At 36.5% G+C, this 144,179-nt stretch overlaps 2 protein-coding genes across 5 annotated transcripts; one reads left to right on the top strand and one right to left on the bottom strand.

Annotated features, from left to right (window-relative positions):
- The first annotated feature begins 55,791 nt into the window (after positions 1-55,791).
- On the top strand, positions 55,792-98,584 carry GYG1 (glycogenin 1). 2 transcript variants are annotated; one of them, XM_051983308.1, is made up of 8 exons: positions 55,792-55,966; positions 60,343-60,478; positions 63,857-64,031; positions 64,330-64,492; positions 85,182-85,308; positions 95,203-95,422; positions 97,380-97,430; positions 97,695-98,584. In XM_051983308.1, exons 1-8 carry the CDS (start codon positions 55,960-55,962, stop codon positions 97,866-97,868), a joined length of 1,053 nt encoding a protein of 350 aa, XP_051839268.1. In that variant the 5' UTR covers positions 55,792-55,959; the 3' UTR covers positions 97,869-98,584. The 2 variants fall into 2 exon arrangements, with proteins under 2 accessions (XP_051839268.1, XP_051839266.1); XM_051983306.1 differs by lacking the exon at positions 97,380-97,430 and having other exon boundaries at positions 55,797-55,966.
- Positions 98,585-102,611: 4,027 nt separating this feature from the next.
- HLTF (helicase like transcription factor) lies at positions 102,612-136,920 on the bottom strand. Of its 3 annotated transcripts, none has more exons than XM_051983303.1 (26): positions 136,833-136,920; positions 136,450-136,479; positions 133,030-133,237; positions 131,501-131,667; positions 129,468-129,601; positions 128,898-128,995; positions 127,539-127,613; positions 127,159-127,350; positions 126,077-126,166; positions 125,372-125,444; positions 125,076-125,172; positions 124,459-124,538; positions 124,335-124,379; positions 122,850-122,936; positions 120,048-120,148; positions 117,651-117,794; positions 117,099-117,237; positions 116,448-116,583; positions 115,022-115,201; positions 113,492-113,616; positions 112,616-112,794; positions 110,060-110,185; positions 109,513-109,625; positions 109,061-109,241; positions 105,579-105,659; positions 102,612-104,779 (listed from the first exon to the last, which is right to left on the bottom strand). In XM_051983303.1, exons 1-26 carry the CDS (start codon positions 136,850-136,852, stop codon positions 104,627-104,629), a joined length of 3,054 nt encoding a protein of 1,017 aa, XP_051839263.1. In that variant the 5' UTR covers positions 136,853-136,920; the 3' UTR covers positions 102,612-104,626. The 3 variants fall into 3 exon arrangements, with proteins under 3 accessions (XP_051839263.1, XP_051839264.1, XP_051839265.1); XM_051983304.1 differs by having other exon boundaries at positions 125,076-125,169; XM_051983305.1 differs by lacking the exon at positions 124,335-124,379.
- Between the last annotated feature and the right edge of the window lie 7,259 nt (positions 136,921-144,179).

Here is a 144,179-nt window from a genome sequence, read left to right as displayed (position 1 = left end):
TGCTTTTACTCTCTTTTATCTCTTTCCCATTAATCTGCACACCTTATCCCATGGCTGTAAATCTACACATCCTTCTATATCTCACCTTGTCCTATTCCCTCCCCTTTATTTCTTTATAAATTTTAGAAGGTGCTATATATTTCCTGGTATGTTTATGTGTGTGTGTGTATATATAGTTCCTTCTTTAACCCATTCCTAATATAAGTAAGTTTTCAGAACTATTTGCTCTATGTTGGTTCTTACTAATGCATCTCATTCATATAGGATAATTACTCTTTTTACCTGTTCCTAGATGGTTTTATGCTTTAGAGTCATGTCATACTCAACTCTATTGCAATCTTTCTTTTGGACTACCCAATTACTAATTTCAAGTTTACATTTTCACATATAAAATATAAATAATTTGTCCTTATTGAGTCCCTTGAAATTTCTCCTTATTGAGTCTTTGCTGTGATGGTCCTTATATGTTGAATTTTCTGTTGAGTTCAGATTTGTTTGAGACAAAATTCTGAAAATTTGACAGTTCATTGAATGCCTTTTTTCTTATTCAATATTATATTTAATTTTGCTGGATATAATTTTTTCAGCCACAAGCCTAATTCTTTTGATTGTTAACATATGTTTTTTCAGGACCTACAGTGTTTTATTGTAACCGCTGATAGATTCTGGGTGATTCTTACTGTAGCTCCAGCATATTTAAATTGGTTTTTACTGCTGCTACTACTGCTGCTGGTATCTTGCAGTACTGCACCAACTGCTTACTTGTCCAGAGGAGTGCTGGTTTACAGGAGCACAGGACCTCACTGTGAGACAAGAACTGGTAAATTGCTTCCCTATGCTCTTAATCCAGCCCAAAACAAAATGAAGTCAGGGAGTTTGTCAGTTGAACTCCCAACCTCCCTGTTCTTTACCACTTTCTCTTTGATGGCACTCACTACTCTTCTTCTCCCCATGAATTATTACCCCGACTGTACCTAAAAGTCTTCACTCTTTTGAATTATATATATATATATATATATATATATATAGTCCAGGTCGTTTACACCAGGTTTATTTTAGGATTATCGAAGCAATTATATAAATATAGCTGGAGTCGCAAGCAGTACAATCACCTTAGATAGAAATTATAAATTAATTAATAATGCTTTTCACTGGATGTCCCTCATTCTTGCAATGTTCTTCCTCTTCATGTCAGACTTCTGCCTTCTCTGGCTTCCTTCCAGTTTCAGCTTCAATCCTACTTTGTACAAGAGGTGTTTCCTATTCTCTCTCTGTCTCTGATTCTGTCTCTCTCTGTCTCTGTCTCTGTCTCTCTCTATCTCTCTCTCTCTCTCTCTTTTCTCTCTCTCTTTATCCCTCTTTCTCTCTGTGTGTTTCTCTCTCTCTTTCACACACACACACAAAATAATTTTAATTTACATTGTACATATTATTTATGTGCATAATTATTTGTATGTTTTTTCCTCCATTCAAATGACAACTCCTTGAAGGCAAGGATCATGTTTTTTGCCTTCCTTTAGTTGTCTAGCACATAGAACACCCTTGAGTGCTTACTGACCCTTTGCTCAAAGGACTGTCCAGTGATTGAGGGAAGAAGAAGGAAACAGCAGAGGGCACTCATGCTACAATTTCAAAAGCACTTTGGCTGTAGATTTTATAAGTTTGCCCCTTGGTGAACCCAACCAAGACGCAGCTACATTCTTTCCTAGGTAGCTCACAACTATCTCAGCCAAATAGCAAGGAAATGGAAAACATTCAGACTGGGAAAGAATTATTTCAGAGATGAAGCCCATACTCTCTCCTCACCGAGATGTCCATGTTCTTTCAGAGCTAGCTGTTCCTTCACTACTTCTAAAAAAAGAGAGAGCTACCCCCCCCAAAAAAAAGATGCCTCTGCACCAAAATGGATCAGATAACATTCTTGATGAAGATAATTATGTAACATAAATGGGGAGGAAAAGGAAGAAGAGGGAAAAGAGGAAGGCAAAGGAACTCAGTGCAGTGGGAAAAACTCAAGGCTTGTAATCAGGTCAGGTCTAGATTCAAATTGCTGTCTCTGATACTGTGTGGTCATGAGTAAATCACTTAAATTCTCTTCTGGTCAGTCTCCTCATCCACAAAATGGGATGGGTAAGACCTACCTCCCAAATTTGTATCCCTGCAAAAAAAAAATGTATCCTTCATAATCCTTCATAAAATCCTTCATAAAACTTAAAACTCTCCATATACAAATGTAAGCTCCTAGAAGGTAGGAATTTCCTTTCTGTCTTTTTATCTTCAGCATTTTAGCATTGTGGCTGGCATATGGTAGGTAAGTATTTGCCAAATTGGACTAACAGTAATCCCTTATTCTAGGAAGGACTATACCAGAGACCTTTCGCTCACTGCTCTATCAAGTAGATCTATCCTTTTCAAGGAGAGGAAGGTTTGAAGGCCTCTAGAAACACTATCTGGTACCCTGATTCTTGAGAAGCCTAATGTGTCTTACTCTCTTGTTCTCAAGAAATACTGATTATTTAGATACAGAAAAATTCTATTTTCTTTCCCTTTTCGACATGCTGTAACAATCAACCCCACACACAATCTTCCTCCCTTTCTCAATACATTGTAATAACATTTTTCTTTCTCAACCCATTGTAACAATAGACCACACACAGCCAATCCAATACCAACTAAACAGATACATTGAGGTACAAATTTTTCTCAAAGTCCTGGATCTCCAAAGGCAAATTCTTTTAGAAAAGATCTGCAGGTTCATGGGCAAGCTGAGTCATTTTTAAGATTTTAGTCATTTGGAAAGATCCCAACTCAAATGTAAGTCCTCACACCTAACTATTTACAGATTCTTAGGAACTCTGATAACAATTTTTAACGTTCCATAACTTCCATGGATCTGTGATCTCATCAAGATCATCAAGGTTAAAGGATGACAACTCATTCTCTTTGCTTCATAGGTTAGTAGCCAAAAATGTTGTCATGAAGCCTCCTAGTAATAAGCCTCTCTGACTTAGTCAGTATAGCACTAATAATCCACCACCAAATCCCTTCAAATATTTTTGAAACAAGGTTTGCACTTTGCCTTCAAGAATTGAGAGTCACCTCCACGCCAGAGCATGGCACCATTCTAGGACCAAAAATCCCATTAGTCAGGCCACAGTTTCTGCATATGTCTCACCTTAGTCTTTTCTCCAAAGCTATAAACCTCTCAAAGCTACTGCCACTGAAGACTACTTTCAGGTAGAGATCCCAAATGTGCCTTTAGCCAAAAAGCTGTATAACACTACAATTCATTAATGGACCTGCATCCATGGAAGTTAGCTGCCACTGTCTGGGAAAGCATCTTGGTCCTGAAAATGATGAACTGGGAATCACAGAATCTGAAGAGTCAAACATTCTTAGACTGAGAATTTATCTGGGACAGAGAAAGAACCTCCTCCTGCCCCCTCCTCTTTCTTATCTTTCTACTAAACAGTTTTCCAGATCTTTATCTTCCCTCCTCTATTCAGAAACTTCAGAGACTCAAATTAGAGCATTGTTTCTAGTTCTGGGTTCTACAATTAAGGAGAGCTCTGGACAACTTAAGCCAGTTGAGAGAAAAGCAAGTGATTAGAGAGGTTGAAAAATAAGCTCTTGGGGAAAGGTTAAAGGAACTCAGATAATTCAGCCTGGAGAAGAGAAGGTTAAGGGGGTCACTTAATAATGGCTTTAGATTCACAGTATGTAATAGGCTCTTGGACATCACAAGATGATAATGAGCTGTTCCCTATAGAGAACAGAACAAGACAAATGAGTCCAAATGCAGCAAGGGAGATTCCTGTTAAAAGCAAGGAAGTTTTCTGACAGAGAGGGTTGTTAACAGTGAAGAAATAGGCTACTGAAGGAGGGTGATGAACTCTTCAGGAAAGTTTTTGATTTGGGGGGCTTTTTTTGAGAATGATAGAATTTAATGAAGGACTTGAGGAAGGAACAACGTTAAGGAAGAACTTAAGGATGGAGGGGACTTCTACCCAATTCAATCCCCTCATTTTACAGATTAACAAATTCAGGACCAAGTCAGCTTCACAGGAAAGGGAAGAGACTTGCCTTAAATTCACATAAACACATAATAAATAAATAAAAATAAATAAAACAGGCCCAATGCTTGATCCTAGATCCTTTGACTCAAAGTTGAGTCCTCTTTTTCATCTTGAAATATTTCAATGTCACACTGACTGAAGATCACTTAAGAAGATACTATGTAAGATATACTATATATGATAATAATAAGAATAAAAGAATAAAGAACAAGGAAAAACCTAGATTTGAAGTCAGAAGATCAAGATTCAAATCATGATCTGCTGATACTAATTGTGCACTCTTGGGTCTCCCTGGGACGCCATTTCAGTAAATGATTGCCTCCAAAGTGTCTCCAGCTCTAGATCTAGAATCCCAAAACTATAATTAGGTTATCCACCAGGCTGCCATTACTACTAAATCTATGATGCTAAAATGATTTCTTATACCTGAGGACATTGAAACCTACAGAGCTGAAAAGAGTGTCCAGTGCCCCATGGATCATTTAGGACTTGACCAAACCAGTATTGCAGCAATACTGTGAACTTATCCAACTTGCCCACACTTGCACACAAGAATAGTTTTAAGTTTAAATTATGGTGAGGATATGAGGACATTCAAGAGCCTCAACTGTGATTTTCTAAAATCATATCTCAAATGGATCCGTACATCAGAATAATCCTGTTAAGTGGCCTTCTGATAATAAACATCAAGGGAGCATAAAATGGAGAGCTGTATGCTCACAAAAGTATTTGCTATGATCATGGAGGACATCTAAAGCAGAACCTGCATGGAAGAGGGATTCTGTGTGTGGATGTAGAGGTTCTCCAGATGTTCCTGTTTATGAATGACATTTTGTTGACAATATCAAGCCTCAAGACATAGTAGAGCCTTCTATAATTATTAAAATGAACTTGGTCAGTCCATCCACATAGGAAACACAAAATGGATGAAGAATAGCCATTGGCCCTAGATAGAGACCTTTTATGAAGCCTATCAAATGAGAAATAATTCAATAAGCTCATTAGATGGACGTGTATGTGTTATATATACACCATATACATAGATACACAAATATATAACAAATGCTACTAATGGGACCCAGAGTTGAAAAAGTAATTGCAGTGGATTGCTTTTTAAAAATTGTAAAGCATTTTACTGATCCCCAAGCTCTCATAACTGCAAAGGCCCATCTTCTTCATAAAAGTATTCACCAATGTTGCTCTATGACAACAACACCTAGATTACCACTGACTCCAAAGAACTAAATATAAGCATTACATAAAGGGCAAAAGACAAAGGTGTGGGATGGGTAAAAGCAGTTTGCTACATGTAACAATTGAGAAACTCTGAAGAATAAGAGTAAAGGATGTCCTTGAAGAATCCGGTGACAGAAAGAAAAGACAAATTGGTCACATGGCAAAAGCAAAGGATAATAAATGGATACCCAAGATCCTCTTGGGTAAGAATGAATGAATAAATGAAATGAATGGTGATAATGAAATATTATCATGAATGAATGAAATGAAATGATGAATGGAAATGAATAATGAAAATGAATGAAAAATGAAATGAATGAAATGATGAAAAAAAGAAAAGTCTACAAAACAATGTCCCTCCACCCAGCAAGCTTTTGAGAGGACCACAACAAGGATCACAGCATTGGATAATCAGATTGGCTAGACTGACATAAAAAGAAAATGACAAATACTGGAATGAACATGAGAAAACTAAATTCTTTAATGCTCTGTTAGTAGAGTTGTGAATTGGTCTGTCCATTCTGGAGAGCAATTTGGAAATATACCTGAAAAGTGATTAAACTGTGCATTCACTTGAACCAGAGGCACTACTCTAAGGTATATCCCAAAAAGATCAAGGAATGAGGAAAAGGATCTATATTTATAAAAACATTTAAAGCAGGAAGGGTTTTGGTAGAAAAGAATTGGAAATTAAGGGGATTCATATCAATTGGGAAATGACTGAATATGTTATGGTATATAAATGTCATGGAATGTTGATGGAATGTTATTGTGCTGAAAGAAACAATGAAGAGAATGGTTTAAGAAAAACTTAGGAAGATTTGTATGAACTGATACAAAACGAGGGGAGCAAAACTAAAACAATTTATACAACAGAAGTATTATAAAGATCATCAAACTTTGAAAGATTTAGCAAGTTTGATCAACACAATGACCAAATACAATTCCAAAGGGCTCATTATGAAACATGAGGCAGTGAATTGATAATCTCAGAATATATATTCTTTTCATTTCTTTTTTCTTCTTTTGAATATGACTGGTTTTTAACAACCAATTGATTGATTTAACTAATTAATTTTAAGTTTTGCATGACTATATAAATATAGTGTGTTTTTTTTTCTTGTCTTCATAATTAATGGGTAAAGGAAGAAGGAGGGAGAGGGAAAAATTTAGAGCTGAAAATAAAATAATGTTGGGAAATAAAGACAGGAAGGAAGGCAAGCAGGAAAGAAGGAAGGAATGAAAGAATGAAGAAACAAAAGATGATAAGTAGGCATCTATGACTTGTGATAATCATTGTAAAAAAACAATGAAAACATAGATCCATTGGACTATTCAGAATATCTGCATTCTTGTGCCCCAGGATAATCACTAGCCAGCTATTGCACACTTCTGACTTTTTAATTATAGTACCCAGGAGGCTGGGATTTTTGAATTTTATATATATATAATTATTATAATGTAATGAAGGCAAGATTTGTAGATGGAAGAGAAGGAAGGAAACCCACTGAATTAGTTGGAAGAAGACTGACTTTAACATTTTGCCAGCAGTGATAAAATACATAAAATACATGTCAGAGGGACTATGGGAAGACAAACATGCTAATTCACTGTTGGTGGAGCCATGAATTAGTTCAACTGTTCAAGAATATTGTTTCAAACTAAAATTAAAAGTCACTAAACAAATCCATTTTTGCAAAGATCTTGGCAGTAGGTCTTTAACAAAAAGGAAGGTCCTCTTTAGCAAAAAAAAAAAAAAAAATTAGCAGTTCTTTTTGTGATAGAAAAAACTAGAAAGAAAGAAAAGAAACACTGGATACCCATCGGCTGTGGAATAGCTGGACAAACTGTGATATATGAAGACAAAAGCGTATTATTGAGTATAAGAAACATCAATTATGCAGAATTCAGGAAAACAAGAAAACTCACATAAATTGCAGTAGAACAAAGTGAGTTGAACAACACCACCAAAAAAACTATTTATATAATGACTTAAGCAATACAAAAGAAAACAACATGGAATGTTTTCAGCCCTTTAACAGATGCAAACACCAATCTTGATTTTGGCAATTTGAGGCTACAGGTGCAAAGTGAGCCCCATGTTTTCATGTGGGGCCATTGTGCTGGTTTCTAAGTTTTACTTAACTGTAAATAATTAACATCTTTGTTATGAGGGAAGGTTCTGCCACAGGATAGAGAGGATATTTATTATTTTAAGTGGGTTTAAGAAACAATGTAATGTAGTAGAAAAACCACTGACTTTGAAGATGATGATTAACCCCTTGACTCCATTAGACTTGAGTTTCTTCACCTGTAAAAGTAAGGGGTTAAACCAAATGGTTTTTAAAAATCTATTCCATGTCAAAAACTATGATCCTATCAGTCAGTCTCTTTGGGCCTTAGTGTTATAATATGTAAAAAGGAATAATGATATTTGTACAACTTAAACACAGAATAATTCTGAAGATCAAATAATATCTATAACAGCCTACTGGAATAATAAAGTTATTATGTATGTAGTGATGACCATGCTAGCACTCCAGACACCCCAGAATCAGCAAGAGTCAGGATAAGCAAAAGCCTTATTTTATTCTTGGTCTTTAGACGCAAGATTGAACAGGATGGAAGCAGAATCTCCGCAACTGCCTTCTCCCTTGTCTATGGATAAAGTAACTCTGGCTCATCTTACTCCACCTCCTAGTCCCTCCTACAATCCTCTGTATACACCAATCATTGAGCCAGCACAGGATAGTGGGAAGGACCATTTTCTAAGCATATGCCCATAGAATATTGTCCAATCAGTAGTTAGCCTTAAGTGCTCAGCAGTCCTGACCTCAGTGCATCAATTCAATAGTTTCAACACTCTACATCTCCTGCTTTCTTTTGTTTTAGAACACAGGTGGTCACACCCTCCCTGACTTCTCAGGAAATGAGGTAAAATACCAAAAAGGAGATGATCATACCCTCCCTGATATCTCAGATGAAAAGCACCAAAGGGAAGTGGGAATTGCTAGCGGGTTTCTGGGCTGAAGGGTCTCATTAGAAACAGGTATGCACAAACCCATCAGCATGGGAGGTATTACACAAGCACATAGCAATAACGTGCAGGCTATTAGTGATGACTCTCCCCACAACCAGTGCAGGCTCAATGTGGTGCAACAAACATGAATTGTATATGCAAATAGTGATATAAAAAACAATATAAATCAATATGATATTATAAGAGATTTCCAGAAGTCCTAGAAGGAGGGCATGTAAACAACAGTCACACATATGCCTTCCTCAGAAGCCAAGAGATAGTCCAAAACCAATCTATTGTCCATTGTTTCACATGTCATGGTATCCAATGATCCTCACAAGTTTTTGAAGTCCTGCAACAGTCTTATCATTTCTCAGAAAATCCAATGATTCCCAAAGGTTTTGAAGTCCTACAACAGTCTTATCATGTCTCAGGGAATCCAATGATTCCTGAGGGTTTTGAAGTTCTACAACATCTTATTATGTCTCAGAGAATCCAATGATTCCTGAGGGTTTTGAAGTCCTACAACAATCTTATCATGTCTCAAAGAATCCAGTGATTCCTGAGGGTTTTGAAGTCTTACAACAATCTTATCATGTCTCAGAGAATCCAATGATTCCTGAAGGTTTTGAAATCTTACAACAATCTTATCATGTCTCAGAGAATCCAGTGATTCCCAAGGATTTTGAAGTCCAACAATTTTTGATGACCATGATTCAAATGTCATAACTGCCACGCTCTTTCAATGGTGAGCACAATCAGCAACGGCACCACCCAATGTTTCTTGGGTCTTCTCTTTTTTTTCAAGGGTCTGCTTCGCCTCTCTCCAAAGGACAAGGTGAACACGGCTTGTTGGCACCCATCTGATTCCCTCTCCATCTGTGGAGATACAAGCAAACCCTCTCCCCCAAGCAGTTAGCTTATCTGGTCCCTTCCATTCACCACTTTCTAGGTCTCTCCACATCACCTGGCGATTATCTAAAAATAGTGGAGCCACTCGCACTGGACACTGCCCTTCTGGAGGGTTATAAAACCTGTCTGCCAGAGCCAGTGCATCTTTGTCAAAAATCAAGAAGTTAATAGTATAAAGAGCTAGATTTAGAAGTTCTCTAAGGTTACCTGTGGCTCCCCCTTTCTTTTGTTTTTGGAGGAGCATCTTAATGTCTCTGTTTCTCCTCTCTACTAGTGTCTGTCTTTGAGGATTAAAGGGTATGCCAGTGGTATGTAAAATCTTATACTGTGCACAAAAGTGTGCAAAATGTTTAAAAGTATATGCAGGTCCATTGTTTTTATGGCTTGTGGCACATCCATAATTGCAAATGCTTGTATAAGGAATTCAGTGACCACTCGGGCTGTCTCTTTTGCTGCTGGTATTGCAAAAGTGAATCCTGAAAAAGTGTCTACCACAACATGGAAAAGACAGACAACCAAAAGATTTATAATGGGTCACATCCATTTGCCAAATTTCATTGGGTCTCAAACCACGAGGGTTCTTCCCTGGAGGCAGTGTAGGAGTGTGGAAAGGAAGGCAAGCTGTATAGGCTTTTACTATGCTCCTAGCTTCCTCTCTTGTTATTCCAAATTGCAAATGTAAAGCTCGAGCAGCCTGATGATATTTAGAATGAGATTCCTGGGCTTCTTGGAATAAAGGAGTATTGACCAACATAGTTAGAACGCTATTTGCCTTTGAATTCCCATCAAAAATAGGATCTGGAATTCCACTATGTGAGTGGACATGCAAGATATAAATCTTACCTGGATGCTTTCTCACTTGCTCTTGAAGTTTCTTAAAGAGGTGACATATATTAGAGGCTGCAAATTTTATTTGGGCTGTGGCAATTCTTTGTCCCACACCTACTGAATAGGCCAAATCAGATATTATATTTATGTTTCCTGGATAATAAAGTAAGAGTTAGAATGATCGCATACAATTCATTCTGCTGAGAGGACTGAAAAGGAGTTCTGACTATTCTCTTTATGTTAAGTCACGAGAGTATACAGTGCAAATATTATGTTTGGATGCATCTGTAAAGATAGTTTGTCCTTTAAGAGGAACTTTAGAAATCTTCTCTTCAAAAATCCATCACCAATTATGTAATAGTCTAGTTATTTTTAATGGAGACCCATGTGTAAAATTTGGAGCCATGACCAATAAAATTTGCCACTCTGGGATGGTTTCACAGTATACATTAATTTGTGCATTAGTATAAAAGGTGTATATCTTGTCAGGTCCTATCCAAGATAATTGTACTGCTCGCTTAAAGGCCTTTAATTAAAATTCTAGCCACAAGCACTGGGTAAGGGGTAAAGCTTTGTTCTGGTTGTGTCGGGAAGTTCACCCACTCTATCACACTGTCTCCTTGATGAAGGACTGCTGTGGGTGCCTCTAGTACAGCAAAAACTGATATTTCCCAGGACACCCCAGAATCAGCCAGAGTCAGGATAAGCAAAAGTCCTTAGTCTTTATTCTTGGTCTTTAGATGCAGGATTGAATAGGATGGAAGCAGAATCTCCGCAACCACCTTCTCCCTTGTCTACGGCCAAAGAGTGACTTTGGCTCATCTTACTCCACCCCCTAGTCCCTCCTACAATCCTCTGTATACACCAATCATTGAGCCAGCATAGGATAGTGGGAAGGACCATTTCCCAAGCACATGCCCCTAGAGTATTGTCCAATCGGTAGTTAGCCTCAAATGCTCCCTATTCCAACCTCAGTGCATTGACTCAATAGTTTCAGCCCTCTACATGTAATACATAATAACATAATAAAATAATATTTAATTGCAATGTTAAATATACATATAATATAGATATATTTGATATGTGTACATTATATACATATATTATATATATATATGTGTGTGTGTATATATTTACATACACATGGTATTCCGAAAGTCATTGTGCATTTTTCTGTTATTAAAAGTTTTGGCCCGTACTAATATTTGGATCCCCTATGTATGATTTTTAGAATACTCTCGCATATCACTGTGGTACAAATATGACCTGAATCTAAGGACAGACTAATTCATTTCCAGATTAATCCTCCCCAGAACATGAGCTATAATGAATATGTATGTAATGGAGAATTAAGGGGTTGCAATCTGGAGCTCCTGTGTGAATATCTACACTATCAAAATGTCATGGCTACTTTTTATTTTTCCAGAAAATTGTTGGGAATTTTCTCATAGCACTGTATAACTTGTCTTTTTCTTCCTTCCTTCCTTCCTCCTTTCCTCCCTTCTTTCCTTCCTTCCTTCCTTCCTTCATTAATTCATTACTTTCTCACTTTCTTTCTTTCATTCCTTCCTCCCTTATCTCTTTCCTTTCCGTCCTCCCTTTCTCCTTCCTTCCTTTTTTCTTTTTCTTTTGGCTAGAACAAGATACTTCAATACATGTAAGGTACTCCTAGTACAATAAGGAACTCCTCCACCAATGAAGACCAGCATCTTCTCGACAATGTACTATCCACAGAGTGCCTGGTGACTTGCCTGGAGTACATTCATAGCCACTGTGCGTCACAGAAAAGAATTGAACCCATCCCTCCCTGCCCAAAGGACTATCTGTTTAATCATTTTGCCAAACTGCCTCATAAAATTTGCTTCTTAAAAATCAAGAGTTTGTCATCATTTAAACTTTGCTTAGTAACTTGACATCATAAGAATTTGTCTCCAAGGTTGATCCTAGGCAGCTCGGAGAAGCATGGAGTTCCCATTCTGGCTTTGTTACAGATCGATGCTGTCTTGTTTAACTATGGCTGTTGTTAAGAGCCTGCCTGTTTCCCAATCCTGGGACATTATCATCATTATCAACTGAAGCCAAGTTATCTTCTAGCTATTTGGAATAAAGAAGTCAGGATAACTTATTCCTTTTTCCTGAGCTGCAGCCAGAACAATAGACTGCATGAACCTCATAAGTCTTGTGCCTCCATTAAAGAGGTGGCTTTCTATTTAAGATCCCAGGAGACCTTATTCAAAAGTCCACTGGAAAGAGAGACAACCTACTGACTCTTACAATTTGCAAAGAAAATGTAATGCTAAGGAGATCAGAGGAGCAGATATAACAAGGAGATAGTGGACAGTGCTTAATGATATCTTTCTTCTGAATGGTCTGGTCTCTTTATTCTTTTGTTTGTCTCTTCATCTGATGGGCAAAAAGCAGAACCTTTCAGCTCTTATTCTCTCTTCTACTGAAAGATGGATTGATCTGATAGTTCAGCCTTCCACTGTGAAAATAGGGAGGGAGGTAGAGAAGAAGAAGGCCTGAATCATCTTAATAAGTTCAAATATGGTCAAATAAGTTCAGACACTTATTAGCTGTGTGACCCTGGACAAATCACATAATTCTATTTGCTTCAGTTTCTTCATCTGTAAAATGAGCTGGAGAAGGAAATGGCAATATCTCTGCCAAGAAAACTCCAAATGGAGTTGGGAAAGACTGAAATGACCCAGCAACAAGTACCTGCTACATGACAGACTCTGAGGTAAGGGTTGGGATCACAAAGAAAGTCTAAAAATAGTTCCTGGCTCTCAAAGAACTCACTGACTATCCTGGGGGTAGGGAGGGAAAACAACATGCAAATAACTAGGTTCAAACAAGATATTTTGTAGTTCAGACATTTCAGTCATGCATCTCTTCATGATCCCATTTGGGATTTTCTTAATAAAGATACTAGAATAATTTACCTTTTTCTTCTCCAGCACATTTTACACATGTGGAAACTGAGTCAAACAAGGTTAAGTGACTTACATAGAATCACACAGCTACTAGTTCAATTTGAATTCAGGCCTTTCTAACTCCAGGTCTGATGCTCTGTTCACCACACCAGTCTCTACTTGGGTAAAGAATCCAACACTTTGACCTGAAGAGAAAAACAAGAATACCAACATCTCGTTGTCATTTCTTCCTCTACTTGTTGTATGGAAATCTTGACAAGCCTTCTCCCCAGCCCACATAACGTGTGTTTCTTTGACTGACTGACCCGCCACCATCCTCAACTACAGCTCTCCTTTCCTGGCCAGCTCTTCAGACATAGCAGCATGTTTCTTACCCTCAATAGCACTATTTTCATGTGGATAGAAATCTTAATTCTCCTGCCTGTCCCAAATCCCCAAAGCCTTACTTCAGATAAATTCACCACAGTTTTATACAAAGATGGAACTCTCGTGGATAAATAGAACTCTCAATAAGAAAACTCCTCTTACTAATTCAACCAGCTCCTGCTCTGCAAATGGAGATTATCAAGATATTAGGAGATTCCCTGTTTTTTAGAGTTACACTGGCAGTGATAAAATGCTCTGGATGATCTTACCCTACAGCAGAATCATAGAATTGTATTGCTTTGACCATCACCAGGTGTTCACTAAGCTCAGACAAGACTGGACAAGTTCCCACATTATGGTCATGATGCCCTGCTGAGAATCAGACTTGCCACAGTATTGTTATTATCCTTCCTTTTTAGGGCTACAGGTCACTTACTATAGAGCCATAGGTATAAGTATTAAGATCTCTCCACCCTGCCTTGGATCCCCTCACTAGGAGTGGGGTCTCCACACATGTGTCCTTGCAAGCCATGTCCTTACTTTAAAATTAAACTTCTGCTTAATTCCTGCCTGCTTTGTTCGGTTCTGGCCATCCACAGGTTAGAGGCTGGTTCCATATGGTTGATTAAGAGGTGTACTCTGGGTCACACAAACAGGAAATGATGGAGATGGGACTTGAAATCAGCTTGTCCTGAGCCAGGTCAGCCTCAGACTGCCTCCCCAGATGTTTATTAACTTAAATTCCAACTACTAAAACATGTGGAGACATTCTCTTTATAGCAAAAGGTTTTCCCTCTGCTCTAACCCCCTGGGTCCAGTTAGCCCCATTTCCTTCTACCCTCACTCCAGAGGAATACCTTATTTGGTGGCCACTACCACCACATTCCCTTCACCCACCTCTCCACTAAAGGGACACAGATTTCCATCTTCCCTCCTGTCCTGGTTTTTAGGAACCAGCCCACCACCCTGCAAGAGGTGTCACTGCTTAGAATTCTAAGAAAGGAGTCATGGCAAAAGAATTAATGTGTTGAGTCTCATAATCAGGAAAAGCTAAGTTCAAATCTTGTCTGTGATGCCCTATTGCTGTATAATTAAAGCAAAGTCACTTCCCATCCCAATGTCTCCAATTGGGTTGTGAAAAAAAGTAGTTGACAAAAGAGGAAATCTTAAGCCTCAGAAACCTAGGGAGTAATGCAATAGAGGAATAATTCAGAAAAGTAATTCAGAATCTGTACTTTATCCCCTGATTCTCTTCTTTCTTTTTCTTATATCTGGTTTGTCCAAAGCTTTCCATTTCCTTTGATTGTTTTCCCTTTTTCCTTTTCTGAAGGAAGCAGAATCAAATCTCCCTAAGAGTTCCTAGACCCTCATGGTATGTGTTAAAGATCCCCTGAGATTTCCTACAACCCATCTAGGATTCATTCAAATCTCAGAGGATACTCCAGATAAAACATTCTTGAGCTCTTTATGTGTCCCCATTATCCCCTTAGGCAGTTGAGTGAAACCTCTGGAATCCTCAGAATAATGTTTTTAATGCATAAATCAAATACACTGAATATAAAGGAAACCATTATAGTAAAATATTATTTTCAGAATATTGGGGGAAAATTTCAGGGGTCCCAGTTTAAAAATCTATTTCCAGATTTTAAACTTTTGTCTTAGCTTCTTCCCTATGGTTTCCAGGATGAAGGTCATCAACAACATTTTCTTCATACCCTCCATCCTCCTGGCTGCTGACCTTTGGCATAGAGTATAGTGTAAATTCCTTACAGTTAGGATCAGCACCCATTAAGGATTTATCTGGACAGTCCCAGGAAAAGAAGGGACCCACCTATTCCAAGATTGACCTTTGGACCAGAAGCTGTGCCCCACATTAATTGAAGTATGATAGAATTGTCTAGCAATCATTTAAGAACTGGTCACTCAAAGCCTTTGGGAGCATTTGTTCAGCCCAAGCTGGAGCAATAAGGACCAAAGGAGATGTCTGTCACTAGAATCATCTTGGAGTTCAGGGACTATTCTTTTTGCTGAGCCCAAAACCCATTCATGGAATTGATGATTCCACCAAAAGTCTTTAATAGAATCCCATTCTTATAATTTCTAGTGGTAGAATAAGCATTTATTAAATAAGTTCTTGCTATGTACCAAGTGGTAATTATCTTCCCCACAATCCACTGGGTCACTGGCATTCCTTGCCTACCAGTAGCTGTAAAGAAAGTACTTTATCATGTGATGCTATTTTAATGGGATGATCTAAAAGTGGGACTTACTTTTGCAAAAAAAAAAAAAAAAAAAAAAAAAAAAGTTTAAACCCTAATTAGAAAATGGAAAGGGAATTATATAAGAGTACCATTTTGGAAAACTAAATAAATATTTCTGAGCAGAAGTGTAGTGTTGTAGAAATTGTGTCAAACTAGTCATTAGAAAGCCCATATTTTGAATCCCATCATTGACACTTATTATGAGACCTTAGTCTCTCTGAAATTCATAGTTCAACATGTCCAAAAATGAATTCATTATCACCTCTAGGATCAAATATAAAATCCTCTATCTGGTATCCAAAGCTTTTTGAAATCCATCCCATATTTCCAGTCTTCTTATTTCTTACTTACGCTCATGTTCTCTGCAATCCAGTGACAATCTTCAAACAATTTGGGATTCTCCTAAATCCAGGCATTTTTCCTGTTTGTCCCCCCATCCTGGAATGTTCTTCTTCCTTCTGGCTTCCTTGGCCTCCTTCAACTCCTTGCTAAAACCCTTCCTTCTGCTGAAAGCTTTTCCTAATCTCCCATAATTCTAGAGCCTTCCCTTTGCTAATTCTAATTTTTATCTTGTTTACACATTGATGTTTGCATGTTATTTCCACCCTATCCCTATCTCCTTTAGATATTGGTCTTTTCCCTTTTTTAGTAGCATCAGCCCTTGGCACAGTACCTGACACATAGTCGGTCCTTAATGTTTCTTGCTTAACTGATTTTCCTCATCTTTAAAAATAATCATTAATATTAATATCCTATGCACCCCAACTTCAAGAAAAGCTCTTGGGAAATCTTGAAGCCCTATACACTGTGGATTGCTACAGATGTTATTATTAAAGACTGTTAGTCTTAGCCTTAGGCAGCTAAGTGACTAAGTAAATGGAGTTCTGTACCTAGAGTCAGGAAGTCTCATCTTTCTGAGTTCAAATCCAGACTCAGACACTTACTAAGTGAGTAGGAGAGTCCCTTAACCCTGTTTGCCTCAGTTTCCTTATCTGTAAAATGAACTGTAGAAGGAGATAGAAAACCAGTATCTTTGCCAAGAAAACCCCAAATTGGGTCATAAAGAGTTGACACAAATGAAAAATGACAGAACAAGTCAGTTTCAGAGCATCTGAATCCTTACTCTGCCTCTAAGTCAAGTCACTTCAATCTCTCCCAATCTCATTTTCTTCATCTGTAAAATACAAAATAAAATATCTGCACAGGGTACTCCAAAAAGTACTATAAAATTGTGAATTATTACTAGAATTAAGAATTGTTATCATTATCTATTACCTTAGAAGTAAAAAAAATTGTCAAGAGTTATTCGGCCTGTCTGAAGTATAAAGCATCAGAGTAATCCAGTATAGAAACAGGTGCTTCACAGGAGTTTCTTTTCAACCCTTTTTTATTCCCCATCACCAATCAAGTTAATCTAACTCTAGAAGTATCATCCTGAAATTTGTAGGTAATGCCGATGTCATGAGCAGACATAAGATTTTCAGTAAGATTGTGGAGATTCTGAAAACAATATGACTATCACTGCTCTGGGAACAATCAATCCTGATTCCCCTCCCCACCTGAAAGAAATAGAGAAGGAAAGTCTTAGAAGAAAACATGAGAAGTCCACTACGGCACTTAGTAGGATTCAAGATCCATGGGAGAAAAGGAGAGAATTGGGGTTTGAGAGAGAGTATGATACAGTGGAAAGCCATTGACTTTAAAAACAGAGAACCAGAATTTGAATCTCTCATGTAACTTTCTATCCTTACACCTCAATTTTTTCATCTGTAAAAGTAAGGAGGTTGGATTAAAAGACCATGTGGGAGGTTTTATCAGAAGATGTAGAAACAGGTAGATAGATCAACTCTCCCTACCTGCAGAGCAGAGGAATCATCAGCGGTCAGGGACAGCATAAAGCCAAATGGCTGGCTAGGGGAGACAAGACTTGAGTACCTGTTTCCACCTGTTGGTGTCCCAAGAACGATGTGACTGAAGGACACTAATACTTGGCGAACTTTTTTCTCTTGGAACTTGATAAAAAATAAATACATCCTTTGTTTCTCTTCCATTCTTTGACTTTCTTCCTTTCCCTTCACATTTCCCAAGAGAACAAATGTTAAATCCAGTTTTTCTGATCATTAAGGCTCCACTTGTCATTTATGAATCAATTAGTACTAATGCCAAGTCACTTTAGATAAAGATTTGATTGATCATAATGACTTTCTGATCTGTGTGCTTCATTGTTGTAAAGGGGAAGCCAGAAAGAAAAGGAGAGGGTGAGAGCAAGGTATATAGATAAAAGTCAAGGGGATTAAGAGTGATATCCTATGTCTAAATTGGGATTTCATCTTTACTGGAGCTCAAGAGACAAAATCTAACTGACATTGATTTCTTATTTTTATAGGTCTTCTAAAGTAGGACAGGCATAGATTTATGTCTTCTCCTCTAGAGTCTAGAAACTGGCTATATAGTAAAATGGGGAAGGAGGCAGAGAGTAGACCCTGTTGTGATTATAGTGCCTTCTTCCTTGTTTTCCTTTAAGTATGTTCAGAGAAATTGTTACATGTAAGTAGAGTAGAAAGTAATGATTAAAAAGTAGGTCATCGATGATAGGAGAAGAAAATTAGCTATAGTGTTCTAATCTAAGGATGAGAGCAAGAAGAAGGGGTGAATACTCCCTCCCTTTCCTAAAATAACTCAGTAAGTGAACCTTTTTTTCATCTTCAAACAATAATCCATCGAACTTTCATAGACACATTACCACACTGAAGTTATTATTACTGAAAAGGAAATTTCACAAAAAAAGCAGTTTCAAGGCCTTCAAACAAAAAAAGGATACATATGAAGGAAAAGAGCACTGAATTTGGATTCAGGGAATCTGGGTTTGAATTTCAGTTTCGTTAATATCTAGCTATATGAATAACAAACAACTTTGCATCTCTGGGTCTTGTTTTCTGTATAAGGACAGAATTGGAGTTGATGACCTGTAAGGATTCCTCTAAGGGACCTAAGATCTAAATCTGCAATTCTTTCTATACCATATTGCTTTATTAACGCAGTAGGTACTCAAAAAGCTCAATTTCTATGTTCCTCAACTATATGCCCAATTTGGAAAATAAAATCAAATGTAAATGGCTTATTTTTGAAGAACTTCTTTGAAGAAAACTATTTAAACGTAAGATCATCTTCCTCTTAATATACCATGTACCATGTGGCAAGGAGAAAAGAATTCTTTACTAAACCTTATAAAGACTGATAAATCAAACTAATCTAGCTTGATCTCTTTAAAAAAAATATAGATAGGCAGACAGATAGATGAAAGATAGATGGGCAGAGATATATGAAAAATAGAATGAAAGATATAGATGAATGGATAGATAGATAGAGGACAGATATATGGATAGATGAAAAAGATGGATGGATGGATGGATGGATGGATGGATGGATAGAGGAAAGATAGACAGAGACAAATGAAAAGATAAGGTATAAATGAAAACGATAGATGAAGGGATGGATAGAGAGATGATAAATTGACAAATAAAAGATAGAGGTGGATGAAAAAGAGATAGATATGGAAAGACAGATTAAATATATGGATGAATGAAAGGGATGAATGGATAGATATATAGATAATGATAGATTAAATATATGTATAGATGAAAGATGGCTAGATAGACAGATAATGATAAATATGCAGATATATGTGTATATACCAAGTCAAAAAGTCTGGAGTATCTAAAATGTAAATAAATCTTATCTTGGTCCTAGACCATATAGTCAAGTAACTTAAGGGTAACAGGCAATTAGCAGACAATAGTTCTTCTATAATTTATAAACTGAGAGTGGTCTCAGGATCTGTAATTTACAGTCTTTGACAGTTGCCTAAGATACCAAGAAATTAAGAGATATAGCTCATAGGCAATAGAGACAGACCTGAACCCATGTTCAAGAAAGATATACATGAAATGGAATTGTCTTGATCTTCATTGGTCATGGAATAATCATTTTGTAAACACTTCTGAAGAATCAAACTACTTCTGATAAGCCCTCTCAGTTCAAATAGAATTTCTTCACTGATCATGAAATAAGAATCAAATTTTATGATGCTTACTTGAGGGAAAGCAACAGTGTAAAGGAAGAAGAAGAGCTGAATAGGATAAGAAGATTTAGATTTGAGTCATCATTCTGCCACTAATTTTACACCAAAAAAATTTTTTCCATCCCTATTCCCCTATTGTCACCCCAAGAAACATAAATGCCTGAAATAAAGAAAAACATTTCCCAGCATATCCCCCATTCAGTACCTGTAGTCCCTACACTCCTCCACTGAGAGGAGAGATAAAGATAATCCAAAAATCATTAGAAGAATGTGACAACATATATATATATAATTTGTTATATATTTATTACATAATAAATTTATTATAAATACATCTATGATTAAAGGAATAGCAAGTTGTTCATAATACATTTGCAGTTTCATGTGTAATCATCTTTTTTATTATTCTACTATGTTATGGAAATGTTTGTTTTATTTCATAAAGTAAAAATGAAATAATTTTTTTTAAAATTTAAAGGAAAAAAAAGTCTGAAGAATTCCAAAAAGGTATATAGATTGTATAAAGTCATTAGTAAGAATTACACAGAAAACATGGATAGGATGTCAATATCCAGCACGAGTCAGAAAGTAGAAACCATTGGGATCATAGATTGATCAAAGTCAAATAACACCCCTCATCTAATAAAGAGTTCTACGCATAATAGGTGGTTGATAAATATTTGCTGAATGAATACTGTTTATTCTTTTAATTTGCCAAAAGAAAAAGGGAAGGGGGACAGAAACAGAAACAGAGAGAAAGAGACAGAGCCATAGGCAAAGACAGAAAGAGACAGACAGACAGAGAGGAGGGACAGAGTTATGGAGGGAAAAAGAGAAGAGAAGGAAGGAAGGAGGAAGGAAGGAAGGAAGGAAGAAGGAAGGAAGGAAGGAAGGAAGGAAGAAGGAAGGAAGGAAGGAAGGAGGAAGGAAGGAAGGAAGGAAGGAAAGAAGGAAGGAAGAAGGAAGGAAGAGGAAGGGAAAGAGAGACAGAGAGACAGACAGACAGAGTCAGAGAGAGATAGAGAAAGGGAGGAAGGGAGAGAGGAAGGGAGGGAGAAAGAAAGAAAGAAAGGAAGAAAGGAAAGAAGAAAGGAAGGAAATGAAGTTATGTATTGTGATCATTAGAACCTCATAATCAGCATTGACTGCATGTGGTTCATATTCACAAAACCATAAAATATTGACAAATCTGAGGGCTGGAAATATCTTGAGTGGGTATTACTTGATTTGAGAAAAAGTGATGACAATGTTCACAAATGACAAGGGATTTGATCATTCCTGGGGAAGAAGCATAAGGCCACAATGAGCTGCTGACAACCTTGCCCACCCTGCTTGCTTTTCTTTTTTCCAAAGAATGTGCTTTTATTTTCTAAGAACAGTAAGACAGACTCAGCTTCACTTAATCTGGGGGAATGGTGCAATGTAAAATCTGCTATACTAACCAAGATTAAAAATATACTCTTGATAGTATGAAGAATGGTTCCTTGAAAATGTGAAGTACAGCAGAAATTGGTGGTCCTTTTCCATTCCCCTTATATGGATAGTCACTGGGATTTGACAGCCTCCACTTTCTCACCCCTCCCTATTTAACTTTCTGCAATCTGGACTCCATCCATTCACCACTCCAGTGAAATTCTCTCCAGAAAGAATCAGATGACATTCTTTTGTAGTCTTTATCTTCCCTGGCATTTCTGCAGCATTTAACACTGTTAGAACTCCCTTTTTCCTGATACTTCATCATCTCCTTGTTGCTTTGACACTGAATATTTGTGTTCCGTTTCTTATCAATGTGACCATTCTTTCTGCCTTCTCTGCTAACTCTTCTTTCTCTTCTATCCACATAAACGTAAATGCCAACCAACCAAACTGTCCTCATAAGACTATGTCTGCAACCTCTCCTCTTTTTCTTTTTTTTTATTAAAATTTCATTTTTCATTCATTTTCATTTCATTTCTTTTTATGAACAGAAATCTGTTTTCTCTTCCTCCTAGTCTCCACCCCACTGGAGAAAAAAAAAACTAAAAAGGAAAAACAATATCCTTGTAACAAATATGTCATGGTAAATTAAGAGTAATAGTCATGAGAGACTAGAGTTCAGTCCAACTTTTGATACTTGTTCTGTTCAGTCATTCAGTCATGTTCAACTCTTCATGATTCCATAAACTAAACTGTTCATGTGATTATTTTTGGCAAAGATAATGGAATAGTTTGTTCTTTCCTTCTCCAAGGGATTAAGGTAAACAGAGGTTAAGTGATTTGCCCATTGTCTCATGTGTATTACCCCCTGTGAACATTTAGTTTCTCTAGACCCCAATTTTCTCCTCTTAAAAATGGGCATAATAATATGTATAAAACCCACTCCACTGTTGAAAGCCAAAGATAATATACGGCAAATCGCAAAATGTTATACATATATCAACTGCAATATTTTCACCTTTTTAATATAGCACAGAGAATTGTACATAGTAGGTGCTTAATAAATGTTTGTTGAATTCACTTTCTAGATAAGATCCTATAAAAAAATAAAACATCACGAATTTTTTTGAAAAATTAGGATTATTCTGTTTTATTCTTATATCCCTTTGCTGTTTCTCTCATGTTAAATGAGATCTCTGAATCTTTCTTGGGCCAAAATAATCCCATTTGTTGCAACTTTAATAGCTGTTTGTGTTAAAAATTGCACTCATTTATAAATAGAATGGTAATTTCCTTATAGGAAAAGAACAAAATACATTCCTAACCTCTGCTCATATAGGATGTTAAGCACTCTCAGTTCAAATAGAATTTCTGAATATGTCAGGTCAGCACCAAGTGCTTACTACAGTTAATATATTTTCTCTTTTTAAGTGGACTATTAAGTCCATTAACATTTAATGAAACAACTTTAGCATTATACTTGAAAAAATTCCACATTATATGGGTGCCTTTCCATCAACTCCCTAAAGGCAAATGGACATAAATTTAAAAGAAATACAACTCTGACACTTTACTGCTACACCAACTGGCAAAGATTTCTATATAACATATACCAAAAACAATGTGTTTGTTTTTTTTTTTTTTTAAGGAGCAGTCAGCCTAATTTGGCAGTTATTTAATTAAGCCTTTCACCAAGCATCACAGCAAGAATGATTAGTTATTCATAATGTGGTCAGTATTGATTTTGTGCTCTTCTCAAAAATGTGAGTTTTTCAATTATACTAAAGTGCTAATTCCATAAGTTACAAGAGATTCTATAAATTGCATATATTGTGTGTATATACACATATTTATTTATCTGTTTAAATGATAGATTTCTCCCTTCTGCCTTGAGTAAAATATAAGAATGGTGAGGGTAAGAAATAGTTTTCATTTTCTCTCTATTTCCCTAGAGCCTACTACAGTGTTTTATACTTAGTAGGTATTTTATTGAACTTAATAGGTGCTTCAAAAGTACCTGCTGAATGAGTGAATAAAAGATTATCACATATCATAAAAATTCTATCATTGGTAGATTTGTGACTTTTCCTCTCTCTCCACTGCATAAAGAACAAGGGCCCCTTGCAGTTAAAAACAAATACTTGAATTCTCAACTTCTTTGGAGAGAGGCTAAATATATGACATAGCAGTTTAGGATAATTCACAAATTATTGCCATCTTAAAAGTCTATTTATAGATTGAGATCTTTATAACATCTCTGTTATGGAATGTCTTCTCTCACAAATACTTTTTTTTCTGTATCTCAAATATAACTTTCACCATAAATAATCCACAAACATGGATGGTCGAGTTGAAAGCCATCTATAACTAGGTAAATATCAAACAGGTACCAGATGCACTCTCTCTCTTCTCTCTCTCTCTCTCTCTCTCTCTCTCTCTCTCTCTCTCTCTCTCTTTCTCAATCTCTCTCTCTTTCTCTCTCTCTCTCTCTATATATATATACATATATATGTACATATATGTATATATATATATGATATATATATGGAAGACATTCAGTCATTTTAATTCATCTTTACCAACCTTCAAACCATGAATTTTATTGGGGTTTTTAAAAATTATTTTTAGGTTTATTCATATGCTAGCCCTCAAGCCTAAATCTGAATCTTTTTAAATGCTACTTTAAAAAAAAAAAAGACCAAAGAACAATAACCTCCCAAAAAAGACAAACCTACATTCATTAATACCCATAATCCAACACCTTCTACAATACTGTCAATTTATTGATATCATCCTCCCTTACCAATTGATTTTTCGGAACTCAGCAAATAAAGAGCTATAGATGCTTGATTCAGGAACATGTTCCTAGAAAATTTATTTAAGTATCAAATGAAAAACCATATATATATAAATAGATGTGTATATATATACATATATATATTTAAACACTATTCTGGAAAAAAAAAGTCAGGGAGCAGCTGCAGGGATTTGAATACCTTTGAGAGACTTGAACATCTAAAGCTTGAGCTGAGCTGGTGTGGTTGAGAGGAGGCACATTTGACATGGCAGTTGTAGAAGCTGTAAATGTCCCACAGTAGGAAGCTGCTTTCTATAGACTTCAAAGCAAAAGGCAGTTAATTATCCTGCTTTCAGGAGAGGTCTGGACATACTTATGACAGCTGTTAGGCGAGGACACATGGGTATCTCAACAAGGAAACATCCAACTTCCCATCGTGACATTGTTCTGTTCCGATCACATTGGGAAGAAATGCGGAGGGCCTCAGCTTGGTTCAATTCAAATTAATCTAAGAGTTTTCCCAGATGGCTTCTGAAACACCAGCTTATTTCTCACTCTGTAGCCCGAGATCCACTAGGGCCTCTGAGCTGGAGCTCACATGCTGTTTGCATATGCTCAAGTTCCATTTTGAATTCTGTGTGAAGGATGCCCATTTGTACCTTTTGCTTCCCATCATTATTGCCAATCCAACCTGGAGGTCTGGCAACTTGGGGGTGGGAGACAGAGGGAGGGAGGGAAGAATGGAGTTTTCCTTCCCTCCTGAGCCCCTTTGAATGTGCTTGCTGTTGATTTTTATTCACAGAAAACACTGACTGCTCTTGACAGGTGGGGAAGAAGGATGTTCTCCATGACTGACCAAATACAGTGGGTTGGACAGCCAACCAATTTCCATTCTTGATGTGAATCCAATTCTGGCTTAATCACCAGGAATTAGTTCTAGGCTCACTTAGTCCAGAGTTTCCCCAGACAACTTAGTTCAATCATGCGGAGTAAACTCAATTCATTCTAGGTTTTCAATAGCAGCAGCAGCCAGAGTTAAGGCCATAGCTTGTGCCCACTGCTTTATCTACCTATCTTATCTATAGCTGTATGTACACATACATATAAAGTTATATATGTATATGTATATACACACACACATATATATGTATTTTTTCCTCTAAGTTTTTCGTGATATCTTCAGGATTCCTGTTACCCAAGGTCACTTTCAGCACTAAAATCAATGATGCTCTGACAATTTCAGCCTATCCATGAGCACAAAGGGGAAGACAGAAAGATAAAAAGCTGGAGTAGCTCATTGGACATGCAGAATGAAGGATATCTGGACAGGGAAAGCCATCAAAGGACAAACTTCAATGTAATTCAATAACCTTTTAATAAATCAGATACTAGGGAACATTAAAGGGAGAGGACAGGGAGAGAAAAGGCCCAAAGGAGTCTTCTGTCCGAAGGTAACATCTGAAGAATGAATGAATGAATGAAAGAGAAATGCACTTTTCTCTGGAGCAAATGAAGGGCTGAGTGATATGGCCATAGATACAAAATACAAACCCTATCCTGATGCTTACTCTCAAACAAAGAATAGCAGTGAATAGCTTGGCACGTGATGGTGAATGGCCTGCAGGACCCTAGGAGAGTGTGCTAATATATTCCATCCAGGGAAAATGGTGGAGTTGATTTGATTCTTGGTTCTGGTTCTGATACTTGGGCTGGAGAAGGGGAGGGAATGATATAGATGAGAGGCAGGAAAGTTTGCCAGTCAGTAAAGAAGATGGCCAGAAAGTAAGAGAAAAATAAAGCATGGCTAAGACTTTCTGAAAGCCTTTCAGGAGAGACATTCACCCATCAGGATGGCAGTACTCTTACAGGGACATTTCTCCTAGGCAGCAAGGCTGCTGATTGAGAAGAGTATGGGAAGAAGCCCAAAATAAAATAAAATAAAATAAAACATTTGAAGAACTAAATTGTTTGATGTGAACTAATATGATTGCAGCTTTTTTAATAAGAAATTTTCTGGCATTAAGTCCTGTAAGTTAGAGAACTCATGCACTTAAAATTGAAAAGTTTTTTAAAAATTGAGCAAATACTCCCCCACACCCCAGTAATTTCTGACCTCTTAGTGCCCTGGGTTTCCAGCTATTCACCTCAATCAACCACATACTGTTTCCTGACATGTCCAGGGTTCCAAATGAAGTCTTCCTGATTTTCAAGCAGTTGGTAACTATCTGCAACATATGCACAATCATCTTCTGGGTGAAGTTTCAAAATCCCAATTCTGTTCCTTTCCCCTCTCTCCCCCCTCATCCCAACCAAGCAAATTCCCTGTGAGGCTTTCATTTTTCTCAAGTGTGCAAAATGTTCCAAGACAGCCTGGAAATATGTGTCACATGACTGATTTTGAGGGAAGTACGTTAGGAATTTTAATTTTTTCTTTAAGCAGTTCACTTAGTAACTAGCATGTCATTGACCAAGAGTTCATCTTTTTCTTCCAAAAGGCTGAGCAGGAATTGGGTTTTTTTGGGTTTTTTGGCCATTGTGTAGTTCGAGAATGATAAAATTTAATGTCCTTGCTTTCCTATAATGGCTTTCCTCTCTTCCTGAGGAGTCTGAACACCCCAGAGGAGCAGGCTGGGCAAGTTTCCATAATACAAGGCAGCTGATGAGAATACTCGGGAGACAGACCATCACTGTGCTCTCTCTAGCATAGCACAAAGGGTGCAGCTCAGCCACAGCCCACTGGGCAAATGTCTGGTTGCCCACTGGGTGGTTTGACCTGGGATTCTAAATAGGTGCTGGGAAGCAAGATTCAAGAATCATCTCATTAGTTCTTTGGTTGGACGTTGGAGTGTATCTGTACAGGGGAACACCTAGTGTGGAAATTTCCTCCATGAGCCATCTTGGCAACTTAGTCTTAGAGAGTTGTCTTAGGCAATCGAAGATTGAGGTTCACCTCATCTAATAAACCACAAAGAAGGGAGAGTCTTGATGACTGAAACCTAATGAGGAAATCCAAGGAAAAAAAATATTATAGTGAATCATTTTTTTTCTAGACTAAGTCAGAACAATGAGACAGATACATAGATACTGGGAGTGAGGTCTGATCAGCACTGAGCCATGGGAAACATTCTAACAGAGAGAAGCTTAGCAACAGGACAAGAAGAAGCAGCCCTATAGCCTAGATCTGGGTTATAGATCCAACGTAGACTTATGTCTAGAGGTAGTATTCCAATATGAATAGCAATTGCAATTCAAAGGCTACTACTGATCCAGAAGCAAATCAAGAAGCAAACAAAAGCTATGTGGTTTGGGCCCCAGCAATGAAATGGGGTTTTAGTTCCAGCTTCTAGTCCAGTCTAAAGCCTGCAAATAGGCAGAAATCCTAGACAAGTTGGAGCACTAGTCTTGGAGACAGGAAAACCCAACTTCAAATCCAGTCTCAGACTCTTACCGGCAGTATGACCCTATGTAAGTCACTTAATCTCTCTTTGCCTTGATTTTCCCAACTCTAAAAGGAAGATAATAATATTACCCAACTTTTAGGAGCAAGTGAAATTTTTGTTAAAAGTGCTTAGCCCAGTGCCTGGGACATAGTAGGTACTATATAAAAGCTTATTCCTTTCCCTTTCCATTTCTCATTCATGCCAACCTTCTTACAGTCTTATTTCTAATGACTTATATTATTATTATTATTATTTCAGGGTGATATTGCTCATAGTCTTTAGTTATCCTCTTTTAGAATATTTTGAAGATGAGTCCCTACTCTAAATCGGTGCTATCCTTTGAGTGCTAAATCTTCTCTTTTAGTAAGATTAAGGTTTTCTCAGATAATAAATATTTTCTGTGTTATGATGACTAGTTTGCTTTGTCTAAGCTTCTCTAGGAAATGATGATAAGATTAATGCTTTTACTTTTATCTATTTCCTATTTTTCAGAATTGACAGCTTGATCTGCACTGAAGGCATGAGGCTTCTTGTGATTGCTTATTTTTCTTCTAAATTTCTTCTAAATTAATTCTCGGAGTTCATAGATGAATTTCTCTCCATCAGGAGTGGTCATGACCTCGTTGAAAAGTGAGAAGGGAAAAGTGAAAAAGGGAAGGAATAAGCTAAGTGGAAGGGAATATGGAAACTGGGAGGGAAAGGGGTAAGATAGGGGGAGGAACTCTAAGGTGGGGGAGGGATACTAAAAAGGGAGGGCTGTGAGAAGCAAGTGGTAATCACAAGCTTAATACTGGGAAGGGGGGTAAAGGAGAAAGAAGGGAGAAAAGCATAAACCGGGGTTAACAAGATGGCAAGTAATACAGAATTGGTCATTCTAACCATAAATGTGAACGGGGTAAACTCCCCCATAAAGAGGAAGCGGTTAACAGAATGGATTAAAAACCAGAATCCTACAATATGTTGTTTACAGAAAACACACCTGAAGCGGGGAGATACATGCAGGTTAAAGGTAAAAGGTTGGAGCAAAATCTACTATGCTTCAGATGAAGTCAAAAAAGCAGGGGTAGCCATCCTGATCTCAGATCAAGCTAAAGCAAAAATTGATCTAATTAAAATAGATAAGGAAGGGCACTATATCTTGCTAAAGGGTAGCATGGATAATGAAGCACTATCTATATTAAACATATATGCACCAAGTGGTGTAGCATCTAAATTCTTAAAAGAGAAATTAAGAGAGCTGCAAGAAGAAATAAACTGCAAAACTATAATAGTGGGAGATCTCAACCTTGCACTCTCAGAATTAGATAAATCAAACCACAAAATAAATAAGAAAGACGTCAAAGAGGTAAATAGAATACTAGAAAAGTTAGATATGATAGATCTCTGGAGAAAATGTAATGGAGACAGAAAGGAGTACACTTTCTTTTCAGCAGTTCATGGAACCTATACAAAAATTGACCATATATTAGGACATAAAAACCTCAAACTCAAATGCAGTAAGGCAGAAATAGTAAATGCATCCTTTTCAGACCACAATGCAATGAAAATTACATTCAACAAAAAGCCAGGGGAAAGTAGACCAAAAAATAATTGGAAACTAAATAATCTTATACTAAAGAATGACTGGGTGAAACAGCAAATCATAGACATAATTAATAACTTCACCCAAGAAAACGATAATAATGAGATATCATACCAAAATGTATGGGATGCAGCCAAAGCAGTAATAAAGGGAAATTTCATATCTCTAGAGGCCTATTTGTATAAAATAGAGAAAGAGAAGGTCAATGAATTGGGCTTGCAACTAAAAATGCTAGAAAAGGAACAAATTCAAAACCCCCAGTCAAACACTAAACTTGAAATTCTAAAAATAAAAGGAGAGATCAATAAAATTGAAAGTAAAAAAACTATTGAATTAATTAATAAAACTAAAAGTTGGTTCTATGAAAAAACCAACAAAATAGACAAACCCTTAGTAAATCTGATTAAAAAAAGGAAAGAGGAAAATCAAATTGTTAGTCTTAAAAATGAAAAGGGAGAACTCGCCACTAACGAAGAGGAAATTAGAGCAATAATTAGGAGTTACTTTGCCCAACTTTATGCCAATAAATTCGACAACTTAAATGAAATAGAAGAATACCTCCAAAAATACAGCTTGCACAAACTAACAGAGAAAGAAGTAAATATCCTAAACAGTCCCATCTCAGAAAAAGAAATAGAACAAACTATCAATCAACTCCCTAAGAAAAAATCCCCAGGACCAGATGGATTTACATGTGAATTCTATCAAACATTTAAAGAACAATTAACTCCAATGCTAAATAAACTATTTGAAAAAATAGGGATTGAAGGAGTCCTACCAAACTCCTTTTACAACACAGACATGGTACTGATACCTAAACCAGGTAGGCTGAAAACAGAGAAAGAAAATTATAGACCAATCTCCCTAATGAATATTGATGCTAAAATCTTAAATAAAATATTAGCAAAAAGATTACAGAAAATCATCCCCAGGATAATACACTATGACCAAGTAGGATTTATACCAGGAATGCAGGGCTGGTTCAATATTAAGAAAACTATTAGCATAATTGACTATATCAATAACCAAACAAACAAAAACCATATGATCATCTCAATAGATGCAGAAAAAGCATTTGATAAAATCCAACAGCCATTCCTAATAAAAACACTTGAGAGCATAGGAATAAATGGACTTTTCCTTAAAATAGTCAGGAGCATATACTTAAAACCATCAGTAAGCATCATATGCAATGGGGAAAAACTGGAACCTTTCCCAGTAAGATCTGGAGTGAAGCAAGGTTACCCACTATCACCATTATTATTTAATATTGTATTAGAAACACTAGCCTCGGCAATAAGAGTCGAGAAAGATATTAAAGGAATTAGAGTAGGCAGTGAGGCACTCTTTGCAGATGATATGATGGTATACCTAGAGAACCCCAGAGATTCCACTAAAAAGCTATTAGAAATAATTCATAATTTTAGCAAAGTAGCTGGATACAAAATAAATCCCCAGAAATCCTCAGCATTTTTATACATCACCAACAAAACCCAACAGCAAGAGATACAAAGAGAAATTCCATTCAGAATAACTGTTGATAGCATAAAATATTTGGGAATCTATCTACCAAAGGAAAGTCAGGAACTATATGAGCAAAATTACAAAAAAGTCTCCACACAAATAAAGTCAGACTTAAATAATTAGAAAAACATTAAGTGCTCTTGGATAGGCCGAGCGAATATAATAAAGATGACAATAATCCCTAAACTAATCTATTTATTTAGTGCTATACCAATCAGACTTCCAAGAAAATATTTTAATGATCTAGAAAAAATAACAACAAAATTCATATGGAACAATAAAAAGTCAAGAATCTCAAGGGAATTAATGAAAAAAAAAATCAAATGAAGGTGGCCTAGCTGTACCTGATCTAAAATTATATTATAAAGCAGCAATCACCAAAACCATTTGGTATTGGCTAAGAAATAGATTAGTGGATCAGTGGAAAAGGTTAGGTTCACAAGACAGAATAGTCAGCCATAGCAATCTAGTGTTTGACAAACCCAAAGATCCTAACTTTTGGGATAAGAATTCATTATTTGATAAAAACTGCAGGGATAACTGGAAATTAGTATGGCAGAAACTAGGCATGGACCCACACTTAACACCATATACCAAGATAAGCTCAAAATGGGTCCATGACCTAGGCATAAAGAACGAGATTATAAAAAAATTAGAGGAACATAGGATAGTTTATCTCTCAGACTTGTGGAGGAGAAAGAAATTTGTGACCAAAGATGAACTTGAGACCATTACTGATCACAAAATAGAAAATTTTGATTACATCAAATTAAAAAGCCTTTGTACAAACAAAACTAATGCAAACAGATTAGAAGGGAAGCAACAAACTGGGAAAACATCTTCACAGTTAAAGGTTCTGATAAAGGCCTCATTTCCAAAATATATAGAGAACTGACTCAAATTTATAAGAAATCAAGCCATTCTCCAATTGATAAATGGTCAAAGGATATGAACAGACAATTTTCAGATGATAAAATTGAAACTATTACCACTCATATGAAAGAGTGTTCCAAATCATTATTGATCAGTGAAGTGCAAATTAAGACAACTCTGAGATACCACTATACACCTGTCAGATTGGCTAAGATGACAGGAAAAAATAATGATGAATGTTGGAGGGGATGCGGGAAAACTGGGACACTGATGCATTGTTGATGGAGTTGTGAACGAATCCAACCATTCTGGAGAGCAATCTGGAATTATGCCCAAAAAGTTATCAAATTGTGCATACCCTTTGATTCAGCAATGTTTCTATTGGGCTTATACCCCAAAGAAATACTAAAGAAGGGAAAGGGACCTGTATGTGCCAAAATGTTTGTGGCTAGAAACTGGAAAGTGAAAGGATTCCCATCAATTGGAGAATGGCTGGGTAAAATGTGGTATATGAATGTTATGGAATATTATTGTTCTGTAAGAAATGACCAGCAGGATGAATACAGAGAGGACTGGCGAGACTTACATGAACTGATGCTAAGTGAAATGAGCAGAACCAGGAGATCATTATACACTTCGACAACAATATTGTATGAGGATATATTCTGATGGAAGTAGATTTCTTTGACAAAGAGACCTAACTCAGTTTCAATTGATAAATGGTGGACAGAAGCAGCTACACCCAAATAAAGAACACTGGGAAATGAATGTGAACTGTCTGCATTTTTGTTTTTCTTCCCGGGTTATTTTTACCTTCTGAATCCAATTCTCCCTGTGCAACAAGAGAACTGTTCAGTTCTGCAAACATATATTGTATCTAGGATATACTGTAACATATCTAACATATATAGGACTGCTTGCCATCTAGGGGAGGGGGTGGAAGGAGGGAGGGGAAAAATCAGAACAGAAATGAGTGCAAGGGATAATGTTGTAAAAAAAAAATTATCCTGGCATGGATTCTGTCAATATAAAATTATTATTAAATAAAATAAAATAAAATATTAAAAAATAAAAAAAATAAAAAAAGGAGTGGTCATGACCCCTGAAGCTTGTGAAGATTTGATATTTCAACTTCAAGCACTTCAGGTACTTCCTCTATCAGTCCAGCCATTACCATTCAAGTAGCTCCAGTTGTCAGTGGGTTCTGTCTGATAATAATAAAATTTGATGGTTTTCCTGGTTGCCTCTCAAAATATTCATTTACCTAAGATCAAAAAAAGATTAACCATAAAAGTGACAGAGACAACATATGCTTGTGGAAACACTTGGATGGGAGATAAAATAATTATCCTTTCCCACTTACTCATGCCTAGTAATAGTTCTGCTTTCCCACCAGAAAAGAAAGAAGTAAAAGAGGCTGGCCGAGGTGAAGATCATTCCTTTTGTATGCAAACTCAATTCTGGCCCAACAGCCATTTATTTCATTTATGTCATCCAGAAGGCTCTTCATCAGCAAGGTCCCCAATCTCTCATGACCAGATTTAAGCTCATCAAGCCTCCACATGTTGGATTAGAACTAGCAAGGCAATATCTACAAACGTTCTGTATAACCCATTAGGAAGAGATAACAAGAGCTTGGTCCAAGGAGTTGGCCCTGATTGGTTAATCCTCCATTTCATAAATTGCCATCAATTTCATCTATCATTATTTCATCTGGTGCTGTTCACATCCAGTGCCTTCCACCTCTCTTCCATAAGAAAGTACCCTGGAAGCAGAATGATTTCTGAAAATACTGGAAAAATTTACATGAACTGATGCTGAGTGAAGTGAGTAGTCAGTAAAACATTGTACAGACTAACAGCAACATTGTGTATAATCAACTATAATAGGCTTAGCTCTTCTCAGCAATAAAATGATCCAAGATAATTACAAAAAATTCAATATGAAAAATGTTGACTACATCCAGAGAAAGAACTATGAAATCTGAATGCAGAGCAAAATCTAGTCTACTACTTTCATTTTTTGTGTTTTTTTCTTTCTCTTGGTTTTTCTTTTTTATTCTGATTCTTCTTTCACAACATGACTAATGAAGAAATATGCTTAACATAAATGTACATGTCTAAACTTTAAAACATCATAAAATAAAATCTAATAAAATCTCCAAAAAGTGTATTCCTGAAAAACAACATACCATAACAATAACCATGTAAATAAAAAAGGATGCTAAAATTAAACCAAATTTTGAGTAATTAGAAAAAAACCAAGATCAATCCTTCAAAATAAACAATTAGCATATATATTTTCTCCCTGCCCCCACCCCAGCAGAAAATTAGGGAACTACAGAATATTGCATACATTTCCTAATGAAATTACTACATCAATTGTTTTTGATTAGCTATTTTTCTTTATTATAAGGAAAGGTTTAGTTCTGAAGGTAAAGCATGAAATCACAGATCTAGATATGACTACAATGTAAAAACAAAAGACATCAATAAAGCTTATTTTTAAATAATCAGAATCATGAAAAATAAAGTATTTGTGATATGTTACTGAATAGTGAAATTCAATTCAATAAGCATATTAAGTGTCTACTAGATATTTATGTATGTGCAAGGTACTGTCCTAGGTATCAGGGATACAAAGCCAAATAGATCTTGCCCTCAAGGGGCTTATAATCCACTGGAGGTATGGCTAACAGGTAAAAATCTAAAGTTTATATGAATTTATTTTAAAAGGGATAGAGAGCAATGATGACTGAGTTAAACACTTCAATTAGGAGACAGTACCTAAGCTATGCTTTGCAAGAAGGTAGGAGTTCTAGGTGGAGGTAGAGATGAAGAGGGCTTACATTCCAAAAACAGAAGACCACTTGTGCAAGGAGAGTACAGTTCATTTGAGGGTAACAGCTATTTGGACATATGAAGGGAACTATTATGAGTTATGTCTCTAAAAGTAGGTTGGAGAGTTTGGGGTCTGATTTCGTGATCATAAACCATAAGTTTTGCCTATGCCCAGTTTTGCAATCATGTCCCCAAATAAATATATGTTAAATTGGCTTGAAGGATCTTTTCAAGGTATTTGTAGAATACTTCTCTAATTCTCTTCAATAGCTGCTTATTCATAAGCTGCAATTATTTTCAGATTAGCATGCATATGTTTGCCATGTACACCACAAAACAAGATGGCCAAATATCTTGGGAAATGTTTGCTTGTGTCTTTAGTCACATGATAAAACTAAATCTGTTCACTCTTTATTTACCATCTGAAGTGAGCTATTTCATTTAGCTATATTTTAAAAATGTCTTTTATGACTTCTGATTCTACTTATAATAAGAATATAAATATAGATGTGGTTTGATTCCACTAATAATGTGCCAACATAGCCAGGTTCATAGGATTCTGAACTGGAAAGGACATAGAGAAAATTTCTAGTCGAATACTATCATTTTGTAAATGAAGACACTGAGATTTATGTAAGTTAAGGAAAGCAAACATATAGTGTGCAGCTCAATTTTTCTCAGAGTCTGTCTAGCTTGGTAGGACCTGCAAAGGCTCACATTTCATTGGTTTAGTCTCCAAGAACTCTATGATTTCCATGCCACAATAATCAGATCTTTTTCAGAATACACATTTTATTATATACAGTTCCAACCAAATTTAAACAATTAAATCACCATGATAATCATTCAGTGAGCAAAATCTTTAGATCAAGGACTATTTCATTTTTTTGTCTTGATAAGGAAAAAACTGGTTCAACTCCTGTCTCTAAAACTTTTTAGATGCATGTCCCTAGGCAAGTGGGTTAATCTCTCTGTGCCTCAGACAGCTTTAGTGCATAGATTTGACCTATGATATCATTATAAAGAATTCCAAGGGTGAGGAAACCCCCATTACCCATGCAGATAGACACTTTTCCTGCAATCTGTAGAGTTAGAATTGTCTGTTCTTTCATATTCCACAATTGTCTCAACCTGATTGCTGTGGGGGAAAGGATAGAATAAAAAGAATGGATTTAGCACTCACAAGTCATTGAACACATTAAAGGAGAAGGTTATTTTGTCCTAACACTGCAAGGCTGTGAAACAAGGATACAATAAGTGACTTAACCAGCATCAAACAGCAAGTATGTGTCAGAGCTAAGACTTTTTGCCCAGGTCTTCCGAGTTTCAGGTATCATGCAGTCTCAGGCATCTTGCTGGAATTTAATTGCTAAGATATAGAAATTTCCCATTCCAATGAAATTATATATCTTTAAATGCCTACTTGAGATCCAATCATTATTATAAAAGTGTTCATTTATTTTTAATTGTTTCATATCCCTCGGGGAAATAAAACAGTAGAGGAAAATAGTTGATAATTATACCGATCCTGAATTTTCAGGGGTATTGCCCTACCCTATGACATAGAGCATCCAGCTAACATCTCATCCTCTTCCAAATTGCCTACATTTTCATTATTTCAAGGTTTCTATTTTTACAAAATATTTTTGTGTGGCCTCATTCACATGCAAAACCTTTATAAAAAATGATTAGCATAGTATACTTTGCATGAACAGAAACTGTAACACATAGAGTGACATAATAGAAGACTAGCCTATGGAGTCCCAAAAGTCCTGGCCTTGAATCCTTCCTCTGAGATATGCTAGGAGATCCTGGGAAATTCATTTAACCTTGTAGTAATCCTGGCAACTCTCTAAGACTCTAAATTGCAAATATGAACTGATAATAGAAATTGTCTACAAAGTAGTAGAATAAAAATCATTGGTACAAAATATTACTCTCCAAAAATGCAGAGTACTGTCTCTCACAAAAATACACATAATAAAGGGAATAGTGGTCTTAAATATAGAGAATAATAATAGAAGCACACACATGTAGAGAACATATGTTGCCAAAAGATTATCTTTTATTATAGGAGGTCCTTTTCTGAGCAAGTATTCTTCTTGAGTTCAAGGGTTCACATGCCTTAAATATCTTCCTTTCTCAAATGTTTATTTTTCTGTAACTGTGTGTGTCTCAGTATCTGTGTTTCTTCTTAGTCCATTACTCTGTGTTCTAGGTTGGACACACCATCACTGATTAGTCTCTCGTTTTCAAGTGACATGCTCAGTGGAAAGCGAAGAGAGACAAGGGGAAGAAACTCTCTTCTCCCATTAAGAACATTACCCCATCAGAAGTTAAGCTAAAATTGGGAACTTCAATGCTTGAACCAAAATCTTCTATTTCTGGGCTAAAATGAGCTCATCCATGTATAGGTTCAATGGACAGGACTGAAACTCTCTGCTAATCACCTTGTATTTTTTCTTGAATCAATCCAAAACATTCCCATTGAATAAAGAGATTATAGGACATAAATAATCTTTATACAATTTAAACTTCTATCTTGTCCACTGATCAACTGAATAATTGGAGTGGAGAAGACACCCTATCCTTCTAATATTTTTGTAAGTTTCCAAGAATGATAATTTTACAGCATTCCTTGATCCCATTCAGATAATTAGTCTTTTCCTAGGATTAATCTAAATCCATTCAGTGGCTAGCACAGTAGCTTAATAAGTGTTTGCTGAATTAAAGTCTTGCTATAATTAAAACCTGTTTTTGAACTCTAGACTTTTAGATTCATTTGTCAGTTTGTCCTAAAATGGAAAAAAATAAAGCAGAATTGTTTACAAAATCATGAAAAATATAGCAATTCTTAAGGTATGTTATGGTTCTTTCATATTCCACAATTGTTTCAACCTGGTTGCTGTGCAAGAAAGGATAGAATAAAAAGAATGAATTTAGCACTCACAAGTCACTGAACACTTATTAAAGGAGGTTATTTTGTCCTAACACTGCAAGGCTGTGAAACAAGGATACAATAGCACTTACCTATTCTGAATGTGTTTCCTACCCCACCTTCTTCATCAGAAAACATGTTTGATCAATCAGTCATCTGTATATAATGACTAAAGTGGTCTCTGACACCCACCAAGTCTGAGAGGCAATGACTCTATGAGGTTAAGACCTTTTATGCCCTTAATCCAGAAAAATGAATCAGAAAATCTAGAACCAATCAAGTTCTGTGAATATGATATTTTTGTCCTTGATATATTTTCAAATATCTCTTTGAAAAACTAAATTATGTGAATTGGTTAATGGAACTATTGATGATTAATAGCAGAGAAAAATATATCAGAATGGGGTCTTAATTTGATGATATTAGAGAAGAGATATCATAACCCCTTGAATGTACCCTTAGATACCTAAAGAGCAGATATAGGGAACCTGGCTCTAAGAAAGAAAGGCCACAGAGCTTGCTATGTATGAAAGAATAAAATTTTTCAAACAGTCATTTAGTCATGAAAATATGTTTATTAAATGCCTACTATATACAGTCTTCTGCTATGAGCTACAGAAACACAATGATAACCGATACATGATCTCTGTCTTTTAAGAGTTCAGTAAGAAAAATGAAACACATATATCAATAATTCTAATATATAATAGAATCTAGGAAATGCATGAGAGAGAAGTGTTAAGGGAGGAAAAAAAAAAAAAGGACCCTTTACTTCTGGTTAAGAGAATCAGGTAAAGCTTAACAGACAAGACAGATTTCCTTTGATAGAAGGTGTTCATGGGAGAAAATTAGGAGTAGGAATAAGAAGATAAACAAAGGGAAATGTTCAGGAGAGGAGCAAAGTGAAAAGAAGCTAAAAAGGCAGGCTTTAGGGATTTAGATGCCGAATTAAAGATTTTTACATTGTCCAGGGGGCAATAAGGGATAAGAAACATTTTGTAAATCATAGTTTAAGAATATTAATCTGGCACAGGATGGACTGGAGTTGATGGAGGTGGGGAGAAGGGGGAGTCTAGACAGAAGTCAGTGACTACAGCGGCCAATGGAAAACACTAGATTGTTAGTTTGTGAATCTCCAATTAAAGTAAATGAGTTGGGGACCTTGTCGCTTACATCTCCAAACATTATAGAGGGAAAGGTTGCAGAGTTTCCCCAAGGCCAGTGGAAAGGAGTGATTGGTCAGGATGTATCAATTTTCATCCTCCCTGGGTCCTTCCCAGAAGTCTAGATGCCAGAACAGGAGGAAGTTGCAGCAAGAATTTCCAAGGTTGATTTGAGGGATGTATAGATTTATTGGAGGTGGGAGAAAGAGTGAATGGTTACAGAAAAGAAACAGGATGGAGGGGGGTTCTGGTCCTGGCTCTTTCAGTGACTTGCTATCTGATCTCAAGACCGGCATATTCCTCCAACAGCCCTCGATTTTCTCTGCTGAAAAATGAAGGGGTTAGACTTCAAGATGATCTCTCAGGTCACTTCCAGCTGATCATGTGTCTGTGCCTGGCTCCCTGCCTTCACCCAGGGATGAGCCATCAGGCCCGAATTCTTGTGCTACAAGGAGCTGAGTCACTAACTGAGTTGAGCAGAGCCACAGACACAGAAAAAAAAAGCTATTACCTTTCAAAAACTGGTCTAGGCCTATAACTTTCCCTTTTTCTTATTATTTTAAATCCTTGAATGTTTCCCATAGTAATCACCAGCAAAAATCCAGATTAGGCAGGGTTGAGATAGTGTGAGAATGGAAAAAGCAGAGAAGAAGTGAAGAATCCATGTTTGTTTTCTGCAGTAAACTGGGTCTGAAAGAAAAAGGGCAGCCATTACAAGATACCAGCAAGAGAAACAAGAGAGGTAAAATCTAGATCTTTCTTGGGGAGGAAAAATAGGGGCACGGATACAAAAGGCCTGAGTCAACACATTACTGCCTAGGAGGCTAGCTCAGGGATAGACCTGGGATCAAGAAATCCTGGATTCAAATCCTGCCTTAGGCACTTACTAGGATGTACATGTGGGCATCTCACTCCATTTATTCTTCCATAAAATGGGAATAATAATAGCATTTACCTTGTAGTGTTGCTATTAGGATTAAAGATAATGTGTGAAAAGAGCTTCACCCAACCTTAAAACTCTCTATAAAATCTGAACTTTAAGAGCTGCCATTTGCTGGACCTCCAGATGTTTGAAAATGTTTTTTTTTCTCCTATTGTTCTTCATCTCCTGAGAGGCAGCCTGACACAGGACTAAGAGCATTGGATTTGGAGAAAGAGCCCATGGGGTTGATTCAGATCCTAGTTCTGCCATCTATTACCTGTATGACCTCATTAGATTGTAAGCTCATTAGAACTAGGAGATCATTATATATCTCAACAATGATACTGTTTGAGGATGTATTCTGATGGAAGTGGACCTCTTCGATAAAGAGAGCCTTAATTGATCAAAGATGGACAGAAGCAGCTACATCCAGAGAAAGAACACTGGAAATGAATATAAACTGCTTGCATTTATGTTTTTCCTCCCGGGTTATTTATACCTTCTGAATCCAATTCTCCCTGTGCAACAAGAAAACTGTTTGGTTCTGCACACATATATTGTTTCTAGGATATACTGCAACCCATTCAACATGTAAAGGACTCTTGCCATCTCGGGGAAGGGGTGGAGGAAGGGAGGGGTAAAATCGGAACAGAAATGAATGCAAGGGATAATGCTGTAAAAATTACCCTGGCATGCGTTCTATCAATAAAAAATTATTAAAAAAAAAAAAAAAGATTGTAAGCTCATTGAGGGCAGGGGCTATCTTTGGCCTCTTTTTGTGTCTATAATACTCTAAGCACAATGCCTAACACATAGTAGGCATACCATATAGTAGGTATAAATGTTGGACGAATGGCCTTGAAAAAGTCATAATTCTTCTGAGCCTCAGTTTACAGTTCCTCTGTAAACTAAGGTGGCTATATAATATGAAGGAATGAAATACTAAATGTATAAATTAAAATTAATTTAAAATCATTTTTAAAAAACACTTTACTTTGTGCCAAATCCTATGCCTGACAGTTAAGTACCTTTCCATTTCTAAATCTCTGATGCTTGTGGGCATCAAAACCATTTGATACTGACTAAGAAAAAGAGTAGTGGATCAGTGGAATAAGTTAGGTTCATAAGACAAAATAGTGATCTTGTGTTTAATAAACTCAAAAACTCCATCTTCCAGGATAAGAACTCATGATTTGACAAAAATTGTTGGGAAAATTAAGAAAATTGTATGGCAGAAACTAGGCATTGACCAACATTTAACACCCTATACCAAGATAAGGTCAAAATGGATTCATAATTAGACATAAAGAGTGAAACTATAAGCAAATTAGAAGAGCAAGGGTTAGTCTACTTCTCAGATCTGTGGAGAAGGGAGGAAATTATGGCCAAAGAAAAACTAGAGAACATTATGAAATTTAAAATGGATCATTTTGATTACATTTAACTAAAAAGTTTTGCACAAACAAAATCAAAGCAGCCAGGATTAAAAGGGAAGTAGTGAACTGGGGGTGGGTGGGGGATTTATATCCAAAGGCTCTGATAAAGGCCTCATTTCTTAAATATATAGAGAACTGACTTAAATTTATAAGAATATAAGCCATTTTCCAATTGACAAATGGTCAAAGGATATGAACAGACAATTTTCAGATGAAGAAATTAGAGCTATTTCTAGTTATATGAAAAAATGTTTTAAATCACTATTGATTGCAGAAATGCAAATTTAGACACCTCTGAAACAAATTAAGATATCTACATACTCAGATTTATTAAGATGACAGACAAAGATAAAAATAAATGTTGGAGGGGATGTGGGAAAAATAGGATAACTAATGCATCGTTGGTGGAGTTGTGAACTGATCTAATCTTCTGGAAAGCAATCTGGAACTATGCCCAAAGGATTATTAAACTGTTTATACCCTTTCATCCAGCAGTGTCTCTACTGGGCCTGTATCCCAAAAAGATCATAAAAAAGAAAAAGAACTCACAAGTGCAAAAATGCTTTCAACAGCCTTTTTTTGTAGCATCAAGGAAGTGGAAATTGAATGGATACCTATCAGTTTGGGAATGGCTGAATAATGGTGTATGAATGTTTTGGAACATTATTGTTCAGTATGATTACAAAAAGGCCTGGAGAGACTTACATGAACTGATGCTAAGAGAAGTGAGTAGGACCAAAAGAATAGATTATGAATTTGGCTCTTTTCAACAATGAGATGATTCAAGCAACAGACATGTAATGGAAAAAGCCATCTGCATCCAGAAAGAGGACTATGGGAACTGAATGTGGATGGCAACATAGTATTTCACCTTTTTTGTTGTTGTTTGCTTGTTTTTTTTTTCTTTCTCACTTTTTTTCTTTTTGATCTAATTTTTCTTGTTCTGAATGATAAATGTGAAAATGTGGTTAGAAGAATTGTACACCTTTAACCTATAGTGAATTACTTGCTATCTAAGTAATGGGAGAAAGGGAAGCTGAAAAATTTGGACACAAGGTTTTGCAAGGATGAATGATAACAACTATCTTTGCATGTATTTTGAAAATCAAACTGTTAAAAAATAAATTTCTGATGCTTTTTGAGAATGATAGATGAGCATTGTTCAGTATAGCTGATTATTAGAGGCTCTGAAGTAGCTACTTCACATACAGGGATGTGAGGGAGCCAGCTCACATCAGGTCAGGAATTTTCTGGGTGAATCAATCAATAAACATTAATTAAGAGCCTCCTACATGCCGGGCACTGTGCTAAACATTCCTATACACTTAAGGAATCAGCAAATGTTACAAGTTAAAACTTGTTTATTGCCTTGTTGATTTATTGCTTAGACTTAAGAAAGTAATGGAGAAAATGTTAATAATGCAGATTAAACTTAATAGCATCTCCTACATTTTCAGAGAGCTGGCTGTTAAACATTTAACAACAAGGCTGTTGTAAGAATGCCAGTGTAGGTATAAAGTGCTTTGTAAGCCTTAAAGTGTTACATAAATGTGAGTTATTGGGACTTTCCCATAGCCAAAATTATGCTTCCCTGAATCTACCTTGTTTGAAGATGCTCAAATTCATCTTTTGAGATGACATCTACTTTTTGCATCCTGGCTCCCAAACAAGCAAGGTGAGGGAAGAGAAACCTGGTACTTCCTGCTTGCTGCCTATGGAGATTCTTCTGAGTTGGATCATGAATTTGCTTAAGGGAATTATTGAGTTGATTTAAGAGTTTTTCCAGATAGATAGGAAAGGCAAAGAGAAATACACAGGAAGTCTGCCCCATTCTATAACTGGATTAGCTTGGAATTTCAGGGGTTGCTGGAATGGACCATCTCTGAATGAAATTGTTCATTCTTTCCTGAGGTTTTGCCCCATTTCCAGATGAAAATCTTATTCAAATCTTCTTTGGCATGATCCAACCCCCACAACTTCTCTGATTTCTATTTGGTTGGATAAATTTACTTGGATATATATATAGGCTCATTCACATTTCTCTACCTCTGATGTTCTTTTGTACAATCAGCATTCAATGGGAATAAATCAATGGTAACTTTTCTCTTAAGAATGATCCAGAATGATGCTTCTTTTCTCCTGAACTAGTATCCCTAATCCAGAGAAATATTTAAGGGGTGACTGCTTGATATAATTCTAGTTTGATGCCTTCAAATCATAGGTGTAGAGATGAAATGATTATTTAATTCAAGCCACTCATTTTTTCAGATGAAGAAACTGAGACTAGTATAGATTAGGTGACTGAGCCAAGACCACATAAGGAAGGAGAATATAGCACCTTCTATAGCTGTTCCTGGGGCCTGCCTGACCCTTCCCCCAGCTAAAATGCTGGCAAAGCAGGCTGCTGCTCTTGGCTCCACTCCCCAAAGAGATGAGCCAGCCCTTAGACACTACTCATTAACCGTGCTTTTGAATTTAGACATCCCATAAGATACATGTGTAGGTAATATACATACACATACGATATTTGATTTTCTCCTGTTCTTTGTCCCCCTCTGGTCAGTTCAGGTCCATACAGCTGACCAGAAGAATAGTCTACCACAGCCGAACTCCCTAACCTCATTACCAGAGAGTCTCATTCGCTGTCCCAGAGAATGCTTGTCCTTGGCTGGCACTGATGAAATAGACCCACAAGCCAGCTGTGATATATTTGATAGGTCCAAAGAGCTTAACTACCACCACGACAGCTCATAGGCTCTTGGTCACTCCCACAGATAAACCACACTTTCTGTTTTTGTGAGCACCAACTTTAACTATCTGCTGATGAGAATGCAAGTAGATTTTGGTGATAATCTTTACTTCTGAAACCTTCAAGGAAACCAGAGGCTCTGGACCACACAATGAATGATACTTAGTATATGACTTTTGTTATCTCCAATCCAAGGTCAGTCCACACCTAGTTGCTACTGTCAAAGCCTGATGGGGAAGAAATTGGTCCTGTTTCATCTTTGTATACTAAGCACAGCACCAGATAGAGCTGACACTACGAAACAGATTTGCTCAATTATCCATTTTCCCATTTCACTTGAATTGACCCCTAGTTTCTGTTCCTAACACTGGTCCTTATCCTAATAGCTGTTTTTTTTTTTTGTTTTTTTTTTTGCTGAGGCAATTTGGGTTACATGACTTGCCCAGGGCCACACAGCTAGGAAGTGTTAAATGTTTGAGGCCAGATTTGAACTGTAGAAAATACAGGGGAATACTAGCCAAACCACAAGGCAGGGAACATTCGTTCCCTCAGTTCATTTCTCTACAACCCTGGTTCCCACTTCTTTTTCACTTTCCTCAACTATGGTAGAGAAAGATGCTAGAGTCTAGGCAGAAGGATCTGAAAATTCTCCTTCCTCCACACTTATGTCACCCTGGCTTTTCAGACAGCTTTCCTACAGCTTATTTGCTAGGGAAAAAATGCAATTTTTTTCTTGAATCCTCAACTTTTTTTCCTAAGCTAAATCAGCCTTATGTTTAAGAAGAGAATAGAGGAGTCAATAGGAGGAATTGGACTATGAAAAGAAATCCAGTAACATGAAAGGCAAAAGAAAATAAAGGTTTGACAGTTTTAAGACAGTTGTTTTCTGGCCATCATCTTGCCCTAAGGCAAGTCACCTTAAATTGCTCTTCCCCTCTTTCCTTACTCTGGAAACCATAACCAGATTAAATTCTATCATTGCTTCTGGAAAGAGTGAAACAATCCATTAGTTGATGAGATAATCTATCAATCTACAGAGAGCACCCTTCTGGGTCACTATTCCCATATGTGTGTGTATACATATACACACATATATAATATATACGCATATGTATATGTATGTATATGTATATTCTCCCCATTACAATAGAAATTTTTTGAGGGAAGGTTCTGTTTCGATTTTGAATTTATAGTTTCAATGGCTTAGAATAGTTCTTGGAACACAGTAAGAATTTAATAATTGCTTCCCATGCATTCATTCATTTATCTACACTGTAAGTAGTTTTAAAATGTTAATTGAGTTGAATTCTACCTGCACAACATCAGGACCATCTGTCATGTCACCATTGCCACAATCCTGGCTGATTGCTACTTTACTGAAATAGCCTCCATTTAGACATCCCCCTATCTCTAATGTCTTCCCCTCTCTAAACTATCTTTCAGACAGCTGCCAAAATAATCTCCTAATGTATAAATCTAAGATCCACCCAACTCAAATATATATCAACAAGCGCCAAACCTCAGGGAGCAAGAGACACTACTAGTACGACTTGTGCTGAAGAAAATTCACATCCATTTAATATTTTCTCTGATAGAACTTATTCATAATATTTAGGAGTCCAGGTGCAGCTGAAGACACGGAAGTGAAGAGAGAGAGAGATGCTGACTGAGACGTTCTGATTGACTGCTTCTTCAATCAAATAAAAAGCCTCCCACTCACCACAAAGTTAGCAGACCAAAACCAGGTACAAAATATCTAATAGGTTTCTAAGGCTTTTCCTTCCAACTCTCCTTGAAGCAAGATTCTCCAACTTTCTGTGAAGGGAAGTTGTATCAACTGAGTGAATTGTTATACTCTCTGTATACTCCTGAACCCCATTACATGTATCCTTCCCAAGGCAACTGTAGCTACTGCAAAGGACTCTTTACAGGAAAGATAGTTATTCCCAATGGTAGGACTGTTTCATGTATTACTTTCCCCATTGCATCTCTATGCTACTGCTCTACAACTCTCCACCCTCCATTGAATTTTCTCCTAGTGATGGCTAGTTACGGCTCTGCTGGAAAACTCTTGTTCCTATACATCCTTGATGTTTCTTCCCCAAGGCAACTGTAGCTACTGCAGAGGACTCTTTACGGGAAAGATAGTTATTCCCAGGGGTAGAACTATCTCATGTATTACTTCCCCCATTGTATCTCTATGCTACTAGTCTACAATCTCCATCCCCCGATGAATTTTCTCCTAGTGATGGCTAGTTATGGCTCTGCTGGAAAACTCCTGTTTCCTTTATCCTTGAGTAACAAGATCTTTTAGCATCCATGGCAGCACATTGCTATCCATCCATAGATTCATTTGGCTGATTTGCATTCTGAAGATGTAAAATGATAACATCAGAGGGAGGACAGTACAAGTTTCTTTAGGTGAAAGACAGGGGATAAGAGATACTGAATAGGGTCTGAGACCTCATTTACCTTCTGGACACTATGGACATTAGTTTTAAGATATTCAGGTTACATAATTGGTCTCATTTCTGGAGTATTTCATCTGGCTCCTCTTTCTTTTTTTTATAGAATTTTTTTAAATTATAGCTTTTTATTTACAAGATATATGCATAGGTAATTTTTCAGCATTGACAATTGCAAATTTTTTTGTTCCAACTTTTTCCCTCCTTCCCCCAGATGGCAGGTTGACCAATACATGTTAAATATGTTAAAGTATAAGTTAAATATAATATAAATATATATGTCCAAACAGTTATTTTGCTGTATAAAAAGAGTTGGACTTTGAAATAGTGCACAATTAGCCTGTGAAGGAAATCAAAAATGCAGGCGGACAAAAATAGAGGGATTGGGAATTCTATGTAGTGGTTCATCATCATCTCCCAGAGTTCTTTCACTGGGTGTAGCTCGTTCAGTTCATTACTGCTCTATTAGAACTGATTTGGTTCATCTCATTGTTGAAGAGGACCACGTCCATCAGAATTGATCATCATATAGTATTTTTGTTGAAGTATGTAATGATCTCCTGGTCCTGCTCATCTCACTCAGCATGAGTTCATGTAAGTCTCTCTAGGCCTTTCTAAAATCATCTTGCTGGTCGTTTCTTACAGGACAATAATATTCCATAATATTCATATACCACAATTTATCCAGCCATTCTCCAATTGATGGGCATCCACTCAGTTTCCAGTTTCTGGCCACTACAAAGAGGGCTGCCACAAATATTCTTGCACATACAGGCCCCTTTCCCTTCTTTAAAATCTCTTTGGGATATAAGCCCAGTAGTAGCACTGCTGGGTCAAAGGGTGTGCACAGTTTGATTGGCTCCTCTTTCAATGATGGGGTTACAGAGACAGAATAAAACCAAGCAAACTTTTCTATCCTGAAGATTTCCAATTATTAAAAAAAAATTAAAGTTAGCCTCTATAATCTAGTTACCTATAGCACTGAAAACAGGGGAGAAACCTCAAGTTTCTACAATGCTTTCTATGCTAACATAAACTATTTGCATGTATGCAGCTCTAATTTTAAAAGGAACTGGGTACTCTATCATATCTATCGAATACCTGTCCTGTACCTCAGACTTCAGGATCCAAGGTAAGATGTTTTAGGAGAGGAAAGGTTGAGGAAGAGGGACAACAACCCAAAGAGCATTTCAGGACAAGAAGGATTGAAATGGAGTTTTGGATAAAAATCTTAGTTTGGGATATGCTCAGAGTCTACTTTTAATTTAATAAGTTTATCTCTGTTTGCATCAAATTGATTATACACTTTTACAAGGTAATGGTCATGCCAGAGTCAATTCAATGAGTCACAGCTCAGAGAGAGGGAATAATAAAAAACAAAGTAGTTGGAAGGGGCACAATAAGTAATTTGATTGGTGAAGACATGCATACATGACTATGTTCATGTTTGCAACAGAAACCAATCATATTAAAATGTGGTTATCAAAATATTTGAAAACTATTTCATAGATACCACATCCAGTACAATTTCTTGAGAAGATTCTGAGAAGACAGAGTAGGTCAGAAAACTTTAGGCTCTGCAAATTTCCTCCACAAAAAAAAGGGCAGAACATCACTTCAAAGAGAAAATAGAGCAGCAGAAATAAAAGTAGGATAAAGCAGTTGTCTTCCTAAAATAACTTGAGGTGGCACAGTGGAAAGAGTACCAGCCCTGAAGTCAGGAGGACCTGAGTTCAAATTTGCCCTCAGACACTTAATACTTCCTAGCTGTGTGACCCTGGGCAAGTCACTTAACCCCAATTGCCTCAGCAAAAATAATAATAATAATAAAATAAAATAAAATAACTTGAGAAGATCCTAGAAAAGACCAAACCATCAAAGATGATGGTTTGGACTGAGTGAAGTGCAAACACCTGCAGGCTAACTATGTTAGACTCAAGAAACAATAATCCCTGCGGGCTGGGTTGAGAGGCACCAGCCTTAGGACTTTCATTCCACGGGCAATGAGCCAATTGGATAGCTAAGTAGGCAAAGATGGAAAGTCCTGCCATTGTAGAGGGACACCAAGCACAATTGTGCTGACCAGACAAAATTCTTAGGCTGTGGCAGAAGGAAAGAACAAACTAGACCACCTGGTGAATATGGTGGGCACAGAGTTTGCAGTTTGTAGCCACCAGATAGACCACAAGGAACAAGAACATTTGCAGAACAATGTGGCTGAATACCCTAGCCATGGCTTAAGTGTGGAGAGGAGTACCCAAGGTTGGAGCCCCAGAACAGAGTTTAGAAAATAACAGTAAGAAGGACCTGAGACTTAGGGTATCATCCTTCACACCTGGGACCTAGATCTTAATTATAATAATAAGCTGCTAAAAAGAATAAAATAAAAATGAGTAAGCAAAGGAGAAAGAGCCTTGTCATAAAAAGCTACTATGAGGATAGAGGAGATATGGGTTCTTATTTAGAGAAAGATAGTGGAGCTTAAAAAGCTACTCCTTTTTCAATGAGAAATGTCAAATGGTCACAAGCCCAAAAAGAGTTCTTAGAATAACTTTAAAAGGACTTTAAAAATAAAAGAGGAGAAATCAAGGAAAACTTAGAAAAAATGAGAACAATCCAAGAAAAGCAAGAAAATTGTGAAAAGTTAACCAACTGATTCAATCGATCAATGATGGACAGAAGCAGCTACACCCAAAGAAAGAACACTGGGAAATGAATGTAAACTGTTCTGCATTTTTGTTTTTCTTCCCAGGTTATTTTTACCTTCTGAATCCAATTCGTTCTGCACACATATATTGTATCTAGGATATACTGTGACATATTTAACATGTATAGGACTGCTTGCCATCTGGGGGGATGGGGAGGGGAAGGGAAGGGAAAAGTCAGAACAGAAATGAGTGCAAGGGATAATGTTGTAAAAAAAAAATTACCCAGACATGGGCTCTGTCAATAAAAAGTTATAATTATGAAAAACAAAAAGAAAAGTTAACCAACTGAAAACAGAGAAAACATAAGGAAAAAAATAATTCCTTGAAAACTACATTTGGGCAAGTGGAAGCTAATGACATTTCAAAACACCAAGAAAAAAATGAAATTAGAAGAATGAAAAAATAGAAGAAAATGTTAAACATTTCCTTAGAAAATCAGCTTATCTGGAGAACAGATCAAGGAAAGAAAATATAAGAATAGTTTTCCTAACTGAAAGTTATAATTTTTTTAAAAACTTGATAAAATATTACAATAAATTACAATAAATAAAATATTAGCCTGAAATTCTAGATCAAGAAGATAAAGCAGAAATTGAAAAAATTCACTGATACTATTTAAAAGAGATGCCAGGATGAAAAATTATCATATCCAAGCCAAGCTACACAAATTTCAATGCTCCCAAGTTAAGGATATTTTTGCGATATTTTGTAATATTTTTATTGCAAGCAACAGAAAAACCCTTACCTATTGAGGATCTACAATTAGTATTATACAAGACTTAGCAACTACAATCTTGAAACATTATAGTTCTTGGAACACTATCCTATTTTCCAGAGCAAAAGACTTGGGTTATGAGGTAACTTAACCAGCAAAGTTTATTCGATTTTTCTTTTAATTTAAAATTTTTAAAAAGAACATTTGACCAACTAAAAAAACTTTTAGTTATTGTGACAAAAAGAGCAAAACTTAATAGAAAATTCAACATATAATATCCAGGAGAATTATAAGGTAAACATCAAAGACCAATTATAAGTGACTCAATGAGGTCAAATTTTATTTTTTATATAAGAAAATGTTATTAGTACTCTTATGACTGTCTTATAATGAACTGGTTGATTTTAGAAAAACATGGAAAGATTGGTGTGAAATAATGAAAAGTGAAAGTGAACAGAACCAAGAGAATGTTGTATACAGTAACAATAATGTTATTTGAGAATAATTGTGAACAATTATTCTGAGTATTATAAATCTTCAGATCAACTATAAAGGACCAATGAAGGGAAGTGCTATAAACCTCCAAAGGAAGAACTGATAAATAGAAGTATCCATAGTATAGTTTTACATTTATTTATAAATATGTGTTAAATAGTGGCTTTCTCTAGTACAGGGTGGGGAGAGAAGGAAACGGACAGTGCAGAACTTAAAATGTTGTAAAATGTCTGTTTTATGTTGCTTCTTTCCTGATCAGGGATGAATCAGCATTAAAGATGAAACAGATTAAGGTACAATGTGTGAACTTCAGAAAGTTAAAAGAACCATCAGAGGTCCAGCAACTGAATCCTTAGAAGACTCTCCCAGTAGCCATCACCATCTGAATCAGTCCTGAAGAGTGAACTGTGTGTTCCAGGCCAGCAATTGAGGCACTGGGTCCTGCAAGTAAGACAGTGACTCCTCCATTATGCCACGCTCAGAAATGAATTTGTTGGGATGAATGTTAGGCTATTACCATTTTAAATTTGAATTCGCTCTCCCCGAGAACTGAGGGTGAATTTGAGAGAGAGGTGTTTTGTAGCAAAGACTTATAAGTTTGAGCCCACTCTCCCAGAAACTGAAGGAATATATAAAGCTTCATGTTTCTATCCTCACTATCATTTCTCAGTAAATTTCTCTCTGTGAAAGCTGATTTTACAGAGAGAAATTTTAATTAATTAATATTAAGAAAGCAGATGGTGAAATTGATAATGAAACTAAAACTGGAACTAATGGAGGATATTGGGTAGAATGCACTGGAGGGGCTTAAAAGCAACAGTATTGGATTATGTCCCATTCCAGGGTTGCCCATGTAATCCTAAAGGAGAAATCAACAGCAGACCTCTGGGATACCACCAGTGCTAGTAGGGGCTGAGAAAAGGAAACCAGAGTCTATTTATGCTACATCAAGAGAATTGGATAAATTGCCTTGCTAAAACAAAAACCACTACAAGTCACTTCAGAAGATCATAAATGGAAGATTTAGATGGAAGACCATCAGATCTATCCACCTAATTTTTACAAATGAGGAATCTAAGTCAAAGAGAAGTTATTTGCGCAGTGTCACACAGTAAGTATGTAAGATGGTATTTTAATTAAGGTCTTCCTAACTCCAAGGAAGTTAACTACCACTTTCCGAGATTAGCAATTTTATGATGTTGCCACTTTTCATGTAATGTTCCTTCAAGTTTATCTATCTATCTATCTATCTATGTATATATGTATCCCTAATTTTCCATTTCTCCACCCTTTCCCTCCTCAGGTAATCCTTCTTTAGTCTCTGATAACTTCCTCTACCTATCAAAATAGAAAGGATCTGAGATCAGATATTAACACTTTAAATATTTGTATAATATCTGGCACATAGTAAGTACTTGATTAATGTTTATTGAATGATCTGACAACTAATATAGGACAGAAACTAAGCCTGTAATTAAAGAAAGTCAAGTGGACAAAAAGAGTGAGTTCAAATCTTACCTTAGACTCTTACTATCTGTGTAATCTTAGGCAAGTCATTTAAATCTCTCTTAGTCTTAGTTTCCTCAGTTTGAAAATGAAGATCATAAAAGCACCTAATTCATAGGGTTGTTGTGGGGATCGAATAAGATTTACACACACACACACACACACACACACACACACACACACATATCTGTATATTTATCTACATATATATATACACACACACATATATCTGTATATTTATCTACATATATCTAGATATACTATACATATATGTAATATAAAAATTTTGCAAACTTAAAGTACTATACAAATACAAATACTATATAAATATTATTTCATGACATAGCTATTATTTTAGAATATAAGAGAATTCCCTAGTGAAAAATCAATGAAGATTGGCACCTTTTCTGCAATTTATAATCTTATCAAGAGCACTAACAGGTTCAATGATTTACAAAGGGTCACATATCAATATTGGTCAATGACTTGAATTCCAGTTTTCCTGGCTCCAAAGTCAACTCTCTACTCACTATAAGAACTGTGTAATGGCAAGTGCCTATACTTCTAATTCCTTGGGATACTGATGGATGGAGAATTACTGGTGATCAGGAGTTCTGTGCTATAGTGAGGTATACTAAAGAGAGAAGTAATTATTTCTCTCTTATATTAATAGCCATTTATTTGAATTAGAATTAAGGTTTCTTCCTCATTTGGGACAGCTCCCACAGGTTATTCAGACAGCTTTTGAAGTACAGAGCAAATATTGAAAAGGAAAATTCAGTTTTGTTCAAAAGGTAATGAACTTTTAGTTTAGGTGAATTGATAATTTCAATTCATTGTATTTTATTCAGCTGGATCTAAGGGGAAAAAATGGATTCTTCCTTTTGTTTAGAATACCCTAGACAGGGTGATATGGCTATAGACTCTTAGATCAAGACTGAATGATCAGTCACGTCTTCAGACCCTCATTAGAATAATCCAGACTTTCATTATAATATTTATTCTTCTCATTGTTAACCAGTGAGAGTGATTGCCACCCTCATTAACAGCTGCTCTTCCAAGGATATATTAGCATTGAGTGGGTTCCATGAGGGGTCTTTGGCATTCAAGAATGTTACTGATCCCTTTTATTAATTATTGCTAGCATGATTAATAAAATGATTTATATGCTTTGTTATTTATATATATTATAAGATTATGTTTATATTTTATATGTAATTATATTATTACATTGTTACATATTATATATATTTTATAATACATATTTTATATATTTATCATTAATAACATGCTTTATGTATCACACCAAGCAAGTATCTATATATGAAGTTCAATTATCAATATTGTGAACATCTGGGAACAGTTGCCTAAAAAAATACGCCAGCCAATGTAGGAAATCAATTGTTTATAATTTAGTGTGAATGAATTTCAGTGCTGATTAAAGAAGAAATGTCTTTGTCCCTATTAAAGGAAATTGAAGCACCAGCAAGACATTGGGGAATTATTGAAGGAGGGAAGGAAATGGTCTTTCATATCCTAAGTCCGTAATCATCTGGTTGAAACTGCTGATGACTATGTCGATGGACACATGGAGGGAAAAGGTTTTTGTCTCTTGTTACCAATTTTTTTCAAACAGTTGAAACTTAACTCAAGACACCTAAGAAGTCCCCCTTTCCCTACCTGAGCACAAAGTTCCTTTTTTAGCTTGAACTTAACATTTTCATCTATTTTTGTCAGATGAGTAGAAAAGCCTAAACTCAGAAGCTCCTTGATTTTACAGATGAGGAAACTAAGGCCCAAAAAGTGACTTGTTTAAAGTCTGATATACTACTAGTAAGTAGCACCAGGAATGTAACCCAAAATCCTTTGGCTCCAGAGCTGGCACTCTTTCTGTCTGGTTATTTCACCTCTTGGAGAAGCAATTTCTTCATCTGCAAAATGATGGGATTAGATTAGAAGAGCTAGAAGGCTCTTTCCAACTCTAAATCTATGATCCTATGACTAGGCAATCAACCAATAATCATTAAGTATTTACTAAGTGTAGCTGTACTAACAGTCCACCATTTTAAGAAGTTTATGTTCATGGAGAAACAATAGGCACATAGATGAAATCAACATATATGAAATATATAAAAACTAAGGGTAGGTTCAGGGAGATGGGGCAGCTGGGAAAACAAAAAAAGACTTCATGTAGAAGATAGTTTAAGCTTAAGAGAAAGGAAGAATTATTAACAATCACATGATCTAATTTTTAGTCCAGAGCACTCTGAAGAATGGTCATGAAGCCCTTGATTGAACAATTTTACTGTTGACTTCATTCAAAACAGTTCATTATAGTTTTGGACCAAGTTACTATAACTGTGAAAACATTCTTCTCTCATATCACGCCAAAATCTGCTTCCCCATAACGGCTACTTCCCACTGTCAGTCCTGTCTTCAGAAGTTATGCAAGAATAAGTCTTCTTCCTGTCTTACACACCAGCCCTTCAAATAGTTGACTAGCTATCAGGTCTTCCCACTCAGTCTGCTCTCTATCCACTGTTCATTATAGGATAGGATTTCCAGACTTCATTATCCTTCTTGAGCACATTTCCCAATTTTTCAAGATATGGGACAGAGTGCCAAATACAATTTTCCATATGTTACAAACTATAATGAGAAGCACATATCATCTTCCTTGACCTGAATACTATACCACTATGCTTCCATAAGCCTCCAGAAATGGTGGATGTAGAATACTGAGTTTTTCATATATATTTGTTTTGGGGTGTGTGTGTGTGTGTGTGTGTGTGTGTGTGTGTGTGTGTGTGTGTGTGTATGTATGTGTGTGTATACACATATAGGGAGATATTAGTTTGCTGAACTTTTCTCCCTCTTTTTTATTCTTTATGCAATGGAAAATAAAAGTGAATATAAACCAAACATCAATAAAATTTTATTTTAAAAAGTCATATTAGCTTTGTCAAAAGTCAGACTTTAACATTACTGAGTCATATTATTATGGAACTGGAGGGACCTCTGTGTACATCTATCACATAATTCATATCCAAAAAAGAACCCAATTGTAAAATATTCTACAAATAGTTATTCAGTATCTTGTTAGAAAATCGCTAAGAGGGGAAACCAAACCCTACTGAAACACTCTACTCTTGAGCAAGGCTAACCTATGTGACACTCAGCTGTCAAAGTGATTATCCTAAAACACAGGTCACTTTCATGGTCATTAAACTTCCTTAGCTCCCTATTAATCTAGGTTTATCTTTTTACTTCTGGATCTATCTTTTTTTTTTTTTTTGGCAGTCTGGTAAAACCAATGTACCCCTTGTTTAAACAACAAAATTAAATACATAAAATTACAAAGGAAATCAATTATGTTGAAATATAGATTATCAAACTTTAAAATGCAAGATCACAGACGTCAGAACCACTGTTTTAGATCAAATAAAAACTATTCTCTGTGACATTTGGCTCAATGGTATATTAAAACAAAATGAAACCAAATTCTCTCTAACCAAGGAAATCATTGTGGTATGGTGGGAAGATATTTCATTTGATGTAAGAGGTCATGGGTTCAAGTTACTCTCTGCTTCTTACTCTTTTTGTGAACATGGTTCTTTATCTGTGAAATGAGGATACCGTACTAAAATGTACTTGATCTTTAAACAATGACAAGGATCTATCTCAGTCTTGGAGAAATGACCCTAAAATATACCTCTGCAAACATTGTTTGCAGGAGTTACTCTGTTAGTTGGATTTAATTTAAATGTTTTTCTTTGTTACAAAACAGGATTGGAGCATATGGTATAAATATCATATAGACAACAATAAATTTTTTTTTCAATGTCCGCTACCCACCCACCTAATGAAAGAGTTGGACTATATGGTTTCTACAGTCCTTTCCAAGTTCAAATTTGTGATTTTAGGAACACTTTGCCATCCTATTTGAAAGAGCTAAAAATTATTAGGAAACTGGAGGTGATGGGAAAAAGGAGGGATTCCCTGGAAAATGGGAATCCTCTGAGGTTTTGTTCCAAAAGTCAGCTGGTACATCCTGATTCCCTGGCACAAGAAGTACTCTATAATCCTAGCAATGAAAGGAAAGCAGTCTTGAGCTACAAGGAAGTAATGGGACTTTTCTCTGCCTCCCCTCCCCCTTCCTGACCCTAAGGCAGACTTGCACAAGTTTAAAACGCTCGGTTTCCCCACCTGGAAACTAGAGGAGGGGGTGCATGAGTGGCAGAACGACCTGGAAACTAGGGGAGGGGGTGAATGAATGGCAGAACGACCTGGAAACTAGGGGAGGGGATGAATGAGTGGCAGAACGCTTGTTGACTGTGGGCAAGGAGCAGTTCTCACTTAATCCGAGGGACTGCACGCACAAGTCATTTGACACGCGCTGCCCAGAGGAGACTCAGGGAGACATTTTGGCCAAGCCCCAGCGGAGCTGGCTGCTGCGGTCAGCTGGAGCAGCCCAACTGGCGACCTACGGGCAGGAAGGATGCAGAGCTGAAAGCCAGCGTACGTGCTCCACGTGACCGTGTCGTATAAGACCTAGCTGCCGGCTCTGCCCTCTTCAGCTGCTTCTCTCGGGTGCCCCCTCGCCCCGGCGCCTGGGCTCCCTGCGCTCCACACCTACCGAGTCCCTGCCTCCCCAGCAACCTCCACTGCCGGCACCATGACAGGTAGGTCCGGGGCCAGCTCGGGCGGGGCTCGGGGAAGCTCCCTGGGCCAGCTGGGTCTAGCCCCGGGTCTCTCCTTGCGCGCGGGGCGCTCGGAGGAGCAATGGAGCTACTTGGTCTCCTCCAGCTCTCTCTGTCCTTCCTTCCTTCTTCCTTCTCTCTCTGCTTCCCTTCCCGGCCTTTCGTTTTCTAATTCGCTCTCCGAGAGCGTTGTTCTCAGTGGGCTTACCCGGAGCTCGATAGCCCGGAAAGGGTACGTTGATTGCCGGAGGTGGGGTGGAGAAACTTGAGGTTTGTAGGGGGGCCCCCCAGGCTGTTCTGCTTCGCTTGTCACCCTCCCTCTCTGGGACGGCCTGCGGAGGCGGAGGCTCCCTACGCTGTTTTTGCCTTTTCCTAGCCAGGTGTCAGCTCACTCTAGAGATCCCATTCCGCACCCCCAGCCAAGGGGGGACTTGACCTGCCCTCTCTTCCGTGGGATCACCCCTTTGCCAGCCGCCTTCTCCTGCGCGCCCCCCCTTCTCCTTTAAAGGACTGACAGCTGCAGCAGCTGCTGCTGGGATGGGGTGGGGGTGGGGAGGGATCTCGCCCCCCACCCCCGACATCCCCTCCTCCTATCTGCGACCCGGACACTGCGGAATCCCCCGAAGCTTCTTGCCTTTCCCCATCAGGGCCCGCGGGAAGGAATGAAACTAGTTGCTCCGCTGAAAGGAGGCCCCGGGTGCGGCTCACCCGGGCGGGCTAGGCGTTGCATCGCCCTTGGCCCGCGCCTATTTTTAGGCCGGCCCTGCAGGGACGCGGGGAGCCGGGGCAGTCCGAGTGGGCACGAGGTGTCTGGCTGCCCGTCTGCCCGCTGGGAGCTTGTCCCAAGGACCTGGGACTCCCGCTGACCTGACTCGACTCCAAGCGATCTTGCTTTTGGGAAGCCCACTTGTTGCAAATGGGGCCCTGCAAGATGCTACGTCTGCCCAGAAATGGGGGTTCAAGGACAGAATGGGTGAATGGGGAAATGCAGCAAATATGGCCTACAGTCCAATCCTGCCACTGATCAGTAATTGTAATAAATGTGACGGTACAGTTACTCTCCAAGAAGGCAGGGACCTCTACCCACAGGGATGCTTAACCAGTGATCTATTAACTGCTTTTTAAAAATGTATTTTCATAAGTATTCATATAGTTGATCTCCTAGCTGTAATCTTATCCCTGTGATCCTGTGCATTTTATCCATTTAAAAACGTTACTCGGATAAAAGTCCGCATTAGCTGACTGCTAAAGGATCCGGTGCTAACACAGAAAGGTCAGGGAACCACCCTCCCTTCCATTAACATCCTCCCTCCAGAACCTATCCTGAATAAAATTAGAGTCTGGAGTCTTCATTTTGAATCCTGGCTCTGCCATTTGCTTGTGTAACCAAAGCCAAAGTCATTTGATTTGTGTAGGTATCCTGTTCTTCATCGGCAAAATGGAAGCATTGGATTGGTTGATCGCTAAAATCCCTTATTGCTGTATATCCTATGATCAATCATCTTCTACTTCTCCCATCACACTTTCTACCAGAAATATCCACAAGCCCTAGGTCCTTCTCTTCACTCTTCCAGGCAATCCTTTCTCTTTGAATCATATTTATGTAAGTGACTTTCCTGTATCATTCTTTTGAATAGTTGGACATAACAAATGAACAAATTTTGCATCCTAGAGTGTTAAACCTGTAATCCAATCTCTTCGTTTTGAGATTTTGCAACTAAGATCAGCAGAAGGCTCTTCTCAAAGATACTGCAATGTTCTTTGAAAGCAAATAATTGGCAAGTCTGGAAGGATTGGAGACTGAGAAGAGGAGAACCATGCATAACTCATGGATTTTTAAAACTAGAACAGTAGTTTCACTGGTAGAAAGAACCTCAACTAATACTGATTTTAATGCCCCTCAAATGTAGTCTTTTGAGAGTTGCCTGGGGCACTGGCAGAGAACAAGTGAGTGGTCCAAAATCATAAAGCCTGTATGTATCTGAAGCAAGACTGTTAATCCTGTTTGACTTTGAGGTCAGCTAAACAACCATTAACTCCACTTCACCTTTCATGGATCACAGGAAGGAAAACAAGGTAGAACAATGACAAAGTACCTGGCACTATCATTTTCTGATAGTAAGGAGTGATAAAGATGATTGAATGAGAGAGAGACCATCTAATTCCAGGCTTTCATTTAACAGAGGAGAAAACTGCAGGCCAGGATCACACAGGTAGGAAGCACTGGAACTAGGATCTGAACCCACTTCCTGATTCCTCATTCAACAGACTTCTCTATCAGACTCCTTCCCCTTCCTTGATAATATGCTCAGAATGGAACATTGTCCCTCCATTCCTCCCAGGTCTCCTGTTCATCTAGCTATTTCTTGACTTAGTCACTTTCTTTCCCCTCCTTTCCATAGTTTCACAATTATCAACCCTTCTGGTTAAAAATTGGTTAAAGGGATGTGAGGAAACTCATGACTTCCTGGCCCTCACTGGTAGGGAGTGCAAGTCAAAGCTAGGTCTTAAGGAGCTTCTGTACTTTGTTTAAATACCTTAGAATTGTTATTAAATAATTTTCCACAGTTCTTTGAAAGGAACTGACCAGTTTAACATCTAGAAGGTATTGGACTCTAAAGGGGTCTTTATATGAGGCATAATAAGTAGCCTAGTAGAATTCTGTCCCCTGAGAATCCTGATAGTCTCTGGGCTTCTATTTCTAAACTCACTGATTGGGGGGGAGGGGGAAATCCTTGGATGTTCTGGCTCCCTTTTGTTTGTTGTTTGTCCTTCATTCTTTGTTCTCAAAGATGATCATGACATCAGGGAAGCGATGCTATGTGACATGCAAGTGAGTTGGATTGAACTGAGGGTGAGTTTTGCAAAGTCATCAGCCTTACTTTCTCCTCCAGAGCCATTTGGATCTAATGGCAAAATATAGATGAGAATGACTGGAGATGTTCTTGGGGTTGAACTGGTTCTTAAGAAAGAAATGTAACCCTTAAACTCCCAAGCTATCTTGCAAGGTATCCACCATCAAAATTTACATTCCTTTGGGCAGAGCACTGGCAGGTAGACCTACTATGTGACCACCTTTTTAGTAGCTAAATAGATTGCAGCTTCCTGCTGTCTTTCCAAACTCACTAGGAATTGTATGTGAGGCTACATGTTTCTATAAAGAAAAATTAAAGAGTGGGATTTGCACTTTAGAGTCACTTTTTGAAGGAGAATAGTTCAATTGTTTTGAGAATTGGTCAAACAAAATCCATCTAGATGAACAGAAGAATCGTGTATTTTGATTTGGAAAAGGGTCCTTAGCAGCCTAGGAAAAGGCAGCCTAATGTGATTAACCAAGAAAACCTGAGCTTAAAATCTGCCTCAGATACTGAGTAGAGCTCTGTTACCCAAGACAAAGTATTTAATTTCTTAAAGCTTCAGTTTTCTCATCTGAAAAATGAAAGGGATGGTCCTTTCCAAATCTATGGACACCTTTCCCATTTTACAGATGAGGCAGCTGAGGGCCAAAGAGTTTAAAGGACTTGCTTTTGTGTTTTGCAGAAAATAATAGAGCCGAGATTTGAACCTTGGTCTTCTGGCTCCCAATGCAGAGCCTTTTCCCCTATACACAATTCAATCTGCTTATTTCTGAGTCTCTACAAATTCTGATTTTCAGTATATAGTTGGCTACATGCCCATGCATTTAAACTAAAAGCTACAAATCAGATTAAAGTCTCAAGTACTATTCTCAGATCATCTAGATTTCTGTTGGCAGTTGTGTTTAAACTTGGCTTCTCATCTAGTTGCAGTCACTTTGTTAGGGAAACTGAATGAACTTACTATGTGATCACTTCATTACACTTAATTAATTTGCAGGTGTTTGCTTTCCCCCTTAGTGTTTAGTCAGTAGCATTTCCTCGAATTGTGTGGTGCAGATTGGGCATTAGAGGTTTCAAATCTGTGACTTTGAACAAGGCACTAAATCTCTCTGAGTGTCAGTTACCTCATTAGTAAAATGAGACGGTTACACTAAATGACTATGACAAGAATAAGAGTTAAACCTTAAGTTTAATATTTATCTTGTCATTTTTTCATTGCCCTCCTGAGTATGTCCCAGATTCCTCTGCTAATAGATATGTCCTCTTTGTCCAGAAGCAAATATGATCTCAGATTTGCTGCTCTGGCTAAATGATGTTAAAAGAAAAAAAAGCTTTATTTTGGCAATAGGGGATTTTCCTCCTAGAAAGTGCATGTGATCTTAGCTAAAAGACCAAGAGAAGCAATAACCGATAACCCCTCTGCGAAGAGAATGGTTATTCTGCCTTGCTTTTTCCTGATTCTGGGATACTATTATCAATGTCATCTCTTTTTGCATTAAGATCAATCTTTTGTGACTTTGTCAACAAATGACTCCTATGCCAGAGGAGCTTTGGTGCTCGGCTCTTCACTGAAACAACACAGAACGACCAAAAGGTTAACAGTGCTGATAACCCCGCAGGTCTCTGAGTCTATGAGGTAAGACACTCCATATCTTTGAGCCTTATCTTTGCTGCTCTATTTCTGGCTTCTTTGGCTTATAGACCAACTACTTTTCAGAAACTAGCTTATCAACATATACATAGAAAGTTTGGCTCCTAGATGGAGCAGCCTGTAGAGTGTATCCACGATGGATGAGCTGTCAGGAACGCCTGGGTTCAGTTGCTGCCTCTAACACATTCCACTTGTCACCTTAACTTTCTGAGCTTCAAAATACTTATCTGTAAAAGGAGAATAATGATGGTCCAGTACCTAGCTCATAGGGTTGTTTAAACCTCACATACTGTATAAGGGTTACTTATTCACTTACCACACGTTATTTATTAGTATTAGAAAGTTAAAATGCAAATATCTGAATCACTTCTTCAGGGCTTAATATAAGTCTAAAAAATAAGACTCACTATAGGAGCTCTGTTTTGTGTTTACTTGCACTTGGACCCTCTTTTGCAAATTGAATGGTTAGGGTTGTGAAATTTCAAGTCAGATTCTGTGCCAAGAGCACCTGAAAAGAGGGCATTCTATAGCATAGTGGCACCTCTGTTCTGGGAGTCAGGAAGGACTGATGTCAGAGAGGAGGCTTCGTACTGTGGAATCTATTAATGAAAAGGCATATTAGGAGCTAGCAAGGAGGCTGGGGTGCAGGGGGCCTGTTCACTGGCTAATTTCTGGATGAATTGGAAAATGTTTCTTTCTCCCAGCTTTGGGAATTGTTTTGCTGTTTACTGCAGGGCAGTTAAAGAAATGAGATGGACTGGAAAGAGCCTTGGAGCAGCAGCTTAGAACCTCAGTTTTAATACTGATTTAGCCACAAACTGGCTGTATCATCCAGGGCAAGTCCTTTTCCCTCAGAGTCTCTCTTTGCTCCTCTCTGAAGTGATCTAGCAGTTAGTCTCTATCAGATGATTTCTAAAATCCTTTCCGGCAAAGACACCCAGAATTTCAAATTGGAAAGAAACTTCTGTGGCTGTTATAAAATACCTGACAAATGATGAATCAGCTTTTACTTGAAGCCCTCCAGGGAGGAGATCCCTAACTCCTGACAGTGAGGTTTAGTGGAAAGAGCCTTAACATTCCAGCAAGGGATAACAGAGACAAACTGGGCAGATCCTGCTTCTCTATCACTTACTACCAATTTGATCTTGGACTTAACCAATCACTTAATCAGTCTGGACCTTAGTTTTCTCATATGTCAAGTGCTTTTCTAGATCTATGATGGAAGAATATCCCTGAGGCAGCCTAACACTAATTTTGTAGACATGAAACTTAAATTTTTAAAAAAGTCTTTCACTTATTTAATTACCAAACCTATTTTTTCTTCTTCCCTTCCCACTTCATTGGAAAAAGAGAAAAAGGGAAAAAAACAAGCTTTAATTCACCTTTTTACAGCTTTCACTCACTGCTACTTCTGCCTTCTGGGGCTAAACAGAGCAAGTCTAATCCCTACTGTGGTGAGGCTTCACAGATTTGAAAACAGATATCATGTGTTCTCTGAGCCTTCTCTTCTAGCTCAATTCTGTGGACTTAATTCTTTGAATATTCTAAATATCAGGATTATTTTTTTTGATAGTTGGTTCTGACTTGTGATTTATTGTTTTATTATTGTGAGGAATGTCTGATATAGAAACACTACCTTTGCAGATCAGCAACTCATCTGTAATTTAAGTAATTAGTTGCCTAGGGCACTAAGAAATTAAAACTAGCTCAAAATCACAGTCAGTAAATGTAGGTTATCTCCAAGAACAGGCACGTTTACTGATTTTCTGTTAGTGGGATAGTCACTTGTCCCTCTCAAGAACTTCGTTAAATTTCCATTGGTTAAGTTTCTGTCATATTGAGACATGAACACAACCTACATTTGCTATCCATTGATCAACAGGAATAATCCCTTCAGCACTTTTAGGCAGAAACATGGCAAATGCTTATTAAGTAAGCTTCATAATTCAGAAACCAAGAGTACCAGAAAATTAGGCAATAAATAGCTTGGTTTTGCTGACCTCTGAGATTTTTTTGTGATACACAGTTTCATATGTCTAATGTCCATGACTTCTAACTATTTTAAGGGGGAAATGTAATTCTATATAACATCTCCTAGAGAGTAAGGGAATGGTAGAAGGGATCTCCGATTTCAGCAGTGGGGAACCCCTCATCTAAGTATCCTCTCTGTGATTTAGTAGATTGTTATTTATTTGTTCTGTATAATGCATTCAGTGCTGGGGATAGATTCAGAGACAATGATGGAATAAGAGCCTCCCATTCTACTAGGAAAAGAGGACAGGTGCACAAATACGCAACACGGAGGTATGGACTAATCATGACTTCATGGGTATAGGGAATTCTCTTTAACAAGCCAGACTAGAAACTTTTTGATAACATATTCTTTGAAAAGACGTGGGACTTGTCCAAAGTCACACAGCCAATATATGTCAGAAATGCTAGCTGTCATATACACACATGAGTAATGTCTGAGAAAATATTAACAGCTAGGAGGTAGGATGTGATGAGAGTCCTTAGGGATCAGATGATGAGCTGAACTATGAAAGGAACACAGACTATCTAGAGATGGAGTATACTATGTATCAGGGATTTTATTTTTCCTTGTCTCTGATAAGCAAATTAGCAAGCATTATCTTTTAAAGTAGTGTAATGTTCTGTATAAGAATGAAAACCAAATATTTAGTAATATTCTGTATAAGAATGAAATCCTCCCTATCCCTCAAAATTGCATTTTATTGCAGAGGAATGCCTGTTTGCAATTAGTTAATAATCATAGTTGCCAGCGATTTCTTTGGTTTGCAAATCAGCAGCTGCTTGTATATTAGAAATAAGAAAGAGTAATACAATGTTATGTTTTTGCCATGATGATGTGGGAGAGAGGGAGAGAAAAGAGAGACAGTGGCCATGCTTTTATTATCAATTTCATAAAGTAGTAATTCAAAAGAAACAACAGTTATGATGTATTTGAGAGGCACAGTTTGTCCTACAGTATGATAGAATAGATGGCATGATGGGGAAAATTTGTCAGAATCACCAACTGATAGCAAAGGCATAGAAATTTTAACATAATAACCAATTGTTAGAAAAGGTATAAGATATAAGATAAATAGCAATCTTGTGTCACAGTGGGATTACTAGTTCTGCTTTTCTGCTCTTCTAAAGGGTGTTGAGCTCTGTGAACTGAATTTTTTTGGTTGAAATTTTATTTTATCTTAACTTTAAAATTATTTTTAAATTTAAATCTTTTTAAAATTTTACTTTGAACATGTACCAAGCTGTTTCTTATAATAAAAAGAAGAAGAAGAAAAGGAGGAAAACCCTGTTAGCAAAATTAACCCACCCAATTGGACTTTATTTTAACAGGAAAGTTTTAGAGAAGATTTTTGATGAAGTCATCCTGGTTGACATCTTGGATAGCAGGGATTCAGCTCATCTAACTTTAATGAAAAGACCTGAACTGGGTGTCACATTAACCAAACTCCACTGCTGGTCACTGATTCAGTATTCAAAATGTGTGTTCATGGATGCAGATACTCTGGTAAGTCTAGATGCCCATGCTGGCTAAAAAGATTATATATAGCAACTGAGATCTGTTAAGTATTCAGAGGAATGCAGCTAAGACTACTAGTAGAGGGTGATTAAAACATCAAATGTCAAAATAGAAAGGGGACAGAAAAGCCTAAACAGGCTATCTTAAATCTGTCCCTTTTCTATTGCAAACTGGGACTTCTGACAAGTGCCACCTTGATGCTGTGGAAACTTAATGTCAGAGGATTGTGGGCAATGGACGTGATGGGGAAATTTTCTATAAATTCCCTGTTTTTCTTTTGAATTAGGTACTGACAAATATTGATGAGCTTTTTGAGAGAGAGGAGTTATCAGCAGCACCAGATCCAGGATGGCCTGACTGTTTCAATTCAGGAGTCTTTGTTTACCGACCTTCCATTGAAACATACAATCAGCTGTTGCATATGGCTTCTGAACAAGGAAGCTTTGATGGTATGTATTCTATTTGGTTCTTTAGACATCTAATTAGATAGGTTTATAAATTTTACACAAAGTCCTTATTGATGACTTAATGATGTGATGAGAAGAGTTTAAATCTTTTTGTTTTGTAGATTATTTTGTCTATCTATCCATTTATTAAAGAAACATCTTGGTTTTAGTTTGCTTATTTAATTAGAGTCAAGAGAGCACAGGCTTGGTTTTGGGTGGATTTTGTTATATCTAAATTCAATCTAAAATGTATTTTGATTCTTAAGGACCTGGATACTCCATTCTATAATTTGAACAAAGGTAGACAGTCTTGATCAAGGCATGCCTTTTCCAATAAAGAATGAACTTAAGATTTCTACAGACTTTGGTAGAAACTCTTTTTTTTATATAAATCTTTTTATTTTCAAAACGTATGCATGGATAATTTGACAACATTGACCCTTGTCAATAGCCTTGTGTTTCAGATTTTTTCCTTCTTCCCTCCACTCCCTCCCCTAGATAACTAGAAATTCAATATATGTTAAGTGTAGAAGTCTTAAAGAACTAATTTTCCACTCTTCAGGAGGAAGGATGATGATTGCTTTGATGGATGTGTATGTGTGTGTGTGGTAATATGACATTTCTAGAGTTGGAAGGGACTTTGAGATTGGTCCAATAATTGTCTGAAAATATTCTGGACAGTTATTCCTTCATCTTTTGTTCTAGTGACATGACTTTATCACCACACAGATATCATGAATTTAAAAGAAACTGTGTGTCTGCTATGAAAAAGGACAGGGACCAGAGCTGGGATTTCAGAGATATAAAGAAACATACAGGGGAGGAAGCTCCTACCCTCAAGCAAGTCAGCACCTTCCCTGCAATTTAAATTCTTAGAATTCTTTCTGGAGACATGAGAAAATGTGTTTTATGCAGTTCTGAAGAACAAGTATGGGTCAGAACCTTCTTTGAGGCCAAAGTTGGTTCTCTCTCCACTCTACTATACTACCTCTCATGAAAACTCTAAGAAAGCAAGTTTGGTAAATTGGCCTTCAATTTTTAAAGGTGGGGTAGAAAGAAAATTGAATGTTAGTGTAAATATTTTTCTGCCCATAACTTTTCCTATTTTCAGTAAGTCTGTGACTTATGCATGGTATATAGATTAATCTTTATTCTCAAATAGGAAGATAATTATGACATCTTCCAATATGCCTTAGTAACTGTGCATCCAAAGGTTTTGCATCTGGGTAAGGTTTCCTATCCTTTTATTGGAGGATTCTATCAGTAGACTACCCTTTTGGAGTTACCCAACTTTGGGATCTGGATAAGCTATTAACAACCATTAGTAACCACCAGAGATAGTACTAATATTTTTCTCTCTCTCCATAAAAATCCTTCCACATTGTGGCTTAGTATCAAATGTTTGTCTTAAAATGATAGTTGAAGCATAAGCTTTAGGAGGGAGATGGGATGCTGGAAGCACCAAACAGGGTTAAATTTGGGTTCCTTCCCTCCCACACCAGCTTACTTTCTCTATCTAGAACCTGCTATAATCAGAAACACAGTGTCAGACTTGGGATGAGAGGGGATTTCAGAGGCCAGATAAACCAACTTATACCTGAAAAATCACCAACAAGGAGGCATCTGACCAATTTTTGCTTGAAGACCTCCAATGAAGGGGAAATGGCCCCTTTCCATGACAGCCCATTCCTCCTTGGAACAGCCTTAATTGTTATGAAATTTACCACTTTATAATTTCTACAATGCTCTTGGTTATTTGTCCTTTCCACAATCATCCATCGGCCCTCCAAATGCATCCAGTCCTGTCTCTGAACTATCTCTTGCATTTGAAAAATGTATTTATCAAGCATTGTGCCAAAAAGTGAGTCATCGCTCCTTTTTTCCAGTGTCTGTCCCCACCACCCTGGCCTTATTTTTAATTGGCTCCTGGCTGGATTACTGCTGTTGCCAACAATGTCCTGGAGGTTATTGTTTTTCCTCCTCTTGACAAGGAGTTAGTTGTGTTTTGCCTTTACCTTTATGAAACTAGTTGTATTGATCAATCAGTGGAACTGTGACAGCAAGAACTAAGGAAGTACTAATAAGGAAGTGTGCCATTCTTACAAGGGTGACTGCATAGCCTCTTCCAAGTCACTCTAATCTGAATATTGTCTCTCCTAGAAAGATTTCAATTCTGGAAAAATTCTGTGAATTTGATGTCGGAGGTCATTGAACACTAGTTAGAGCCCATTGTTGGAAACAAAATGACTTCTCAAAAGAATTAGATGAGTAATTAAGGTAATATGTTAAATACTTTATACTAGTTATAAATAATATGAACTAGGTAGGGCTGAAAGCTATAGCTCCTAAAAAGAAGGCCCAAAAGAGAAAGACTTGGGGTTTAACTGGATATACTCAAAGAAGCCAGAGTTAGGGACAAGTAGGGAGAAAACCCAATGACTCCCTGCTCCAGATACTAGGGCCAGGATTAATACCAGAGCATCCCAGAAACCCTGTACCACTGGGGCTGGGACTAAGGCTTCCACAGCAAGGCTAGAAGTGGTAGTAAAGACATGACTAGAGATGTCATAGTTTTCAGGCAGTAGAAGGAAAGAGGAAGTCCATTCAGCTAGGATCTGATGTTCTCATTAGGCTCCTGGATCTGTCATTCAAGGCAACTTAGAAAATTCTGCTCACTCAGAAAAATTCTGGGATCATAGCAAATCAGATCTTTTAGAGATATGGGAGGAACCCTGCTCAGAAATCAATTTTTTTTTTTAACCTAATGGTCATAACTAGGAAGATGCCTAATTGGCTAAGAAACTGACAGTTCCAAGTTTGGAAGACTCTAAATTTAGAAATTTCTGAATACATGAGATTCCAAAGAGAGGGTCACAGGCAAGAGTCAAGAACATGACTAGGGAATAGATGGAATACCAGAAGATTAGATAAGGAAAACCAGGGGTTTGCCTAGACTGTAAGTCATCAACCAATATCACAAACAGAATTGATAGAAGACACCCTGTTTCAGCTACATAAGAGAAGAATGGTCTGTGTCTCTCTATTCATAGAAATGTTTCCTTATTTTAATCTATAGGCTTGAAATTTGACAATAAATATGGGTTGTCAGAGCTAGAACTATATTAAACTAAAGATCCCAACTTTCTTCCTTCCCCAGAGTCTTTAGTTTTCAGTATACTTTTCCAGACCCTTTATTCAGTGTAAAATTCTAGTTCTTACATGTAACTGTATATAAAAAATAAAATAAAGATTAGTTATTTTCTCATAAAATTTTATTTGGTATATAATCACATTTTAGTATTATAAAGTTGATAGCTTTCCAATGTACCTTTTTTTTTTTATGAGCATCATGACTTTTAGAAAATTTCAATTAGATAATAGAGTTATTTACTAAATATTCCCCAGCTTGAGGAGCTTCCTGTGCCCCTAGTTGAGAATCCCTTAAACTCCACATTAATTGTGGAATTAATTAAAAATCCATTAAACTCTCACAAAAGTTTTAAAGGCTGGCTGTCTTGAATCAATACTATTTGTATATTTATACACAAATATTTGTAATTTTTACTGATGATTTTTATAAGAACAAAGTTCTAGAATTTTCTAATACTTTGTAAACTCGATAAAATATTTTCTCTATACATGTAACTTGTTATTATACTTCAGGAGAGTGGGCTTTATGCTTCAGGAAAATAAGCTTCTGGGTTATTGTTAAGTCATTTCCTGAATATGTAATAGCATTGTTCTGCCCAGAATTTTTAAATTGGCATAAAACTCTTTAGGTGTAATGCCTCAGGCAGTGAGGCAGAAGATTTCAGAAGTCCTCCTGTGATGATTTGTTTCTCTTTCATAAAGAGCCCTGGCTTATTGTCCATAGTTGGTTTTCTTGGTTTATTTTGTTTTGAGCTGCATTATTATGAAATTCCTCTATCAAAGCTCTGATCCTGCATCTGGGAGGGATAGAAGTAGCCCCTGGGTTTAAAGTTTATACTTGGGGAGCCTGAAGTCTGGCAGGATCTGCCAGGCTGGAAGTATAGGTCCAGTTAGGGACTGGGTGTCTGTTATCTAAGGACCAGCCTAAGTTAAGTGAGTAGACTTGGCCACCAAGCACTGAGTGGGGGCTTCAGTTAACTGTTAAAGTGAATCATTTTCCTGAGCTTTACCAAGGTGATATGTGGACTTGAGTTCATGTCCTATGGGGGATCACTTCATGGAACTGGGCATGGCTAGCAAAAAGAAGGGAAGATTCAAGGGGGATGTGAGAGTATCAGAAAGGCTGACACGTGGAGGGCAGAATAGGCTTGTTGTGTTTGGCTCCTGAGGGAAGAACTTTCTAAAGATTTGGGTTGAAATCATAGGAGTGGAAACCCCCTGAATCATTGAATAAGGGAGTTCTTTTTCAGTTACATTTTAGACTAATTGGCTGTGTGGTTCTTTCCAACTTGAAACTTTGTTACTTGCTGAACTCCCAGTGGAATTGCATCTTTATCAGTGGAAGGAGTACAGGAATTCTCATGGTTATCTTCTTAAAGTAAAGGGAACTGTTATTTGTGGGTCCTGATCCCTTCTGTGGAGTAAACTTTCTCTGTACTGAAACACTATCGGAAACTTTCATTTGATCCATTGTTTTACGAGCATTTCTCCTACCTATAAAACAAGACTATAAGCCAAGTCATTTCCCAATAACCACATTAATCTTTTTATGAAACTCAAGTAAAGAATTATGTCAATATTTATCTATTCATAGCCTAGGACACTGGTTCCTTGTCTCAATTCCACAGTAAACGTATGTGTGGGGGGAGGGGGAGGGGGTTAAATATTTTTCCCTAATTACATGTTAAAAACAATTTTAAATTAAAAAAAAATTGAGTTCCAAATTCTATCCCTTCTTCCCTTACTCCTTTTCCCTCCTTCCCTCACTCTCTTTCCCTCTTCCCTCCCTGAGACAGTAAATCATCTGATATAATTTCTACATGTACAATCATGTAAAACATTCTCATATTAGTAATATTGTATAAGAAAACAAAAAGGAAAGAAGGGGATAAATAAAGAGGAAGGAAGGAAGGAAGGAAGGAAGGAAGGAAGGAAGGAAGGAAGGAAGGAAGGAAGGAAGGAAGGAAGGAAGGAAGGAAGGAAGGAAGGAAGGAAGGAAGGAAGGAAAAGAAAGAAGTGGGAGACAGAGAGAGCAAGAGAGAGCGAGCATGTTTCAATCTGTACTCAGTTATCAACTCTTTCTGTGGAGGTAGATAGCTTACTTCATCATTAGTCCTTTGGGATTGTCTTGGATCATTGTAAAGCTGAGAATAGCTAAGTCATTCACAGTTCTTCCTTGTCCAATATTGCTGTTACTCCACAGTAAACTTGTAAGCAGTGGGCTTATCTCCAAACATTTTTTTTTTTTAATTTGGACTGGAATTCAAAGAGGAGATGGATTTGTAAATGAATATGTATGTCATGGCACAAATGGCACGTCAGCTCTGGTCAGCCTCTTGAATTCATTGAACAAATTAAGTTTTGACCTGGTGTCCATTGACACTCCACAGAGATCGGTGACAGCTAAGCATTTGCAACTAACTTGCTTATAAGGTCTCTTCTGCACTGGAATGCAGTTAATCCCTACAGCTTCCACTTCACCCCCATTAGTGTTTTATCAGACTGGTAATCTGGATATAGTAAAAGAAGTTAAGCACCTGACTTGTCTTGATGATAGGGTTTTTTTCTAGCAAAATCTAATTGGGTAGAATTGAAAATAGCAAGTACTTGAATATCTCTCCTAGTTCTCTTTAATGCTATTTTCTTCCTTGCACTGACTAGCTCCAAGTTTTCCTGCATATATTTGTTTGTGTGTAATTGTTTAAATTGACAGCCCCTTATAAGTAGGTGCAATTTTTTGCTTTTCTTTGTATCCCCAGTATTTACAATACCTGGCACATAGTAGGCACTTAATTGATTGGCTGAAAAGTTGTTCTATCTGCATTCACAGATTGTCTTAACCCTATCATTCCCATAGTTGCATATTTTCCAATCCATAATCATAGTGCCTTCTGAGACCGCTCCCTTTTATTCTGTAGGTAACTTGTTTGGACACGTTTGCATGTTGTTTCCCTTATTAAACAGCAGAGTCCTTGAGAATAAGGACTATTTGTTGTATTTCCTCAGTCTTTGCTACAGTTGTCCTGTTTGGTACAGTCCTGTCCAACTCTTTGGGAGCCCATTTGGGATCTTTTTGGCAATGGCACTGGAGTGGTTTGCCATTCTCTTCTCCAGCTCATTTTACAAATGAAGAAACTGAGGCAAACAGTTAAGTGACTTGCTCGGGATCACAAAGATAATAAGTGTCTGAGGCCAGATTTGAAAGCAGAGAGATGAATCTTCCTGACTCCAAGTCCCATAGTCACTTAATAAATTAATTGACTGACATATTTATCCATGTTTAGACTAGTAGACACTTTCAGATTTTGGAATATGATCTGTGATTTCATTGGTGATCTCCTGGTAAGGAGGCTTCCTTATCAGACCATAACTCTGATTGATTTATAGAGTAGCATGGGGCCCTAATGAGGTTAAATGCTGGATCATCCAGATGGTCTATTATAAGAAAAGTGAGAACTAGATTTAGATTATTCCAAGAAACTGTTGGTAGGTAAGGTAGACTCTTGAGAGAATGCAGCCATAGATTCTTGACAACTTCTCCCATTAAAATTAAAAGACCACACACCTAAGCAAAAGGTTTTTTTTTTTTTTTCCTTTTACTTGTGAGACACTTAGGGTTAAGTGACTTGCTAGAGTTACACGATTAGGAAGTATCAAGTATATGAAATCAGATTTGAACTCAGATTCTCTTGAATCCAGAGCCTGTATTCATGTACCATTTAGCTGTCCTATGAAAGGTCTTAAAAGAAAACATGATAGCATGGATGGGACTGACTGCCTGACTCTGGCCAGTAATTTGCAAGGGGACAAAATCCCATTAAATTAAAAAACTCTGATCCTTGCCAATTTGACTTCTGCTGAGCCAAAGGATCTTCATTCCTTACTCTGAGGGGGGAAGATGTTAAAGACCAGAACTTCCTTTCGGGGACACTATCTTCTTCCTCCATCTTTTAGTGTATCTGCTGTTAATTTGTTAACAGTGACTTGTCTTTAGTCCCATCTGCCTTCTCCCAGCCAGTTTCAGCCCCCATATCCAAGGCAGGGAAAAGATATAGGCAGTTTCTTGTTCTTGATTCTGATATTGTATATAAAACAGACACTTCTCCCTAACCCATTGTGCGTGGGTCTTCCCCAAATCTCCCTAAGACCAAAAACATACTTCTGTTTTGTAATTTATGAAAGAGAAGGAATTTATTTGTTAGTAAGGGAAATAATAATATAATCTAACAACTTTCAAATTTTGCAAAAAGCTTTATATAGAGTTCTCATTTGATTCTGACAACAACTCTATGAAGCAGATGCTATTAGTATCATATCTATTTTGTAGATGAGGAAACAGAAGTTGAAAGGAAGGAAACAAGAATTTATTAAGTCCTTTCTCTGCACCAGGCATTGTGCTACTAAGTGTTTCACAAATATTTCATTTGATCATCACAAAAACCTGAGAAGTAGATGCTGATATTATCCCCATTTTGCACTTGACATAATTGAGACAAACAGTAGTTAAGTGACTTGCTCAGGATCAAACAACCAGCAAATGTTTGAGATGGACTTCACTCTCTGTTTTCCTGACTTCCAGTTCCAACAGGATCCATTAGCCACATAGACAAAGAGATTCCAGTGCCATGGATGGTAGCCAGAAGTTATTTGATTGGCTCCTGGGACCTCAGTTTTGTGGTAGGTCCTGTGTGGATCACATAAAGAAGCATTGGAAGAAGAGGTACAAGAGGAGCTTACTGTATATAGGGAGACAAGCCCGGCTCTTCTATTGTGTTAGTATCAAGCTGGGCTATTGAAACAAGAGAAATAGAGAGAATAGAGCCAGTGCTCTATCTATCCACTATATCACCTAGCTGCCCTATGAAAGATCTTAAAAGAAAACATAAGATAGCTTGGGACTGACTGTGTGACTCTATTGGTTGGAATAATTTTCATGGAGCAGCTAGCTTTGAAAGACTAATGAGAATTGGGGAAGAATGAAACAACAGTACTGAGGATGAGGAAGAACTGGAAGTCTAGAACTGGAAAGGAAGCTTTACGGCCATTGAAGACAGATCCCCCATTTTATAGATGAGGAAAATGAGATCCAGAGACCTCAAGCAACTTATGTAATATCACACAACTAATTAGTAGATTTGAACTCGAATCTTCTCACTCCAAACTACATACTCTTTCCACCCTAACATACTGAGTATGTTGTTGTTTGTCCTTCGTTCTCAGAGAACCATGACATTGGGGAGGTGCTGCCATGACATGCAAGTAAATTGGATTTAAGTGAGGGAGAGCTGGGCAAGGTCACCTGCCTCATCTTCCCCTCCAGAGCCATCTGGGTCCAGTGACCAGATACAGATCAAGACCACAAGAGATGGCCTTTTTTTTTTTTTAACTGAATTTGACATATCTAGGGAACAAAAAGGATACTTATCTGATTTTGATAAGAAGTCTAATATGAAAGTAGCTAGAAATAAGATTGGCTAACATTTCCCTCTTTTAGGGAAAGGGTAGAATCAGGGTATGAGATGTACGATAACTGAATGTTGTATGCATTTCAGATCTAATGGCTTTTCTTTTTTCTCAGTGTTTGGCACATCGTTGTTTTTTATTGTTGTTCAGTCATTTTTCAGTTGTGTCAGTTCATGATCCCAATGGGGATTTTCTTGGCAAAGATAATTGAATTAGTTTGCTATTGTCCAACTCTTTGTAACCCCATTTTGGGGGGCAAAGATACTGGAGTGGTTTGCCATTTTCTTCTTTAGCTCATCTTACAAATGAGGAAACTGAGGTAAATAGGCTTGGCTAGGGTCACACAGCTGGGAAGTGTCTGAGGCCAGATTTGAATTCAGGAAGAAAAATCCTCCTGACTCCAGGCCTGGTACTCTGTTTACTGTGCCATCTAGCTCTCCCCTACACACACACACACACAAATCCTGGCACATAGATGATTTAATGGCAGTCAGTTTTATTTAATAGCATTTCTTAGTTATAAAATAGTGTTCATCAGGGTATGTGATAGAGAGATGTTACATATGTTGGGAAATGACAGATTTTTTTTAAAGCATCATAAAAAAAACCTTTTTTTAAAAAATTGGTGAGATAGAATAAAAGCAGATGTCTAAAAGCATTCTATATAGTTAAAACAAGAGGCTGCATATGTTGGTGAGGGAAAATAGGATCTGAGTTCAAATCTACTATTTACTTCTACTATTCTACTATTTATTTCCTATGTGACCTTTGGAACTCTTTTCTGGCTCTAATTTCTCCTCGGCATGAACAGAATAAGTTGAGTCTAAGACTTAAACTTTCTACTCATGATTCCTTTTTACCTAAGAAGTGAGCCCTAATATATAGGTATATAAAATAGGTATACAAATCAAACATTTACTTAAAATAAATAATAATTTTATGATCCCCACATTCAGTTATGAGACCCCATATCACAAACTATAGTTTAAGAAGCTGGGTTTAGGCTATCTCTAAGTACTTTTACTTCTACATCCTAAGATTGTGCTGATCTGGGGAACACTCTAGGTAGCTGATCTGAACATAGACTGACACTATATTTTTTCCACTGTTGCAAATTAATCCCATTGGCTTGGAGAAAACAGTAAGAAAATCACCTTATTGCCCTTGGTGAATTTAAATCATCTGGCTTAGTTGGAATATATATATACATATATATATATTGGAAAAAAAAAAACCTCACTGCATATGATCACTAAATCACCGGCAGTGATATTCAAAAGACTGGGGAACTAGTGAAATACAGAAGGATTGGAGAAAGGCAAGTTCTTTTCCTAATTTTCAGAAATGAAAAGAGAATAGAGCCTACAGATTAGCTAATGAACTTGACTATGATACTTGGTAAAATGCTGAAGTGGCTTATTAAAAAAAATAGTTGATAAACATATCGGAAAGACAGCCATGATCACGCCAGCCTTGCTACTCTGGATTGACTGATTTTTTTTCCATTTATGGTAAAGGAGATCCACTTTGCCTAGTAGCTTGCAGCAAAGCTATTCAGAAAATATTTTTATGCTATTCTTATGGAAAAGATTGAAAAATTGAGCAGGGGAATCATACAATTAAATGGATTTGGAATTAGTTTAATGTCTCTTAATGTTGCCAACAAGTTAAAAAATCTGATGATACAATTCTATGTCAGGTTGGTAAAAAGTCTTCATTGGAATGATCTCAGCGATGGATGCTTGTCTATGTATGGTTTAATTATTATTATTTTTTTTAATCAGTGACATGGATAAGACATAGCTGACATGCTCACTAAATTGTATAAAACTGAGTCGGATAGCCAACACATTAAATGACTGAGTCAGACTCTAAAAAGGTCTTGATAGGCTAGAGCATTGGGCTGAATCCAATAAGATTAAATTTAATAAGGATAAAAGTACAGATTTACACTTGGCTTCAAAAAATCGACTTCAACAAGCACAAAGTGGGATGGCGTAGTTAGATAACAGTTTGTCTTTTAGAAAGGTCTGGGGTTTTAGTGGGCTTAAATATGTCAACAGTGAGATATGGCAGCCAGCAAGACTAATGTGATTTGGGGCTACATTATATAAGAGAAGCCTGTCTTCTAGGAATAAAGAGACAATGTTCCCAAATACTCTGTTCAGATGACACATTTATATGGGGCTTTTTGGTTTGCAATGTACTATCTCCTTTGCTTGGATCAGATCTACCAGTTCTGGGCAGTGCAGTTAAGGGAGATCACTAATAAGGAGCAGTTTTCTGAGGAAGGATGATAGCATGGTAAAAGGCTTCAAGTTCTCATCTGAGGATTAGATGAAGGAACTAGGGGATGTTCTGCCTGGAAAAGAAAAGACCAACTGGGGACATGATATCTGTCTACAAATATTTGAATGGCAGTCATGTGGAAAAAAAGGATTAGACGTGTTCTTTTTGGAAAGCACAGTCAAAAACATGGTTAGAAGTTAGAAGATGTCGGGAAAAGCTTGCTAACTATTAGGGCTGTTCCAAAGTGGAATGACTTGACCCCAGAAGAAATTGCAGTTCTCTCTGTTCATTAAAGGTCTTCAGTCAGAGGCTGGCTTAACCACTTTGGGGCTATGTTTTAGTTGAGATTCTCTTTCAGGTAGGGATTGTACTCAGTGACTGCAGTTGCCCTTCCCAATTCTGGAATTCTCTGTTTCTCTGAGATTTTCCTTTAAATAGAGTGTAATACTGTCTGATGTATTTCTAATATAATATGCTAGCAATAAGAGGTCTCATGGAAGTGAAAGAATATTATTTGAGTCTTCCAATTTGAAGTGACTTCCTTTAAAAAAAAAAAAAAAAAAAACAATGTTTCTTTATGTTAACTGCATCCTCCATCCACCAATCCCTGAACAAACTGTACTTTATACTTTCAGTTGACTTTTAGACAGAGAGTAAAAATATGAGAAAGTGAGCAAGAAGCAGGGAATTATTTTAATTTTTCTTTAAAATGACCCAGAAATCATTTAATGTCCTTTCTTCATTTGCAGCACTTTTTTCACTATTAACTGGTTATATTGAAACACTACAAGACCTTCGGTAACTACATAGAAATGCACTTATCTTCAGTGGCCTCTTGTTATTAAATAAGGCAAGAAAATGAACTAAGCTTTCCCAGGAAGGTTTTAAATAAAACAAAATTTTAAAGAATGATATGTAGCCTTAACTTCAGTTAACCAGAAAGTCCAACTTCTCTCCCTCAGACATTCTCATTCCCTGTTTTATTTAATTGAAATTAGAATAGACATCCTCCAAAGAGTTGAGGTGGGCTAGATTCTTCCTTGTGAAAAGAAAGGTGCTTGCCAGGCAGGCCAGATGGCTCACTGAAATGGAATGATCACAGAGGTGATTTTATTGTCTCCCATAATTGTTTGGATTGGGTCAAGATGATTCTCTCCTTCTCAGATGCCTGACTACAGCTGTTGGAACCCTAGCTCTTCAGTTGTTATGTTAGGATGTTCTTCAGACATCCCTCAGGTCAATTAGGTGGCACATGCCAGCATTCCCTAGCAGTTACTTCATTCCTGGCTTGGCCATGAAGGCCTTTCTCTCTCCTTTCCACCCCACCTAAAAAAAAAGTTGCAATAGTTCTTGGCTGTGAAAATAGAGCACACAAACTATTTGTTGGATATTCCTCCAAGAGAAAATCCTCTGGCTATTTTTTGTTTTCACATCTCTTGTTCCTACAAGTATCTTTTTAAATGTGATTTTCTATACCTTGTCTTCATAACTAGTTAGAGTTCAGGTGATTATAGATTTAGAATTAAAAGAAACAGAGTCCAGTCACCGACCCACTTTTTTCCATTTCATTTTTCAATAAGCATTTATTTTCTCTCTCCTCACCATTGAAAAACTGTACAATATTTACTAAAAACAAACCAAATTCTCACCTTGCTCTTGTCTAAAATGTACATCTCATCCTCTACCTGAAATCCATCTCCTCTCAATCAGGAACCCCACACATTTTACAGATAAAGAAAAGTTAATTGACTTGCCTAAAGGCACACAGGTCTAAACCTCCTAAAACAGGCTTAGACCTGCTGACTCATTTTTCTGCTCAGCATTGCCTCTGTCAGAGACCCTATTAGGAGAACTAGAGTGAGGAAGATGTCTGCCATCTCTGCCCTGTCTGCCCTGATCCCTTATAAAACAAACTCCTAAGCATTTTTTCCCTAAAAATATAGGCTGTTTATTTATTTGAATCAGAGCCTTTTTTTAGTACTTTATAGACCAAAATGTATGTTTGTCAGTAACTAAATATTCATTCAGCACCTGTGTGCCAGCAACTAGCAGAATGAGCACAGTACTTGAAGTCAGGAAGATCTGAATTCAGATATGGCTACAGTCACTGATTAGCTGTGAGAACTTGGGTAATTCACTTAACCCTGCTTGCCTTAGATTCTCATCTGTTTAATGAGGTGGGGAAGGAAATGGCAAATTACTCCTGTATCTTGTCCAAGAAAACCCTGTGGACAAAGTCCAACTACACAATCAGGCAGGACTGTGTGACTGAACATCAGTCGTGTTCCAGGAGCTGTGCTAAGCACGGCGGATACAAAAGCAAAGCAAAAGGCAATCCCTCTCCTCAAGGAGCTCCCTATCTGGCAGAGGGGCAGCATGCAGCTATGGACAAACAAGCTGTCTAGAAGGTAAACTGAAAACAATCAGCAGAATGAAGCCATTGAGTTAAGAGGATCAGGAAAGACTTCCAGTAAAAAGTGGGATTTGAGCTGGAGTTTGAGGTCAGAGAAGCAGGGAGGTAGAGATGGAGAGGAAATGTCTGGAGGCAAGAAACAGAACGTTTTGTTCCAGGAACTACAAGGAGACCAATGTCTTTGCTTCACAAAATATATGGGAATGTGTAAAAAGCCTCAAAAGGCAGGGGCTGGAGACAGATCCTGAAAGGCTTTGATCCTGGAGACAATAGAGCTTACTAAGTAGGGAAACAATGGCCTCAAATCTGCATTTAGAGGCTCTGTGGATTACTTAACAGCTACAGGCTGGACTGGAGTGGGGAGTGACTTGTGGCAGGCAAGCCCCCCAGCAAGCTATTTCAACATTACATGTGTGTGAGAGGAGAGGAGGGCAATTGGTCTAGAGAGGTTATGAGGATTCAGTGGCAACAGATTGAATTTGTGGAGTTATACAGAGTGAGAAATGGAGGCAAGACACTGAAGTTTGGGGCTTGTGAGACTGGGAAGGTGGTGGTCCCCTTAACAGTCATAGGAAGTTTAGAAAGCTTTACACTTGAGGCAAACGACTCCGAAACATTTAGTGACTTGCTCATGGTCACACAATTAGGAAATGGTGTTAGAGATGAGATTCGCACTTTCTGACTCCCAGTCTAAAATTCCTTCCTCTGAGTTGCTCTTTTCTAGCAGTTATGATAGCTCTGCTCACCCTCCATTTTTTAAAATATTTTATTTTATTTTATTTAATAATAACTTTATATTGACAGAATCCATGCCAGGGTAATTTTTTTTTACAACATTATCCCTTGCACTCATTTCTGTTCCAATTTTTCCCCTCTCTCCCTCCAGCCCCTCCCCTAGATGGCAAGCAGTCCTATATATGTTAGATATGTTAGCAGGATATCCTAGATACAATATATGTTTGCAGAACCGAACAGTTCTCTTGTTGCATAGGGAGAATTGGATTCAGAAGGTAAAAATAACCTGGGAAGAAAAACAAAAATGCAAGCAATTTACATTCATTTCCCAGTGTTCTTTCTTTGGGTGTAGCTGCTTCTGTCCATCATTGATCAGTTGAAACTGAGTTAGGTCTCTGTCAAAAAAGTCCAATTCCATCAGAATACATCTTCATATAGTATCGTTGTTGAAGTATATAATGATCTCCTGGTTCTGCTTATAAACTATTTTTTTAAAAAGTTGGCCAGTTTATAATTGACTTCCAATTTAATTGAGTTCTTTTATAATTCTTTGTATTTTATTTTATGCATTTAAAAAATCTTATTTTAAGGTGGAGCCCCTAGGTTTCATCAGACTGCCAAAGGGATCCATGACACAACACAAAGAACACTATTCTGAGACTATTAATTACAGATGAGTAGCTGGTGCATCATTAAAGGGAATATCTACACTGAGAAAGCCCTACAGATTCTGGACTGCCCTTCTCCCCCACTCCATGATGATTTTTATTCCATAATAGAAGAGTTATCAGTGGGTGACAAGCCAGTAAACCTAACAGTACAAATTCTAGAGGTGGAAACAGAGGCCAGAGACCTCATTACTGGTCCCTAGAAGAGAGAATACACGATTGATTTGAAGCAGAGGAATGTGACAAGTTTGGAGCAATAGGAGTAATTCTGGATGACATGGGTGACTAGATGTCTTAACCCCTTAAGGGTGTGAACCACTGTGAATGTCTTACAGCTTGTCTGCTGATCTTTAATGAAATGTACACCAATTCCCCCCACCATGCCTTTTATTAGCTGTGGTTCAACAACTCTGGACTTAGGCTCTAAGGTGGTAAAAGTCAAAAACTATAATTTCTCCAAGTTCCATTAAATACAAGCCACCTACTTGCTTTTGTGGGGAAGCCACAATTTGGCTGGTTCAGTTTGGGGGGGAGAAGTATTGAGAATTCATACTTCTGCTTAATCACTTAGACAGTAATAAGATATTAGATCTAAAAGAGGCTTCAGAATTCAATTAATTCATTCTCCTCCTTTTGCGTATGAGGAAGCTTGAGACTCAAGAAGATAGCATTTGAACCAGGTCTGTCTGCTTCCCAGACAAATTCTTAAAGCTTCAAACAATCAAAATAAACATATAAAAAGAGTAACTTACATTTATAAAACGCTTGGACGTTTGCAAAACAACTTCCCCACAACAATCCTGTGAGGTAATGAATTATAATTATCCCTATTTAACAGAAAAGCAAACTGAAGCTCCAAGAGATTGAAATTTGAAGTTGAATCTTAGATATTAACTTGGACTAGAATTTCTAGAGATTTTTTTCAGGAAGTTTTCAAATTTCATATTCATCCTGAGTTAAACCAGAGTTCAGTATTTGGTTTAAGTCATATGTCTGGTAATATACCGTGACATGTTAACATTACATCTTATAATTGGATTCTCTATTTTTTTTTTCTTTAGAGTAAGTTTTATTGCTATCTTTTGTTTTTTATACCACAATCACTTTAGGAAATACTTCTTTTTCTCCTCCAATTTCTCCTCCTCCTATCACTTTCCTCTTTCAGGAATGCAGGATCCTGAAGCCAATCTGGGCAGAAAACAGGGCTGTGTACTTTTAAACAGATGGTTTATGAGACAGATCTTACAGGAGATTTCAATCTGTGACATCATTGCCACCCAGCTAGAAAAGAAAATAACCACTGGAAAAGTACATAAATTAAAAATGGATAGTTAACCAAACAGATCCATTTCTGCCTTGGAAAGTGGGCACCATTGTTGATAACTATTATGATAACATCTTCAGAGTTGCTAGCTTCCTGACCCCATTCATCTACCTCAAGGCTGCCATGCTATTGGATGTTACCAACTTTATTTGAGCAGCTAACAGAAGGATAAAAAGCTCTTAGAGCTGCCTCTACTTTTTTAAAAAGGATGCCCTCTGGCCCTTTCTATAATTCTTCCACCTGCCTCAGACACACCCTCAGACACACCTGGCAGGATCAGGGCAATTATGCTATCTGGGATTATCTGCATTAAGATGATTGGAATTAAAAACAGCTTTAGTTTGTCAGATTAAATAAAATCGCCAGATTGAAAGATAGGTCATCACTGGTGTGTGATTCCTGGGATTTTAATCATGAAATCAAAACCATGTTTTTGATTAGGGCCTGGGGTATTGGGTTGTGTGTTAGAGGAAGTATGTGTTCCAGGGAGGACTTGAAATCAGTACTTCCTTGACTCCAAAGTCAGTTCTTTCTCCACTATTTCATAATCTTTCTCTTCTTCTCTCTCCTTCATTTCCTCCCCCTCTCCTTCATTTTTTCCCCCTCTCTCTCCTTCTCTCTCCCTTTCCCTCCTTATCCCTTTTTTCATTCTGCTTCTCCCTGTCCTTCTCTCTAGCTCTCCCTTTCTTTCCCCTTCTCTCTTCAATGTTGTTTTGAATCTTGCTCTAATTCAGGGCCAATTAGAGAATAGACAATACTATCCTTTAATAAAAACTGATGAAAGATGAAAATTTGCTCAACTTGGAGAGACTAATGTCTAATAATGATAATTGTATCAATTTAAAACACATACTGATATGTCTGTAATCACTCTTAATTTTACAGTCATAGGTTTCTGGCTATTACAACAGTGGGAAGCAAAGAATAGATCCTTAGGGCTAGAAGTGCTAAGGGTGTAAAAGGCGGCCAGTTTTTAGGCCTTCCATTACCTGGTGGGGAGAAAGGAAAGAGCCAGTCTCCCTGAGCTTCCCTTCTTTCCTATCTTTGGATCCACTTGGCTTCTCTCTCACCTAAACTTACTCCCAGGGACTTGGCTCTCAGATCAGCTGCTGCTTTATTCCCTATTCATGTGGAATTGAATACATATCACTATTACTTTACCATAACGAGTGAATGAATAAAGCATTTACTAATTGCTAATTACATGTAAAATCTGGGCATACACATAGAAAATCCTTGTTCCTTTTTCACATTCTACTGAGGGATAATCATGGTAAAATGAAGGTCTAGCCCAATGGCCAAGGAACTCAAGATCATGAATGGTAAAAGTCAGAGCAGGAATTGGGAATATTTAGTTTCTAGAAAAGAAAATTTAAGAAGAACATGATTGAAAGAAGGGCTATCAAGGTAATCTGGCTTATTCCATTTGGTCCCAGAGGACCAAACCAATGGTGAGAGGCAAATTTAGGCATTAGGTCAAGAAAAAAAAAGCTCATAACAATTTGAGGTATTGCCTTGGGAGATAGTGATTCCCCCCATCATTGGAAGTCTTTGGCATAATGATCACCTGGGAACTCTGTTGTTAAAATGATTTTTGTGTAAGAATATTGAACTAATAGCCTTCAAAGTCTCTTCCAACACTAAAATTATGTGATTCAGTGACACAATTAAGACAGGATCTTAGTGAGGAAACTGAGGGGATTAGGACTGCAAGTGGATAATTGTGGGAATTGAGTGAACCATACTGACTTCATCTTGTGACATTATTCTGGATCTAGCCCAGTTCTCTTCCATAATGGGTCTAGTCCAATTTCAATCCTGGAGAAAACTATATAATGTGAGAATTGTGAGAAAACCTAAAAAAAAAAAAAAAAAAAAAAAAAAAAAAAACACTTAACCTTGGGTGTCTGGGAAGCTGGACTATCTTTACCTGTTGTTTAGAGGATCTTAACCAAGAACTCAGGTCATGTTGACTGGAAACCCAGTCAAATCTGAAGAATATTGCACGCATTTTCTCACTATTGTACATCTCAAGTAATCCATATGTCTTATATGAAAACTGCTATCATATTGGTTAATCGGATATTTTTTTCATGTTTTCTTTGATTGTTCACAGACACTTGGGGACTAGGGAAGTGAGACACTTTTTTTCTGAATTTAGGGAATTATATCTATTTGCTTTCCCCTTCCTACATGGAAAGTCCCTAATTTTTCATTTAATTAGAAAGCTGATTATCTAATGTATTTTTCCTCTTTTAATTAATTGACCTTATGTAATTAGTTGTTCTTAACCTATATAAATCTGTCTCCCTCTGTATATAAGATCTAGCTCTAAGCTGAGAAAAGGACCTGGTCCCTTTTTGTTATTCCATTGGCATACATTATTTAATAGATTGATATATTCAGAAACTCAAATCTTTGTTTCCTAAGTCAATTCATCTTTCACCCATCACATTAGAAAGGATTTTGGAGGTCTTGTTCCATATTGTATTTTTATATTTTAACAGGAATTTGTTTTTAAGTTATTGATATTTTCTGTTTTTAAAGCATCTTCATTGTGAAACATCCCACATCCCTTCCTCCCACTACTATCCGACCTCACTTAGCAAATTTAATCAAAGAATAAAAAAATAGAGGGAGCAGGAGGGAAGATTTTCAAAGTCCCTAGTTTCCCATCTTTGAAAAAGGGGAGGTGAATTTTCTCATCTCTTCTTCAAGGTCAGACTTAGACATTATAATTACCTCATGTTTAGTAACTGCCTTTTTCTTTTGTTTTCAGTTCTTTCTATGTATCTTGTCATCCTATATATTGTTTTCCTTATTCTGCTCACTTAATTCTCAATTAATCCATGTGTCTTTCCATGCTTCTGTGGTTATCACTCCTTTTGGCATAGTATTACTCCTTTACATTCATGTACAGAATTTGCTTAGCCATCTCCCCTTTGATGGTGATCTACTTTGTTTCTAATTATGTGCTACAAAAAAAATCCCACATAGTAACTAATTTTTAATATTTTGCCTCAGCTGAACTCTAGTCCATTGTATTAGATGTATTGTCATTCAGTCATTTCAGTCATGTCTGCTTTTTTATGATCCCATTTGGAGTTTTCTTACCAAAGATACTAGAATGGTTTGCCATTTCCTTTTCCAACTCATTTTACAGATGAGGAAACTGAGGCAAATAGGGATTAAGTGACTTACTCAAAGTCACACAGCTAGTAACTATCTGAGGCTCAATTTGAACTCGGGAAGTTGAATCTTTGTTTTTTTATTTCTAACTACTGTCCGCTCTTTCTACTTGACTTGAACTTGTCTCATTGCTTCCTTCCAGAGTTTATCTTGCCTTTTTGATTTGAACACTCTGAAGTACAAGTTCCCCATCCATTTGTCTAAATTGTTAGAATGTGTTTTTGTCCTCAGCCAGTAGATGGATTTATCTATTTAATAGAGAAAATAGAATCTCTTTTCTGTGTACACTGGATCCAAAAACACATTGTCTGTTTACCTCTAGTATTTTCAGGCTATCTGGTCATCCTAAAGGTAGACTGGAGGTCTTTGGGAGAGATGAGGATAATTATCCTCAGACAGTAGACTCCAAATTCTGATCTCCAGATCTTTATTGCAAAGTGAAAACCAGATTCCCAATCAAATATCTAAGAGGATCCTTTCAAACATGAATCCTTTCAAACCATGTGGTGGTGATAGAGCAGATTGAACCTAGTTCCTCTTTAGGAAGGATGGTTTTAGGGAAAGAACTGCCTACATAAAGCCTGCTTGCTCTAACTGCTGCCATCCTGTCTCCATGGTTCAGTCTTCTTAGTCTTTAGAAGGGTGAGCAATGTGCTGTAGCACAACATGCTTCTTTTTTTTTTTTTTGCAACTTGTCATATTTCCAATCTGAAAAAAAAAAAAAAAAAAAAAAAAAAGCCTGTCTGGATGAGAATGTAAGAGCTATTTTTTCCTGTTTTTGTTTTTATAGTTTGATTTGTAAACTTTTAGAGGTTTAAAAAATTTGGCTCCAAATTCCCTCTCTTCTACTACTAGTATAACTTACTTCCTAGTGTAATTTTCTTGTCAGGACCTCAGTTTCCTCATCTGTTGGTAACCTCTGAGGTCCTCTCCATGTATGGTATGACTCTATGAAACAATAAAAACCCTGAAAGAGAGAGGGATTTCATTTCTTTCTTAGCAAGAGATTAAGAACCAGACTTGCCTTGAGGAAAGAGCCAAAAAACACAGTTGATTTATATGCTTAGGCTGTGTATCTGGTGATCAGCCTTGGCTTGTTTATATTTGTTTTGTGATTTGTAACTTTCTCTGACTGGGCTAGAAATTTCAGCAAGCTGAGTGAGGCTTGGATTGGAGAAATGGATTGGCTACAGCATTTGGAGTTCTAGAGGGCTACGTTGTTTCTTTGTGAGCCAATAAATACATTGTAGGCAGTACCTCAAACAGGAAAAACCACCCAAATATTTTTCTTTCTTAGTTTCTCTTTATTCTTTTCCCTGGCCTGATTCAGAAAAGACATTTAATAAAATGCCCTGAATTAATTCCCAATGAAATCAGGCACTATTTCTGAGTGATCTGAACTTCCCTTATCTAATATGGCTCAATCTATTAATGTCCATTCTTTCCTACTTTCCCTTTCAGGTGGGGACCAGGGTTTGCTGAACACATTCTTTAGCAGTTGGGCAACAACAGATATCAAAAAGCACCTGCCATTTATTTATAATCTAAGCAGCATTTCTATATACTCCTACCTCCCAGCATTTAAAGCGTAAGTAGACACTATTCCAGCTTTTCTTCAAGGTGGGGATGGTGGGCTCTTCAAGACATGATTAGGATTAGGTTTGTGCAAGTTTAGTGAATGTAAGGTGATGAGAATAGATCTTCTCAGAGATGTGCTCAGACCAAAGCACAGTTGATCCAATGTTAAGCTATAGCTTTGGTGCCAGTAGGTTCCCTATTTTGGACTATCCTAAGTGAATTTTCTCACAAAGAGATTCTTCACCAAAAAAAAAAAAAAAAAAAAAAAAAAGGAAAAGAAAAAGCAACAATGAAGTGGAACTTAGTATTACCAGATCTCAAGCAATGTCAGATAGTAGTAATCCTTACAATTATTTATAACTAGTTAAAAAAATTAGAAAAGCAGATCAAATGGAATAAACTAATTAAGCTAGCAAATATCATAATGCATTGTTCTCTAAGTCTCAATGCACAAACTTAGAGGGAAGAACTTTCTATGTTACAAGAACTTCTGGGAAAATTAGAAGGTACTTTATACCATATGTCAAAGGAAGTTCCCTGAAAGTGCCTGGACCTTCAGTATTCTATGCTTTGGTCCCAGAATTGATTCCTCTCCTAGCCTCAATTTTCACATCTGTAAAATGAGGATTAATAATAGCACCTATCTCACAGAGTTGTTGTGAGGATCACATGAGATAACGTGTAAAGCACTCTGTAAAAGTGAAATGCCAGACAACGATTTTGATGATGGTTACATCCTTAGGAACACAGACCCCATCACTGGTACCTCAGACTTTGTTCCACTTATGTTGAACCAATGGGGTGAACTCTGATATTTTTGCCTTCATTCAAGGCAAATCTTAGTACACAATTATATAACACCCTAACATATATGTGCTTCTAAAAGAATTACTTCATAAATATAGCAGACAGTGGCTTTCTTCTTTTTTTTTGTTTTAAAATCTAATCCAGCATCTCAGATCAATCCTTCCATTGAGAAGGGTTTGCTTTGGAGCACATATGCTTCTGTTAAACAAAGGTTTGCTTTTCTTTTCTCTGAGGCTATAGACAAATGTTACAATGGTCAGCATGCTGTCTTTCTCAGGATACAAAATATGTGAAATGTTTCATCCTTCTCACCCTTGTTATGCTTTTGTCCACCAGCCTGATTTTAAATACATCCTTACATTACTAGTTATAAAGTTTCATCTTGAAGGCTTTGTCATTGTGCCTTACATAAAGATTGGTGATCACTCATTCCCTGTGGTCTTATGAATTAGATCTGAGGCTTCAAATATGTCTCTTTTTCATTCTTCTTTAGCAGTTTAATGCTATACAAAGAGCTTCTTCTGTAGGGCTCATTTTCCTCACCTAGAGAATGAGTGAACTAAGTGACTTTTAACGTTCCTTCTAGCTCAAAAATTATGGTTGTATTTAATTTATCCTTTCTGCACATAAGCAAATAGTGAGATTTGGTGAGCTAAACAGGAGCAACCAATGTAGACATGTAAAGGGCATAATTTGCTAAGAGAAATCTATGCCCCATATTTCTCTAACACATGAAATTTAAAGCACAGACCATCTTTGCTTGGATTTAGTGCTTTAATCCTGAGCTAATTTTATTTCTATGTTGTCTTCTCCTCATATACTCTCATGAGTCCAGACAACCTGGTTCCTTCTCCCTTTTCTCTGTGTTCATCTCTGAAGTTCCTCTCATATTGATATGTTGTCAGTCACTTGTTCTTATACATTTCAGGAGTTCATATATTTAAAGCTGGAAGGATTCTCAGAATCCACAGCATTTCACAACTCAAAAAAGTCCACCTCTGATTCTTACTACCTGGGAGAAATCTTGGGCAGATCAGTTTTATTGACGGGAAGATAAGGGGGTTGGAGTATAAGACTTCTGAGATACCCATCAACTTCAGATCTATAAGCAGGAATATAGTCCCAGAGAAAGTAAAGTGATTTACCCAATGTCACAAAGTAAGTGGCAAACTTAGAATTCAAATCCAGGTCTTTGACTCAGCCGACACTCATTCCAGTGTGCCTCATCATTTCTGGGTAAAGCTATGATATAATAGAAAGAAACATTCTTACAATGTAGGTATGAATCACTGGTGGATGACAGATCCATATACTTTCTCTGACATTTGTGAAAACAAGGAAGATGCTAGAGATACACTAAAAATCCCCAGGGCTTCTTGACTCTTATAACAGACTTTTCTCTGGTTCAGGGAGGGGAAAGAGAAGGAAAAAAAGACTGTGTAGTCTGCTGAGCTATTCTCTTTCTTCCATCCAAATATCATTTATTTGTAACCTAGAGAATCTCCTTTCCTTCATGTCCTCGCTGTCTGTAATTCTCCCAAAGGAAGTGAAACAAATTTATTCTGACTCTTCCATATTCTACATAGTAAAGTCAATGTCAGGTTATGTTGGAAAATGGTTTTGTAAGGTACAATCTGAACTTTGTTGTACACAGAGCCAGGGGAATCAGGCATAGGAAAGCTTGACAACAGCTTAAGGTGTAAATATGCAGAAAAACACCCTTAAATATGTTTCTATCACCAGGAAATTCCATTCTCTAGGGCTCCTAGATAGTTATTTTATGACCACTTAAGTTGCATATGTTCCAGGAAAGTTTCTATTAAGGGGGAATGAGGGGTTCTGATTTTTTAGACTTTGGCTAGAAGTGCATAAATGCCAGTTTCCCAGCTCTGACTGTGCTGTAGGCGGAGAGTGCCTTCTCTCCCTTATGAATTCAAGATATAATACAGATTGCATAACCATTTTTCTAGATCAGAAGTTCTTAATCTAGGGATCCACAAACTCCATCAAACTATTCTTGAATAGATTTCAAGGGAGTCAATGAATTTTGATAAGGAAAAAAAAAGACCTTTCACTAACTTCTAAACTGAAATATATAACATTTCCTTTAATGAATGTTGGCCCAAACCACAGTATGCTTTACCAGATTGCCATTAGGGTCTATAGCAATAAAATAAGGCTTAAAACTCCTGTTCTTTTCTACCATTGTATAGAGTTTAATGTCTCTGGATATTCTAAGACTTCCTAGTTTTCTCTGCTCAAAAACAATGTATATTATAATAATGCACTTCAGAAAAGGACTTTAGATTTATATTTGCAAGTGACTCAGATTCACTCTAGGATATGAAAATTTTTATTTGGAATTAAAACATGATACCAAATTCTATTACTAATTTAAAAAATCAAATTATCACTGATTTGTCATAACATTAAAATTACTGCTAATTAAATTAAAATAAAACTAGAATTTGTTTTTAAAAAATTAAATCAAATTTAGTAAATAAGTACTGAATGTTAATTATTTAAAACAATATAATGAGAATTTACCTGAGAAGCAAAAGTTATTGGCTTTTCCTTGATGCCTAGGATATTTGGGATTTTTCATTGTCCTCTTTCTTTCCCCAGTGCCTAGCATAGTGCCTAACATATAATGTTTAATAAATATGGTACTGATCTGTGATTTCATGAATCCAGGCATGGCAGGTAAAATATGAAATTACTAAGGGAAAACTTTTGAGCTTCCAAGCATATTGATTTATTAAGCAACACATGCCAGTTACCTGACAATTCAGGACCCAATATCCTTTGGCACTGGATCCTGAATACAGGGGGAGACAGATTTTTATGCATCAAGAACAAGTAATCAAATAAGACTAATTAGTTAAAAGAAAACAATTAACCAGGATACAAAATTAGGTAATCTGATTTCTAATTGGAGGACAGATTAGAGACTTTCCAAGTTTGGGGGGTGGAGGGCAGTATGAACACATGATAATGCCCTGAAACCTGAAAGGGAAGTGTTCCCACTCTCCCCACAAGTGACTGTAAGCAAAATGTAAGTGACCAGCAAAGGAACATGGAAACAATAACTGATTTGATCATTACAAAACCAGTTTTCAGAGAAAGCATATAGGGTTGTGTGAGATGTATAATTGTGAGACAACTCCTTGCATCAGTCTTTGGAACCAATTGAATTTCTAATCAGACAGCCTAGGTCCTTAATTAAGGTCTTAAAGCAGTAGGTAGAGGTCATCCAGCTTCCCAGCCACATAGGGCTAGGTTCAAACAATGCAACAAGGTTTTCTCAGAGTTCCCACAACTTAATGAAGTTTTGCATTAGACCCCTAATTGAATAGAAACGGAATGGAGCTAGCTTCAGAATTGATTCAAAAATGGAGTCAGTGTGGTTCACTCAAGTCCCAGTACTGCTTGCTATTCTAATTCCTTCAGTTCTCCCTTATGGGGGAAGAGGGCAGATCAGTATCCTGCCATGGATTACTTATCTACAAAACAAATCTATACGGTTTTGCACATATTCATAATCAAAATTACATAAATCAGGCTTACAGATCAAACAGGTTCACAATAGACTAATTTTGAGAAGACAGATTTACATGTCACCAAGGTAACCAAGAAAACTCAACATAAGCACAAACACCATGAAACAAAAGGCCAAAGCAATACAGGCCTCTTGTATCCTAGTAACCCACTCTCAATATCCAGTTAATCAATTCATCTTGTCTTGAGTCCCAAATATGCCTGGATATTTTTTCTTGAACATGCTAGAATAGAGTTCATTCTCAAGATATCTACAAAGGGAACTCCATTTTTCTGATTCCTAATCATTTGTACTAAATGATTATTAAAAATCTTCCAGAAACAAGACTTAACACAATTGAGTACAATCTCTTAAATGTGGTTTTCCAAACAGGGGGCTAGCTACCAGTGAGGTAACACATTTTACCAATCTAAATCTGAAGCCCTGATTTCCTGCATGAGATAGAGATGGCCATCACACAAAACATTTCTTGCTCTGAGCCTTGGTCCAGTGATTATACTCTGGCCGTGTGTTTTATTTCATTAGTGCATCTATTTCAGTTTTTTCCCAGCTGTTATCTCCTTTTGTACAGAATTTGACACATGTTAAAATGCTTATTTGACCTGTATAAAAAATATATTGCATTCTAGTAGCAATAGATTAGTATAATAGAGTATAAGAGGATTAAAGGATCATAGCATCTATAGTTCTAGACCTAAAACCACTTTTTTTACACATGAGAAAACAGGCTGAGCAAGAGGCTAATAAGTATCAGAGATGGGATTTCAAACTGTAACAGTGTGCATAATGACCATGGTATTTTTCTTCTTGCATTGTTTCTTGGCAACTAGATAGCAAAGTGGCTAGTGTTGGGCTTGGAATGATCTGAAATTATATATTTGCCTTAGACACTTTTCTAGTTGTATGATCCTAGGCAAGTCATTTAACATGTCTGCCTCAGTTTTCTTATCTGTAAAATAAGGATAACAGTATCTGCCTCCTAGAGTTACTGTAATGATCAAAAAATAATATCAAATAAATCAATAATATTTATTAAGCATGGTACACAAGAGGAACTTAATAAATGCCTGTTCCCTGCTCAGTCCTTGCTCTTTATTATCCCTTGTGACATTATCATTCTACTCAACACACATTTATGGAGCACCTATTATGGACCAGATACCTTCTATTAATGTTAACCAGATGTTAATGGTTGGGGATGTAAAGATAACTATAAAACAATGACTGCCTCAAAGAGCTTATGGCCTCATGGGAGAGAAATGCACACAGATAAGTAGATACCAAATACATAAAGACCAAGTAATTTGGGGTGTAGGGAAAGCATCTAAATCTTTGTTGTTAAAGTCACTGACTATACCTGTTACCTCCCTGTGGCGTCCATGTCTGTACAACTCTAAGGTCACAGTAGGTTTTTTTTGTTTGTTTTTGTTTTTGCATGACCATGACCATGGTTTTGCAGGAACCATCCGTCAAAGACTGTGTGTTTGAGGAAGAACCAAGTAATGACTGAATATCTGGCATTTACATAGCTCCTCTGACATCCAGAATGTCTTGCTCCTGAGCTTTGGCTAAGTCATTGTATACTAGTGGGACACGGAAGGCAAAGCTCAAAGGGAATGAGGTGCCCCCATCATCAGGCCCCTCAGAACTATCATCAATTGAATTCTTATGGAAATTCTTTCTCTTGCCTCCAGTTTACCTTACTCGTTTCCATTTCCAAACAGTGATGGGTTTAAATCCAGCTCCGATCTTCTAAATTTGTTAACTAGGAGAGTCACCCATTAAATTCTATCTGATCTTTGAGTGACTCCAGGTTGCTCAAGGATTACTCGGGACAGCTAAGCTAAGCAGGATTGTAACTGGCTCCCACTCAAGCTCTGTCTTGTGATCTGGATGTCTCTTTTGAGATTCCATTTAGTTTAAAATTAGAACATTTATTTTAAGAAATACATGCAAGCTGAGACAAATCCTCAACACTGAGTCCGAAGGGATGGCCACCGGTAATTTAAACGCTATTGTGATGTCTGCCCAACTTCTCCTCTCCCCTTTCCACCCAGATATTGAGTCTTATAAATTCTCTGATGAGTCAGTAACCTTCCTTCCTAACCTTGTTTCTAAACTGAGGTCACTTGAATTTTCTTTTCTCTTGACATCGACATTTCCCCCCTTTCTCTTGCGTTAGCTAACTGAAATAAAAGGTTTTTTGCTTACCAGAGCAATGCAAATTCTTCCAATGTCTGATTGTGGAGTTAGAATGTAAGCTTCTCGAGGACAAAGAAGATATCACTCTGTCTCTGTTTCACGCAGCTGGGTGGCTCAGTGGCTACAACTCTGGTGTCAAGAAGAACCAAGTTCAAATTTGGCTTCAGACACTAGCTACGTAACACTCTTCTTCAGTTTCCTTAGCTGTATAATGGGGCTACTAGCATCTTCCTCCCAGGGTAGTCCCAATGATCAAAGGAGGTAATACTTGTAAAGCACAGTCCCTGGCATATAGTATGTGGGTGCTTAACAAATGCTTCCTTCCATGTTTTCCTGGTGCACAGTAGGTACTCAAAATAAAATTACCATGTTTTATTAGGGTAGTAGTAAGGTATAAATTTTAAAAATATATAAACATATTAGTTTTATTAGATTTATAGTCTCGGAGTGTGTTTGGTTTTTAAGCAAGGAATATATTTTACTGAATTTTTAGCTCATATGTAATTCTCTGGTCATTTTAAGATTAAGGCAGATGAATGGGGGATCAGTATGATGTGAGCTGTAGTTCTTGGCCAGAGCCACTATGTTTTGGCTCCCCACTACCACCATCATATCACTTCTACCACCATCGCAACAGTCACTACCACCACACATTTTTCTGTCTCTCCTACAAGCACCAGGACATAATTCATCATCCCTCTTAGTTATGATTTCTTACATGATCTTCTGTTTTCTCATTTGTAAAATGGGGATTTATAAATGTTCAATAGACATTTAGTAAGTAACTACTCTCTGCTGGACACTGGGTATGCAATCAAAACAGTCTTTGTCCTCAAGGAGCCTCCATAAAAAGGCAGGTAAATAAAGACGAATCATAGGCAAAGGGGTGGAGGAAATCAGAGGATACTACAAACGTGGTGGGATCCAAATAGGTTTCTGATAGGAAGAGGTATTTGAACTGAGTTTCTAAGAGTCTGAGAGGAAAGGTGGGAGGGGGGGAGTGGGAGATATCCAGGCTTTATCTGGGTCAGAGGTTAGAAACTACAGGGTTGTTGTGAGAAAGGGGCTTTATATGCCTTAGAGCACTTGTTTAGGTTTGTTTATTATTACCAGACGTAATTATCAAGGACATCCACTCCCATTTCCCCTGTGGGCACTTACTTATTTTGCCAAGAAAAGATTCAGGGTTTGATTCTTTTTTCTTGTCCTGCTTAACTCCCTTTTAGATGCTTTAAGAGGTTTTACTGTTTGTAAACAATGAAGAAATACACAGACCTTTAAATAAGGCAAAATGTTCTTCCCTGTGGATTTAACACACCATACCTTTTTAGAAAGAAGAATCATGGCCTTCCCTCTCCCTTGCATATTCCCAGTTTACATGAGTTCAAATTGCAATGAGTAAGCCCCACACAGGCACTCACGGGCAGGACAATAGGTGCTAATAGGTTCAGTAGGCCAAGTAGGATTCATTTTCCTCTCTGAAGAAATAGGAGTTGGTCAGTGCCTATTCTAAGAATCCTCCCACGTCAGGCAGGAAGGTCACTTAGATCTCACCAAAGCAAGAAGAAAAACACTTTCAAATAAACCACATGAGGCTCAGAGTTGAGAAATGTAGGATAATTTCACATCAGGATTACAAAAATACTGGGTTTTTTAATAGAAATATTTCACAGAGCAAGTTGATGCAACATTTGTCTCCAGCGCTTTTACTACTTATGTACTGTTGAGTTTGAGTAAGTACTACTACTGCTACTACTACCACCTCCACTACTACTACTAACTGCCCCTACTCTCGCTGTTACTGCTGCTGCTACTACTGTTAGTACTGCTGCTGTTACTATTACTATTACTACTATACTCTTATTATTACTACTACCACCTCCACTACTACTACTAACTGCCCCTACTCTTGCTGTTACTGCTGCTGCTACTGTTAGTACTGCTGCTGCTACTATTACTATTACTACTATACTCTTACTATTACTACTACTACTATTACTGTTAGTACTACTACTACTCTCTTACTACTGGCACTATGACTACCATTACTGTTAGTACTACTACTACTCTGTTACTATGACTACTATTACTACTCTGCTGCTGCTACTACTACTACTACTACTCTGTTACTATTGGCACTATGACTACTATTACTGTTAGTACTACTACTTCTCTGTTACTACTGGTGCTGCTACTACGACTACTATTACTACTCATATTGTTAATGCTGCTACTATTGTTAGTACTACTACTACTCTGTTACTACTGGTACTACTACTATTACTATTTGTACTGTTACTGCTGCTACTACTATTAGTACCACTACTACTACTACTCTGTTACTACTGGCACTATGACTACTATTACTGTTAGTACTACTACTTCTCTGTTACTACTGGTGCTGCTACTATGACTATTATTACTCATACTGTTACTGCTGTTACTACTGTTAGTACTACTACTCTGTTACTACTGGTACTATGACTACCATTACTATTAGTACTATTACTACTCTTACTGTTACCACTCATAGTGCTATTACTATTATTGTTCGTATTACTGCTGCTGCTGCTATTATTATTACTACTACTTGCTGATCAGCTAGCCTTTACGGAGTGCTTTAAGTTTTGCGAACCACTGTACAGATGTTATCTCATTTTTTTTTTTAATCCCAATCCCTATGTCAACCTCAGGAGGTAGATGCTATTATATCCATTTTACAGTTGAGAAAAGTAGCTGAAGGAGGATGAAGGTGCATTGACTTGCCTTGAATCAGAGCTAAGGAAGCATCTGAGGCTGGTAGGAAGCCAGCAGGTCTTCCTGATTTCAGGCTCAGCTCTAGTATTGTTTTGCATGAGTTGTGTGATAGAAGTTGGGGTTTGACCACCAGGTCCAGACTAGAATTATTTGTTTCTCTTCCTGGCTTTAGGCCCATTTCTGTCTCAGGTGGGCGTTTCCTGTCAGGATGGGCAATGGTAAGAGTTGATGAAGGCAGGGGCAAAGAGTAGACAGGCGAACAGGCAGACTGCTGAGATGTGCCAGGTACAAGCCTTCCTAAAGAGCTCTGCTTTCCTTCCAAAGGTCCCTTTACAGTGCCACTTGTTCTGGGATCTGACTGCCCCAACCCTTTGGTGAGCTCACCTTCTACCAACAGGAGACAAACTGGCTATTTTCCCAGTGGCAGAAATCAAACATCTTCATTGTGTCCTAACCCAGAGTCACTGACTTTGTTGGCCACTACAGCAGGAACTTCTATTGCAGCTCAAAAGACAGTAAATACTAGAGTTTTGCAGTGAATCCTGGGAATGACTTCTAGTATGTCTCTTCACTTGTCAGGTTTGGGGCAAATGCAAAAGTTGTGCATTTCCTGGGACGAATTAAACCGTGGAACTATACCTACGACCCCAAAACAAAAAGCGTCAGGAGCGACTCTCATGACCCTACTGTGATCGACCCACAATTCCTCACCATGTGGTGGGATATCTTCACCACCAACATTCTGCCTTTACTCCAGCATTTTGGAGTTGTCAAAGATACCTTCACAGCCCTTCACGCGGTAGGGTTTCTTTTCTCTTTCTTGAATAACATAATGCAGCTTCTGACCTGGTTTGAAGGTGGGAGGAGATAGGGGGGTAAAAAAGAAAAGCAGTTAAAAAGCCATCAACTTAGCACCTAAAAATTAAATCCAAAAACTAAATGATAAAATGTACAGTAAGGAGATTCATAATTGGCCCACCTGCGTCATATGGCATTTGTGTTCAGGGATCTGTCATAACAAGGAAGATAGGACAAGCAGATATAGGATTAAGAAAGCAAAGCATACACCCCTGAGAAACGTTCTGTGGCATGTCCATAGAATCTTATCCAGGAAAACCCCACCAAGTCCAGCTGAGCACAGCTATGAGCATTGCCACAGGATTTTGAAGCAACTGGGACCAGTTGGGGTTCATCTGGGAAGCTTTAACAGAGGTGGAGCATCTCTAACAAAAAGAGAGGGATGTGTTTCTGATGGAAGGAAAATCGAGGCCTGGGTGAGGGCTCATTAAAGTCTTGAATAGAAATGGGCTGGGGAAGCAGAGATAGCTGGAACAGAAAATACAAACCAGGGGTTAAGAAATACACAGTAATAACCAATTATTACTTTATACGGACTAATGCTTTATTAAGAGATCACAAGTGAGATTGTGCTTTTTAAATGACCCAAGCTATAGGTTAAAAGCATGAGTGCTCTAATCTTTTGCGTGTTTCAGAAATCACAAATATCAACGCAATCTTTGGTTAAAAATTTTCCATCTGCATGAGAGGCCAAGATGTTTGCAGTGAAGTTGCTATATGAAAATACGACAAATGTCCCTTTAGTATTTTGGTGGCCACAGTATTGTCCAGCCATTAGACAAGAGCCATCAAAAGAAATCTGCAGAGAGAAATGACTATTTGGGTTGTTAATTACCCTATCCTGTATTCAGCTCATTATCTGGCGCAGACTATGTTAAATTCCCTTTCAGATCCCTCCCTTAGGAAATCCAGGATGAAGACAGAGTAGAATATGTGATAGTGACAAGTATTAGAACAGGAGTGATGGAAATTTGTCCGCTGATTAACCACAGATTAAACAGTCCATCTACTATTGGTTATTTGTTCCCCACCTACCGTTAGAAAAGGTGAAACTTTTAGCTGCCTTTGTGAAGATCTGAAGGAGTTTGAAAACTACCCTCTCCAGGTTCCAATTTTGAAATCCATTTTTAAATGGAAAAATTAGACTAGATAACGTCTAAATTTTCTTCCAGCTTTGACATTCAGTGATTCTGCACTTCTAGAAATACATTCCCATTGCCAGAAAATAATCAGCATGGGTCCAACTTTTTTTTCCCTTAATAAATGTCAGAGTTTAAAGAACAGTTCTGTGGTTTTGCAGCCAGAAAGTCTGGTCATCCCTACAGTGAGGAAAAGTTGTTAGAAGGGGCTTTGAGTGGGGTTGGTGATTATTACTGGTGAAATGGCTCTGTCATGCTAGCCTATTATTGGAGTTAAGAATCATAACTGTATGTCGCTCAGCTACTTCCCTTTAACTGTATTATATATCTCATCATCTCCAAATCTCATCTAATGGGAGTATTGGACCTCTGATGATCTCTCTTAAGTCTCCTTATTTATAATTCTATAATTTGGAAGAGCCTTACTGAAACCTGCTGGAAATACTGCATTTCATAAAATAATAAACAGATTTGCTCTATAATTTAAAGATGAGGAACCAGGGTACTTAAAAGATCAAGCTGACTGAACTGACAAAATTTGAAGGGCTTCTCCCTCTTCCACGAGTTTAGTAAATTTTGGCTCCCAAATTCGTATAGTGTTTTTTATAGGGGACAGCTTTGCTGTCAGTCTGGTATTACAGCTGAATGTCTGTGAGGTCCTGTAAGCTCACCACCTTTCCAAACCCCTGCGGATAGAGAGCTTAGAATGAGACATGCTTTCCCTTATCCATCTTACCCTCTCTGATGAACTGTTTGCAGCTTTCGGGTTTGGCCTATACTCTGGCTTTCTCTTGTGGCTTCTGTAGAAAGGTATGCAGACCTTAAACCTAACCCTAATACCTGTGCCTTTCTGATGTTTTCACCGAGAACAGTGTTCATTTTGCTAGGAAAATCATGACCTTTTTAATGTTGTTTCTGATTTATTTTTACTTTTTTTTGTTTTGTGTTTCTTTGCATGACAATTCACCCCAGCTTCTCTTCCTTTCCATTTACTGCATTCTTTAGAGACTTTTTTTTTTTTTAAATAGTAATATCCAGCTTTCACTGAGGCCTCGATTATGTTTCTTCTTCTAGGCGGAAGTCACAGATGCAATGTTGCATATGTCCATCGGGGACCTCAGCCCTCCCCCCCAACCATTTGTATCCTCAGAAGAACGTAAGGAGCGGTGGGAGCAAGGCCAGGCTGATTACATGGGAGCAGATTCCTTTGACAACATCAAGAGGAAATTGGACACTTACCTTCAGTAGAAAATACCTCCATTTTCTCTGTGCAAACATCGGCTACACAGGACTGGTTCTGGATAATTTAGCATCTAGAAGTGTTTTGAGTATGGTTGTTATGGTTGCTAGCGGCTTTGACAGAAGCTCTACGTTTGAAGGTTTATAGTACTAAATGTGAAAACTGGACAAAAGTCAAGAAGTAAAAAGCTCATTTTCTAGTCAATTAATTGCTGAGGGACTCTGCCCGATCATTCAGAGAAAACTTAAGAAATTTTCTATTTAATGCCAATTACCAATAAATCTGAGAGGGAATGAAGCCATTAAGCTATCTATCTGCTTCAGCTCCTGAAACCTGAAGAGCTGAGTTCCAATCAGTTCCTCTCTTATTTGCCTTGCTCTTTTTCCTATAGTAGATAGATATTTCAGGATTGATCAGACTTCCCTCATGGTCCCAATTCTTCTTTTACAGAAAAACAATGTAACATTGTCAAATTGAGTCACAGATTTATTAAATGCTTCCACAAATGGTGACACACCCTTTTTATCTCTTTAAGAAACTGAAGTGTTTTTTTTTTTCCTGTTTTTTTTTTTTTTTCCTGTTTGTTTTTGTTTTTTACCAGTTTTCTTTGTACAGTAAGGTAGCATGCTGGAAGACAGTTCTATACATTTTGGGGATGAGTGAATTTTCTGAATGCTTACCTCCAGTGGCACTATGTACAAAAAAATAAACACATAACAGTGAATTTTTGCTTGTTTGTCTTGGTTAAGAATTAGTTTCCTAGAAGAAAACTGTGCCTTATACCATGATCTAGTTTTTCCTTCTGAAATAGCAGTTTAAAATGAAGTGAGCTCTTTTATGGCCACAGTCAAGTTCCAAAGTCTATCCACTGTAAGGTATTGAGAGATTGCAATGTCTGTCCATGAAGAGGAAGGAATATCCATACCACTGAACTCCTGTTGTAGAGCTCCTTGGTGTATTGTGCTGTGATTATTTATATACACACTCATATATATAATTGCGTATATATACAGAGAGGAAAGGAGGGGAGAGAGGAAGGGAAAAAGGGAGATGAAGAGGAGGAAAAGAGGGATGGATGGATGGAGTCATTTTTAAGAGTAAATTAAGGCTGAGAAAATTCTAGAAGACATAACTACTTTGCAAACAGCTGGGGAAAAAAAAACCAAACAATTCTGATAGTGTGATTAGACCTGATAAGTAGATGGAAGACAAAATAAAAATCTACCTTAGCATCTCAGTTTTTGATTACACTGTGTACACATTATTTGAAAAATTTAAAGTACCCCTGAGCCACTGCTAAGTGGGTATCCTGATAATTAGAAGCTCAAATATTCAAATTGTGGTCATTCATTTAGTATCAATATATAGAATTTAACAATATTCCACAAAAAAACAAACCCAGGCTGACATTATAGATTAGTAATGAAATGGAAGATTTGTTCATTAAATTCTTGGAAATAGTAACTGGCTCCTGGTAGGAGAGAGGATCATGACTCCAAAGTGATGGTCAAAAACTGTTTGCCACTTAAGTAGGGGAAGTATATCCATCCCTCAAAGTTTTTAAAAGCAAAGAGATTCTCCTCAGTTGGTTTTAGTTTCAATAAACAATCTTTTAAAGTTCACTGTGATGCATCTTTTTAAATGCAATGATTTTAAATTTCTGCCTACCTAAAATAGCAAAATAATCTTAATATATAACCAATATCAACAAAGTGAGCAACTAAGTGGGCTTGGAATCAGGAAGACTCATCTTACTGAGTTCAAATCTGGCTTCAGACACAGCAGCTGTGAGACTCTGGGCAAATCAATTACCTCAATTTAATAATTTGTAAACATAAGCTGAAGAAAGAAATGACACTCCAGTATTTTTGCCAAGAAAATTCTGAATGGGGTCATGAAAAGTCAGAGACAACTTCACAACCAATAAAACTTAACCATATTCAATTTTTATAAGCGTTCCCTATTAGCACAGTAGTTAAGCACCCAATTGCAAATCATCATACAAACTGGTTACAGACATGGTGCTTATCCTCAAAAGAACACAATATATTTAAGGCAGACAACAACAATATGGACAGAAACCTTAAGGACTCATGGAAAACAATTTTTAAAGAGATTCCAAATATAATAAGCACATTGTACAATCTGAGCTAAAATATTATTTTTACTTAGTCCCTCCACAACAGACCTAATCTTGTTTGTGACATGGAGGTAACTCCGGGCTCTCTAAAGCCTCACCCAAAGAATGCCAATAAAGCTGAAAAGGCTCAAGTACTGACTCGGTGACAGATAGGCCCTTCCCTGACCAAGGACCAGCTTAGTGAAAGCCCAGAGCAGCTCATGAGCAGCAGGCCGATCATCAAGCCTTTTGGGTGTTTTTAAATCAAGCCAATTGATTTAGACCACCTATTAACTGTAGGGTCTGTGAGCTATGATAAGGGTAGCCATAATGATGCCAACAGACTTTTGGCAGAATTAACTTTTACCATTAGAAACTAGTTTCCTTAGAATCTTCTAGTTACTTGTCTGCTGTTTGTAATCTCCTACAAGAATATTAAGCAACGGTACCAGACTGTGATTATAAGGACAGTCTAAAGAGGAATGGGTAGCACCTACAACTGAGTGGCCAAGTGCTGTGCTGTGCTAGTTTGGTCTGGCTTTTAATTTTCCCTTCTCTAGCTGTTAACTTCCCACTAACAAGCACATTCTGAGCTCAGCTGTTTCTACCTTCCTCTGATTTGTGGTTTCTACTCTGCTCAGGGATAGGAAAAGTGAGGGAAGGATTTCAAACCAGAAACAGACATCAAGAAACAAAGGCCATATTGTTTAATCCCCTCATTTTGCAGATGAGAACCTACCTAGGCTGAACAGTAAATATCAAAAGTCAATCAATCATTAAGATCAGAGATTTTGAAATGCCAAGGATAACCCTGAACAAGTTATATTTGGGGTGAAAAGGACAATAGAACTTTTCCTTAAGGAATTACAACTTTCCCTTGATGTTTTAAGTAATATAACTCCTTTTCTAAGGTAGTTTAGTTTTTAAAATTGTAATTTTCTTTATTATGGAAAGAGTTAGGACTCTAAATGGAAGACGTTATGAAATAAATGACTTAAAACACTCATCTGTTATCCTCAGCATATTTGTGGAATAGACGGCATAGGAGTATTAAAGTCATTCAACACTCTCAAGCACCTACTATGTGCCAGGTAGTGTCACACAAAGGCAGAAAAATGAACGAAGGTGTCTTAGGTGACTGCCCTTAAGGAGAACATTTTCTTTGTTTTATTTAGTCTACAAGTGTCTTGGAGTTATAATCTAGAGGACATCTTTTACACATACCAATAAAGTCTTCAAAGTTAGAAGATTTTCTTGTAAGATGTACAAAAGCACCAAATAATATCACTTTCATATGAAATATTTCTCTTGCTTCAAAGTATAATCAAGCAATAGTTATTACTTTTTTTTTTATTACTTTTTCTTTAAAAAGAAAAAATTGATATTGAATATATTACCAAATTAACTTGGGGGATTTATTTTGAGAATATAAAACATAAGTTGTTGGGTTGAAGATGTGTTTTGACAGAGATGTTTATTAAGCTAGAATTATTAGTCTCTGACATGATAGGCATATAAAAATCATTCTATCTTTTAAATGGAATCCCATGTGATCATTTTAAGTTGGTTATTATTAAATTTGTCAATAGATAAGGTAAGTCCCTACTATGTACTATACCTTATGCTAAACACTGGGAATACAGAGAAGGGTAAGGATGGTGCCCACCCTCAAGGAACTTACAGTCTGATGGAAATATTTATGTGATCAATATTATATTCTTTTCAACAAACATACTTTAGTTTCTGAGTCTAGTAAAACGTCACTTTAAAAAATTACAATTGAAAAATCCAAGGATGTATGAAATTAACTTCCCTCAGCACCACATTATTCAAAAGTGGAGTCCTTTTCTAATAACAAGGTCTCCAATCTTTAAAATCAGAAGATTTGCGTCTAAACTCTTATTTTGGTTTCACCCCTCAGGTCTACACATAATAAAGAACCAGATCACAATGTATTTCCTTTAAGTACAATAGAAAAAAAATAGATAACTACTTTTTACCTTTTGCTTTCACTAAGTGATTCAAAGCTAAAGGGCTTTGAATTAGATTCTAGTCCCTCATGAACTAAATCTTAGACAATTGCTTCACAAAGCTCACCAGGGTCAATGCAGTGACACTCCCTCAGCAGGGAAAGGAAGAATCCACAAAAATTTAGGCACTTCCCACCAATACCTCTTGTTCCTATTCAATTCCCACTTAAATGTTGATACCAAGGACAATCCTTGCTGAGATATGGAGACCACACTGACAGCTGTGGGAGCAGGAGGCCCAGGAAACCTTTGAGCCTTACCATCTCATTTTATCCTCTTATAGTTAAATGTAATGGACACATAGGCTATTCTTATCTCAAAGGAGAAGAAATTCAAGTAAAGAAGCAGTGAACTGGTGCGTAGCCCTCAGTAAAGGTGGCTAAGAGCCACACTTAGCAAAGGGCTCTATGGAGCACAGTCTAGCTGATCTTGCTCTCAGCTCATCACTCCATTTACTTTTACTCCCTGTTAGTAGAAATGGAAGAAGCCTGTGATTGTAAAATGAGTCTTGCCTCCCTTGAATGTGACACTTAATAAGGTTGTTAGCATTTTAGGGAAAAAAACCACCATGAAGTTATATAGGAGTGAAGAGGCCAATGGAATCAATTCTAACATTTTTATTGATTTTAAATGTAACACAGAAATCCAATCCAAACTACAAATGCATAGGGCATAGCATCTACCTTTTACAACAAAACTGTTCACAGGGAGCTTCTTCTGTATCGTAGAAACTCAAACTGGCTCATAACATAGCACTAACTTAAGTTAAAATTCCAGTATCCATCCCCAAATTTCAAAGTAGTTTGCATATTTTCTTTAACAATACATTAAGGAAATATTTGTACTTTTGAAAGAATTCACCAAAATAAATATTGGAAATTAGGGAAAAGAAACTCAGTAAATGTTTGGTAAAGAAGATAAGGGAGTTCTTAACTTTACAGAAACTCAAAAGGAGAATGAGTTGTGAAAGTAACCCGATTTTGTGTTTTGTAGGAAAATTTAGATTCAAATCTGTTCCTCACTCCCCTATCCCCCAAGCTTACATTGCCAAAGATCAGTAGCTTTTCCCCTGTCTGCCCCTTAAGCAGCTCCTGAAGGTTAGTAGAAACAGCTCTCAATTCCCTTCTCCAACTCAGGAAGAGATGCTACCAAGCTCCCTAGTTGTATGTGATGTGGATCAATTACTGTTAACAATGGTAGAAGAAACTGCGGAGAATAATGCAAGCTTAGCTGCCAGGATACCTGACGTGAGTCAAATCTAAATTTAGGCTTTAGGGAAGATGTATTCCTAAACGTGAAACATATATGCCACAACTTTAAACTGCATGTAATCTTCCTTGCTTTTCATTCAGGTGACATCATATACTCTAAGCAAAATCTAAGGTGCTTTTACATTTGTACCAAAAATGAATCTCCACTCATCACGGTTATTAACGCATCTTCTCATTAAAAAAAAAAAAAAAAAAAAAAAAAAAAGTACAGTCATTAAACTATTTCCATATGAAATACTATCTAAACCTGATCACTGAATTATATATATGTATATGTATATATACATATATACATATACATATATATATTTTAAAATAGCACTGACTGCATTTCTATGGGCATATAAGAATGAATTCTTAAAAGTTTCAAATATTTTGATAATAAGAACATGCAGAAGAGATTTTTATGAATAAGGACCAAGATGTAATAGAATCACAGAACCTTAAAGATGAATGGATCTTATATGTTATCTAATTCAACCATCCACCCAGATTGCAATTTTACATCAAGCAGACTTTGGAATTATAAAAGTTTACAAAGTTATTTTTCAAAAAAGCTTCATGAGTGAAAACTACTTACAGAAATGTCTATTTTTAGCATTTCCATAATTTAAATTGTCAAATCAAATAAGGTGGAATGATTTTTTTCCCTGTATGACCTAAGTACCAAGATAGGTTTTTTAAAACACTTTATACAGTGCTACCTGACTATAATGGGGAATGTACTGCTATAACACAGTTTCTAAAAAAAAAATTTTTAGCTACATAAAATTAAGTTGTTCATCCAAGGCTTTGGCCTTTGATATAATTTGGTTCTAGATGCAAGGATTATATCAGAATAAAGTTCCAATGAATTAATTCACTACACATTCTGTGTACTTATCATCTTGAGAATTAAATTTAGGGAAAGTATTTATCTATTTCATCATAAAAGTATGAAGAGGAGATGAGTGAACAACCGTAAGAGATCAACAAGAAAACAACTTGTTTGCTCATAAAGTGTAAAAAGCCTGACATAGTCAAAAGTGAAAAGGCTGTGTTGTGTACCTGGTGGGAATTAGTTTAAGAATACTTAGGACTGGTATTATGAAAGTAGAATACTAAAGTAATTCTCTCTCATAAAATTATTTTAGTTACTGTACACAGCAGTATTATTGCTATTTGAACTATCATTAAGAACAAGTTCAGATTCAGAAGAGATAACCTGTCAATTATCTTGTCACTAATAAAGATGTTTGGTACCTGTTTTAAAAAGACACAAATCGCAGACTCCAAATTACCTCTTCCAAAGATTTTGTAAATCTGTATTTGACCAGCTGAACTCACCTGGCCTAAAACCATACACATTACAAATCAATTAAAGTTCTGATCTCATTAATTTTGGCTTGCTTCATCTCACTGGCATTAGGCTTTTTGGTTCCAAAGGCTCCTGCAGCAAGTTCCCTCTTTTTGTTCTGTATTTTCAGCATATTTTCTTCCACAGAGTCCTTCACAATGAACTTGAAAAAAGAAAACCAAACACGGATTTTTAAAGCCATACTTATTAAATGTGCTAACATGAAAACAAAACAGCGCAGATCACTATCAATAATGTTTCTGTTGCATCAAAAGGGTTTCTCTAAAGTAAATATGCAAAACCCAAATCTGAAGCTCCCAGTCAATTTGAGAAGCAAAAAAGTCATGTTTTCAAAAACTTGGGCAACATTTTCTATTGTAGAAAATTTACTGTAATTTCTCATCAACATTACACAGCTTTAAGCTATTCATAAAGGCAAGAAAGCAGCACAGTATAAGGAAAGAACTCATCTATGGAATTTGAGGACTTTGGTAAATCCTATCTTTGACCCAGTAGAGCTAGGTGGCCCTAAGCAAATCGCCTTCATTCATGGGACTTGTTATTCAGGTGAAAATGTTATTCAGGTGAGAAAGAACACCAAGAACTAGAACTAAGTGGGAGGAGGTACACTGACTAGGTAATCTGTGAAGTTTTCTTTCCAGCTCTAGATCTGTGATCTTTCTATCCACATGAAAATATGAGAGGCAACTGGGGAAATTGTAAACAACTCTTGTCCTCCCCCTTTTTCTATTTATGGAATGATAATTACAAAGTTGAGGATTTATATTATTGCTTAATGATTCTCTATCAACGAAATGCATGGCCTTAAGGACAGAAAGCAAACTGAGAAAAACATTTTATATTTAAAAGAGCAAATTCTCCAAGAGCTTCAATGATACTCTGAAAACAGTATGTATGTTTTTAAAGACTAATGAAACAACTGAGGTGTATACAAAACAGACCTTTGTGATGACTACTTCCTGCTTCTGGCCAAGTCTGTGACATCTGTCAAAACACTGATCTTCAGCAGCAGGATTCCAGGCCTGTTAAGAAGAGGTTTTTAAGAATAACTTGTCCTGATTGTTGTCATTCTACTTTTACATTAGTGTCAAACACACAACCTGCAGCCTCCCTGAGTGCATGCTGAACTAGTTTAAATTTAATTGGGAAAATTACACTGGGAAAAAATACACTGAAAACAAAAACTAAGTTAATATTGTGGTCTACAGGGATCTTTTTGAATGGATTAGTGATCCTTGTTCTCTTCCCCTAGTTCTTAAATAATAGAATCCCTTCCCCTTTTTAACAGATTAGGAAGCTGCATCTTGGAGAGGTGAGGGAACACATCAGTGGTGGATCATACAATCTAAGTTGAGGCACAAGTGGGACATGTGGCTAAGACTCCTGATTCCAATACTCTTCTCATTACAATTGGTGGCCTAAATGCTCAAGGCTTTAAAGATATGATTAATAAATATTAGGTGTATTGAGGGGGCTTCTCCCTGAAGATCTTTTGAAGCTTTTAGCATACCTTTACACAAAACATGACAAGGTGCCCATACCAGAAAATGGACTTGGAAATAAAGCAGAGTAGGACCAATATGGCATTTCCTACATTATTATCCCATGATTGTGTAACTGTTCTATTCATTGTTGAATTCTCTTACAATTGACCTTTTAAATCTGCTAATATGCAAATCAGTTTTGTCTATTTTTATACAAGGCATATAAAAGTATGCATATTTACATAAACACATACATTTATACTATTTCTAAAGAAAGTAATTAGGAAAAGTAGTATTGCATTCTTTATTCAAAAAAGCTATGTATCTCATTAAGTACTGATAAATATGCTTCTTAATATGCATTTAGTTTCAGGACACCCCTTTTTTGGTTTAGTTGTTGTTTTTACTGCTACTATTTAATTGAAGAGTTGCCTTTAGAACAGAAATAGAATTCAAAGGACACTCCTCTTTGGGCAGTTTTCTGAAGGGGACAATTATTTGCCTTTTTCTTTGACTATTTTCTTATTCCTTTTTTTTGAGGGAGTTTTCAAATCAAAATAGCAAGGAGATCTTTAAAATTTTGTCTAGGAATATGAAAATCCTATAGCCATACGTTTGCTACTATACATCTGAGTCAGACAAACCTATATAGGCTGAAAACTGTTTTTCTTTGAACCACTTTTCCAGCTCAATGATATCAAACTCAAGTAGCAAAGGGTTCTTTTAGGCTACATACTACCTCAGAAAATCAAAAAATTAATGTTATTTATGTTGTCTTGTATTTTTTTTTATTTTGCTAAACATTTACAATTATATTTTAATTTGGTTTTGGCTGTTTTGGGGGCTACAAGTTTGACACCTCTGTTCTAGATATGATACACAAGTGATGTCTCATTTTTATCTGATGCGCTTCTAATACATTTAACTCCCTATATTATATATATATATATATATCTCAGCAAACCATCAGGTTACCTGTTTCTAACCCAATATTCATTGAGAATTCAAAAGAACTTTTAACAATTAAGCCAGGTTTCTTTTCCTCAAGGACGGTTTTTATGTAAAACGGTAAATAGCATTTTTAAGGAGGCTAAGCAATTAAAATTTAAAAAATAAATAAATCAAACAATTTTCTGACTTTTTTTTTAATTGCCAGACATGATCTTCCTTACATAACTTTGAAATTCTGATAAAATGTCCTTATATAATTTTGTAATCTGTCCTTTTATGTGACAAATCAAATCCTACTGGATTAAAAAAAAAAAAACTCAGTACTGATTATTTTTAATAAATTCATAACAAAACAAAGTAAATGAGCCAAACATTTTTTTTAAATATTAGTTTCTAACACATAGGCTCAAAAAATATTTAGCCCAATTTTCTACGATTTCTCTATCTTCATGATACTATGATAAACAATGGTCATACTGATAGCATTGAAAGTTTCTGCATCAAAAACTAAAATGTTCAGTGTATACATGTTAAATGTATCATCTTATTTTATACATAAATAATAGTGGACTAGGGCAGAATGTTATTGTGATTTTCTCTGGCACTACTCGATACCCAACAGCCAGAGAAAGTGAAGAGTTGATGACTCAGTTGAGAAGCCACAATTAAATATATAAAGAAATAAATAGTCAAGATAGGTGAGTTACTTTTGTACCCTTTAATAAGTGGCCACTTTTTTTTTTAAACATTCCTATCATGACCAACAATATGATTTTTTATTGTTGCCACTTAAAACACTAGAGAGATACCAAGGAACCAGGAGAATGAAATGAGTCTGAAGAACTACAAGGATGAAAAGGAGAATAAGAGGAAACGAGGAGATAGGGGAAAGTAGAAGGGTGTACTGTGAGTAGTCAGAGGAATTTTAAGTAGTCTAGTTCTGAGAGATAAAATGGATCTCAATGAAGCAGCATTGTGGAGGTCAAGCTGTAGGCTAAGGATGCAGCAATACTGGATGCAAACCTTGCTTCAGATGCTGGCTCCCTGCCTGTGTGATATAGGGCAATTTGTTTACCCTCTCAGCCAGTTTCCTTGTTTGCCCAAGAGAGACAAGCAACTTACTCCATGGATTTACCAAAAGGTTCAAATGAGATAATCTGCATAATGTACTTTGCAAAATGTTATATAAATGTCAGCTACCCTAATTATTCCTGAGGAAGGAGCACTGGTTTTGGAGTCTGGAGTGCAAAACTCTTCATTCAAAACTCCTATTATCTTAGTACAAAAGGTATACCCAAACAAGATGTACAACCTCTCTAGATATCAGGTTCCTTTCTATTAAGTGAGTGAACAAAATGATCTCTCAAGTCCATTCAAACTGAAATTTATGGTACTATTACAAAAAAAGCGATGTCAGAAATAAAAGCTTACTTTTTTAAAATTCCATTCAATCAGAATTCATCTAAAGAATTCTAGTTCACTCAAGTATTTATTTCTATAAATGATATACCTTACATTTCAATTTCCTTAATCAGTTTTTATGATAGTGTTAAACTGTTTCCATTAGTTACTTTTAACTAAACAGCCCTTTTAAATTGAAAAGATATTAATCCTGTCAATTCATAGCCCTGTGACTTTGGGTGCGTTATCTAATTATGTGTGCCCAAATCCATTAGTCAACACATATTTTTATAATACTCAAGCATTTACAAAGCACCTGTTATATATAAGGCACTGTTTACATGATGGGAATGTAGTCAGTCCTTTAATACCTGAGGCTCCTCTGGTATTCTGAAATTAGATGAGCACAGGCTAGCCTAGAATTTAAAGACTCAATGAAAAAGTAATAATTTTGAAAGGAATAAGTATGTGAGAAGAATCACTCTACAAATGAAACATACGACTGTTAACTTTTCAAAAAAAAAAAATTGGTACTCTTATACATTTTAAAAAATATCCTGGTCGCATCTATCTCTAAGGTTACTTACTGGATCCATTAAAAATACTCGAGAGGCTGCACAGAGATTCAAACCAACTCCACCAGCTTTTAGAGAAAGAAGCATTATTGTAGGAGATCCTGCTTCAGTTTTCTGAAAACACTGTATTGACTCAACTCTCTTCTTCTGGGCCATGGAGCCATCCAAACGAGTAAATACAAACCCAGATGCTCTTTAACAAAAATTTAAAAAAAAAATGTTTACTAGGTTGTTATTAACAACAGGAAAGTAATCATTTGCACACATAGCTTTTGTAATAAGTTCAAGATTTAAAACAATATTTCTCATTGTTACAAGAAGTTCTTTATAAGTTGTATAAAAGTTATATGGGAAAAAATATAAAATGGGCACAAGTTAAAACTGCCTTTCTGACACAAATTTCATACAGCAAAACACTTAAAATCTTTTTTTTTACTGAAAGTGATAAACACTGTTCAACTTACTTAAGTGGTGTTTCTAATAAAGACAGGAAAGTTGTGAATTGAGAAACAACTAAACTTTTGATTTGGGGGTTCTTCTTTCTTAAGTCAATCAAAGCATGCATTAGAGCATTGATCTGAAAAAACAAAATTGTATGTAACCCATCAAATTCCACTTTGAACTAGTAAAAATTATGCTTTTACAATTATTCTATTCCAGCTGAGATTTACAAATGGGATTAAAAGATCTTTGGTATTTATTCTAATTTCAAAAACCCTCCAAATGCCATATTTCATTAATATTATACTTTCTCTTTAAATAAAAAGGCATCACTAAATACAAAAACTAAAACAAAATAATTACAACATATCAATTATCCTTTCTTCACTATTTATTTCTTAAATTGTTTTTCTCCCCTAAAAAAAAAAAACTCACCCCACCCCACCCTTACTACCTATTAAAAGCATTCAAATGACAGGCTGAAATTGAAATAATCTTCTAGTTCAAGTGCAAATGAAACAAATACAAATGGTTTTGTATGTGTAATACTTTCATCAGTCTGAAAATTACCTTTGAACTGGACATCCATTCCAGATCAGTCTTTTTCTCAGTACTACAGTTCAATTCTTCTGGAGGACACTCTACCAAATTTTCTGCTCGTAAGTCATTTCTACATAAGGGGCATTTGGCATTTGGCTGGAAAATAAGACATTAGATCTCTGAACACTCCTAAGAGATAAAGGTATTTTGTATTATACTATCCCTCCTCTTTTTTGTAGGGCCCTTGAAGGGAGTTCTCTGAGAACTTAAATTAGCATTAGTATGAAGATAAAAAACACTGTATTATTTTGGGAGTGGTCCAAAAGTTATTGAAGTAATAAGGGGACAGACTCAAGTAAATTTCACAAGCTAGTTTAGAACTTAAAAGATTCAATAAAAAAAGTAATAATTTTGAAAGCAGTAAATTTATTAGAGCTCCTCAATCAAAAACAATATTGTCTTTTTATGTGAAAAAACTAGTTTAGGTCTCTTAAACCTTACAAAGTTAGCAAAATAAACAAATATGGACATAAGGATATCATAAGTCTACCATTTTTCTAATAAGATACTTTTACTTTTAGAACAGAATACCGAATAGAAATGAATGTCTCAAAAAAGCAACAGCTTTGCAAGTGGGTTCAGGCAAAAATTTTTTGAAAATGCTTCATTGCCATTATCTTCACACTCTGCAGCCCGATTAGGGTTCTTTGTTTAGTCCACTTAGGAGTCCCTGACTGTACTGCTGCTTTTGACGTGAATCCCTTCTCCTCCTGCCCTCAAGACACTACATTCTCATCCCCCTGGCTTCCACGGTCACCTTTCATACATAACTATGAAAAGAGGCAGTACAGTATAATAGAAGAAAATGACGCAGACTTGGGAATCCTGAAAGACTAGGGTTCAAATTCACTTCTCATATTACTAAACGGACAGTATTAACCAAAGATTCGTTTTCTTTAGTGAAAACACAGGTAATGCTTATAAATATTACCTAATCTAGTACTGTTTTTGAAAACCAAATAACCATTAGAAATAATGCTTTGCCAAAAAAAAAAAAAAAAAAAGCTCTATATAAATGTCAGTGTGAATGCCAGACTGATACTTGTAACTGTCCCAAAGATATCCTTATTTGGATCAAACAAACATTAAGTGCCAATGAGGTTCAAGCTGTTGGAAAAACAAAGAATCCTAATGCACAAAAAACTTCCCTCTCTTTAAAGAAACAACACACATGCAAATAAACAAAATATATACAAAAAACAGGGTATTTAGGGGAAAGGGCATCAAGAAATCAATGACATAATCTAAGGTGGCCTTTGAGCTAAGCATTGTATGGAACTAAGGATTTTAACAGGTAATGAACAAAGTGGGCATACACTATGTATGTAAAGACTCAGTCTGGAGACAAAGCTAAAGAAAACAGGTTTGGCTAGATCACAGTAATGGGGTGGAAGATGAGCAGGTTGGAGGGTAGTAATATAAAATAAAATTGGAAAGGAAGATAGTTTAAACCAGATGTTAAGAGTTTTAAAAACCGAAAAGAAGTGTTCATTTTGGACCTTACAGAGAAGGTCATTTCTGTTCTTCAGGAACATTATTTTGGCACTACCACAGTTATCAGCATCTGAAATGGTTAAGGGATGAATTGAAGCAGAGAAAACACCTAAGAGAGTTTGCTGCAAAATATTTAGTAACAAATTAGATACTCATTGAATGGAAAATGGCTATGTAAATAGAATATAATGCAATATGACTGCACTAGTAAGAAATGACGACCAGGACAAAGAAAATCATGAAAAGAGTTATCTGATCTGTTACAGAGTGAAGTAGCAAAATCAAGAATGTTATTTTTATATTATATATGACCAAAATAATGTAAACAGAATCACCAAATAAAAAATAGACAAAAAAGTCAGGAGTGAATGTTGTAAAATTCCAAAGAACAAGCATTAGTACAAAATGTGAATTGTGAGAACACTCCCAATCCTACCCCTTTTAAAGGCAAGGTAGCCATGAATGGTTTACAATGTGCATGTTTTAGACACCAGTTATGCTGATTTTCTTCCCATTTGTTTTAGTCATATAAAAAAAATTTGTTACATGAGATGGCCCATGGAAAGGAAGAATGAAAAGCTTTAAACCATGGTGACATAAAAATACACTCTATTCCTCAACATCAATCTGTCTTTTTCTGTAAGGAATTTCCTGAATTCCTTCAGATTCTTCACCTGCTGAATTTCTGTGCAGTCTTTTGAAGTCCACCTCAGGAATCAGGTGTACATAAGGATTCTCATACCGTCTTTAGCCCCATCTTGTCCTCTTGGATGGCATATTATCCCTTTTTTCACCTCCTTAAAACATTTTTTTTTTTAATACCAAATATAAGTTTCATGAAAACAGAGATTATCAAAACATTTTATGCCCTTAGTGCAATATTTTGTAGTGTCAAATATTTACTTAAACTTAACTCAGCTAAAATAGTAAAGTGTGAATGGCCCAATTAAATCATATAGTTTTGTTCCCTAGGAAAAAGATTTACATGAAATTTTGACAAAGTATCAACTAATTAAAGAAGCAAAAACTAACCTGCTCATTCTGAATTACTTGACAAATGCATGGTTTACAAAACACATGTGCACAATGAGTTATCACAGGAATATTTAAAGAATCCAAGCAAATTGCACACTCTTCATCTGAGCCAGAGCTCAGAATTAACTTCATCTTGCTAATCAACTTCTTTCGTAGTTCTTCAGGTGTATCATCTCCTATCACAATTGGGCACAGAGGCAAATTAATTACACATAGCTCCTCTTAATGACTGAAAGTTATTTTATATGAATTGCGTTTCATTCTACTATCCAGAGTTTATTGTTTAAATGAGGACAAATAACAACACTTAAATGAGGAAATATAACAACACTAAGCAGTACCCCCTCACCAAAACCAGATAAAGTGCAAGAAAAAAAAATGCACACAGGAACTTGTGTAAAGCCTATTCTAAAGCAAATTTCAGAGAAAGGCAGGTCCTACATACTAGAGCAAGAAGGCATCACAGGAGTCACCTAGTACAATCTCCTCATTGTAGACAAGGAAACTGAGATTAAGTGACATCAAATGACCTGCTAATGATAACCAAGATATAGGTGGTAAAAGATTTGAAACCAGGTCCTCCTGAGTCCAAAACCTTGAAGTGCAAGATACTGAACTCTCAGGAAGTTCTTTTGGGCAATAAGAGAAAATCCTCATCAGCAAAAATTTTCAAATAGATTATTTAGGCTCAATGTGTTTCATTTAAATTACATGCCCTGGTCTATTTGTGCATTCTAAAAAAAAAAACAAAATATGATCATTTTATGGCCAGCATCTCATAAGGAAATTGCAATGATCACTTAACAAGAATTCTGACTGAACAATATATTTCTGATAAACAACAACAATGTAAGCCCAATTATATTTACTAACCTGAGGGACCACTGGAAGATGTTGTATTTGTAAAGAGATGAGGATGACAACATAATTGTCTCAATCTGAGCAAAAGGCCCAAGACATCTGCATAGTGTGCAAGCACAGTGCCTTCGTTAAAATACCTAAAAATTATTAGGAAGCCAAAGCATATATTAAGAAACTATTGCAGTTTCAATGACAAACTCTGCATACAAAGCCTAAATGCATGCACACACATACACACATTCATGCCTCCTCAACAATAAAAGATTCTCCACCTCTACTATGATTCAATCACTTGTTGCCTTTGGCCCCATTATCGCTTAAGCTCATAAGCATTAATTTAGAACTAATCTCACTTTTAGTAGTGACACCCCCCGAAACCCCAAAGGTCATCGATGGCAGAGCTAGAATCGACACCCAGGTCTTTAAGCCCACTCTTCCCTGAGACTTATTTCACAAAAGATCTAGAACTTTCAGAATCCATTTCACCCAGATACCTCATCTACCTTTCTCCTTTTGTTACATTATTAGTTTACCTTCGCAAGTCATAGCATCAGTTTGTTCTGGAGGAATCTTGAGAGACTTCAGAATCACTAGACTTAACATCTCACTTGACATATTTCCTTCAAACTCTTGCCCCCTGCCCTTGCTGCCCCTCAGACTACTCTGATCATCTTACCATCTTTTTCAAGCCCAAAGGGCACCCTCCTCCTTCCTCCCTCCCCCCCCCCCCATTCTCAAGGGATGCTTCTGTCCCTGTGAGCTAAGGATTCAGAAGGACAGAGGGATCAAAAAGCTCTGCTGCCCCAGGCCCTTAGCTAGGTGGTAGGTGAGCTCTGATCTCTTGGGAGCTAGCTTTCATTATATTATAGGTCATGATGCTTTGTCAAATGGAAAATACGTGAAAGCCAATTTAGACTTGAGGTCAGAAGAAATCTCTAGTCATTAGAATGACCTCTAAGTACAATGAGAAGCTGCTTGGTGTGGTGCATACAAGATGCTGAGACAGGAAGATCTGAGGTCGAATCTCACTGATAAAATATTCTGGCTATGGGATGGGCATTCAAGAAGCAAAGGTACAAGGTGCCTCTCCTAAGAAGTTTTCTGCACCCCCGAAATCACAGATCTGATCACTATCCCAACTCCAATGTTGGGTAGAAATGCTTAAACTAGATCAGGGCAGGGGAAAAATAAGTCCCTACTATATGCCAAGCCTCATGCTGAGCACTTTACAATATAATTTTATCCCCCCAAACACCCTGAGAAGTACATTCTGTTATCTTCATTTTATAGGTGAGGAAAGTGAAAGTCAGAAATTCAATGACTTGCCCAACACTGTACACTAAGTATCTGGGGCTAGATTTGAATTCAGGTCTTCTAGATTCTGGGCATAGTGCTCTAAAAGTTGTCTATCACCTAGTTTGATTCATAGCATATTTTAACTATAACAATAAGCAAGTATAATCATCATTTTAGTCCTCTAATATCATCAGTCCAGCAGACTGAAGAAAAGCATTCCTGGAACATAGTTTTCCTTCTCCATACCTGCCAATTGCGGCTCGGCCTTCATTTTTTACAGACTGGTAAATCTGTCTCTCTTCGTCAGTAAGTGTAATGTGTTGAATAAATACTTTACGCTCTGGTAATTCCAAAACAGGTTTGCCTTTAATTTTGCTTGTTTTTGTCCTTCTGAGGGTAATATTTTTAATTAAGGACTGTAAACGCCTAGGAAAAGATAAAAATAAATTCCATGTTCAACTCATTGCTTTCCAATATACAACTTGAGATTAAAAGACAAATATAGACATTCAGTGGAAATTTATACATTTCTAGTTTTTGAAGTTTTAACCATGTAAAAGGAAGTGTTTACAAACTTAAGACATTAATTAAAAGAAAAACAAAATAAAAAAAGACTTTATTCTCCAGGTTTGGTCATTTATGTATTTTTCTTTTTTTTTAACTCCTCTCCTAACTTTTTTCTTATATTTTATTTTGGCTTTTTTTCTTATCTTTTCTTCTCCTCTGTTCTCACTGTGTACCTATCACAGGAACACCATCATAGATACCTCTTAGTTTTGCAAGTACCTTGATTATTTATACAAAGATGCCCAACATTTTCAATATATTCTGCTTGATTTGCACCTCTGAAATCACAGAAGATATATTACTCATTTGACAAATGTTGTCTGTATTGCTATTCGACTATTTTATTCCCCAAGCTAAACCATAGACTCTTGTAAGCAAGATGATACCCAACTCTAGCATACACTGGCTATTCAACAAAATGTCTAATAACAACAACTAGTTCTATTTGTTTTTCTTATTTCATTTTCATTGTTTTATTGTTTACCATAATTTTTTTCTTCATATCCTTTCTTTTTCTCTTTTTAAGAAGCCTCTTAATGTCTGTTTAAAGATCATCCGGTGATGGAAATTTCTCTACCTATGAAAAGCAGCTAAAGAGGAACTTATAATTATTGTAAAATCTCTATCAAACTTTCATTCAATTGTTCTTTCTAGGTCCATATAGAACTATTCTTAGGCAAGCCATTTAACTTGTCCAACCCAGTGTCCTCTTTAAATGAAGAAGCTGAATAGATAGATGGTCTTCTACTCAATGATTCCATGATCCAAACCTCTTTTTCACGTATACAAATGACAGCATATGAGTGCATAGAGTATGCCAGAAGTTCCCACCCTAGAAACAGTCAATCAAATGGTGTTTGGGGTGGTATGACAGCAATTCAAGCCTGTTGGCTGTCTCATCACACTAAGCCAATATGGAGGTTGCAAAAGGAGCAGTTATTATAGGTTTGTCAACAAGCTAAAAAACAACCTAGAAAAGATTGGAAATGAGAAGAGTCAAATGCAAAGAGATTTAGTGGCCAGTGTGGAAAAGGGTTAGCCAGTCAAACATCACTGAAAGAACCAGCATTAGCTTCTCACTGCATAATTGTACAGCACAGCATACCGAAGTCCCCCCTCGTCCCCCATCGTCACAGGACGCTGAATTGTTCGGTGCCACCATTCTCTATCAGTAAATGGCTTCAGTTTTAAAAAGGAAAGCAGTGACCACAAGTCCTTTAATGAATTCTGGATTGGAGTACCTAAAAAAAAAATTAGAATTTCTTTAATAAAATGTAAGATAAATTTTAAGCAATTTCATGAACACCTCCACCTATCTTACTGCACTTTAAGCATGTCAATTTTTTAATTATCACTATAAAACAGAGCAGAAACAAATAATGAAATTCCTATTTTAGGCAACAAACTCAACATGTCATCTAAAGTACTTTAGTAAGACCAGCAAACTAATCTCATTGCTTTTACTCTCTTTTCAATGTTTTAATCAGCAGTAAAATAGTGCAGTCGTCAGTAAAAACTGAACTACTACATTTTAAGAAAATTTCTTTGTCTGATTCTGTAACTTTGAATCACAAAGCATATGGCATATTACCTAGCATGAACCTTCTAGGAACACATGCTAAAGCCTTTCAGGAACCATCTGCTACAGGAAGCCTTTTCTACATATACCTGAAAATTTCCTACCATTTCCCACTAACCATATTTTCTAATACATTTTTTTAAATGACTAAACTGAACTGTGACAAATGTAGATTACCCGTCAGCACCCATCTTCTTTCAGCATCTAGATCTAATGCAGCTTTTGTTTGCTGAGCATTTGGATTCCGGATAGTATGGCCTTCATCCAGAATTACTCTCAGCCACCTTATTTTGTGTAATGGACTGTCCCCTCTGCTCTGAAATAAATAATAACAGCTCATATCAACTATTGATATACTACTCATTAAAAATTCAGGAATGAAAAGCCTATAGCAAAATAACATGATATTATATTGAAATGCCAATGAAATCACTGAGCATAGCAAAATCACCCTATTTTATGCCAGGCAATGTAATCCTTGACAAAATTTCAACTTTGCTATTATGATGTTTTAAAATATAAAATTTTAAACTTGTCTTCAGGAGGGTAAATAAACAGTATCCTAGATGTACTAGAAAACTACATATCGAGGTATTTAAGTCCATTTTTTAAAAAAATTGTGCAAGATATTCTTTATTACTATTATAAACATTTCCTAGTGGAAAAAAACTAGAATAACAAACACTGGAAATATCTGATTCTAAATAGAACAATTTCAAGCATACTTACTCCATAATCATAAGTTAAAATATTATATGTAGTCAATACAATATCTTGTTTTGAAAGCAAAGCAGGGTCTTTGCTGCGATCAGGACCATAGTAAACATACAAATTTAAGTGCACATCTGATTTTATATGCTGTCCAAACTGATCCTAAAAAAAAAAAAAAAAAGTGGTTAAAAAAAAAACAATTGTAGCATAAGCTACATATGAACATTTTACACACACACACACACACACACACACACTTAACAGTGAAGAAATGATGTATCTTTTTTTAAATCCTGTTAACATCTTTTAACATTACAATAGTCATTTCAAATCGTTTTCCTAAAAGCTGAAATAGATTTTGTGAGCTAAGTCCTCTGCCATTATATCACGGAGAAGGTAGGCAGAGAGGAGGAAATAAAAGAAGCTGTGCTGCCCAACTAACTACTGACAGACCTTACTTCTCAAAGAGGACATAAAAGGAGGACTATGCAGAGTCATCAGGCTCACTCCTGCAGGTGTTTTACTCAAAGGAATATAAATTATATTTTGGGTTTTATGGGCTACATTTTTTTTTTTTCATTTAAGAACCATGTCTTAATAAAAATCACTTTGGCTCTCACCAACTGACCAAGACAAACATCAAGTTTGAAGTCATGTCCCGCTGATCACTGCTTAGGCTCTGACTGGCACAGAGTGAATGCAAATGACAATTTTCTATTTTGTCCAGAAACTCTGAGGATCCTCAAGACTGATTTATTTATTTTTTTTTACTAGGTGAAAGAAGCTCTGCTCTGCTTCATTTTTTTTACCTAGCCTTATCACTGATTGAACGATGCCTCACACTGGGGCTTCAAAAGGTCAAGATCTCCCATTGCATCCAGAGCCATCTCTAGTTGTCCTGAAATATTATCTTGTCCCTGGAACCAGATGGCTCTGAAGGGGAAAGTGAGGCAAGTGACTTTGAACAGCCCTTCCTCGCTCAAATCCAATTGACTTGCAGTTCATGGCAGCACCTCCCTGATGTCACAGTCCTCTTCAAAAACAAAGGACAAACAACAATATATGGAAGGAGAAATTATTTTTCATTATCTGTTCTCCATTGTAGTCTGTGTATATTGTTCTTAGTTCTACTTACCTCACTCAAAAATCAGTTTAAACAACTCTTTCTGTTTCTTCTCTGAATTCCTGATTTTTTATTACATGATAAATTTTCATTATGTGACGGGAACTGTAACTTTAAATGACAACATAAAAATATGCTTCATGTTACAGTTGTGAGAGTTGGAGATTTCAAGTACTGGTGAGGTCTTTACCACCATTTAAATTGACAAAGATGACAAAGATATTGGCAACAATATATGTTAGAATATGAGCATACTCTTATGTACGGTTTTGGTGGAGCTGTGAAGAGGTTCAGTAAACTTTTCAGAATTTCCATTCTGAATTTTTTTAAGTTCTTTCACTAATTATATATGCCAGGAAAGTCAAAGGTAAAACAAAATGCTTTTATACACTAAAATAAATATGGCATCCTCTTTATGACAGTAAAGACCCAGAACCAAAGTAGGTGCCTATCTCTTTGGGAATGACTGAAAAAAATTGTTCTTCTCTTCTAATACCAGCTCCTTTCTTTTTAAAAATGGTTTATATCCTGGTATGGGCCCTACAATAGAAGATGGCAGTACAAGAGATGGACTGCTGCAGTTTTATAAATGGGGAAAAAATTAATACAGGTATGCCACTGACTCTTCAGCCTCTCCTCAAGCTTCCTAAAGCCCCACTCTGCAGTTCCTATTAGTACATCTCTCTCTTTTTAGCACATATGAAAAGAGTTAAGCTTGGCAAAAGTTAAGAAAGGAGAAGCAGAAAAAAATATTAATTTTGGTTTTCATCTACTAATTGCTAATAATAGTAGAAATAAAATAAAATCACACAGAGAATTGTATGAAAATTTTTACATTTTAAAAGGTCTAGTTTCCTTATAATGAGAAGGGTTAAGTCTTTGTGTAGCACAGAATTAATTGGTAGACACTAGGCCAATGATAATCTCATTTGATTCTCACAATGAACCACAGAGGTAAATAGGTGCTATCATCATCATTTTTCAAATGAGGAAACGGAGGCAGAAGTTAAGTGACTACCCAGGATCACAGAGCTGTTAACTGACTATGGCACCTGACAGATATTTTCTTTATTGTTTTACTTTGGTTTCTATGAAGTGTGCGTAGAGGTTTATACATTCTTAAAAACAACTAGATAGGTTTCCTTTTATATTTTTTGGCTTAGGATGAAAGTTGTGTTCACTTCAGCAAAAGTTCTGCTAACTACAGATACAATGGAGCAGAAGTGGCACTTCTAGATGACTTAAAGTTAATTTCATATTACAAAATTTTAAGATGTAGTAATAAAACTTACAATCCAATTGCTTAAAACAGAAAGAGGACAGATGATCAATGTTGCTCTTGGTTTCTCTTCAGTGTCAATTTTCTTAGAGCAATGTACTAGGGTAGTAGCTCCTGAAAGAGTAAGTTATCATTAATAGAAACACAGTCTTAAATGTAGTATACTTATGTTTAAATCACTCAAATTTATAAAGCAGTTTATCCTTGCTGTAATCATTTTAATGCAAAATAGTCTCTACTTCTCTTATATTATTTACCCTTATGACTAATACCATACACTGAGAATGCAAAGCCATGTGATTTAAAAAACCCAATTTATACTTGATTCTATACTTATCCATATTATGTGCAAGTCATTATGGCATGAATGAAACCAGGCATTCTAGATGGCAAAAGAGTATAGAAAAGAAGGTGATAGCATATGATATTAAAATGAAATTCGACTGCACCCACTGCTTAGCAAGTTATTCAACCAAGCTAAGTTTTCCATAAATGTAAGTTTCTTTTTTTCTTCTGTTATATATTAAAAATTCCCTAAAATTCTTAGCAATGACTGACTTTTATTTTGTACTCTACAATTTCTCACATCTCCTAAAAGCAGTTAAATCAAACTAAACAATCTGAAAGTTTGTAAGTAATCCATTTCTTTAAATCTTTTGGCCAACTTTTATTTTTTCCAGACTTCTTCACTAACTTACATAGTTAAATAGTTACATAGTTACAGCACAATTGTAAAAAAGAGTTAAATAAAATGTTTAAAATCCTTGCTTAGCAAAGACATTAATCCCAGCATCTGGTCTTTATAACTAGCAAAATTATATACTGCCTGCCTTATTTTCAACTTAATGGCTTTAAAAATTCACCTGACAATTATTGTTCTCAATTCACTGTTAGTTCAATTAGCCAAAAGTATACAAATGTCAGAAGAGACAGCAACATAAGAAAGTACAATATAGGATGACAGATTAAAGAGGTGGGAAGGAACGTGAGAGCCATCTAAAGTCCAGCTTCTTAAATTGTGGGTTGAGACCCCATATGAGGTCTAATAAATGAATAGTGAGGTCACAATTATGATTTATCATCAGTACATTTGATGACTACACACCTAACTTACATACCTATATCCCTGGGGGTCACATGAAAATTTCTTGGGTAAAAAGGGTTGGAAAAAGTTTAAGAAGCCTTGAAAATCAAACTCCTCCAATCAAGATAACACAATATTAGCAACTTTCTCATTAAAGGATCAGAGGGCTTGGAATATGATATTCCAGAGAGCAAAGGAGAGCTAGGATTACAACCAAGAATCACCTAACACAGCAAAATGAAATATAATCCTTCAAGAGAAAAAGGTAAACAGTCAGTGAAATGGAGGACTTTCAAGCATTCATGATGAAAGAAAAGAGCAGAGCAGAATAGAAAATTTGCTTTTCAAATACAGGACTAAGGAGAAACATAAAAAGGTAATCAGTATAGGGAAATTGTAAGGAATTTAAAGTTTATCTGTTTAATGTTCCTACAAAGGATGACAATACTTGTAACTCCTAAGAACTTTTTCATTATAATGGCAGTTAGGAGTACATATAGGCAGAGGGTACAGAGTCAGTTGAATATTAAAGGATAATATCTAAAAAAAATAAAATTAAGAGGTGAGAGAAGAATGTATTAGGAAAAAGGGAAAGAGAAAAGTGAAATGATATAAATTATCGGCCATAAAGAGACAAAAAAAAAAAAAAAAAAAAAAAAAGCTTTCACAGTGAAGAGGGAGAAGAGAAAGGGAGTCAACTTACTCCCATCACAAGTGGCTCAAAGAGGAAATAACACACACACTCAATATGGGGTTTACAAATCTATCTTACAATTGCAAATGTTTAACCTTTATATCATATCACATTGTTCTGTCTTGGGGAAATGAGGAGGTAGGGAGAAAAATTTGGAACACAAAATCTTTATAAAAATAAATACTAAAAACTATCTTTACATGTATTTGGAAAAATAAAATACTATTGACAAGTAAGGAAAAAGAAAAATTTCTCTGCTGCAGGAAAGTAGAAAGAGAAGGGGATACAAGAAAGGTGGATGTTGACAGAAAAGAGGGCATATTGGAGGAGGGGCTTGTTCTCTCAGAAGCAAAACATTTCTGAGGAGCAACAGGATGAAAGGAGAAAAAATAGAATAAATGGGGGGAAATAGTTAAGCCAGTACTCTGATGAAGGCCTCAATTCTCAAATGTTTAGGGAATCAAATTTATAAGAAATAAGAGCTATTCCCCAATTGATAAATGACTAAAAAATAAGAACTCTGCCCAAAGGGCTTTAAAATTAAAATGCATATTCTTTGCTCTAACAATCCTACTACTAGGCATGAATCCAAAGAAATTTTTTTTAAAAGACCAAACTCCTGATTTCATAAATTAGGAAATAAGTCTACAAGTTATTTCCCCAAAGAACTATATATATATACTTAAAGTAAAAATAAGAGAACCAATTAAATAAAGACTATATTCATTTATAATTTTATCACTTCACAAAATGATTATTTCAAACTAAAAATAATAGCCCCCCCCAAATTCCATTCATTCTTTCACTGAAATCAACAAAATAACATTCAAAGTCTCTGCATGATCTTTTCAACTATTTATAGTCTTTCAACCTGGCTTAACAATGAAAATGAAATCCATTTCTCTCAACTCTACTATAAACACAGAATACTCTATTGTCTGCTACAAAAACAGACAATTTGTATGTATAATACATGAAAAAAATTATCGACTTAGGTTATTTCTTGGCTGATCTAAAAAAACAAGACCACTACTGACCTTTTTTCATGGCTTTCTTTTTTAGCAGAGGGGCAGATGGCTCAAGTGCACATGCAAAGTCTGCATCTTCTTTAACCTTAGAAGATCCTGGAAAAAAAAAAAAGAGATGGTAGCACTAAGTTATAGTAAACTTTTGCAATGAGGGAACACCCACTAACATGAACTTATTACCCTAGACTCTGTCAACATAAGGCTGGCCTGATACTCCCTGATAAGTAATCTACAAAGTTGTCTCCAATATCTCAACATAAGGCTGGCCTGATACTCCCTGATAAGTAATCTACAAAGTTGTCTCCAATATCTCAGCACCAGGAATAGAGAATTCTTTCTCAAGTACATTATCCTCTCAATTTTTGGATCAGTCATTAGCAGTCAGCTAATCGTAATTTCATTTCTTAATATAGTACAACTTATAACTTGGAATGACGGCAATATTTAAACATAAAAACTTGATAATTAAATTTTAAAGTTACTTTTATAATACATAATAATATGTATTAATTAAGTTTTCAAAGGGGCAGCTAGGTGGATCTAGGCCTGGAGTCAGGAAGATGAGTTAAAATCTTGCCTCATTTCCTAGCTGTGGGTACCTGGGCAAGTCACTTAACCCTGTTTGCCTCAATTTCCCCTTCTATAAAATAAGAGAAGGAAATGGCCAACCACTTTATTATCTCTACCAAGAAAACTCAAATGGGGTCATAAAGAGTCAGACACAACAAAAATGACTGAACACTGTGGTTGGTCAACACACAAATAGGCTCGTTTATTAAGACCACTTGAATTTTAGTTCTAGAACTAATGAATGGTTCTGAGCAAGACACTTTCCCCAACTACTATAATTTCTTTCTATGTAAAATGAGAAAGTTCGACTAGATTTCCATAGGATTGCTCCTGTGATTTCATTTTAAGTACAGAGAATGACCAAACAGGAAATTATCTCAATTCAGATGGACTTCAACTCTCAAGTTATTGTCTTGGATATATAGGTTTTTGGGTCTTCTTGTGATAGTTTGATGAAGCCTACAAATTCTTCTCAGAATGTTTTTAAATGTATAAAATATATAAGATTACAACAGAAGCCAATTACATTTTTAAGAAAGATGCCATTTGCCCCAAGTTTAGGGACCCCTTGAAATCCCTAGAATTTGCACACTCCATTCTAAGAACATTTAAGAGTGGCAAATGACTTGCCAACAATCTTCTGGGATTGCTTTCTATTGCCTTTCTTTTAAAAAATGTTTTGAAAGCTTCTAAGAGCTGCTGTCTTAAGCAACTTTTAGCAAATTTAAGAATTACTGTAACTACCACGATTTATAAATCATTCATTTGTTTAATAAATCTCTTTTTTCAGCATCAGAAGAGCAAATTTAAGCTTAAGTCCATGTGCAATTATAGATTCCAAGTCAGTAATAATAAATTAGTAAAATTTATTCTAATATTCTTTCAGCTACCAAGTAGAGAGAAAAATACATAGAGAATACATACTTTTAATTCTGCCTTTAGTCACTGGCTGTTCCTGTCTAGGTCTGGCTGTAAAAATACATTAAAAATTGTCACAATCAATTAGCATGTAGGACAAAATAGTAAATCAAATGACATTTCAGGTTACCTTTTATTTTATGTGGCAATTCATTTAATTCCATCTCTTCTGAGTCACTGCTTTCAGTATACTTAACAGTGGCTTTTCTTCTAAAAAATAAATAGTTAAAAAAAAAAATCAGACATATGAAAACGGAACTAGACACCGAAGTGGCAAGTTATCCATGAATTTTGGTCCTGAAAGTTACATTTGCCATGAGGGAATCAGGTTTCTCTTACCCTAGAATTTTTCTTAAATTACTAATGGAAAATAGCTCAATTTTATAAAGCCAAGTTCAAAACAGGTTTTTCAATGTTACTGTTTGGCTATACTCTGTAACATTTAACAAATCATTTTTCCCATCATTTAGCAAGCAAAAACGCAAAGAGTGTGTCCAGGCATCTTTATTCCTATTCTAGAAAACCATAATGATCTAGGTCACCATTCTCCTATATCTGTGATCTCATTTATGTGGGCACTCTAGTAGGGCAGAATAGTCCCCCCCCAATTCTCTCCATCAATAATTGCAAGCCGAGTTAGGAAAAAATAACTGGAGATAATACATTAGTAAATTAAAGATATAGTCATTTCCAAGAGAAAAACCTGCATTGTTTGAGTCATATTCAAGCCCCAACATATAATCTTACCTTTTGGGACGAGTACTTGTAAATTCTGACTTGGAATCTTTACTTTTCTCCTTGATGTTTGAAACACTGGGCTCTTCACTAGCAGTACATTCTTCTACTTAAAAATAAAAGATACATATCATATGAAGCAGTGATTAAAAATATGAGAATACATACCAAGGCAGAAACAAAACATCAGACCAACCTTAAGAATTGCAGTTCTTAACCCTCAATTTAAAGAATTATGTGTCAATGGACACTAGAATTAATTTAAATGGTAATATTTTAAACTATGCACTTTTGGATTAAAATTTTACCTTTACACAGTTCCTTCACTTGTTCATTGTCATCATTTTCTCCATGTTTTGCAGATTTATCAATAATATGTTCCTAAATGAAAAGACTTTCTTTAATGATCATAACTTTCCAGAGTCTGAAGGGACTTCAGAGGATGTTTATTTTAAGCCATATATGAAAAACAATCCCTTCTACAACATATACAATCCTTCCTTTCCTTGGAGACCCCTAGTGAAGAAACCCCTACGCTGTCTCCCAAGACAGCCCATTCCACATCTGGAATACTCTTTACAGTGAGGAAGTTTTCCTCACCTCAAGCCCAAATCTATCCCTTTGAAACTTCTACCAATTGCCCTTAGGCTGAAGCTTCAAACACAAATTATTACTATGAACTATAATATTGTTGATTCATAAATTAAATTAATTGGAATTAACAGATTTTTTTAATTAAACTTCCAAACAAACTTATAGCAATGGGCTTTTTTTTTTGTTTGTTTGTTTGTTTTTTATGGCTACAAGTCACATTCTCACCACATAATATAGAAGTGACAATTAGAGCTCTATTCATGAGAAGGGATGGACAAAGGGATATTTTTTTCCTACAAAGTCGAACTCAATGTAAAAAGAATTGGAAAAGTAACTGCTTCCCAATAGACAAACTAAAAAGTTGTACAGACTGCTTTCCAAAAACATCTCATAAAACAAAACATTTTCAAATACTCCACCTCCTTCAATTCATTAGTTTTTTCAACAGGAAGAGGCTTGCCATCATAGAAGTTGGTTAGGATCACTGCAATGGCTGCAAGAGTTTTACCCTAAAGAGGGGGGAAAAGGCTTTATAAATATATATAGTTAGATTACTGGAAGATGTTTCATAACTATTTTGTGTAATGATCCATGTACCATATAACCAAAGGAAAAGTATAGTGGACCAGTGGTATTTATGACATATAATTTATGCATTTAATGGTTTTCTCTACAAACTCTAAATGTACTAGTGATCTAAAACTCCAAAGTGCTGCAAAATATGACTGGCATTTGAAAAATAACTCTCCTGTCACCTATAAAAGACATGGAAAGAAATGGCTCTATTATATAGTACCAAGCATCTCAGAAATGTATTATTTAACTGATATACCCAAAGTGCATTGAAACATTACTATGTCGAGTTTCAAAAAAATTTATTTTTAACCCTTAACTCTTTCAACTCAGTTATTTTTGAAACAAGTTCTATTTAAAAGCTTTTTGTTGTTAAAAGCTCTTATTTCTCTAATATTGTTGACAAGATAATTCAATTTGAGGAAACTAAGACACAAGTGACAATTTGCAATAAAAGTATGCATGCAAGGCACAATGTGTTGAACTTGGAAGTATATGAATTTAGTAATTTTTAAAAAATACTTTCTCCAACTGCTTATAGATACATAAACAAGGATTAGAAAAACAGCAAGGGGAAATAGATGTAGGTACCCAACCCACAAATTATCTATCAAAATGCTGGGGGTAGGTTAGGAACATGGAACTGTTTGTAAATTGAAAATTACATGGAATTTCTCATTTAATTTAAAGAACTGAGGAAAATACTGCTCTTACATGGTAGAAACTACAAGAAAGATTTTTTTTTTCCCTACAAAGTCAAAAATGTGTTCCTCAAATCCAGATCAACATACCTATTTCCCTTTAATGAGTCATTTTTTAAAAAACCTATTATGAACAATATTATACTTTTATTTTCACACCTAAACCCTTTTCACTTACCCCCAAATGTTATTGCCCATTCTAAGGAGAAAAAAAAAAATACAATTACCAAACCCATATCATCAGCTAAAATTCCTCCAAGAACATTCTCTGGTGGTTCCTTTTCAGAAAAATTGGTAATTGTGTTATAGTAGGAGTTATTTCTTTGTTCCCAAAATGGAGGTAGTTCTTTGCTGTTTTCACGTGAAATCATCCAAGCCAATGCTTGTTTCTGGTGTGGAAGTAAAGGTGTTTCAATAGCCTACAAGTGAAAGAAATCCTGTGAGACACAGCACAAACCTTTATTTTTCCACAGAAACTAGTGAAAAGGTGAATACAATAATCTGACAGAAAAGGAAGTCAGAAATGTCCAAAATGACACAGGAGTATTTTATAGCACACTTACAACAGACCAAGTAATCTTCAATATTAAGACTACAAACTCAGTACCTCAGCTGGTTCCATTTCACGAGTTTTATCATCTTCTTTTAAATCTTCAAACAATTTGTCAAATTCTGTTTTGAGCTGTAATACAAAATAGTCATAATAATGCAAATTACTAAGATAAAAATCAAACTTGAATCTATGTCTTTAGAATACTTGGCTATATCAGAAAAATGCTTATACATTAAGGATCCATCATTTCATTGCTACTCTGTTTAGGAGAATTCATCCAGCAGATTTCACCCTAGGTAGAGGATTGACTAAAGAAATGAGCAACTTTCACATGGTCAGAGTTAGAAAAGCATCAGAGTTGGGATATTCTTGTTTCAGTCTTTTATTCTTTTTCTACAAAAGACTTAAAATCATCTGCTACTCCAAACAACATAACTATGCAATTCCCAAGTTATATATTCTTAAAACAAAGGCAATGGGACACAGAAGAAAATAGCACATAAGTACAAGTCAGGAGACTTGCTTCTTAGTGTCTACAACCTTAGGTAAATCACTCAATGTCTCTAGGTATCAGTTTCCTCATTTGTTAAAATGAGATTAGATAATCTTCAGAGTTCTTACAATTCCGAATTTGAAGCTTCCAATTAGTAACTACATTAACATAACACAATTCTGGCTGGAGAATGAATTCAAGACTTTATATACTTTAAATATATCAGGGTCCTATTTAAGTAGTTGTATTCCTGTTGCTATCCTGAATGTGATTGAAAGCAAAGGTCCATTGTACCCAGTGCTCTCTTCTCCCTCCCCCCTTAACATACCCTTCTTTCCACTTTCCCATTGGGAACCCATATCAAATCAATCCCACCACTGCTTCTGGAAAGATCAGCTCTCATATGGCCCCACTCAATAACCCTATGATATCGCAGACCAAAACATTCTCTGATGGATACCACTCCTAATTATTAAAATTTTAGTTGCTTGAGGATAGGCACCATTTCACTTTGGCATTTAGAGTAGTGATTGGCTTATAATAAACACTTAATGTATGTTTTTGATATATTTATTAGTTGGAAAGAGGCAAGCAGTCAGAAGGAAAGGACATGCCAACACAAAGGACTTTAAGTTAATTTGCATATGGACACAAAAATATTATCATAGCAGATTATTTAGGATAATAATACAAGATAGAGATATTACAACCCTAAATTCACAGTATTTACATGCTTACACTCTAAGCTTAGGTGGTGTATTTGCAGCAATTAATATTAAAAAAAATTTATATTCTAGACCAGTAATTCAAAAAGCAGATTAAGAGGTGAGCATTGGTAAATACAGCAAGATCAACCAAAGCTAATGACAGAAGAAAAGACTCTAATCCAAGGCAAAACCCAAAAGAGAAAAGAAGCAAACCTGTTCAGTTGTCATTTGCACAGCGGCATGAATAGGTACACTATAACTTGGTCCAGCTCTTTCAGAACTCCAACTACTACCAAAATTAAATCCTGAACCTGTGTTCCACAAAACAAACCACATTACCAAAAGTTATTATAGTAACTTTACATACAAAAATAAAAATATTTTCAAAGTGATATGTTTTGCTAAAAATCTTCTGGACAAAAAATTTATTTAATCCTAACTATCAGATTATCTTACATTACTAAAAGCAAACCTCTGAGGAAATAAAAAACCCTCTTCCAACATCTCCTTGAAGCACAACACAACATTTATGATTTATAAAAGCCCATTATTTATAACCAATCATCTCTTTAAAGAGACAGTAGAATAAAAAGATTACATTTTGAAGCTTCAGCAGAGAGATTTTAAGCCCTTAGGGAACTCAAAAAGAAAATGGGCAGACTAAACAAAATTACTCCTATCAAAAGAGTCTTATAATCCTTACATTTTTAGGAACAACTTGACAAATTCAACCACAATAGAAAACAAAGTTAATATATCAAAATAATTAAGTTTTGAACTTACTTTTTGGTGGAGGCCCCAATTTAAATCCATGTTTCTTCAACTGATCTAACACTGCTTTTCTATTTTCTTCTTTCCCCCAAAAACTCATCTGAACAGGCATAGTAAAAGCATTGCTTGTTCCATAATGGACCACCCTATAAAGATTTGGGGGGAATAAAACAGATTCTTTTATTTTTCATTAGCTTTTTTCCACAAAAGTATTAAAACTAATTATTTTCATTCAATTATTCCTATAAAATATATATGGAAAGAGAATGAAAAACTATAATGAAAATCCCTTATCTGTCTCAACTTTCATTCTTGCTAAGGTCCTGCCTAAGAACTAAGCAGGGAAAAATACCAAGTAGGAGCTGAAAATCAAAGGGGAAAAAAAAAGTCAGTAGAAAATGGGAAAACAGATTAGTTAAGAGTCAGAATGTGGAAGAGATAATGAAGTTCAATAAGATAATTTTTGTAATAGTGTAATTTGGAATATAAGAGAACTTTACATTGAACTGATTATAATATAATTGAACAACAGGGCAACTTAGAAACCTGTCCTACCAGAAGAATTGGAACATGACAGATCAGGAAGGATTTGAACAAATAAGAAGGTATATAACTGACTGAAGTTATATACTGTACTATTTCCAGAATTCAGCACTAATAGAATAAGGATTCTTTACACTAGCAATACAAACTACTTTCTGTTCTTTCTTATAATTCAGCTACACAGAGAATATAACAAGCAGGATGAGGAATCAAGGATAAAAATATTAAACAGGCTTTATTTCAGTCAGAAATATCTAAGAATCCAAAGTATTACTATACACTATCCTTATTTCTGAGGAACTTAAACAGGCAAGGCTAGATCTAAAAAGAGTCTTCATAATATTTATTATTTCCACTTTATGAGGAAGAAACAATAGTCATCAACTTATTTACAGGATCAAATTAAGAGAATGTATATAGTGCTTTTATATAAAATCCCAGTTACTAATGACAATATTATTACTACTACACTGCCAAATCAATCTTTTAAAACTGTCAAGCCTGCTACTTAAAAGAAGTTAGAAATAAAATTTCTTTATAACTTAAATATCTAAAGTTGAATTATACAGTGCCATTTCATCCTCTAGTTGTTTTATATATACATCAGGAATGAAATAAGAGAGAGACTTTGGGCTTAACTTCAGAACAAGTAGCACAACAATATACTCATTAAGAGCTGCTAAGCTGGTGCTTTTGCATCTATATGCTTTCCAAAACAGTTTTTAAAAGGCACTGACAACTTTAGGTTGTTTCTAAGTCAAAAAAAAAAAAATAGTCCAAAGAAACTTTACTATTCTAGTTACAAGATTTCTATGGAACAATACTTAGAATTATCAATGAACATTAAGTTAAGTCCCTACTGAATATATTTCCATTATGTTAAATAATAGCAAAACAATGTTAAGTGATCTTACAAACAAAAGGCAGGACAAAATAATTAAAAATAGAATGATATGTTTCCTATGAACACTGTCCCAAGTAAGTGAATTCTTTATAATCAAGAAAGTTTTACTTATATGCTAACTACATGTACATGCTGTCTCCGAAGGTTATTTGTAAAGAAACTTCCATATAAACATGATTAATGTAGTTATTAGATGGAGAGGATAAAGTTATAGCATAAACAGAACTGTTCCTATTTCTTTTGCCTGTCATCAATTAACAATTACTCTTAATTTGCACCACTCTTCCCACATACTTCCCCAAAAACCTAAAAAGTCATCTAATTCCCCATCACCCACAAAAATCATAAAGAATTATAAGAAAATAAAAAGACTTGGAGATGGTGTGAAAATCTGTTTGATCTGTTCACGAACATTCCACTTGCTGAAACTTCCAGAGATACTTTTATTGTTGATCTTTAACCACCACACTATGACATCAAGGGTAAGTTAGTACTTTATGGACTTAAGAAAAAATGATTGATTACTAATAAGAAAAATACTGACTACTCCAGAATTAGACTAAAGTTACTTGTAAAATTCTTCAAACCAAATTCTTACCCTTCCACTTGGGCCAGTTTGTTGTCCATGATGTAGGCCAGAGGGGCTGCAAGTTCTTTCTTTATGTGACCCACCTGATTTCCATTGACATTATTTACTTTCACTGCATTTTTGTCATATGGGTTATTAGGCTCTCTCTGAAGTGCCACCATTTCATTATTATTAACCTAATAAAAATATTCAACAGAAGTAACATTTTTAATTTATAATACCTTAAATTGTACTGCTCAAAGCCTACAGTATAATACTCAAAAGTATTTTTCCCAAGTTTCAGTCTATAACTGTTCAAAAATATTTTCTCTTTCTTTCAATGTGGTAAAGTCTATTTGCTGCTACTGCCCTTTCTTTTCAAATCTGAAAGACTAGTTCTAACCAATTAATGATCAAAGCTCTCAAAATTTGCACATTAATCAACACTATCTTAATTTTGTAGTTAAAACTTTGTTTTGAAATTTTCAAAACAGTACTATTTTACTAAGATGAAATTAAAATCATTATTCACAACTTAAAATTTTGTCAAGTATCTATTATAGTTCTTAGAATTTTTTCAAATAGTAATTTCATTTTTATTAATTCTTCAGTACTGCTTTTCCTGCTTTCATTTTTTGCAAAGTGGTTATGATACATACAACTCCTCAGTTTAAAAACACAGTCCACTTTGATGACAGTTTATGAACACCAGAGAGGCTATATCATTGATTATAAGCAAGAATCTAAAGAAACACATTATATATGGTACACTAGTAAGAAAAGGCAGGAACTCATAAGGAAGAGAGGAATAGGTACTTCTATTAGAAGCAGATAAAGTCCAAAGCAAAGATTCAGAGAAAATACATAGAAAAAGAGGGACAGAAAGGGGGAAGGGGGGGGGGGGAGAGGGAGACATCATCACAAAAACAGAATTAGCCAGACATTTTAATAGGACATGAAAAGGAGATTTCAAAAAACTAAAAAGATATAATACAAAAATATGCATATTGACTCTCTTTAACATGTAAAACTCACTTTTTGAAAATATTATTTCCTCCTTATTACCAAATCATTATCTTGTAAAGAATTCAAGTAAGCCCTACTATGGAAAACTATACTTGCTAATCATATTCCCTTTGAGAATACCTCTTCGAGCCTTAATTGATCAAAGTTGGACAGAAGCAGCTACACCCAGAGAAAGAACACTGGGAAATGAATATAAACTGTTTGCATTTTTGTTTTTCTTCCCGGGTTATTTCTACCTTCTGAATTCAATTCTTTCTGTGCAACAAGAAAACTGTTCGGTTCTGCACACATATATTGTATCTAGGATATACTGCAACCCATTCAACATGTAAAGGACTCTTGCCATCTGGGGGAAGGGGTGGAGGGAGGGAGGGGGAAAATCGGAACAGAAGTGAATGCAAGGGATAATGCTGTAAAAAATTACCCTGGCATGCATTCTATCAATAAAAAGTTATTAAAAAAAAAAAAGAGAATACCTCTTCAATTATAATAACCAGATTATTAAATGAAGCGAATACCCATATTTTACTTACCACTCCTGTGTAATATCGTAATCCAACCACATGACCTCTTAAAGTTCCAAATAAAACTGAATCTAGATCTTCATCACCAGCTATAAAGTCATCTGGAGGGACAATGTCTTCAGGATCAAAAGGAGAAAATAAATTGGGATAGGTGCAGTGTGAAAAAGTTCCATGGACTCCATATTGGAAAGACTGCAAATATTTCCAAAGAGGATCTCTAATTAAAACAAGAGGGGGAAAATCAATTACTTTGGGTTGTCCTTTTATCAAATATGAACAAATTATCCAATATTATAAAGACAATGAGATACAAGAAAAATTGTATGGCACTTGTCTGGGAGTCAGACTTCTCTTTGGTTCTAACATTAACTAAATGATCCTGAGCAAGTCTCATTCCCTGTCCTCATCCATAAAAGGAGAATTGGGAGATAGCATTATTAAAAAAAAAAAAAAAAAAGGATATTAAAAAACTGAATTTAGCATCAAAAGATCTGTAACCAATAAGAGATTCCTTTCCCCTTTTCCCCCTTTTAAGTGACTACCTCATGATCCAGCCAGGAGCTCTTACTGCCCTTACATCTGAACTAGACTTTAAACAGCCAATTGATCAGAAAAATACAGTATCTCTATTACCTGGATTTCTAGTTTTTATATATGCTACAATTTTAATGTGAGTGAGGTGTTTTAAATACTTAAAAAGCAGGTTCCAAATGTTTTCTTTTGAACACAGAGAAAAACCCAATTTTAAAAAATACATGTATAATGTAACACTATTTTATAAAGAGCTATCTCTATAACCTTGTAAATGGATTTTTGAGAATTTATCCATTTAGTTTCAGGAAACCTTTTTTTTATATACCATCCTCCTCTGGCTCACATATATAGAAGTATATAAACACAAAATATCTCAATCAACAATCCCTTAAAAATCACCATCTCTAATCCTTGATCCAAAATAACTGGACTACTTGCCCCTCCCACAAAAGTCCAATACCTCTTGACCTTCATCTTAGGGTCCCATGGTATATGTTCCTCTCTTTTCCCCTATTCTTGAAATATGACCTATCCAAATTCTTTCCCCATGATCAGTTTGCCCTGAATATATTTGTCACTCCAACCATGAAATGTAAAGTACTTTATAACAAATGACTTCATATGTTCCTTTCCATGTGGCTAACAACTTATTTACAAAAACCATTTTAATTCTAAATATATGCTTTATATTCTAACTTTACCCTTATGTCAGTCTCATGGGGAATGAAAAAAAAAAAGACAAAAAATAAGGCTGTTATGAAATCACTTGTCTCTACTATTTGAGGGTATAATTATTTCATCTAGGACTAACAGCAATTTTAGAATTATTAAAATGATGTTCACATGGCACAAGTTCATCAAATAGCCAATCTCTTTTCTAAAACTGATGTATAAATAATAAAAATCTTACTTTAAATAGTTTTATTGTATTTACATAGCATACAAATACTTGCTATCATGGTCTTCCCTCTAAAGCTATCAATCAGTAAATAGAAAACAAATATCATTCATGACTAAATTGTGAAAGATCTTCTAAATTAGAAGTTTTTAACCTGGGTCTGTCAACTTAAAAAAAAGAAAAACCAAAACCATTGTATTTCAATGTAATTATTTGTAATCTTTATGTATTTAAAAACATTATTTTGAAAAGGGATCAAAAGGCTTCACCAAAGGGAAGAACTTGCTACATGGAAAAATTTAAAAACCTCTGCTCAGGATCTGTGTCAGTATTCTAGAAAATTCTTGTCATTAAATATATATATGTATATGCATGTGCGAACAAATGGACCGACTCCCTATACAATGCTGATGTTGGATTTGGATTTTGAGGATATAGTTTTGATCAATGATTCCAGACTAACCAGTTCTATTAAATGATTCAGAAGTTAAACAAACTTTCTATAGACTAAATTGTAATAAATAATAATAATAAAATATATAGCACTTATGTCAGGCTAAAACCCTTTACAATTATCCCACACATGATTCTTACAATCACCCTTCAAAGTAGGTTACTACTATTATCCCCATTTTACAGATGAGGACTTGCCCAAGGTCATACAGCTTTGTTAAGTGTCTGAGACTGAATTTGAACTCAGGTCTTCCTAACTCCAGGACCAAAAGGTCTATCTACTCTGCTACTTATGCTTTATATTTAGTGGAGTATAAAAAAAAATATTTAAAAACACTGAATTCCTAAATTTACTATGTATTTTCTCAATCAAGATACTAAAATTACAAGAATCATGTTCAAGTTTTTACAACTTGCTGCATACAGAAACACTGACTTGTCCAAATTATTCTTCAAAATCTGTCTGGCAGTGCCAATCTTTGTAAAATTTACTTTAAGATGTTATACGATTTCATTTTTAAAAATCAGCTCCAAAATTATATGTAATTTCTGCTGACTATGTAAGCAGCAAAATATTACCTTTTCTCTTTAGCTCTGTCTGTGGCTTCCAGTCTCCCTAGGTCCTGTTCCACATTTTCCCCCTCCTGCCTAAAACTGCACTTGGATGGATTGTTGGCCAGCAGTTGTAACTTACTCAGTCTAGCAACTTTCCTCATTTTCTACCCAGGCTAAGAGCATCACTTTCTATCAGGCAATAGCCTTTTTTCTTCTTTCTCCTTTGCTCCAACTCAAGCAGCTAAAAAGTTTTTGGAGCAAGCCAATAAAATGCATCCCTTCTTTTCCATTTCCACAAATGATTAGTATCTTTCACCGTCAGTCTCTTACACCCCACCCCACCCCCCCCAGACCAAAATCGTGTCACTTTTACCATAGTAAGAGTTCCTTAGTGTTTAAGGTTTGCAAAGGGGCAGCTTCTTTCTTTTACTGAGTCAAGTCCGACTTCCTTAGTGGAGCCTTCCCACTCCTCCCTTTTACTGAGCACAGTTCAGTCTCCAGCCGGGCCCCGGGAGGAATCCGCCGCCTCTTCCAAACTCCTCCCTCTGCCCACACGTCCCAGAACCTCTCTCACAAGTGCCACACCCCCAGAGCCCGGTGCCTGGCCCGAGGTGGGCACCAACTGTTTCCTGCACCAAGTTCCCTCGATCCCACCCCCTGGCAACTTAAACTGGTCTATCTAATCCGCTAAGGGGGCAACCACCGCGTTATCTATTTTATGAGATTCTCCAGCGAATGAAGTAGGAGCCCCAAGTGTCTGCCAAACATAAAACCCCCCCCCCCCATGCACAGTACTTAGTCCGAAGCCTCGGCCCTACCCCACCCTCCTGACGCCCCGCGCCCCCAGCCCGCATTTTATTTAAAGGGAGAAGGGAGAGCAGGCGCCGCGGACCCAGCGACCGCTCCTCCCCCGGGGCCGCCCGCTTCCCTCGAGACCGAGCCGCGCGGCATCGGAGAGACAAGTTTAAAACGCACGAAGGAAAACTCACACTTTAAAGAACACCTGGGGCGCGTCCGTCCTAGAGGGGAGAAGAGAAAGTCCTCGGGTCAAGCCGAGAGCACGTGAACACTTCTCCCCAGTTGGGGTTTTTGTTTGGGTTCTGTTGGTTTGTTTTTCTCAGGGATCCCGCGGATAGGGCCGTCCCCGGAGGAAAGCCCGGACAGGTGAGGTGCCCTCCCTCTCCCCTCCCCCGCGCCCCGGGCCAAGGTCTCGGACAGGGGACCCCCAGCTGAGGACGGGAAGGGAGGGCGAGGGGGACGCGCGCAGGACGGGCCCCTCCCACCCGCCACGCGCAGCGCGGGGATTCCCAGAGGGGCTGATTTGGGGATCGGGGCCAACCGTTACCCGCCCCCCCTCCCCCGGCCCCTTCACCTCCTGAACATCCAGGACATGGCGCTGGGCACGAAGGCGGGGTCCGAGACCCCGCCGCTCTCAGGCCCCCCCGGCCCGCCTCGCTTCTCCGCCGCCGCCGCTGCTGCTCGGGTCCGGGCCGCGCCGCTGAGGAAAAGCGAGGAGAAGGCAGCGAGCGAGCGCGCCGCGAGAGGGATGCGAAGCCGAAGCTCGGGCCGCCTCTCCGCCCCGCTCCGCACCTCCCCTCACTCCGCCTCTGCCTCAGCTTCTGCCTCAGCGGCGGCGGCGGCGGCGACGTCGCGTCCCTTCCTCCGCCCGTCGTCGTCGAGCGACGCCGCCGTCTCCCTTCCCGCAACAAACCCAGCCCCGCGATCTGACGAGACTGGCAGCGGCACGCCCCAATCGAGGGCAGGATCGCCTGGATCTTAACCAATCACCGTGTAGAAGAGGCAGGCGGCTACCGCCCCCGCGCTGCAATTCAAAGAGGTGAGTGGGCCGGACCCCGCGCGGCTGGTTTCATCCGGGCTTTTCCCCGCCCCCTGGGTTGGCGCGCGGTGCTGTCCCTCCCTCCCGGGGGATTGGGGAGGGCGAACTCGAGGGGTAACGGGGAGTGGTGAGTAGAGGCTTTCTGGACTTGTGATATCCAAGCCTATGCTAAAATTGTAAGGGCTCCCTGCACCGAGCACTCCTACCTGCACCTGAACTCCGCTGCTTTTCCGAGCTGGGGACCTCCCGCCCCATTTGCTTCCTGCAGCCTAGGCAAATCCTGGGGTCGCTTTGGGATTACTGCATCCCGCACGCCCCCAGATACCCAGCCCTCGAGCCCGGGAACCCAATGTTTCCGGTGCTGTGCCTTGGGGAATAGCTCTAGAAACTAAGTTTCATTTTGCATATCTTCGAGATTCTTAATCAGAAGTTAGATGTACGACTTGTTCTTGACCTTGTAATTTGTTTCTAAATAATAATTTTTTTGGAAAAAAAAAAACTTAAAAAAAAATTAAAGTTACAAAGACTGTACATTTGACGAAGGCGTGACAATACCCACCCTTTAGGGAGGTTGAATTAGGTGTGCCTCGTAGAATTGCATTGTTCTCTTATCCTTCTCGTGCTCGCGCTCCTTCCTTTTGTTTCCCACGCCCGGGTTGCACTCAGTAGGTGCAGAATTAATGTCTGCCTTAATGGAATTAATGGGACTGCTAGATCTTTAAAAGCCTTGTAGATTTTTAAAGGAGGGAACCTCGGGGGCTTTTGGTAACAATCGTCTCGGAACGTTTGCTCCCTTAGAACGCAGTTAGTTCCAATTGTCCTCATGATAGCGCTAAGATTTTAAAAATCTATTTTAAAACCTCTTGTCAATTCAGTTTAGAGGAGTTGGGCAAGAGAGCGTCTTTACGGATTTATTTTCAGCTAAACTTCCCAGAGATGAAGAGGGCCATTAAAACCAAAGCTCGATGGCCCCTGGGGGAACTGTACATTGGTTTGGGACTAGATTGCCTTTGAGTCTCTTCAGATGCGGGATTCTGGGATATATTAACTCAATTACTCTAGGATCAGATGAACAGATGGGATTATTTTAGATCTGGAACTGGGTTCAAAACCCAGTTTTACAGGAAGCACAATGGGCAAACAATGCCTTGACTTTCCTTATGATCCTAAGGTTCCCCAAGTTATTTTTCTGTCTACCTTTTTTTTTTTTTTTAACAATACAATAGATGCGATTCACTGTTCATTTAAAGAAGAAATTCAAATTATAGAAGTCAGTTTTACCAAACTCGTGATAAATTTGATGGGCACAGAAAAGAGTAAAAACTATGACTTCAAATGCAAACTTTGAATGTTAAATTGAATTTATGGACAGCTACCTTCCCTCAAATGATCCAGAATTTATCATTTCAGTTTACCTAAGCCAGAATTAATCATCAGGTTTATTCAGTGGATAAACTCAAATCAAGTTCTATGAAGCATCTAGTAGGAAAAATTCCATTTTTTGACCCTCCAACCAGTTTTCCCTCCACTTGGTTTGATATTATTCTTCTCAAAATGCATCTATACTAAGATAGCTTTATATGAGTAGATCTGGAAATAGGATTTCCATTTTTATCAACATTATTTACCTATAGATAATGGATACATACCTATCTCTCATCCATGTGACTGATCAGATATAGTCTTCAAGTTCTCAACATATATGTGTATACACATAAATAAAATATGCGCATATATATGAACGTATATTATCTGTGTTTGTTTATACACATTTATACACATATTTATATATTGTAACATTTTTCACATTCTCTAAATCCCAGCTTCTTAAACTGTGGGTCACAACCCCACATGGAGTCATGTAACTGAATGTGGGGTTATGAACTTATGATTTATTATCTTTGTAACTCTTTGATTTCTATACCTATATTATATTCCTTTAACCCAGGGTCAAGTAAAAGCTTTTCCAGCATAAAAGGTCACGAGTGGAAAAAGTTTTAAGAAGTTCTATTCTAAACATAATATATCTGCATTGTAGTATAAAGATATGTATATACACATACATGTATGTATATGTGTATGAATTATATGATTTATGTAATTTATCATATAATATTAGATTAATTATATAATTTAGAGAATATTTCTTAATATATGATTATATGTACATATAGAAAAATACATATACATTAATCTTGTGGACTCACCTTTGTATCACTAATAGAACATTGAAATATTATCATCATAGTCAGTCTGAAGTCTAAGGTAGGAATTTGGAATCTGTTTTTGTTCTAATCCTGGTTACCATTTTCCACAGTCCCCTTTCCCATTCCCAGACTTCCTTCCATTTCTATGGATTTCCACAGAATCACCTAGTCGATGGAAAGCATTTATTTACACATTTATATTTCAAGATCTGTTCCACAAACTCTGCTTCCCGAATCCCCTTGGAGGCCATAGGACAAGACCAAGTAACTTTTCACAACTCTACAGTAGGACCAAGGCCATATTTCTTTCTCAGAAATTGTTAGTTTGATTTCATTACCCAACACCCACCCTCATTCTAGCCCACACGAGAGTTCCCTTGAAACAAATCGTCCAGTTGCCATGCTCTTGAAACATTCACTCCAGATTTCTGCAGATCCTGATTTACTTTAAATTTGAGTAAATATTTTCCTTTCAAAAATAAAAGTAAAAGAAAAAAGATTAATACAGAATCTTGGGATAATCTGTAGTAATAAAATGATAAATATTTATTAATTGATTGGAATTGGGAGAGTCATCTCAGATGCTGTCTAGGCTAACCTGTTCTCTGCATTGATAGCATTTGTGTAACCAGTATAGATTTTAAAGTTTCCAAAGCACTTTACAAATATTATCTCATTTAATCATGTCTACCCTGTGAGGTAAGTGCTATTATCCCCATTTTATAAACAAGGAAACTAAGGCATTATTAAGGAGGATTTTACAGATGAGCAAACTGAGGCAAACAGAGACTTAACAATTTGCCAAGAATCACATATCTAAAAAGCCTCTAAGTTCAGATTTGAAGTTAAATCTTCCCGATATTAGAATTGTAACTTGTTTTCCTTTCTAACCCTATGAATTTAACTAGTCCATTTAAAAAGCATGATTCTGTTTTACTTGATTGCCAGAGGAACCCAGGACATATAAAAAGTATTAACAATACCTGGTCTAGGTAGTTTCTAGCTTTTCAAAGTCCTTTCTAAAATGTGGCACCCAAAAAACACAATATTCCAGCGGAGTTCTGACTGAGACAGAATGTAGTAGGGCTTTTCCCTCCCCAGCCCTGAACCCATAAAGTCCACGGTCTATACATTAACACAGCCCCTTTTCACTATTTGGGCAGCAATGTGGCACAGTAGATAGAGCCTAGAATCAGAAAGACCTGAATTCAAATGCCACTTTAACATTTAACTGTGTCTAAATAGGCAAGCCACTTAACTCTGCCTCAGTTTCCCCATCTGTAAAATGAGCTGAAGAAGGAAATGGCTAAACTACTCTAGTATCTTTAGCAAAAAAATCCCAAATGGGGTTATGAAGAATCAGACAAGACTGAAAAACGACTAACCCACAGACAAAATTACTATATTAATTCATATTGAACTTTTTCAGATAAAATATCATGTCTGCTGCTCCACCCCCTCCCCCAGCATCACCTTGTACTCAGGAAAATAGGGGTTTGGGATGTAAGTGTAAAACTTTACATTTCGATTATCTTGCAAAAGACTTTATGATAGACTCCTCATTTTATATTTCAAGACATCACATGGGATGTTTGTTTCAGAACTTTGTAACACACTTCTAGAATATCTTTTTCCTCCCATTTTCCATGTTGCCATTATTTCTCTTTTTATTGTCGGTGTTGCTATTATTTCTTGTCTCCACCATCTAAAATAAATGTGGGCTGAAACACAGAGAGACACAAATACTGCATTTCAATATCATTATGCAACAAATCAGTTTTATTATTTTGAGAATGTGCCAGGAGTTAGTTCCCAAACTTGTCCTTATCTTGCATTTTGAAATCATTCTTCTTTCTACTCACATAGAGATTTACCACAAATTAGTGGAGTTCTGTCAATGAATACATTAATCAAAAACATTTAATAACATAAGTGTTTACTGTGTACCAGAAACTTCACTAGTCCTTGAGGATATATATATATTTTGCATATATAAATATATGCAAAATATTCCCTGACTTGAAGGAACCTTACCATTAAATTATAAGCATCTTTTTTTTAAATGCCATCATTTCATATCATTTGTGTTAATATATAATCACAGTCTTGATTAATATGTTAAGGTATACATTTTTCCAATTAAAAGATGAATTGTGACGCAGTCAGTTTCAGGGACAGGAAGAACTGGTTTCAAGTGTTACTTCTAATAGAGTAGCTATGTGACCAAGAACACTGGACTTGGAATCAGGAAGATTCATCTTCAAGAATTCAAATCTGACCTCAAACACTTACTATCTGTGGGACCCTGGACAAGTCATTTAACCCTGTTTGCTTTAGTTTAGTCATCTGTCAAATGAGCTGGAGAAGGAAATGGAGAACCATCCAGTATTCTTGCCAAGAAAACCCCAAATGGGGTCACAAAGACTTGGACACAACTGAACAGTAACAACATAAATAACACAGCAAAGTCCTTGGTCCTATCAGAAAGAGATCTAGTTGTATCAATGATAGTGACATTATCATCTGCTTTGTACCCTAAGAATCCTGGACCTTTCCCACCTGACTTGCTATTATATTATTATGATATAACTTTACATTGATGACTAAGGACTAAACTAGTTCCCACCAATTTATTTTTCAATGAAAATGAAAGTATTTCTTCCACAGCCTCAATTTTGCCTCATCCTCACAAAGAACAGCTAAGAAAAGACTATATATACAGTGAAAAAGAAAATTGACTCATGAATAGAGTTGGAGGTATATTTTGCAATACTGGCACCCAGCTGACATCAAACAGGGCTAACATCAATCTTAAGGGGAAACAGGAACACTTAACGATTAGTAGCTGTGTGACCTGGTCAAGTTACTTAATCCCAAATGTCTCTCCAAAAAAAAAGGAAAAAAAAAAGATAATGAAGACTATTTGATAACTAGCTACATTATCCTATTGAAAGATTCCAAAAGTCGGGGTATTCCATGAAAAATTTGAAAATTTATGTATTGAAGAGAAGATAATCTTAGTGGGATAGATGGTGAAAGGAAAGAGTTTGATAATATATATGAAAACATTTGAAAGGAACAACTAAAGAAAATATTCCTATCTGCCAAAACAGAATAAATGAGGGTTTGAGACATGATGCTTTACATACTGTGCTAGAATAATTAGCTCAAAGACCTAATGAGAAATAAGTGAACTCTTTGATAATCAGAATCTCTGAATTTATTTCCACTCAGTGAAGTGACTTAGATTGGGACCAAAATTAAAGAACTTAGAGAACCATATCTTATTCTTGGTGGACGTGGTTTTCATTTCATTCATAAGAATTGTCCTTGATTCAGGGTTCTTAGTCCTGATCTCATTCAGAATCAAAGCAAGAAACAAACTAGAAGGTGAACATGACATACAAGTATTGCTGTCATAGCTCTTTGTTATGTCTGGTTTGCAAAGAGCTTTAGTATATGTTATAAGAGGACAGGACAAAGAAAAAAATTATATTTTTTATGTGCTTAGATAAGCTTAGGTTCCTGTTGCACTGAATTGGACCTATAAAAAGGTTAAGTTAAGCCAGGGGCAGAAAAAGTTTGGGAGCCTCTGAAATATGAGTGAGGTCTCTTTGTATTTCCTGATTTTGTGGGTATTTTATTCTCCGGAAAGAGGAAAAACTGTTCTATAAGCTCATTATACCACCAGGTGTCTCCAAACACTAACGATATCAAGTTTGCAAATAAAATCCTTGATTTAAAGATTCTGGAAGGGGAGAGGGGAAGAGAGGGAGAAGTTTGAAGAAAAATAATGCTCCATGCTTGGAAAAAGAGTTAGAGAATCACAGATTTAAGTGTTGTGAGGGTCTTGGCTGGCCATACCTAAAAGGAATCCCCACCCTAAAACTCCTGGCAAATGGTTATTCAGCCTTTGCTTGAAGGACTCCGAAGAAGGAGAGCCATCCATCTCCCTTAAAACATCATTTCCCTTTGGGCTGATTCTAATTGGAAGCAACATATTCCTGATACCAAGTGCAAATTTTCTCTGTGATTTTGTTGTTCTGAGTTTCCTCCTTTCCATCTTCCTCTCAGATGCAACATGGTATTAACTTGTGGTTATTTTGGTGAAAAAATGATTAATACATAAGCCATGTATAAGGCATTTAAGAAAAAGAAAAGCAAAAGCCTTAAGAGCATTCATTCCTAGCTAAATATTTGGAATTAGAGTCCAATTGACATGACAAGCTATTGTCCTTCTCAACATGTGCCAACAATAATTAATAATAATACTAACTAGCATGTATGCAATGCTTTGCAAAATGCTTTACACATGTCATTTCACTTGAGGTTCATCTGAGGGTATTATTATCTTGAACTGAGTCAAGTAACAATGTGAAGATCATGAAAAATTTGGCAATAGTAAAAGTTTTCTGAATGCTCCATGACCTACAGAATCAAATATTCTGCCAATATTTAATTCTTTATATAAAAACAAACAAGCACATCCATCTTGTTAATATGCAATTTTTGTCATTAATAAATAGTAAAAATTATATGTATATATCCCAAACAATTGTTTTAAAATAAAATCTTTTGGATTTGTTATCAGTAAATGGTTGATTTATATACCTCTTTTATATATCTACCCAGGGTCGTGTAAAATTTTCTAAAGTGAAAAAGAGTCAAAAGTGGA

The sequence above is a fragment of the Antechinus flavipes genome, chromosome 3, assembly GCF_016432865.1.
Source record: "Antechinus flavipes isolate AdamAnt ecotype Samford, QLD, Australia chromosome 3, AdamAnt_v2, whole genome shotgun sequence".
Classification (NCBI taxonomy): Eukaryota; Metazoa; Chordata; class Mammalia; order Dasyuromorphia; family Dasyuridae; genus Antechinus; species Antechinus flavipes.
Note: the sequence above shows the minus strand (reverse complement) of the source record. Positions and strands in the feature narration are given on the sequence as shown.

Coding starts and splice junctions, on each gene's coding strand:
- GYG1 (XM_051983308.1), top strand. Junction 64,493..85,181: donor TGAACAAGGAAGCTTTGATG/GTATGTATTCTA, acceptor TTTCCCTTTCAG/GTGGGGACCAGGGTTTGCTG. Junction 95,423..97,379: donor CCTTCACAGCCCTTCACGCG/GTAGGGTTTCTT, acceptor AACTGTTTGCAG/CTTTCGGGTTTGGCCTATAC.
- HLTF (XM_051983303.1), bottom strand. CDS start 136,852: ATGTCCTGGATGTTCAGGAG. Junction 124,539..125,075: donor ACAAGTACTCGTCCCAAAAG/GTAAGATTATAT, acceptor TTTATTTTTTAG/AAGAAAAGCCACTGTTAAGT. Junction 124,380..124,458: donor ATTGCCACATAAAATAAAAG/GTAACCTGAAAT, acceptor GTATTTTTACAG/CCAGACCTAGACAGGAACAG.